The following is a 141,930-nucleotide window of genomic DNA, read 5'->3' on the forward strand; positions in this document are numbered from 1 at the left end:
CAATTTGTGATAGAATTATGCTTACTCTGAGGAGTATCTTACATAGCGTGTAGGTTCACTAATAATGTGGACAGAAAATATTTCTCAAAACATGGGTGACTGCTTTAAATATAACCTTACATTATATGCAGCCATTTGCACACTGGTAATAATCAGACATTTATGTAATGCTTATGCTTGTTACTTTTAATCTGAAACTGAATTAATTTCCGAAATCTTTAATAAAGCTACTTAGTGCCTTAGTTCTTTTTGGCAATCCTACCAAAAGGCTGTCTTCCTTACTAAATTGGTGACTTTTCCAGCAGCTGCTTGATATCACCCTACTCATAACCTGCATCTTGCCTCATCTGGGTGTCTTGTTGCACAAGGGAAACTGGTGAAATATTTTATCACCCTTTATAGCAGAGGCAGAATGAAGAGGCACAGCATTGCCTTGACAGTAGTACTTGCCTGGTGGCATTTTGTTCAGTTTAATGTACATCAGTCATGCATAGGAATCAGCCCCATTACACATGAACCCCCAAAACAGAAAGTGTGAAATACTCAAAAAGCAGTTTAAACTTTGTATTTTACAAAAACATTAATCTGTCTGTGACCTTACAGTGCACTGGTTGCATTAGAGCTGGGTGGCAGGATCTGTAGGACTTTATTCAAGAAAGACAGCAATTCTTTGGAGATACTGGAAACAGTTTTGAAAGTCTTGTTCGAAATTGTTAAATTCGTTATACAGGAATGAGTAATTTTTAGATAAGTGTATTAGGTCTCCCAAGTGATTTGCATGTATAATCAAATGAAAAGACCTCTGAAATATTGAAACTCTAGATGAGAAAAGTGAAATTCTATTAAGAAAGAAAGAACCTCTGCATTTATAGCATATTCAGAGAACATATCAGAGTATAAATTTAATGCAAAGCAGCAATGCTCATCTTACTTTAAAGGTAATTATATAGAAAAAGGGGCATTTAAAATATATAAGTAGAGGCTTTTTTTTTTTCACTCATACAGCATATAATTAACAAAGTTCTTTAAACCTATTCATAAAAGAAAGTAATAAACCACTTGTAAATAATGGCAGTCTCATATTCTTTACAGTTAAATGTCAATAATCTGAATGTCTTTTTTATACTCAGTTATAAAACTACATTTTTGACATATTAAGTAGAAGCAGGTATTACTAGTGTGGCATTTCAATTTTCTAGAGATTTAGACATTAATATAAAAAGGATGAAAAATGAAGAACTGTAGCTGTAGAAAACTGGAATGCTTGTAAATTAAATCAATACTTTGCCTGCAAAACACAAAGCGATAACAGAAAAGTGAAGTTGCAGAACATTTCATAGCAAAATTAAAAGGTGTAGGTGTTGAGACCTTAAAATAATAAACTGTAGGTGCAGAACAAGAGAACTGCAAAGGAAAGTATTAAACCTTGTAGTATCACACAGATCAATTAATAGTGATTTGTTTTGAAGCAATTACTGAATCCTCACAAGATTCATTTGAAAAACAAATTCAGCTTTCTTCAATGTTCATCTGTTACACATTATTTTAGGAGTGAATGCTTCTCAGAAATAAGGGCAAAGAGGAAAATAGGGAGAGATGAAAGAAAATATACAGTAATAAATGAAAAGAGCATACCTCATAAGTGATTTTGGAATTGTCTTTTGGTTTGACTCAATGATCTTCTACCTGACCTTGTCCCTTGAAAGCGCATGTTGCACAGCAGGCCCTCTGCTCTAACATACATTTTCTTGAAAATTCGGAGTGCAAGATGCTCCCAATATACTTTTTTTTTCTTTTTGACCTTTCTCTTGAACTTGTGGGTACCCAGCTAGGGGTGTACAGATCACTACAAGAAGGGAATTACTAGATGCCAAGTCCTTCCACAGCAACAGAGAGATGGGACTGGACTAAAGGTTACAAGCCTGGAATGAACTCAGGTTAAATTCATCAGTGTTGGATTTCTTTTACTCTGATCTGACTGCATGTGTTTCAATTACAGTGTTTAGCAACTTCTAAGATTTCTTCTGTGTTTACTACTGACCATCAATAGACATGGCATGTTGCCAGTTTAGAGCAAGAAGTGAAAAAAAACCAGTACATCCCTGAAATTCAGCTTCAGTTACCATTCCTACAATTCAGAGACTGCACTTTTAAGAAGCTACAGTTAACATTGCAACAAACTTTGGATTTTTAGGCTGGTTAGTTTTTCTGAAAATAAGTTGAACATACAAATTATCATTAGAATGATTAAAACTCTTTAAATATGTGTGTTGTTTATATTTTAAATATATAAATATGCTACCTCCATGAGATAAATGTTTAATGTCAAATAATATACTACCATAGGTACAGTTTTCAAAAGGACTTTTTTGTTTGTTGGAACCTTCAAAATTTCCTCCTCATATTTTTAGTTAGAAGGTAATAGTGTCTGAACAGTCCTCTATATTCTATTTAAGACATTATATGAATCTATATTTATATAGATATCCTTATGTAATTAAACATATATATATGTTCACACACACATGCATATTTTTCAAAGGTACTTTAATAAATGATTGAAATAACTAAATAAAAATTTCTCCTATTCAGTTTTATTTTATAATGAAAGAAATTGCCATCTGTTCTTACATCAATGTAGACATCACTTTTGAAAGGCAACGGACAAATTCCCTTTACTGCTGCAGGTTTTCCAGGAACTGAAACAGAGGTAGACCAGATCAGAATAACTCTTCTGGGTACTCCTATTTCTTTCTTGGCTGTGAAGGGAAATTAAATTAAGTGAAGCTATGTCCAGACTGTAAGACAAGTGGAAACTGTGAGATGTCCCAAGATCTTGGTCTTTCACGTATCCAGCTCACTGTCCTGGCTGGATATCACCATCTTTCCCTCCTGTGTGCATGCTCACTTCTCTTTTCCATGAACATCCAGGAGTAAGGGGAGCAAAGGTGAACCCTAGGGGGCTTTCTGCAGCACAGAATTCTGGTACAACCACATTTCATGATTTAGGCAGTTTAAACTCTTCTTAGGAACCTCCCTTGGAGTCTTAAAATTAGATGGAAAAAATTTAGTCTTTTGACAAAGAAATTAAAGTAACATTTGCTGTTAGGTTGGGCTTATTTAGGGTTGTCCTAGTTCTCCTTTCCTGTATGCAGCTCGAAAGAATCTTCCACATGCACGACATTCTTCTTAAGAAGAGAGAAGTTACTTGCCTTTGTGCCTCTATGTTGCTGAAGTTCACAGCATCGCTCCTTCAGATCACCCAGATATGTCATTGCTTATTCTGAGAAGGGTGCAAAGTGAGCAGTCAGGCAGTAACTGTGGACTGGCAAGAAATCATTTAAGAAAACATTTAACTAAGGTTTATGAAACTTAACATTCTGGATTAATATGGAATCATCCCTAGAAAATCCTTCACTGTTGCAAAATTTGCTGGTACATCTGAACTCTTTTTGCTTCATTTCCATTCTGTAACAAAACAAACAAAGGAACAAACCAACTCACTGAAACAAATGAACAAATTCCATTTTGATGCCAATGTGAGGAGAATTTGAAAATGCAAAAATCTGGTCTGTACTGAGGAGATTTTTACTTCTCTAGCACCGGGCTTGATCAGACTTTCTACATGAAGTTACCTCGTGTTTGCTAGTGGCCAGAAACTGCACAATAATTCAGGAGACTGAAAATACAACTACTACAAGTATAAAAAAAAACAAACTAGTGCATTTTTGATTAACATATGAAAACATATGATAAAGAATACCTGGATGATTAAGTTGTTTATATTTTTTGTCTTAACAATTTTTTTTTTAAATAAAAAATATCAAACATATTTGGAATTGTAATAATTAGTGATCTTGTAAAGAAGTGCATACCTATTTCAAAAACATCACTACTACTTTCTGACTTCAAACACAATGGTGTGATATGGGATTATTGAACTGGCAACCCAGTGATGATTCCTCTTCTTCTTTCTTCAATTCAAAATAGTAATTTATTCATCGGATGGGAATCTTTGTCTGCTTTTTGAACTCAACCTTGACACTGTGAAGCAAGCTGCTATGTTGATATTCATGATTTGGGAATTGAAAACTGTTTGCTTTTTCAACCTCCTAAAATTTGAATTTAATATTTTATTAAATGCACCATAGTCATTCCCTTGTTCATGCAGTGAATAAACATTAAAGAAAAATGACATAGAAAATTTTGGGTACAAAAGCCAAAGGATGTGTATGCACGGGTAAAATAAGAACTAAAAATCTAAACAATTTAAATCATAGAAAATTCATCAGAAAATGCTCTGCTCTGAAAGACTCGTAACTCAAATTAGGCCTAATTCCCTAGTGCTACTTTGTAAATCTTTTTTCATTTTACTTTACTTGGATGTAAAACTATTTAAGAAAGTAACTTACCACTTCACTGTTGTGCAATGTAACACTGTTTCTACAAAAATCACCATTTCAGTAACTTGTTCCGGCAGAAATCCAATGAACTAAACACCTTGAGTTACTCATTTTTACCCCTTCACCACTATGATGAGTATTTATTGAACCTTGCTTAGAAGTTCTTTCTCATTCTTGCAGGGCACTTGGAAGCTTATCAAATCCAGGCTATTTTGAGCTGTGAGTGGGTGGGAGGTAGTAAAATGAGGATTGGATTCTCATGTTTGATGGATTATTGTTATGGTAAGGAAGATCCAGCTAATCACAACGTAATCACTGGCCTGAACAGATGTGAAAAGGCAAGTGCAGTTTGATCAGTTAAAATATTAGCAGTGGCTATATAGAAGTGGCAATATAGAAGCAGCATTGCCATTTATAGAAAGAGAGTTGTTTAAATACAAGAAAGAGACACCAGCAGGATTAAAGAGATGGAGCAAGTGCTGGGCAGTAAAGAATAAGAGAAAATGATAGATCATACTTATCAATAAGAAAACTGAGCAGTGAATTTTAGTGTTAATAATTTCACTGAGTGAAGGGAAATCTGAGAAAGCAATGGCAGAATCAGTGATTAGAAGCTCAAGTCAGAGAAATTCAACTCAGAAAGAAGATATATTTAACAGTGAGGATGATTCATGCAAATTGTTGCAGGGAGTCGTCTAATTACAAAAGTAATTGCCTCAATGCAAATGTACCTTTATTGGGCTGTGAGGTACAAAAGAACAGATCAAGTGACCCGTTGGTCTTTTTTTGACCTTAAACACTACTGATATATTACAAAATATTATAGACAACTTTGCTGTTCATTTTGAGTCACTTATCTGATAAGTCATGTGAGGCTGTTAAAACAAGGAGTAAATAATTGCTTTTATTATGTTTCTAAAACTTTCTAGAAGGAATGGAAAAATTCTGCCTATATGTACTATGGTTCATCTTTAGGGCTCAGAACTGGTGCTCTGCCAAGACCAAAGGAACAGCCCCTACTGCATGCTGCTGCTCCAGATTCTGTAAATTCAGGACAACAGCTGTAGTTTTGCTTACCTTTACGTGAAGTATAAGGAAAAAAAATACCTATATAAAGTACAATAAAATAATACAGATGCTGATTTAATACTAATGATACTAGTACATGCAATTAAACTAATGGAGGCTATTAGGGAAATCAGTTGGAAGTGTGTCTGACCAGTCAGAATTGCAAATGTGACATAGAAAGTATGTCCCCACAGGAGGCATACGAGATTTTTTAGATGAACCTGTGGATAAGATAGTAATTGCAAACAGGATACCTGTTTATTGCTTGAAAGATAACAGTGTTATTTTTTCAAGATCTGAAATTAAGAGCTAAGTCTAGTATAAAAGTTCACATCGTAGAAAAGAAGAAGGCTGAAGTAGGCAGTGTTTTTTGGGGGAAGGGATGCTGTTGTAGAGGCAAGCCAAGAAAGAAGGAAACTGTCTTTCCTTAACAGTTGTAGGCAGAATTTGTATCAGAGCCATGATACTAAGGCTGAATCACTAGAGGATGTGTTTAAAACAGCTTGGTCTATTCAAGTTTTAGAAGAGCTGATGAACTGCAGTTTTAGTTGGGAGAGAAAAAGGAAAAAAAAAAAAAAAGAAAAGTAGAACTATAGCAAGGCTAGGGCAAGAAGACCATATGCTGACTTTCTGAGTAGCCATTTATGTGATAGTAAAGGTAAGAAGCTTTTGCCACTTATTTTTTTGCTATACTTTCATTACATGTGGAGAGAAGGCAGGATGGTATTAAACTGACATCCTGCCCCCACTGCCAGAATGTCTTGTTATGGCTTCAAAACCTAGATTCACACAGCAGAAGGCACTGTCTGCTTTACTCACTTGCACACTAGTAAGGACTCTCGTACAGCCTGTGGGAAACCTGGACTCAAATCCCTCTTTTGCTGTTGGAAGACTAGAAAATATAAGTCTTTTTCATTTCGTTGGTAAGAAGAAACTCAATTGCCAGACTGTAGGGTATTTTGAAATTGAGAAGTTCTCAGTCTCTTCTGTTAGTTCTTTTTCATTTCACATATCATACTTAAATGTTCTTCGAGTTAGAGCAGAAATAGCTATCTAGTGTCTTGAACACCTGCCTGAAAGATGGAGAACCTCAGTTTTGGGCTGTTTGACTTAATGATAGATGCATGCAGGGTCCTGTGTCAACTCGCTCACACTCTTCAGTATGTAAGCCATGGTGCTGTTCTCACCAAGGCTGTTTCTCAAATCAGCACCACTGATGTTCCCAAAGGGAGACCTTGTTGAGGACGCACAAGGGTGAAACTTCTTGATGGGACTGAAACTGCAGCTCTGGCAAAGGACAATTGCTGGCAAAGGTATTTTTTGCCCATGTTGGTCACACTTTGGACTTTGGTTTACAGGAGCCAGCTGTGCTCACTAGCTTTCTAGCTCCTGCATGTCTCTCTTGTTGTCTATTCTTTCACTACCATGATCAAACTCTATACTTGACAGGATTTTTTGTGTGTGTGTGTTTTAAATTCCAGCTTGTTTTGATCTTGCCTATCCTGTTTTCCTCAGAATGACCTGGCTTTGTTTCTGACTGTGATTTCTATTTGCAGTACAAGTCTGCAGAAAACCAGCAGGCTCTAAAACTCCCATGACTATTTTTGATAGATTCCCCATGTTGATGGAAAGATCCAGGGGTAATTGCAAAGATGATACCTCCATATTATTGAGGTCAGTTTCACATGTTTTTCTTTGAAGTCACTATCAATTCCTAGGATGTAAAGAAGTTTATTACAAGAATTCTGGACAGTCTATGCCATTCTAATAAACTATTCCAATTTCATCTTTCTTTTTTCTGCAGATATCAAACTGCAGATCTTTGTCAGAAATGAGTTATCTCAGCAGGGTGCAGAACAATAATTATTCTTGCCAGGACTGCGGTGATAGACATTACTCATAAAGACTCAAATTAATCACAAGGCATATGATTGATGATGAGTACATCAAATTGTGTGGTGTGGACACATGAGGACTGTGGATATTGTTAAACATGTCTTTGATCCAAAATCAGAGGTGATTTTTTTGAGAGAGCTCAAATCATCTGGCTATTTTATTTAGTCATTAATATGAAACCACATAGCAAATAAAGGCAATCAAAGGCACTTCAGTTGCCACTGGCAACTTTAAAGTCTCTGAAAGAGAGGCTATAAACATTAACAGTTCTCCATAGAATATTGTCACTGAAACATGCCAGGCATGCCAACATAACAGTGTATGCTTAAGACCTACATATGCCTAAAGCCCATATGTGGGCCATAAGGTTTTCTGGGATTAAATTAGGTGGTGACTCAAGTCAAAGACAAATTAAACAAACAAACAAACAAAAAACATAATGGAACAACCTTTAGTATTATTCTGATCAGGTAGAAGAAGGATATAACTTTTCCACTTTTGGGGATTTTGTTTTCTTAGTCACATGCCATTAAATAATAATGATGGGTCAGATTGATGCCTAGATTTATCTGTCCTTACTGAAGTACTACGTGTACATATGGCCTCCACAGAATTTGAGTTCGCCACAGGATAGAGAATATAGTCTTTTCAGTTAGAACTCTTTTCCTTTTCATGTCCTCTGCACACATGAGCAGGGTGTGAATGTAATCTTGGCTCTCACCCCTCAACATGGCAGCTAGCTGAGCTGAGCTGGCAGGGGTGGTAAATAGTCTATACTATAGAGCATTTGCAGGTTACTTTCTGGAGCAAGTAGGCAGCTGAGACTGAGAAAGGGACTGGAAGTCTCTGAGTCACAATTTCTTCCCTGGGTTGCTCTGGAGGTGCTGTAACTACTTGCTGTCCCAGACATGGGCAATTGAACACAGGATCAATTTGGCCCTCAATAAAGAAGAAATCATGAGTCTGAGAAAAATTGTTCCATTTCATGAACCAATTTTCTCATAAGAAGACACAGCACATCCACAGAATTTCTGCAAACAGCATAGAAGACAGATGTATATTATCTGTGATGAGAGGAAATGGCTGAATTGCTTATTGGGAAAAAAATTAGTTTCCTTGATGATTCATTATTTCAAAAAATGCCTGTTAAGTTAATAGGCAGTCTTTATGATTATTATCGTTTATTATTTCTATTACTCTAGCACTCAGGGGCTGCCGTCAAAAACAGGGGTCTCACTGTGCTAAGCACTATGTACAAATAAAATCTTCTGATGGTCTCTGCCCCAAGAAGCTTGCTGTATCAAATACTGAGATTGGGCATATAGTTTACTTCAAGTCTCTGGGTAAGTGTTTTAAAATCTCTTCAAGTGGTGCTAAACAATAAGGTGCTTACTACAATCAAACTGTTGATATATATATATATTTTCCCGGAAGGAATTTTTTATAGCAGAGAAAATATCTTGAAATGGTAGAACCACTCAAAAGAGCCCCAATTTATGTTTGTTTTTGGCAAAGTGTAACATAAGAAAAGGCATGATGAACTCTTATGAAGAAGCCTGGACGAGTAATAAAAGCACTGACTGTTGTGGATTTGATTAGTTCCAAGTCTTCAAGAGAGGTTTAAATGGATAGATTCTAACATATTTGTTTTAGGCTGACAACACATATACAGTCAGTATACATATAAATAAGATACCATTTGTGAAGCAGTAAGTTCCTGTACGATAGATGTTTTAGCACTATCACATTGAAAACTCAGCATTAATTGAAGCTATCCATTACTGAAACCAGCAGGAAAAAAATTTACGAACTATTAGATCTAGGAAACAAAGAGAATATAAGTTCTTAAAAAGCTGGCATTTTAATAGATATTGAATAATAAGCAAATCATTAGGTACTGTGTCATGATGCCTTTACAGCTTTGCCTGTATTTTTAGCAGTATCTATATCTCTATAACTCCCACCTACATATCTTGTCCATTATTTTTTCTTACTTAATTTGGCAACTCAAATTGATGATAATTTCGGAGTCACTATATCTTCTTAAAGTAATTCATATCACATTCACCTAGCAGTATGAGCTGCCTACACCTTGTATTTCAATGGAAGTTTTCAAAGAGAACATTTTGTTAGGAATGTATTCACCACTTAATTTAGTGTGCTCAGAAATTATCTTGATAGTCTATAAAAATAACAGTACACTAGTTTCAAAACAGTCCATTGGCAGAAATGGAAAGACACTTATTTGCCTCAGGCCTGAATTAGAAAATTTCTTTTGATATTAGTCTAATTCATATACATTTTATATTTCTCAAAAATGTAGACTTCAAAGTCACAGAGGCAGAAATTACTCAGTATTTTTCCCTGGAATGTAAAAGTGTGAGTTTTTAAAGCAAGGGTTAAGAGCTACTCTTACATCTAGTTTATATTCGTGTGTAGTACACTACCAAAGCTTCTTCTGTGTCATTTCCTAAGTGCAAATGAGGAAATGCTCCAAAAGTTAGTGATTTAGACTTTTCCTTTCTAGATTTCATTGAATTTTTCATTAACATTCCAGTTTTTGAGTAACATTTTCTGGATGCCAGTGCTCCTTCCAGTCAATTGCATACCATAACATTTTTTAATTTACTTTTCTTACTAAAATGTAGTTTATTTACAAACTTAATTGGCCTGTCCTGTAAAATTCATTGCAAGACAACATAGCATGCATTACCAGTCTGTCTAAAGCAATGCAAGAAATTTCAGGTAAAGTTGAGAACAGAAATTCACAACATTTTAAGCATTTCATCCCAATGTCTTAAATGCCTGAACATCATCCCCAGTGTATCTTTTTATAACCAGAGCAATTAAAATGCTCATGAACCTATTCAGAAACTAAGAATTATTTTTGGTCCATAGTGTTCCTGCAGTATGCACTAACTGCACATGTTAAAACATCAAGGTATAGTCAGTGCCTTTATTCTTTGATGTCTGAGGAGCAACCGTATTGTCCTGACATGCCTTTCAGAAAATTATTTTCCAGGATTTTTCCAGCAGAGGGATTCTCCATACCCCCAAGTATTACTGACTGTCTTTCTATCTGTACTTCTCAATTAATTTTGAAGAATGTCATTGTGTACTCTGAGTCTGGGAAGTGAAGTAATCAGGTAATATTCAGAATCACTGGACCATGTAATCTGATTATGAATGTTTACCTTGTGATTCTGCTATAGAGGAGAATCAAAGCAGTGGGAAGGACACACAGAGAACAATTCCAATATGAGCTCTCAGAAGTTTATCTTCCTGAAATGAATATTCCTAACTGCAAACCACATTCACAGTAACGGATTAAAATAGCAACCAATACCCTTTTGTACTTTACAATAAAGCTTTTCTCTTAACTTAATACAGCAGGTAATAATTCCTGTATCCTTACTTGATATTGTCTGCTCAAGCTTTCTCAAACTAATCCTATCACTAGATTTGAGGCTACCATGGGGAGGAATCAAAGGATTTTGGAAGCAATTTATTGGTTAAATCTTTTGGGCAGCTGTGTGCTGGTAATGTAATGAGTTCTTTGAATCACTAAAATTGCCTGATGCTGTACGGCAGTAGCAAAAAAAAAAAAAAAAAGTTAGGTTAATAGATGCCTTGTTTGTGCTCACAGTGGTTCTGTAGGAGAGAAAGACAAGGGACAGTTTGGAAAAGAAGAAAAAATAAGGTCAGTGAGAAATAAGAGTCAGTGAGAAACAGAAAACAACCTAAGGATCTCAGAAAAGCCATGGGAAAGGTAAAGATTGGGTTGAGATGAATAGTCTAAGAAAGGTATGGAAGTTTGGTGAAATGAAGCATCTTCAGAGATATGAGCTCCTAAAGTTCTTCTGAAGATTAATGTGAAGGCATGACTGTGGGGAGGTCATTACAGGTCCTAAAATTTTCTTGAAATAAGTAGATCTTTTAATGAAAACTTATGTGCATATGAATAATACCAAGAACACTAGACTGAGGAAAGAACTATTAGGGTTTATAGGCTACAAGTTCCCATACCTACTGATATCAGTAATGATTCAGCCCCCCTCTTACACATACACAATTTATGAGGTTCTATTTTTGTCCACAGAATCTGACAGTGTTCATATAGGGTAGCTATGATTCAAGAGACTACGCATCTCCCCATCAGCAAGCGAAGGCAAAGTGGGTGGGAGAGAGGAAGGAAGGGAAAGGGGGAGAGCCATCATTCATTCCTGAATTAACTGAGTAGCACACAGGGCAAAAAAGCAAAGAAGGAACTGTGGTTCTGTGACGTGAGTGCAATCCCAGCAACTCCTGGGACTGTTCCTGGTGTGCTGCATGATGCACTAAGATTTGTCAAATTTGGCAGTATGACCCTACCTCACTCCTATCTGAAAACGTACAAAATCTATGCTAGGGATATATACTACTACGCTAAGATCCTGATTGCAGTTTCTGGGTAGTTACATGGTCCAGCCAGGGAAGCTGGGTGTTACCTGAAATTACACATATAGTGGAAAGAGGTATTCATAACTGTGCAGCACCTGTTGTGACCTGTACATAACTGCTTCAAGTTACACTAAAAACCCTCCTGAGAAACACCCTGTAACCTAGACAATCTGGATCAAACCTACATGCCTGGCAGGTCTAAATAAAGTTCATCTTTCTCTGGTTATTGCAAAAAAGTCTTACAGCCATTTCTTTCCATTAAAGTCCTGATGACTGACAAACACTCTGTTTGCTACAAGATTGTCTCTTCCTCCTCAGGAAGAGATAGTGCAGCTGAATACAGCTCAGCCTTCATTTGTTTGGAATCACTTCATGCTTTTCTTCTCTGCTGGCTGATTTCTTAATGCCTGCAAATATGATTCTCTCATGGAGTCCTCATTAATAATAATTTTTCTTTTCTTTATTTTCTGCAGGCACATGCCAGCTCAGGAGGGATGGTTTCCATCGGGAAGTAACCTTTGCTCTTCAGTAGTCTTAAGGTGCTGACTTCTTTTCTTCATCAATCCTTACTTTCAGTTTCCATTTCTTCTATAAGCTGTGTCTATTATTGTTCAGTATAATACAGTAGAATATGCTTAATCTGACATTTGATTAAGGGATGCCATTGTAAATTATTTCCTGTTATGAATTTCTGGAAGTGTGAATGCAGAACCACAAGGATTACCAAAAAATCAAGGGAATTCTCTTACAGAATAGGTGTTACAAAATGTTCTGGACAAGGCTGATTTTTGAGTTAATGATATTTATAGTATTACGCAGCTGCATCAGTAAAAGGAATTCATCAGAGAGGCTGGATCACCCAGGGAAGATGGGGGTGTTTGGACATGTAACCAAAATTTTAAATAGAAATTCCAAAGGAAACAAACAAACAAAAATATATGTCTATCTAGCATTAGGGAAAAGTGAAATAGGTGACTGGAAAAGCAAAATACCCAGCCTTTTAAAGGTGTGACTAAATACGAGAATGTCTGATTCTCACTAATCATGCAGGAATAAAATAACATAAAAAACCCACATGCTGTTACCAGAAATGTTAAGATGCTGTTAACATTGTATAAACAGCTGACTGATCCATATTGATCCTCTCATAAAAAGCACAAATGTTATAATTTTATGTTACTATATCTCTTACCTAGGTATCTCTGTAGTTAGTTACGTGCTTAGGTTTCGTCACCACATTTGCTCATTGGGAGATACTGGGTTTTTATTCATCTCTCTCTTTCTTAAAGATTGGGTGCTATTCAAAAGGGCTGACTGATTTTAAATTCACAATTGAATTTTTACTTTCTTTGATGGTATAAGGTTCTGTTAAATTCTGTGTGATTTTTCTGTATCACATTCTTGAGCTTTTTTATATTTAGTTAGGTATTCTTAACCTCCCAGTGATGCAATCTCTGTGTTTTAGATTGGCAAAAGATAGTGTCTTCTGCTTTATATCTGTGTTTTAGATTGGCAAAAGACAGTGTCTTCTGCTTTACATCTCTGTACATTGATACTTTCTCATTCAGCTCCTTACATTCAAATAACACGGCTAACATTTCTTTTGGTGAATGTATTTTTAGAATTACCTTTTTATGACCCCAATGTTATTAATTTGGACTTGTACATAAAAGATAACTTGCACAGAGAATTCTGATTTGAAAGTGAGGGCTGCAATTGTAATTTAAATTGTATAATTATAATTCATGGTAATCATACAAGTTATGTAAGAACATGAATACAGACTTCATTGCTTACTGTTATGGGTTACTAATTGGAGTTGTTTGGGGAAAGATTAATAGACATAGTGTACACAGCTATAGGGAGACTTATTGTCTCTTCCAAGAAAACCTGACAGCATGCCTACCACTGACCTCGGAAGCAGGTTATTTTCATGTTATTGAGGTCCCTTGGCCTTCTGATGACTTTTTTACCTCTCAGATTTGGCCACTGGTTGTGTGGGACACCTTTTAAAAGTATGCTTCTTTGCATTTTATGTCTCCTTAATCCTTACCTGGGCTTGGTGTTGTATTTAATATTTTTAATCTAACAAGATATCAGACACCTTGTTCAATAGTTGAAGTCTATCAGGCCATAATAGCTTTAACCAGATACTTCTGATTTCCTCAAGTCCAGTCTATTCCCACCACTAAGTCAGTTATCTCAAAATTCAATTTACTTCGGTATTTAAAAGTGTCAAATTAACTGGTGCATATTTTATTTGCCTTAGAAGACAAAACCTAGCATCCCTTTGAGTGATTTATTTTAATAATGTTTAGTTTTCTAATATCATTATTACAGAATTGGATGCAAGGAAGTTCAACAACTGTCCATCCCTTGTACCAAAATACGGTGATAAAAAGTTGTTTTCACTGCCTCTGAGTAAAATGTCCAGTTCTACTGGTATGAACTCTGATATATTCCCTCTCTTCTGCTCATCTGCCTTTCTGGATTTTCCTTTCCTATAGATTTCTTAAGAATCTACAGCAAGACCAACTGCAAATAGATCTTTTCCATCCAAGCGACTCAATCCTTGTCATACAGCTTGCCTATTGGTGTATCATTTGCCATACAGAACAGTTATGTCCTATACTTAGTAGGTTCAAACTCTGACACAGAGACCTCTTTATTTCAGCAGTAGCAAGCTGGGGGGTCAAATTGCATTTCTGTGCATGAGTAAGAGGCAATTTCCTTATCCTCTGCCTGTTACGGAATTTCTGATCACCTGGAAAGAACCTTGAGTTCCCGAACACTTGAACAAACAAGCCAAGATGAATATTTGGTTTAGGAACATTTAAAGGGAGCCTTACTCATTCTGCTGACAATTTCATGGTTGTCACATTACGATTCCAGACATCCAGTGCTGATGGTAGAACTTGCACACTTACTCTCTTCATCTTACTGACTATGCTAAGAAATTCTGCATGAAACAAAGCAATACCCCAAATGACCACTGAAATTGTAAATCACAGAATCACAGAATGGTTGAGGTTGGAAGGGACCTCTGGGGGTTATCTGGTCCCAAACCGCTTACTAAAGCAGGGGCATGTAGAACAGTTTGCCCAAGACCATGCTTTTGAAGATCTCCAAGGACAGAAACTCCAGAACCTCTCTGGGCAAACTATTTCAGTGCTTCATCACCTACACAGTAAAGAAGTGCTTCCCAGTGTTCAGGTGGAACGTCTTGTGTTCCAGTTTGTGCCCATTGCCTTTGCCCTGGCACTGGACACCACTGAAAAGAGCCTTGAAGGGGTGATACCAGTACGGACTGATAAACGTAACAAGAGTTTAGGGATGGGAAAGCCAATTAACTGTTTGAAATTGACTAAATGTAAAACAAAACAAAACGAAACAAAACAAACCAGTTTAAATATGTTAACTTGGATAAAGATTACATTTGCTTAATACAACAGAATTTCAAATGATAACCCCAGTCATGGTGGAAGATGCAAGGCACAGAGTGACATTTGAAGAGAAAGCACTAGGTACAAGGAATCCAGATGCTTAAGGAACCAAAGCCTAGCTGTTCTCATTAATTTTACACATGCATCTGACAGATGCATATTTGCTCCACTTAACACCAGAACTCTGTAACAGCTGACAAAGTTTGTTTCTTCCATTTATTTTCAATGCTGAATTTCACCTCTTCCAGGCAAATGGTATCTCTTCCCTAGCTCTGCCATCTTTTGTCTACACGTACTCTACAATCTAATTTCCAGCTTTTCTTCTTTTCATATTTGCAGGGCACACATTTGAGAAACATTGACCCAAATAAGACCACCTGCACTCAAATACTAAAATTTTGCACATTTGCTGTAGAAAGAAAAATAGTAAAAATGTACATTATTTCCAGTGAGACAAATTAACCAATTTCATAGAGAAAGGGAAAAGAACTGAGGAGAATTGCAAAGAGTGTAAAGTGAGAAGTCAATACTCTTTCATGTATACTAGTTGTGGACAGAGACCTGCAAGCCTTTGAAAACAGTCCTTACTAAGCCATGTGAGTGACATCAACAAACAGGGAGCTGTTGCTTGTAGAAAAGATGGCATGTTTTTGTCTTAATTTTCTCAACTCTGCAGAGACAGACACATGAGCAGAGAAAGGAGAGAGATCTGGCAGATTTACTAGTAGTTTAGCAAATATTTAAATCAGAAGTATTTCCATTCATGAACACTAAAAAAAAGAAAAAAAAAGTGGCACCTCCAAAAATAATTTGGACTTCTGGAATGAGCCCAAACCAGCTTTTTGGTAAACAGCTGATACTGACTTCAACATCTAGAACAACACACTTTGTACTTTTCAGACCATGGTCTAACATCTAATATCCTCCTTTTTCTCTCAGTCTGGAATAAAGACACTGAATCAAGGGGACTCTGGGCTTGCTGAAACTCTAGCTGAGCCTCTTGCCAAATCGGAATTTCATCTGGGATTCTTAAACAAAGGGATAAACTGCAGGGCACCATTGGTCCTGTCAAATCTAAGAATAAAATAACATGTACTTAGCTTTTCCAGCATTTAACTTTATTTTTTTTAAAGGATTTAATGGTTTTGAAAGCATACCTAGCCTTAGCCTTTAGAGTATGTTGCTTTCTTCTTCCTTATAGATTATTCCTGTTACTGTTGCTTTCAACTTTATTTGTCATATATCTAAACAACAATGATGACAAACAGAAGATGCATTTGTGCAAGAACTAGTTTCAAAATCAGATTAAAAAAAAAAAGATAAAAAGTGTAGTGACAGAGAACTTTTAGATAAAATTTGTTCAGATTTTGTGCATCACAACTTTCTTAATTTCTCTAACTTTTTATTTTCTCAAAGGCACACACCATCTTTTCATTACAGCTAAAAATTTGAGATATCTGATAAGTTGATATTACAGGCTCATAATATAGGCCTTTAAAAGCAGTTTAGTTCTGGTCTTTTTGCTTAAGTCTTGGAAATGCATGCTTTTCTTGTGCTGATATTGATCTCATCCTTATCATTTTTGTGTTGACAATGTTTACAGCTGTATTACTGATGATTTACAACAGTGTTACAAAGAGGAGAATTAGGTCTCTCTAGTTTTAGAGAAATTTATCATCTCTCCATAGAACAAAACCCTCATGCACAGCGTAGCACATAATCTTAATTAACTTAATGAAATGGGCTAGATCCTCATTAGCTGTTGTAGCTCCTGTGGAGTCAATAAAAGTAGATTGCAATTTGATGTCAATTGGTCTGGCTCCATGTACAGCAATAGACCTATCCTTATTTATATCAGCTGAGAATTTAGCCCAGTGTTCTGGCACAAATAAATACTATCATTTGGTAACTAGTTTTATTTTTAGGTTGTTGTTCAATCTCTTGTAGGTTGCTCAGAACTTTCTACCTATTTAATCTATCTGCTTTGCTTGCTGTGAGTCTGTTCCTCAAAAAATGTCTAAGGCAGGGCAGCAGCCCACACATAAGCACAAGCGAGACAGAAGGAGAAGGAGTGAAAACAAGGAGTCGGTGGAGCAGTGCCAGGTTTCACTAGTTGAGGATCTGCTCAGAAACATTTTCAGTGCTTCTTTCAGTCTTGCTAATGCTGGTGTGTAGCTTGAGTCTTCAGTTTGAGTCCTTTGGGAAATACACTAGCAATAAGAATAGAAAAGCAATTTAGGTGGCATCTTTGATCATCATTGCTGTCAATCAAGACAGGGCTTGGCATTAACATATGCTCTTCAGAGGAAAAACTAATCTTCTCCATTTGATAACATATTAAAGTTATTAATATTACAAAATGAGACTGAAAACCTGAACTTTTCCATTGGAAGCCTGCGGAAGAGTGGATGAAAATTTTATTTAGTGTTCTTTTTTTTGGTTGTTGTTGGAAAACTATGATTCACTGAAACAAGATACAATTGATAGAAAAACCTTTTTAAAATATACTTTTTATTTTCATCTTCCAGGAATAAGTTTAATGTTAGTGAAATGCTCTATTTTATTTTTATTTTTTAAATTAAAATCTCATTTTCAATTTCAAGAACTGTTTTATTTATACTTGTAAGCTAAATATAGTAAAAGGAGAAAACAAACTGAAATAGAAATAAACAAATACTGTGATAGACGTGCCGAGTTTCTTTTTTTCCAGTTTGTTGTTTTTTTAGATGTTTTCAGGGTTTTGAGTTTTATTTTATTTTATTTTTTTTCATCTTGAGTCAGGCTGAAAATTTTTGAATAAATTTCATCTTTCTTCCAAAAATAAAGGAAATATTTGATATCCAGTTCTAATCAGTTCCTTTATATATATTTTTTACACTTTAAAAGACTCTAATACCTATAATTCAATTGCTTAGCTTAACAGAAATTGCAGACATCAGAATGTAAAAATAACTTATTTTATAAATGTTTTCTTTTCAGCATTTTATTTTGTAATTCTGACAGTGATCTATCTGCATTAAGCTCTAAGCATTCTTACAAAATGTGATTTCTTTCTGACCATATCTGTGCTGAACAGTGCCGTATGTTATGACATATATGACTCAGTCGAACCATATACAACATTTATATTTTATAGCTTCACTAATAAGAAAACTTCAGGGAAGCCAGTATCAGATTTAGCTGAGATTTTCTTTTAGGTACAACTACAGAAACCTTGTTTCATGAAAAAAAAAAAAGTTGAAGGCAATCAGAATCTCTATTCAGTATGTATTTTGCAATACAGATGCTTAGTTTATCTGCAGAATAGGATTTCATTTTATTTTGAATTAAATATAGCACAGATGTAATGAAAAATGTGACTGTTTTGTTATTGCTTTCATTAGTTTCAGATATGGATGAAAATTATTGAAAAAGATTATATTTCAAGAGTACCATTTCTCCTGAAAACTTTTAAGAAAAGAAAAAAAATACCCTATGACTACAGAATCAGTGAAAATGAAAGAATTTGAAATTCTGTACTGAAAGAGACATTTAGCACAAAACAAAATGTTATCATCATTTTGCCCAATTCCAATGTAATTGGTAATTGTGAGTATATTCCTTTTACATTAGCAAACAAAAGCATAAATGATCCAATCTCTAGAAGTTTTCTTAATAGCTTGAGATTGGAAAAAAAAAACATTTTTAGTTATAGTCAATAATCATCAGAAAAAAATTATTGACAGTGTACCACAATCTGCAGTCTTGAAAGCAAGATGGTACATTTGTTTTGAAGGTATGCTTTAGGTAGAGAGAAATGAAAGAAACATACTGGACTCTACTCTGGATGACATCCAATAGGGCAGCCAAAGCAATCTCTTCTGCGTTCAGATTCTGAGAAACTGCAAGTCACACTTGATTCCCCCCTGAACGATAGTTCTTGTATATCACAGTTAGAGACTCTTGTGTTATATTATTTCCACGGCAGAATAAAACTGAAAGTGTTGCATGACACGTACTAAACAGAATGTGTTAAGATGTCTGTCTTAGTTACCCAGAAAAAAATCTGGAGTAACTCAAGATTTTGGCTCATTGATTTTAGACTTTACACTTAGCAAAATGTAAAGGCAAGCGTAACTGAAGAAGTATCAAAGTCACTTGGAGTTAATCTGTTTTAGGTAAACTGATACAATGTTGTTAAATCATGTTTATAAAAGAACACAAAGGGCTCAAGAGAATTGGTAGAGAGAGCCTAAAAACATGTTTTTTTTTTTTTTTTTTTTTTTTAATGAGTCAGAAGAGCTGTCCTTTCTAAATATTCTGTTGCTTCCAACTGCCTAGCTTAGTGCCTACTGACGTGATGCAGAGATTTGGCAGAGCATAAATATTTTTTAAAGCTTACTCATTAACACCTTGGGCCTATCCATCAGCATGATTGACATCAAAAGACAAAGCAATTTTTTTCTTTTTTATAGGACACAACACGTACGAAAGGCTTTCTGTGGGCTAATGCAGCACACCTGACAGATGTGTGAGTCATTTGACACAATGGGTGATATTCATGAACACTCTATCACCTCACAATCAACTCAGTATAGCATTCCTCCATATTTTCTAAATTCCTCTTTCTTCAAAATAAGGAGAATTTAGGAATAACTACACAGGATTCATAGCAAAATCATTTGCGTGCTCCATCTCTGAGATGCTACTAATAATGTTGTTCATGACATTATCTGAAATGTTATTAGGAAAATAATAAGGACTTCCTGAACTGTGTCTAAGATATATGCTTCATGTGTTCCATGCCACGCACTTTATATTATTACACCAAATGAATCCATAAAGATTAATTGTCGTCAGTGAGTTACATAGCAGTTCAATAAAGATAACTTGTCACCTTTTGCTAGTCTGCTCAATATTGTCTCTAATGGGTAATAGGCTTCATTACATCCTGCTGTATTTCATGGAGACTCAGCAGACAATATGCAAAAGTGAGAGAGCCAGAATGGGTTTTAAAGTAATATTACCTTTATGAGGGAAGAGAAACAAAGAAACACCCAAAAGAAAATTTCTTCCAAACAGGGGGTTCCCTGTTTGGAACCCCCACCCCCCCCAAACAAACAAACAAACAAAAACCAAAAAACCACCACAACAACAAAAAACAATCTATGAGAAATAGGCACTAAGAATGTGGAAACTTTAAAAAAAATCAGTCTTCTTTTAAGTGATCTGAAAGTCGTTTGATAAATATTTCATAGGGCTCCTCAGCCTATGTAGAGTAGCAAATGTGTCTGTATTCTGTGGCTTGACCTGCGAGCTCAGACCTCAAGCCAGCCTGATTCACACTCATATTCATTGTATTTGTTAAGCCCTGCTTCCCATCTTCCATCATGTGCTTTCTGGATTTTTTCCACAGTGTTTGAATCTTATATTGAATCTTATTTTGATCCAAACAGTGGCATGTTTTCTCTTACTCTGTAGCTCTGAGATAACTTTTTGCATTGGTTACAAACCCATTTCTTTCTAATGACCTAAGCATTTGGAATGAGTAGCCAGTTTATTTTGAAAGACTAAGCTCTCTTCTGCTGTGGCTAATGAAATCCTGTCTGGACAATCAATATATGGCTGCCCAGAGCACTCATTTATACTTGCAGCAATTGAGGAATGAGAATGAAGAGCTTATCTGAAGGAGTGAAGACTAGAGGACACTACAAATTATTTAGCTATCAGTCTTGCAAAACACTGTACAGGTGACTGGTGCCTGCTGTGTTCTCAGGCTCTTGAAGTGGAATTGGTATATTGATGAATGCTTTAATCAATTTGCAAAACCAGAAAGTATCCATGAAGGTGATATGACCCCCAAAGTCCAAGGAAGATATGGAAATTAGGAATGATTTCTGTTATCACATAATAGTAGTCACGTTAAAAACATGTGAGTAGAATGCCATAACAATGGTGCTTTATTTAGCACAGTTTCCAAGCAAAGTCAAACGTTCAGAACAATACCAAAATAGAAAGAAATTTAAAATTGCTAAAGCGGTGGAGAAGGTGGAAGACCACATTTATGGTTATAATATCTGAATCCTGATTTGTCCTCTTGTTCTCCTTTCCCCTTCTAAGTCTCTGAGCAGGTGCAGTTTAATCCAAGAAAGAATGAGGGGTGGCTGCCTAGATCTTTAAAACTTCTGAGCTGTTGAATTCCCAGTTCAATCACCTTTAATATCTGCAGGCTGTAATAGCTTTCCAGAAAAGTTTGAGAAAAAAATGATACGAAGTCTTAATACTTCATTTTGTAGCTGGGAAGCTTCAACACAATGAAAGGAAAGTGAACTTTGTCCACGGGGGACAATCACTGCACAGCGGTTCCTGCTATCACCTCCAGTGGAATCAGCACGTGCTCATTGTTTCTGCAAAAAAAAAAAGGCTTTGAATTTCAGAGTCTTTTGCTGGCATTTCAAAAATGTCATTACCCAGTTCCATGGCATCTCTTTCCACTGAAACTCTCTGAATTTTGCTGTTCCCTTCTCCATTCCTTCCGTGTGAGGAGATTTCTCTTCCCACAGACACAGTGCCAGTGGGAGTTCAACACTTGGGTGTTTCAGGCTCAACTTGTAGCCTGATTTTTTTTTTTTTTAACCTTATTTGCTGGATGGCTGGTTTCCTGTCTAGATGTCAGGGGGAAATAACACAGTCCATGTAATATTTTTGTTTCTTGGTGTTTCTTGGTGTTTCATAACCATATGGGCAGGAGTTTTTAGAAGCCTGAAAACAATCCTAGCAAATTAGAGGATTTTCTCATTTCTATAGATAGTATACCATAATCTCAGCAGAACTAATCTGAACACTTAGTGTCCCTACTACAAGAAAACTCTGCAAAAGGATGTTAATGGGACCTTTGCAACTCCCACTGACATTTCAGTGCTTGGTATAGTACTAGAGTGGATTCAGTCGCATAGGTCATGTTCTCATTGTGTCTGTTGCCAGGATCCAGTTTTTGACTGCTTGCATAAATGGTGTTCATCCCCTTCAAAAATGCTCAAAGACAGACTTTCCAGGGCATTTCAAAAAAGAACAGCCCTAAAAATCTGAATTAGTTCAGGTAACATTTTTATCTCATCCATATTTCCTTCCAACAAGATGCTACTCGCCACAGGGCTTTGTCCTGTATGCTGGGAAAGACAATGGCAGTGGTATTAGGAGTATGGTATTTCTCAGCTTCCTTCAAATACCATCCACTATTCTTTAGTTAAAAGCCTTACAAAGATGTGGGATACCCTTTATTTCAGAGATTGATGTGTGGGAAAGAACAGAGTAAGAGGGATCAGCTGCAAGAGGGTTTGATTCAGTTAGAGGTGGAGAAGCTAGGGGTTGGACTTTTAGCAGTGAAACCAGGCCTTTAAAGCCTTGTGTTGTTTTTGGCAGACATCCTCCTCCTCCCCATCTTATTTACACTCTCTGTTCACGTCAGCTTCTCTTTGCAGCCTGTTATTTGCAGAGCAGAGCTTCTTTGCACTTCCTTCTGCCAGCCTCCAGCTGATCATGAGCTACAGAACAGTCACCCAGAAACCTGTCACCACTGGAAGGGTGCACCAGAACGGGGGATATGGAGTTGGATTGCAAACCCTGTGCGACAGGCTGTGGAAGAGGCTGAGTCAGCCCCTTGCTCAAAAGGCCATTATAGCATTCAGTCGCTGATCTACTTGCCATGTGTGATTGCACATTGCTGTTAAAATGGCATATTGGCCCTAATCCTGAAAAGCTTTCAGACATGTATGCATTCAGTGAGATAAAGGACTATAGGGAGATGTCTACATTTCCAACAAGGACATCATACTGTTTTTTTTTTTTTTTTTAAAAGGTGGGTGCAGTGATCTATAAGCATTTTGTGACACACAAGTGTGGGCTAAAACATAAATGTACATATATGTGATCTGCACATATATACAGTATATCTCTGTATCTGAGTGACATTACCACATGGATAATAAGGCCTACAAATAGCATAGTCAACAAATTTAGATTGCTATTTTTGTGTCTTTCATTCGTGAACTGCCAAGAAGTAGATTGCTATATCCTCAAATTTATCTTTGAAAATCGTCTACAAGTAACACGTCTGTGAAACTTGTTTGACAGGGTGCCTTACGTGATCACCTCTCTATCGATCCACTGAGGCTGTGAGTTTGTTCTAGTCTTTAAACTAGCAAGACTAATTCTTTAGCTCAGACTGTAGCAATTAATGCTCTCAACTCAAAAAAAAAAAATAAAAAAAATCCAGAGTTCACTTAGCATTGTGGCCACTGTGCAAAATTCTTACAAACCTAAGAATTTTTATTCTGCAACTTCCTGAGAGTTTGATATCAAATTTCATAGAATATTATACTTTTCCCACTGCTTAATATATAGCAAAGTATAAGGAGAAAGACTGGGAACACAAGGCTCATCACAGCTCGACGAGCATGCTAATCATACTGTGCTCCTCTTACAGACTTTGCTGTCAATATGAAGCAAGTATGTCAGTGATAGACTTGCTCAACCACAGTACCCAAACTACATAAATATAAATGAATTACATATACTTGCCTGTTTACTATGCATGAATGTATATATTTATATTTATATACACATATATAGATTTACTGGCAACAACAACATTTTTATTTTACTAGATTATCAGTTCTTTACTTGAACTAATCCAAGGCACAAATACTAATGTTTTCTTGCCTAGTCTCTCTCTCTCCCTCAGTTCAAAATATTTCAGTGAAAAAGAGGGAATTCCAAGGTAAAGATTTCCAAGAAAAGTCCTTTTTTTTTTTTTTCAGTTGATGAGTCTCATAATTTGGGGCAAAACAATGTTTCCTGAAAGAGAGGGACCAAAGGGGTTGTTACCTCATTAATTTTACCTTAACAACAGCTGATGCAGTATGTGCATTACAGTCCACATTTTCTTTATTGCAACACAGCTGGTACACTCTGGACTGCTTGTCTTCCCACACTGAGTCAAGTTTGTCCATCTCATTAACAGTTATGTACATCTCAATGCTTGTTGTAGAGGAAATTCAACAAAACTTTCTGAGGTAGTAGGTACTCCTGGTGCTCAGGGCTTAGTCGCTTCAAACATGCCAGGGTTCATTGCCTAGGGAATATGGAGGGAAGTTCTGAATCAAATCTCTCTCCTCTTTTTTTTTCTTTTTTTTTTTCTTTTTTTTTTTTTTTCTCTCCCCTCCCCCCCCATCCTTGAATGCTTTATCAAAGCCTCCAATTCCTTATATTTTATCGTTTCTTCAAAGACAGCCAATCTTTTTTCCTTCTGACTGATCTTGAATGAGTGTGGCTATTGGGCAGCAAAAGAACTGCTCTGGCAAGTCACTAAAGAGGGTTTTTGTGCAGGGCATTAGCAGGCTGGGTACCTCCTGAGGAGCTGAAAACCTACTGGCCTGCCAACTGCACTGTCAGTTCAGATCAGCAGGTATCATGACTTTTTTTCTATTTTTTGGTTAAGTGAAAGTTTAACAATGTTTCTTGACGAAAATGATGTTTTGAGAACACTAAAAGCAAGATGATTTGATATTTTCACCAGCAGTGTGGCTGGTGATACGGAGAATGAATTAGGGCTAGTGCCCCATCACACCTCATCTGTATCTTTGCAACCTCATGCTTTAATCAAATTGTTCTTGCACCCTCTTCTTCATCAAAACCTGTATTCTTTGAAGTGAGATTGAGTCTGAAGCACTCTACAGCAAAAGGGCTATATGTGTAGAAGTTGCATTGAACTCTACAAGCCTATGTTTTGTCCTGACTCAATCAGTCTATTCTGTTTGCACATGAGTGGGCAGTACTGGAAACCAGATTCACTGGAAATCACAAAACAAAAAGAAGCCTGAGATGACAAAATCAGTAGACTGTACCTTGAAGATCACGTGATGTGTCTAAAAATCCTTCAGTACGCATTGAAAGTGGCCCTACTTCGTTATCCCTGAAAGTGTGTAAGGGCAGGCTAGATGGGGCTTTGGGCAACCTGGTCTCGTGGGAGGTGTCCTGCCTATGGCAGGGGCGTTGGAACTGGGTGGTCTTTAACGTCTCTTCCAACCCAAGCCATCCTATGAGCCCCTTTTCTTTAATACAGGAAAGATATACACAAAAAAATCTTTAGGAAGATGTTGGATGTGAACAGGCAGTGTTGGATAATGAGAACATCTCATCATCAAAAATAAAGGAAACTTTTCTGACATCCCAGACCAGTGTTTTTTAGCTCACCGTATATTGGTTTTACATACATAAAGCTAAAAGTCTTGCATTTTCTTAGATCAGAAGAGCAATATATATTCATAAAATTACAACATACTTTAAAAAAAAAAAGGAAAATGGAAAGGAAAGTATTCAGAGATGGAGAAAAAAATTATATATATATTATATATTATGGACATGTATATAGTATATATACTATATATATATTCTATATCATGTAGTCTTGACGTTTCAAGTTTCACGAAGAGGTTTTGCAGGACAACTGAACGAATTGAACAGAGCCCGGAAGGCTCATATTCAGACCTAAAATGCGTTCCTCCCCGGGGGCTGTGCTTCTTGCACCCCCGCTCCCCGCGCCAGCCGGGGGTAGCTGCCCACGGCCGCCCACCCGCGCGGGGCGCCGCCTGCAGTCTGCCGGGCGGCCACGAGATGGCGGTGCGCCCCCTCTTACCGCACCGCGCTCCGGCCCCCCCGACCCGGCCCCGGCGAGGCCTCGCTGCCCCCCAGCCCTCACGCACTTCCAAAATTCAGGCGGAACTCAAGCGGAAACACGATTAAACAAAAATACAGTTTCCTTCTGTTGGGTGTGTGATGTTTGTCACTGTGTAGCTGGAACAAAAGGCGGGCGGTGCCAACAGGTATTCGGTGCTCGCGAGGGCAGGGAGGGAGCAGGGCCGCCGACCCGCCGCGTTCGGCTGGGGGTCCCCGGCTGCAGCCCCCCCGGGAGCCGGGAGCCGGGAGCGCGGCGGTGCCCGGCCGGGGGCGCTGCCTTGGCGGCGGGAGCTGCCAGCAGTAAGGCCCCGCGGGGGGGCTGCTGCTCCCGACGCCCTTCCCTCTAGGTCTCCGAGTAGCAAAACGCTCCCCAGAAGTCAGACAGCATCGTTTCAGCCTTTTGGTCCCTTTCGGGGCAAGCACAAACTGCAAGCCTTTCAGTCGTAAAGGTTTTACCCAACTTTAGTCGTGCTAAAATCTGAAATTGATTTTTTTTTTTTTTTTGTCAGAGGATTACTATTTGAGTGAGTCTGGCAGTGAGTGGACAAAGTTCTCACAAGCTGCCTCGTCAGGCCTGATGATTCAGCCTGGTGCAACAGCAAACTTGTGATTTGTCTCTGAGTGCTTTGCCATATTGTATTCTACGAACGCATGGAAATTAATCCTTAGTGACAACAGCTTGGTAATCATCAACGGGGATGAATGTTCAGAGTTCAATTCCTAACAGCGTTTTTGTATCAAGAAATTTCACCTTCTAGCATCATTTCCTCACCCAGTGCCCTTGAATTGATCTTTTATACTCATCTGTTTCAGCATCGATATTGTTCAGGGTAAAGGCTGTCTGGTAATTAATACATATGCACAATATTTACACAGTGCCTGGCACGCTTACATGCTTTTACATCATAAAGCATTCAGTAACAGTTATAAGTATGACCAGTGAGCAAAACCAAAGTAAAACCATTAGTTTCATGTGTTTGTCTTAATGGTGGCCTTTGACTAGTTGTGTTCTTTGAATGTGAAACTCAAGGAACGTGAATATAGTAAAGGATTTCAAATGGCCCTTTCAGTTCTGTTTTATATGGCCTGTGTCTACAAGCAAGCTGTTTACACAAACTCTGGAAATTGGGTAAGTGCTTATATAATGGTTCAGGATCTGGTTTCAAAAAGAGAAATGTCTGATTGGGTGCGTAATATACTGCTGTAAATGGAAGTCATACCAAGGGTGAATGTTGGGAAAAATAACTGTTATGAAAACCCCTTCCATGCCCCCATTTTCCCAGAAGTCCTTGGCTTTTTTAGAAAATGTGAATTTCCAAATGGGACTAAGGTAGTCCTCGGTGGAGGAGCTTGGAAAATAAAAACACTGCCTGTTATTGCATGAGTGTTTCTAGTAGATTAAGTGAAATATGGCTGAGACATTTTGTTCTTTTCTACTTAAACAGGCCGTATGAATTTTGAGAAATAACACTTGGTATTTCACTCCCATGTATTATCTCTGATGTTCTTTTTCTCAGGGGGTCTAGAGATATTAGGAATTATCTACCCAGCCAATTCATTTCCTTTAGAGCCAAATCATTTATTCTGAATAAACATTCTTGTCCTGGATGTATATGTATACTCCTACATATCCACACACATAATTTTTACAATCGAGCTAGTAAAAGAGGCTAAAGAACATATGCAAACAGCTGAGAGTGGGAGGCATTGATTATTAAATGAAGCAGTTGAGTCCAGAGTACAAGTAATTGTGTAGAAACATCCATTTTTATAAGAGTTGGATGACACACTGAGCTTGGCTTGTGAAAAACATTTTAAAGTCATTTATTTTCTCTCTTTAAAAGATAAACAATTTTGTTCAAGGTTCTGCTTATAATAGGAGGTCTGTTCTACCCTGGGTCCACCACTGATAAATGTTGGTTGTTGTTGAGCTGGCAGCAGAGTAGAGAAGTCTTGATAGAGGTGGGTTTGCTTCGGAGATTTACAGAAGTCTTTTTTTTTTTTCTTTCTTTTAATGAGTGCATGTGCATGATGGTATTGAGAAGCAGGAACAATTTTAGAGGGAAGACTTTAATCAGTGGTTTTCACCTCAGGAAAAGGTTTTTTTTTTTTTTTCCCACTTATAATAATAATCTCTGTAATTGCTGGAACAAGATTTCCTGAGTTCAGCCATTACAAATTCCAAAGACTTGGGCTGAGTCTAAGCCTCTTCCCTATGCGTATGCTCTGAGTTGTGGGATGGAGACAGAGTGATTCCTTGCATGTTCCCTGAGCTACAGAGCAGAGTAATGGGGACAGGCAGTAATTTGCAGTACTGGCAAGAGCCCTATTCTCTGCTGTCCCAGAGAAGAGATAATCAACATCTGTCAGATCCCCATCAGGCTTCTGCTGAAGCTGTATATGTCTGCTGAACTTAAGTTATGATGTGTATAAGAAAAAGCAGCTTTTTGTTCAGGTCCCAAATATGTTCAGTCTCTATCATTGCTGATCAGATTCCCATTCCCTCTTTGTTCCCCTCGGGCTTCTTTTGGGTAACAAGGGGCACTGCCAGTGAACAGGGCACCTGGTCTGCCGTGTGTGCTCCAGCGTGTAGTCTCCCATCATGCCTTCAGACTTGCAGCAGGAGCATGAGCTGGAGGGCCTTTCCTCTTCTGATATTTCAATAGGATCAGCCCCGGTCTCCAGTTTCCTTCACAGCAAGCAGCCTTCAGTCTTCTTTGCAACAGCAGGTAATTAACTATCTTGCCACTCACCCTGTTGGAGCATGTTGCTGTGTTCCAGCACTGGAAGTCTTAACCAAAACATAAAAAAGCATAGTCATCTATGAGGAAGATTTAATCTGCTAATGATATTACTTCAGTTCTCAGTAGTGAAGATCAAGCCTTTTTGTATTACAACTGAAATTTTATTTATTTATAATCATTACTTTTCTGTGGTTTAATATGAAAATCATTGCCTCAGGAAAAAAACAAAAACAAAAACAACTTTTTTCTTGTTGACTACTAATTTTAAGCAGCACTTCAATGTCTGACAAGGGGGAGTGCTTGATGTTAATTATTTTTTGATGTGAGCATAATCATGTACAAAATTTGCTTTCATGCACAGTCTTCCATGTAAGTTTATGTTTTTGAAATCTGAACCTTAGCAGGGAACAAAATAAACACTTACAGTCTTCAGAGTTATTATAATCTGATTGTCATAGAACAAAATACCTTGTCATCTCCCACTACATGGCTCTTCCATATAACTGTTGATTTGCATCATTTATTCTGTTATACTTCATTGATTATGTTACTTCAAAATTGTTGGTTATTCAGCCTAACATCCATTCCAACAAGAAAAGGTAAATATGGGATAAACTATATTTTAGATTCTTACAAACAAAGCCCTCAAAGCTGGAATTCTAAATTCAAACATGTAGTGACATTGATGACCTCTGGGATGAAATAGAACTGGATTCTGGATCAAGAAGGAGGAGTAAATTTGGACTAAAGGAAGAGTTTATATCCACGCTAAGCTGCCACTTAAAACATCTAGATCTGGGGAAATTTTAACAAATTGAATTTGCTCCCTCCACTGGAATAGTTTTGGCACACATATTTTATGGAAGACAGTGTCTAGATATTGATATACAGCTTTCTTACATACGAATGCTTTTAAACTGTATATAATTGTTCTATTTTTAGTAGTAGCTTTCAGAAAGTTATTAGAAATCCTTTAGGAGAAAAGTTTTACGCCAGTGACCTTAAAATTGTTTTCCAGGTAGCTAGTTGTGTTTTCAAGTCATTTGTGCCATGAGTATCTCTTTAGAGATAAGATGTGTTATATAGGAAAAATAAACTTTGTAAGAAAAGAAAGTAACTGATTTACAAAAGCTGTAGACATCCCATTCTTTTGTAAATACAGTGCAGGTCATAATGCTTAGCTTTACTACATTGTTATTCTTTGTGTGTTTTCTCATTTCAAACCTATCAAGAGGATGAATAAGACAGGAGAAGCAAGAGCAGTATCCGCATGTGTGTCATTCAGCCAATATGTGTATACACACACACACACACACATATATATATAAAGTAAATGCTTATAATTTCAAAATGATGAAATGCTACAGAGAAATTATAACCCTACAAGTCATTTACAGCTATTGCAATTCTGGTTAATATGTTCCCGAAGCTTTATTATTTTTTTTTTTCCTGGCACAGATGGTAACATCATAACTTCAGATCTCATTCCCAGCCATTGCTGGCTGTTCTTGGGTGTGGGAAGAGGTGATGATTAGCTAAGACAAAACTAGCTGTTCACAGCATCTTGTTGGAACTTTGTTGTTATTGGTGATAAAAATGGCTTTGGAATAAACTGAAGACTTTCATAGGAAAATGCCTGTTTCTGTCATTTTTTTTTGAAGTCAGCTGTATGTGCAATTATATAATTGATGTTTCCAGTGCTATATATTTCTTTTGTTTACATGCTTTTACACATTAAGGATATGAGAATGTTTCAAATAGGGAAGACAGCAGGCATTACCATGAGAATTTGTAAACATAACAACGTTCTTTGAGAACATAAAGTGTCTACATTTGTGAAGTTCTTAGATACTATTGTGCCATTTCAGCCTTTCCATACAGTTCTTTATTTTTTCTATGACACTTTCAATGGATTTTAGTCCACAGAAAGCACATTTGTATCATTTTCCATTCTGTTACTGAAAGGACTATTGTGTTTCAGCCCATTTACAATGTATTCCTGTGCTTAATCACTGAGCTTAATTTAAGAAAGAACACATGAAAACTGGGTATTTCTCATCCTTCCATAATTAATTGCAGTTAGGCGTTTTGCTGCTTCTGCTTTTTAGTCTTATGTGGAATTGGGTAAGGATCTGTTATGCAGGAGAAGGTACAAACATGGGAAGACCAAAAGAGATCACAAGTGGAATAAATCAGAATAGTGGATTTGTCTTGCCAAATGTTGGAATTGATGTCAAACATACTGCTGCGATTGCTTCTAATTCAGCAGGTCAATCTTGCCCATGAAATTTCCTCTACATTTCTCAAATTGTTTCAGCTCTTCAGTGACTTTACAGCATCCTTCCCTGACACCTTGACTGATAAATTTATTACTGGCTGTAAGTGTGTGTTGTGAGGTAAAGCTATCCTCTATGTTTACATTGATCTCATGTTGAAAGGAGAAAAGAGAATAGTTCTGAAAGCTTTGGATCTGGGAACATCAGGAATGTCAGCTAATACCTTTCCAAATTCTCTCTCTCTTTTTTTTTTTTTTTTTTTTTTAAGTAGTCCAAAAAAGGTTTTTAAGGTCTTATTTACAGCTAATGTATATAGAAGGACTTGAAAATTAAAAGCAGCTCTGGCATGCTCACTTTCAATTTTTATGTAATTTCAATAGCCTAAGCCTCTGGCTACTCGGCTCTGCATTTCACCGTCTCCTTACCATCTGGAAGAGCTACAGGACTCTGCATTCTGTGCATGTAATCCAGGATGCTTATGACCCCATTTTCCAAGGTTTTTGCAAGCTCTTTCTGTGTAAAAATATCAGCCTCCAAAATGCTTGCTGCAACTGACATTTCCATAAAGGCTGAAGTATAGGAATATAATGGATTTTCCACATCAGCTGACAATTGAAGTGCTTTATAGTGTTTTCTATAGATATTTTTTCCTTTCCCACTTTATCCATGTTTTTCTACTTTGATTCACTTAGTGGCCTCAGCTTACTGTCCTTGCCAGCCTCCTCACCTGAGGCCATCTTGAGTTCTTCCCTTTGGGGAGTTTCTATGGAATTCCTTTCCCAGCCTGGTCTGGTCCTGTCAATGCAACCAGCTTCCATTTGCTCTTACATTTGCTCTGTTAGTTCTTTAATTGTTGGGCATTCTGTGTGTTCCCGTGAGAGCCATTACAGGCTGGTTTAGGTGGGTGCAATGTGTGGGATGGAACCCCAAACAGTTCTGGAGGCAAAGACCCTTTCATCTAAGCAGCAGCTTCTGCTTCCAAAGGATAGCAAATCCACAGGATATGTATTAATAGGATTTTTCCATTGTGTCAATAGGATTTTTCCATTCTTAGCCTGTGGAATTCTGATGATTTTTTGTAGGTGTTAGAGCTAGACTGGGTCCAGTTGCTGATGTATCAGCCTCTCAAATTTTCACTACTATGCAATCCACTTTTGCTGGTTCTGTGCTGGATTTCTCAGCTGGCTGGCTTTGATTTAGGCAGTTCAAGTTTCAGGGCATTTTCATGCATGCAGCTTAAAGTGCAGCAGGACTCCTTTACGAGCAGGATACCCCATCATCAAGCTCTGTATATCAAAGCAGCTCTTGGGCCTCTCACTGTAGACCTGAAAGAAATGTGGCTGCCCGTGCAGCATGCTGCGGGTGGGAGTACTGCTGTGCATGTGTAGGTCCCGACAACCTGCAAGAAAGAATGCTACAGACAAACTGTTTAATCATTTTCTCAAAAAAAAAAAAAAAAAAAAAAAAAGTGATATGAATGTGATGGAATGATTAGTCTTAAGAATGTTTTGTTCTGGAAACTAAATTTAGAGCTCTTTTAGGATATAGGACTCCCAGATCTGCAATATGTTTTCCAGGAACCCCAAATTCTCTGTAACCTCATTTTGTTATTTATTAGATATGCTCATACGTCAACTATAATTTGGAAGGACAACAAAATTTGCTTATGTGGCTAATACTGGTAATATTTTGACAAGCAGTTGCATTTTTTTACTTCAAATTATTATTTGTAGAAATAAGAGCTTAGTGTCCAGAATCAGTTTTGATGAATTTCCCAAGAGAAGAAATTGTTAGAAAAAAAGGTTTTAAATAGTCAAAGTACCTGTTGACATTTTTAATTGAGGAAATTGAATTCACTTTATTTTATTTTTTATTTTAGTGAATTTATTATTTATTAATATTTAGTGAATTGGCAGTCACTTTTTTTTTTTTTAATCACCAAAATATTCACAAAGATTCTGTCTCTACTATTTATCTCTACAAATAACATTTTACTGTAATGTATTCAGACTGATTTGTCAACCCCATTGCTCGTAACAGACAAGGTTCACTGAAATACGTGTTTGAAATGGTGGTCCTGTTATGCTCCCCTCTACCATGATAGAATGGTAGTGTGAAAGTTCTGATAAAAACTATTTCATATACAGGATATGAGACTAAGAGTTATTCAAATAATATACAGATTTAGCTCTTGGTCCTTTCAGTAAAACTGCTAGCAGAGTGTCAATTAATGGTGTTTGCTCTGGTGTATTATGAGAAGTGAATCTGTGCTAATGGACAGACTGGACCATGGCCGAATCTAGAACACCTTGGAGTTGGCAGAAGTAGCAGTACTTGGTCAATTACCAACATGAACTAGTCTCAAACTAGTTCTGAGCTCCTTATCAACCTGATGGGCTATCTTGCCTGCTTTGTGAAGGTTTTAGACTTATGAGCAGTTTGGCATGAGCTGTGTCTTTTCATTACTTCTGTTTGATTTACATGCTGCCTTTGAAACTGTTAACCAAAGTGATGGCCTTGAGCACCTTGCAGGACTCTTGCGCTTGCTCAGGACCTGAGACCCGAATGTTTAATTTCTGTGAGCAGTACCGGTGGTTCTTAACAGTCCTCCAACCTTGTTTAGCACGAGTTTTCTCTGAGTCCTCTGGAAAGTCTCTAAATTTTCAGATGCGGTTTGACTTTGCACTTTCAGTGAACTGATATTGATATAAAAAGGATATACAACTTTACCCTTTTCATTTTGCTTAAGACTGTGTGTGTTATATCCAAATGCTTGTCCTCTTCATTTCAGTATTTTCCTAAACAGATTTTGTTAATTTACTCTCCCATTTTTTGTTGTGAGGAGCTTTTGAGGAAAACCTCGGTGTTTTTTAGTTTATGTGATTAAAATTCTCAAACGGCTTTCCAGTCAGCTGTTAGTTCTGCAATAAGCTTTAATAAGAAAACAAAAGGTGTTTGATGTCATCTCAGAATGTCACACAGGAGAAGGAGATGTGAACTTGTGATTAGCATCAGGCCTGAGCTTCCAGTGAGTGGTGTGGGAGCTGCTGCTGTTACACATATTGTGCTGCTGCACGAGTGGGAGGAGATGAAACTTCTGCCATTTCTATGGCATCACTCAGCAAGGTGTAAATGAAGTATGAAATAAAAACTCTCAACCCACTCAGTGCACAGACAGAAAAAAGATAGTGCTTTATACTTGCTGCTGTGATAGGCTATTTGCTGTAATATTAACCTTACACAGTGCCAAAATGCTCTCTAAGTTTTACAATCTCAGGTCAAAAGAGAAATGATTTCTTGTTAGTTCTCCTCCTTTTTCTCTCTTTCCACCAACATGCTACTGCACGTCAAAGCTGGTGATGCAGAGCAGGAGTGAGGTGAAAAGACTGACAAGGGGATTTTGTTCTCAGAGAAAGAAATTCTGTAAGTGAATCAGTAGGCGCAATTTGAAATGAACTTCAGGGTAAAATGATAAAACACCACACACTGGATGCAGCTACAGATTTAGAAACATTTGTTGTCTTCATTTTATTGAGCTCAACCGGGTGATTTGGAAGGAAGGAGCCATAGGTGGTAATGTATCTGTGCTATGTTTAAATTCATTAGCACCAGGGAGTCTGTTTGTGTTGCTAGGTAGCTTATTTGGTGTGGTAGCAGTCTTTGGAAGGAAATGCTTTTCAGGCCCAGATTTGCCCCTAGGTCTTGCCCTCATAGCTTAACAAATTGCTACCTAGATCCTTGTGGGATCCCACTCATTATTTTTAAGCCATAAACAAGTCTCCTGGCAGCCTTCTTTTTATTTGGCTGGAAATGTTCAGTTGTTGAAGCCTCTGAGCTAGATCCTAAGCTGGTGTAAATAATGCATCTTCACTGATGTCAATAAAATCAGGCCAGTTTATACCAGCTGAAACTCTGTCCCTTCAGAAGCAAGGCAGCCCCTAATCTCCATGCCATTCACATAGAGGTGAATATTATATTTTCCTTTTCTTTTTTTTTTTTTTTTTAAATCTTTGTATGTCCTTTGTAGAACTAAGTGATTTGTGCTGCAGACACTGCCGAGAAATAGAAAGAAGTGAGATGGGTGCTGATTTAAAATGCTGGACACCTGGACCCCTGTCTTGTTCTGCTAGAGACCTCTGCGTGGCACCATTGTTATTTCTCTTTGTGCTCTCATTCTTCCCCTTTTATTTTCCAGTCTTAGAAAAGCATGGGGATAAAGCTGGTAAATATTGCAGTAGATACTGCAGTAACAGGAGCTGCAGTGTAGAGGGGCATCCAGTACCATCACTGCAGAACAAGCATAAACTGAGAAATGGAGCTTCTGAACAGTGACCAAGACCCTGCTCAGCTACTGGACAGCTGCATAAAGGAAGGGTCATACAGGAAGCATCATATATGGACTTGTGTGCAGAGTCGGGTCCCTGCTGATTACACTGAGTAACAAAGTGACATGGATTCATACCAGGGATGAGCTTTCTGTAAGACTGCACAGAAGGTAAGGGGATGCGAGACACCTGGCGCTGCATTCAGGGTGATTCAGCCTATAGAATCAGCTTTGGGAACAGAGGATAAATTCTGGTGGGAGGGGTTTATGTAAATACCATTCTGATTAAAGCAGGGAGCATGAAGGTAAGAAATTACAGCCTGCTCCGTCTTGCAGTGCTTGCTAGTGATACCATGTCCATAGGGAAAGCTTTGTGATAAGAAATGAAAACAGCAAGATTCAAAGAAAGCCAGGCACCTTTGTAAAGACTTGAAGGAAATTGGGTCATTAAAACACTCTTCAGGCTTTCAAGAGGTATGGGGGAGACCAGAATAATGCATGTGCAATGTCTGTATTAAGTCTTAAGAAGGCCAATAATCCTTTTGGTGCACAGAAGTGAATATCACCCACCTGGAGAAAAGTCTGCAATACAGTCAGGTGAGGACAAAATTGGAAGGCCATTTGAAAGTAGGACAGTAAGGGTCTTAGGCTGGCTGGTAGAACTATATTCCCCATTATGTTCCTTAATGCAATTTATTACTTAATTTGTTGTGCAATTGCTAGAGAGTGAATTTTCTCTATTTCTGCCCTTCAATAAATTCTAAACAAAATAAAGCTTCCTCATGGTTACACATTGAGAGGGTAGTAGAAATAAGGCTTACACTGCTGCAAAGTCAGACACAGGAGCAGTGCATTAGGTGGGTTAATAAAAATCTCAGCCTAATCAGGTAATAGGTGCCACAATAAAAATTACTTTCCTATAGAATAAAAATATCTGTGAAAGAATGTTTTAGATACCCCATATAGGATCAATATAGGGCAGGACTTAGATTTATCATGTCTGTATCTGTTTGGTCACAAAAGTATTGCACTGTAATATGTAAGTTCTGGTCAGATGCACATTTATAAAATAATGCTACATTGTTCTTGTAAGCAAGTTCAAACCCTAAACATATTATTTGCATAAGGATGAGTCCTTGATGATCTTACTCTTTATTTATAGTTTGCAAATGAATGCTTACAAAACCAAGAGATATACATTCACTCGCTACTAATTTATAGCCATGTTACTTCAGAATTGTCTCTGAAATTATTACATGCAAGTTAAATTCAAACTATTCATTTACACCACTGCTGACAAACAGCATTCTGATTTTTTTCTAGGGAAAAGAATGGATAATAAAGAGAATCAGTAGGAAAGCTTTTTAAAAACTTAATTTTATAATATTTATTGTTGCTTTTACTATATTTATTTATTTACTTTGTTTCTGAAAGAAATAAAACAGGTGATAGAAACCAAACAAAACCACAGAGGATTCTGGGTCATTTAAGTAAGTGAACTACCAGCTAGCAAATGCAGTTTAATGTAGAAAAATGTTAAACAATTCATCTGGGAGGAAGGAATCAGTCTAAGAAATATGTACTAAATATGTAGTCATCCAGCATACTGATTAGGAAAGAGGTAGAATAGTGATGGAGAAATGACTGAAAACATGAGTTCCAGTGCACTGTAGCATTAAGAATTTTGAACAATATATTAAAGAAGAGAAGGCTGCATACCCATAATAGAGGATGAATTGAAATTTCATTTAAAACAGGATTACAGTTCCTCAGATTTTTTTCCTCAGTGGTTGAAGAATAAGGAAAATAGTTACTCGTAGCACTTTTCATATTAATGAAACATTCCCTGCAACTTTTGCAAAGAAACAACTGCTTCTAGAGAGTCTGCTCTCATCAAAGACACTGTTCCAGTTAGAAAACAAATACCAAACCAGAAATTTCAAGCTGTGCAGATGCACGTGTGTGCAAACATGCACCAATGGGTATTGATATTTTAGGCTTATTCTCCTATGAAACTGCAGCGTAATGCAAGGAGTGCTGCACTGAGTGGTTAACTGCCATATATCCAAATTAATGACCAGAATGATAAAGAAATAATTTCTGCTTTTCGTTCTCAGAGTCTGCCCTGCAGCTTCTTCACAGAGACCAGAGGTAAGTGGGAAGGCAGGCTGGATGGCAGGGGCTGTGCATTCAGCTTGCAGGCACGTTAGGGTAATGAGTTTTTCCTGAGTATCAGGTGTTTTCAGATGTGTGTAATTATTGGCAGTACTGCAGAAAATGCTCTACTGATGCTGTGTGGGTATAGCTATTCACATGCCATGCTCCCTTGCTCAGGCTCTTATCAAGCAAAATATTTTTTTCCATGATTCCAGCATGGCCATCTGTATCGACATGACTCCTATATTCCTATTTAAATCCTTCTATGCTGTCTCAAGCCCTTTTTTTTCTATTGGGCTGGGCTATACAATCAACAGCTAGAAAAGCGTGATGCATCAGTGCTGAGTGGCCTGTGTGTTTGTATGTGCCTGTGCAGGGCTGCGTGGTTCTGCAGGGAGGGAAGCAGGGCCATGGCACTGCTGCAAAGCTCACACCCAGGGCTCTGAAAAATATCCTGTGGCCAACAGACACGTGGCGATTTCAGTGGTGCTGTACTCACTGTCTGCCTGGCAGGGCGTCAGGGGCTCTGCCCAGAGCTGGCAGGATGGAGTATGTGCCTGTGTCAGCTGCTTCTGTTTGCAGTTCAGTGTTTTAGCACTATCCTCATTTACACGGACAATTTAACCTCTTAGACAGGGAACAGGCATCTTTTCCTTTCTGTCAGCATGACTAGAAAGACACTATGCCCAAATGAAGGGTGAGCCGAGCAGTCATGAGTAGGAATATCTCACACTGGAGCCTGATGTAATAGGTGTTTTATGCATCACTGCGTGAGAATGGGAGGTTACCTGGCAGCTGCAGTAGTAGGGCCGAACGCTCTGTGGCATGCAGTCCACCAGTTGTCAAAAGCTGCACTGCTGCAGCAAGAATGCCAAAGAGATGCAGAAACATGCAAGGCGTCCATGCTCTGCCATGCAGACATAGCACATCCTCAGGCTGTCTGTGCAGTCCTGCTTCCCAGCCAGTTCTCTGACAAAAAGCCCACTATCTTGCCGTTCAGAAGAATCGCATTTTGGTGGAGTTGTATGATGTGGTCTATACGTGTGTCAGAATCTCTATAATATTATTCCATTGTCATTTATCCTCATCCCTGAAATGGCAGAACTTTGCATTATGCAGATGCCACTTAACATCTATCACAGCAACTCCCTGCACAGCTAGACTGCAACAGGTGACCAAATAGTTCGGCTTCGTTTTCAAATAAATGCTTATTTATGCAAATGTATGCTTTGAATATGCTTATGAAGAGCGGGCTGAAGAAAAATATCCTTTGCTTTAAAGAAAGAGCAACTGCGGGGATCCTCACTGAAATCCCCTTTGCTTGACTTTAGGTAGAGGCCAGAGACCAGTAGATGGCAATCTCCGTCTGTCACAGAAGAGCAGGGTTTTAATGCAGGGGCTCTTGTGTGCATCTTCCCTTTGCTTATTACAGTTTACTTGAAGGTCAAAACGACCTGAAAATCGTAGGCAGCCTTTGTTAGGCTCAGAATGTCAGAATCTGGAAAAGCACAGCTGAAGTTCTGCATTATGCAAATCCCAGCTAGCTGGATCTGTAAAAAGGAAGCTAACCTAATGGCATGAATTTGTGCTAATCTTTTTCATTTTTAAGTAGAAGACAGAGAGTTATTTTACAGCATTGTTGTGCTTTTCCTCCTGTGGGCTGCTAATCTTTTAATGCACCCTTTAGAAAAAAGAAAATGGCTGTTTTCTCTGCACCCCACATTTTTTTCCCCCAGTGTTTAAAATCAGAAGAAATAACGTGATCTTCAGCTGACTTAAAAAGGAGTCAAGACACAAAAGAAAAGCATTTACCTGCTATAGTGACAAATCTGCCATGCTAGAGTAATGTGTCCAAGCAGCAATGTGATAGTCTAGTTTAGCATTTGAAATGGAAAATGGATGGTATTAAAGCTATCACTGTGTAATTTTTATACATTTTTTTTATTGCAGAACAGAAGATTAATGCTGCTAATTTCAGTTATGTGAAAACTGTGAGCTGATAAAGGACCTGGATGTTTTTCTAAAGCAAATATTAATAGCAGAAAAAGGAATATTCCTATCCTGTGGTGGAAATAATTGTGTCAGTAATCTCACCATGCTGCTTTAAATGAGTTTGCATCATTTCATGCAGTATCATACTGCAGACATTTGATCATCTATAACATGATGATGGAATGATGAAAAAGAAGGCTAAATTAATATCCTAGATACAGTGACACTGGTAACAATATAGGAAGGTTTTACTGGGAATGCAGGATTTTCTGTACCATCCTTAAATGCAATTCTTGCACTGCTTTCCCTCTGCTGGCCTCTGATAGTGGATTGCATTCCTGATGCACCCTTTATGTTACATGCTAGTAGTTAGCTGAGTAGCACAGAACATACCTTTACGAGTAACATTCATTAGGGAGAGGAATTAACTGCAAACTGGATCTGTCCGGTGTCCTATAGGATAAAAGATGAGTAGAGAACTACTATGCTAGCTATGCAAAACCTGAATGCTCTCAGTGTGGAGCAGGAGACCTGGAGGTCCATGTGAACATGTAGCTCAAAGTAGCTAAGTTAAGGAGAGATGCCCTAACATGAGTATTGGGGGCAAGACAGATTCTTGCACTTTGTTTCACCCTAATGAAAGGATTTTTATCTGATGATGCAGATGTGGTATGATCTATGAGAGGTAAGACACAAAAGCTTTGTGAGAAACCTTGACTATAACCAGACACTAAGGCATGTGTAGCCTATTCCAACTTACAGGTACTCCATTTTATAGGTCAATTTTTCTTTTAAAAGAAAAATTTTCTTTTAAAAGAAAAGAAAAGGGAGAAGAATCCAAGCAGTGCTCATAGCAACACTGTTTTGAGTGAATGATAAATGATGGACATGCCATAGTAGAAGAAAAACCTCTTATATTAGGAGAGGTGAAAAGAAAATAAATAAGCATGTTTATGGGTAGAAGGCACTGATTTATGAGAAAAGATTATAAAAATGAATTTTTGACATGATAACTTCTACGAGTGGTTGAGTACATGCAAATATGTTTTGGGAAATGTGGGCTCAATTACAAGCACAACAGAAATTGCTGGAATTGTTTTTCGTGATAGAAAAGACTATCTTTTGTAATTACACTAAATAAGGAAAACTCAGATAAAAATCTTTGCTGCAAGAACATTTATGTTGTAAAGCAACTTCCCAAAGAAATAATATGCATCCACTGCTTGAAACAGCTAAAAGTTCATTAAATAATATCAAATGGGAATATATAAACATTTTCCTTCTCTAGCACACATGATTAAAGGACAAAAAAAGTAGAAATGCTACATGCAATTTCTTCTTCTCAGTGGGCTGAGTGCATGTTTACACTATAGTGGCAGAGGGAGAGAAGTGTTTTCAGTGCCTACAGCAGAAGCCTGTTCAGGTGCCTACACTCAGCACCTCAGTTGCACTTGTCCCTGGTGAAGGACAGGGTACATCTAAGTGGTTAATCAAAGGTGCCCATGAAAGGCAGCAGCTAGGTTTTACTTAAATGTTCCCAATCACTCTTTAGAAGCACTTGTTTTTTGTTTGTTTGTTTGTTTCACTGGTTATATGGGGAACCTGCACACCTTTGAGGCCTGGGTTAAAGGCTTAAAGCTATAGGTAGCACCTCAATGTCTTTCTGAATGCACGCGTTTTTGAAATATTTGACCTTATCTCCATAGACAGTTACCTACTTTTATTTTATTCAAAGTCAGCAAACAAGAATATAATTCAAAATTCTTTTTCCTCAGCTGTTGGGGTGATTTTACACCACATTATGTTCATGCAAATAACTACAGAAGGTGCAAAGATTAAAAAAAAAAAGTTTGTCTTATTTTCTTCTGCAATTGTGAATCTTTTAAAAGCAGTAGTCTGTGTTCTTTTTTCCCCTTCTGGTAATCAGGGACAGAGAATGCCAGGGCTCCCATACTGGTCTCAAGGCTGACACTGGACCTAGCAGCTGCAAAGGTTTCCATCAGCTGTCATTGTTTCCAAATTTTTGAAATGCTACCAAAAACAAAACTTCTCTTTTCTGACAAAGAACTAGGGATGGCACTGCGTGTCTTTCTGGTATGCTAATCATTTTTGGATTTCAGCACACAGCGATAAAAATTTGCCCAGCAGGATAAAACTAGTCCATGGATTGTTTCATTCCATCAGCCCTGCCATGCATGCTGCGACATAAATGTTACCAGAGTAGTTTTGGTGGGATTTTCTTTGCTAGAACATTAGGTCTGGAACAAAGTATTTCCAACTGTTATCATTGACATTTGTAGAAGAATTCTCAGACCTGCAGTTCCTCTTGGTTCTGTATCAAAAACATGTTTTATGGGATTACCATTCAGTTAGGGATATTTTGGTGCAGCAAAATAAGCTAAATTGGTTAGGTGGCATTGCTTTACTGCAGATTTTTTTTAAGCTTAAATATCTGCTGAAAGGAGGATGAAAGGATTTTAATGAAGTATAGCAGGTAATAGCTACCATGCAAATTCAGTAGTGTTAAGAATGTGTTCCTGAATTTTAGTTATCATCCATACTTTGTACCCAGAAGGAAATTATTCTGAATTGATGTTTTTTTCTTGTTTTTACTCATATTCCTTTTAAGTCCTTTACCAGCAGAGACCTAGTCTAATCAGCAGCACTGCTTCCAGTGAGAACCGAACTCTCAGAAACCATCACATTATTCTCAAAATCTTGTTTCATGGGCAACAAGAAAGTTCACCTAAGGTATACATACGCTTACATGTATATATCCAAACATTTTTTGTTAGATAACTGAAATTTATGAGTCTAATAGTTATTAACCCAGAACTAATTATTACAGAAAAGGAAGGAATAATAAGACAGTACAAATTGCTGTTATACATGTAGTCAGTTTCTAGCCCTTATCCTGATATTATACTCACCTTATCTCTGCTCCTCTGGGTCCTAATGTCAGCGTTTTCATTCTGGTTGGGTGTGTTGTAATAAGTTGTCAGCACCATAGCCCTTCACTGAAAGAAATATGATACTTGCGTTGATTTCTTCGCTCTGTGATACTTGCGTTGATTTCTTTGCTCTAGGATCCACATGGGGTTCTTTCTATATGCTTGCTAACACGCTTTTACCTCTTGCTCTTTTTTTTTTTTTTTTTTTTGGTCCAAAGGTCAGTGTTGCATCAAAATTTGCTACATATGGTGCATTTTACATACTTCAGATAGTACTTCTTTGTTCTTTGTGTTACCACTAAGCTCAGTTTTGGCCATCTCCAGGTCTGCATTTCATAATGGACTGTTGAGGTGTTGTTTACAGTTGTGGGGCCTCCAGTGCCAGTCTGTGCCCCATCTTTTATCATCCCGTGCCTGTGTTCCTCTGTATCTAAACCTACCTCTTCAGCCCTTAGGACCCCTATTTACATATTAGGCTTGTATTTGCTACGCTACATTATTATGCTAGGCTTGTAAAAACTATGGTGATACTAGGCAAATATAAACAAAAGTAAAAAATTACCCACAGACATCTCAACAACTAAAAAAAATTGCTGTTACAGCTAAACCAAGTAAAATGAAGTTGCTGGCAAGTCAAGGAAGTTCAGACAAAGCAGGCCTTGCAAACTTCAGCCCTAAGGCCTTGAAAATTCAGTACAAATCTTATAGCTTGCTACCAGCCATGAGAATAATGCATTACAAAGCTGTATGATGATAGAACAGGTGGCACTGAGCAGATTCCTTGCTCTGATATCCCCTAATGTTGGGGCTGCAGTCTTTTTATATGATTTGTTTAAACCAACTTTCTGACAGAAGACTGTACAACTTATGAGCTGTTGCACTCAGAACTTAAAAAATACAGGAAATAGTGTTGTGGCAGGATGACAATGATAAAAAATGTCTTCACACAGCGCGTTCACACTCCACAGGACAACTGGATGGTGTTTTCCTGTTCAGTGATGGGGAAGAGACATTCACAGCATGTATGGGAGATGAAGTCTATGACTACCCAATCACAAGGGAAAATAGTAGAAATAAAGCTGGAATCTTCCACTTGGGGAAATAAAAATCATTTGCAATGACCAGTAATTCTGTGCAGTTTAATTTGCAGTGGATATTCACAGGTATCTGTGTGAATGAAGTGATTCTTGTTTTGATCTGGCAGTATTCTGATTTTTAATTTGTGTCCTCATAAAGTCTGGTCCTCATGATCAGTTTACTTGCTCTCAGATTAGGACCTGTAGGGAAGGATAATGAGGTCATATGTTATCTTTGCACTATGAGAAAAGAAAGTTGGAGTGGAAAGCAAGGAAGGGAGACTCATGGCTCTATAAGCTTGTCTATGCTGGACCAGGGAGACCTTAATTCTGATTCTTGCTCCCAGCACAGCTGTTTTATTTTGCACTGAAAATGTACCTATATTACACTGCAGAAACATGCATTGTCTTCCTTTTTTTTTTTTTTCTTTTTTTTTTCCCCCACCACCATCATACATTTTTATCTGCTTCTGGCACAGCTTCAGTAATGAGGAGTAGGGGACTATCTGTGTTTTCTCAAAGGTGAACTCCATAATCTAGAAGTTGAGTGTTTCTGTGGAAGGTGAGAAATATGGTCATAAGACTTTTCCCCAGGGCTCACAGAAGCAATGGACCCATCCTTCCCCTCTGAACAAGCTCTCTGACTACAACATTATTATTTTGTAAAAGTTGATATAATTCCCAGCTGCATTTTAAAGGAAACCGCAAATAATCCTGATAGCTGCATTTTTTCTGGAGTTAGGAAATGCCAGGAAAGCTCTTGGAACACACATGAGATAAGACCTTTTAGAGGACTTAACTGAAAGAAACATGATTACTGATCATAAGTGGATGTATGTGTGCTGGTGAAATTGGAGCAATTTTGTTCCCAGCTAGAAGTGTACTTCTTGGCATCTAAAGAAATTTAAACTCAAAATAACTTGATGTTTTGGCAGCAAATGAGCATTTTTTTAAGACTAAAATCTCAAAGAAGTCTGAGTTTACATGATAATGTCCCACTCTGCAAAGCCCCTAGTAACCTTAAAGAAACCTTGCTATATCACATATTGATAACAGAAACAGACTTTTACAAGCAGCCAGGCAAAAGCAAAATATCAAACTAGATGCCTCCTTGCAATTTTTCTTCCCTGTTATGGGCAGAGTAACACGTAGAAAGGGAAAAGAATTAGAGTAAAACAGTCTGTTCTAGCAAAGAGTGTACTGGCTGCAGTGCGTCCCACTGCATTGCAGGTTACCCAAAGGGAAGCACATACAAGTTCCTCAGGCAAAAATTCATCCATTAAACTCTTCTGAGGGGAAAGGGTAGCAGCAGTTGGTGAGGGCAGTACAGGAAAGGGCAAATGCAGACTGTACTAAGAAGAAACTATAAAGGGTAGAGAACATATTTTTAAAATTTTATTATTTTTTATGAAACTTGAAAACGAGCCTTTAAAAAGCGTCTTTTTAAATATAAGATCACTCTGCTGAAAGTGAGCAGGTATGGATCTGTCTCTAAATATTGCTCTGCTTCACATATGAAATGCTCAAACAAAGCTAAAAAGATGACTCCAGGTAGGCCTCTAAGTCAGAGACAACAAAATGGTGAAGGTCCACAATACTTAAAAATGGGTAGGTGCATTCTGTACTACACCAGTATATCTCAGGATGAAGGAAACATACTCATATGTTACATTGTACGGCTGCATTGTGTTTTGGAATTCCTTTTCATGCCTCTCAAACCCACCTCTCTCTTCTCTTTCAACTAACTGCTAAATGTTGTGTTAGACCATGTTGTGGGTATTGTGAAGTGTGTTATCTGCAGAAGAGCAACTTTTTGTTACCTTGCTTAACTGTCACTGCTACATCCATGAGTTGAAATAATAATTCAAGCACAGCTATTATTTATGTAATCCCACTATATTGCCATTTCCTCAAAACAAAAGTATTATATATATATATGCATGCACACATAAATTTGATTTTCACTATTTTACCTGAAAACGATCCAGAGTGGCTCAGGTCTTCATACAATGAAATATACATCTTTTGGGTGCTGGATTTGTAAGGCTATTTGTAGACATTAAAATTAAGATTCTTGATAGTATTCAATTAGATACTTTTTTGGGTAAATGTCACACATATTTGCCTTTTTTGGCTGGTAAACTTTTGTAAATCTGCCCCTTGGTTTATTATCTGAAATGCATTATCACTTAATACAGGTAAGATATTTCTGAAATTTCACCTTATATTTTGGACTCTCACATCACTGCTTTCCCTTTGGGTTACATGTAAGAAGGCAAAGAAGTAAGAATTACTGAAGTGTCTTTGGAAGAACAGCAGGACAGTGAATCAGAGAGATTAGAAACAGAGAAAAAAGTCCTTTGGGTCATCTGGTCTGACCTTTGCATTCTGCGGAATTTACTCATATATCATACTTACTAACCTCTTAATCTAACCTTTTGTTTGACTTTTTAGTTCTAAGTTGGTGAAGTTGTGACATGCAGCTACTTTCAGCTCAAATTTAAGTAGGAAGAAATAGGTATGGAAAAGAGTACAGAAGTTTGCAACTTAAATGCTTAGCAGTTCACACTTAAAATGCTGTTGTAGACATTTGTTTTTGATTAGTGATACCAAAGTTATAAAAAAATTTAAAAACACAAGGATAGTACTGTGGATGAAGTATCCCCAGATATATTCTTTGTTGTTACAGACCTCCCATAGGATCTCAGAACTGATCGAGATTCTTGAAAAATGATAGTAGTATAGCATAGAGATGACAAGGTACATGTGGCATAACAAATCTCTCTCTGGCATAAAAGGGAGTTGCTGTAATTTTTTCTAGGTCTTAGGTCATCATCAGATTCTATGTTATTCCTATTGTTGACTGACAGTAGTACTTCTGGATATTTCTATTTTCTCCATGAACAAAAGTAGGAAGGGGGGCTAGGGATCATTAAAAACAAGGATATCCGGACTTTTATTGTTAAGAATATTTTTTTAATATCTCAGTTAAGCATTTTTTTCCTTAGGTACAGATGTCTTTTTTGTCATCTTTGGATAACGTGATTTACAGGTTTAAGGCAAGAAAGGTATTGTGATGGTCTCTTAGTCTGACCTCATGAGTAGACAACAGAATTCCATCCAGAGATGGAATTCCTTTCCTTCATTCATTCTGAAAAGCTTGAAAATATTTGCAGATTGTGATCTTGCCTTTCTTGACCTTTCTTGACCTTTACTTTTCAACAATATATAAAATTATACTTTCTTGTTGGGTCTTTCATTTTTTATTTTTTATTTTTTCTCCTGTCTTTACATTAAATGTACGAGGTCTTCAGGAAGTGCAGGATTCATCAAAAAAAAATGAGGCTGCTTTTTTCTTACTTCAGAAAATGTATTAATTTTCCTCTGTTTAAAATATAAGAGGATAATAATGCAGTATAATTCTGATTTTTGTAATTTAAAGAAAATGGGCACAGACAAAGACAAATTACAGAATTCAAAATGGGTGAAGAGATGATTAGATTCTTCAGAAGTAATGTGTCAATTATGTGAAATTTTAAATAATACTAATTTATTCATATCCTGGAAATCTCAAAGGAGCAGTAAAAAGCCATGTACAATAATTACATGACCTCCTCTTTGGAGAAAAACAATAATCCAGCAAGAGTCAAGAAAAAAATAGGATTCCAATTTTAATAAGTCTTTGATCTAATTAAGACCTTGCATAACTTTCAATTTGAATTCAACTTACAGGCTATAATACTAGGAGCTATTTTCATGTTGAATCGTGTGAGTTTCCTTTCCAAATACATCTTCCAAATTTATAATAAATATTATTCTAAATTCATATTGTTAACTATATAGATACTATTGTATAAACCTCAGTTTTCTTTATTCTGTATTCTTTCTGATCACTCAATTCATTAAGTCTTCAAGTGAGAGCAGAAACTCTCTGGGACATGAACCAAATCTTTATAGCCATAGATATGCTATAATGTGTCTAGCACACTCTGTATATAAAGTTAAATGAAGTTTCTTGAAATGAGAATGTTATGGCTTGTATAGCTGTTGCCAAGCCCTACTCATTTCTAGTGAGTTTAAGTTTTTTAAAACAGAGACATGGATACAAACAAAACTACATTTGTCTAAGCCTTTTTTCTACTGAGTGATAATTGATAAATTTAAGCAAAAGAGTCTTTGTCTGTTTAGGAATTTGAATCGTCTTTTTCATTTTTATAATATTCATAATGAATTATAATAGTTATAATCTAAATTAGAAATTACAGTTGTTACAATAAATTTTTATAGTACTTTATAATTGTCTCTGCAAGAGACTCTAGAAGCATGGCACTTCTGTAAGAATGTGTTTGTTTTTATTTTGAGCGTAGACATGCCCATGAGTCCTTGGAGATAATTGTAATGTATGACTTATGAAGTGAGTAAAATCAGCTGTTTCCCCCTCCCCAAAAGTTAATGCATATGTCTGTTAAGAAATAGTTTCAGAAGTTTAAATTTCAACTACCTGGAGAACAGTAGTACTTGCTATTTTCTAATTGCAGCAAGCACAAGAACATTGTGTCAAAATGCTACCACAGAAGTGAACTCTATTTAGCAACCTACCTTGATCCCCGCATTGGAAAGCAATCTGAAATTAAAGACCCACACAGTATTTTGTTGATATGTGTGGTTTGAGTAGCCTACACGTACATCATGCCTGGCACAGGCCCATAAAACAAGATCAAGCTATTTTTATACTTAAAACTTTCCTATTTATATTTTTTCTTTCAACAATATGTTTTATTTCTGTTACAAGTGCCCTGTCCTACTAACAACATTCCTTCATTTGGCTTTCTTATTTTTACTTCCCTGCATACACTATTTTCTATACTACTAGCAATTGGTAAAGTCTGGGCTGGAGGAGGAAACCATAGCCCGAACAGGTCATGTTCAGCAGGTGATCAAATGTGCAATTCAAAACTGGAACTTTTGGGAGAAGAGAGTGAAGGTTGTGGTGTTCGGTTTATGGTTATACTCATTTAATTCAGCTTTGTTTTGAAAATAAGAGAACTTGTCCTCACTGGAGATAGATATTATTAGATACAATATAGAATTAGATATTGATTGTTCTGGAAGGTGATGTTGCTGGTGCATGCCTGCAGCAGAAGTACCATGAGTAAGAAAGACCACCAACTGCATATCAACCCTGTTTCTCAACCAGTTCAGTGCTGAGAGGCCTGGAGGATCCAGGAAGTCTAAGAGCAGTGTTACGAAGTTCTGCCAGCAGATGGTGATAAAACATGAGGTAGAAGAAGAAAAAAAGCTGACATATTGGCTGATGAGAAGACGTCAGCTATTCTTTTATCTTCTGAAAGCATTCTTTCATTCTTTGGGACATGTAGTGCATTTTGAGGATGGCAGTCTGAGAACCCCATGGAGTATAACTTTGCAACAGCTGCCACTATGAGTCTCTGAAAAGTCATTGCAGACTCTGCTAAAGACCTAAAGTAGGAATATTAGAAAAGATGAAAGGAGTGCTGGAGCTAAAAGGGGAACAGTGCAATAAAGAGAATTTGAGACTGAAAAAAAACAACAGTGAATTCAAGCTGTAGGGATTAGCAAAGCCTTAAATAGTTTAGGATAAGGGAATTAGGGAAAACGGAGAGAAGGAAGTTGATTAAGGACTTGGTTGGTTTGCATGTGGAAGGCTGGAAAAGCTTTTGAAGTTTGTCTCTTGTTATTTGCAACGTGCGTCACATGCCTAGCAAATTATTTAGAACACTATAAAGTGTTTGCAGTGTACTCATATTACAGTCACGTACTCTTTTCTTACCCTTTTGCAGTCATGTGCATTTCTCATAAAAGTTTGTTAGAGCAAAAATACCTTTGTTTGTACCTTTTGGTAAGTGCCTTTCATGTCTGATATTCATTCAATGCCTGATAAGTATTTACTACTTCTTTTGCTCATTTTGTAAATGTCCTCAGATTTGCTAACCTGACATTTTATGCACTTATAAATTGCTTTGGAATGTATGCTTAGCAGTACATTTCTGAGACATCTGAGTCATATTTAGGATGTTACTTATAACCTGCAATGTGCATGCAGTTTGTGTAAGCAAATACATTTTTTTTTTTTTTATCAACAGAGCTAATAAAGACCTAGAGCTTCAGCTAACAGTCTTCAGAAAAGCCCATAGGATAAAATAATAAAATAAATTGCCTTTGTGAATTTTACATTTTGGCTAGCACCCAGGCTAGCAGCTTCAAAGAAACAAAGAGAGTTTTAATATATCTGAGATTTATATTGTCGTAGATACAATTGCATAATTTGCTAGACATTTCTGCATAATGGTGCTATAATTCCTGTTGTTAAAATTTGCTGTTGAGTTTAGCCATCATTATAACTAAATTCTCCTGCAGACTATAACAGCAGGAAACACTGGAACAATGTATTAATCACAACAAATTAAATTAGCAAATAGTTTCCAAGATTCTGAGACAGTAAAGATAGAAAAGACACAGCACAATGAGCCACTTTAGGTTTCTGCTGATCCAAGGTTATTCCCTGCAGTGTTTGAGATCTAAGGTCTGAAGATGTGTTCGAGTAACAAATGGCTAGCTAACCCTTACACTACTGCTCACTTGTCTTCTAGTTCCCAGATGGGTAGAAGACAAATATATGGGAATTCTCAATCAGAAAGTAGTATTCTACTGAAAAGTCAAAGTCATTATTATACTGACTAATCTTCAGTCTGAGTTAAAGCAAGCACCTACAAATGAGGGTGCTTGTCCCCACTGTGAACCTCATTCTTACCAAAAGTGATTCATAGAATAAGTACCAAGAACAACTCTAGTCTAAGAAAAAATGAGATAATGAGCCTTCTGATCAAATCCGAGAACTGTACTACTGAACATCTTTAAAATCTCATCTTCAACATCGGTCAATGAGAGTCAGTAGCAATTTTGGCCAGAGTGTTTCATGGGATAAAGATTAATTTCTGTTGGTAGGGTATGGCACATTAAAAAAAAAAAAAAAAGGAAAAAAATCTCATATTCAGAAAGTTGTTCCTTAAAGTGAGAACTTAACTTTTCCCATTTTAATTCCAGCATTATGGATCCATTCTAAATAATCTGTCTTCTTCCTTCTTTAATATAACTGAAGTTAGACAATAGTGCCTGCTTCCTTTCACTGCTGCTGAGGGATCCCACTGATGCAAAAAATACCAGTGTATTATTAGTCCAATTTTATTTCATCATCAGATAAAAGGTTTTTTTTTTTTTTTTTTTTTTTTAGTATAAACTGGATGTCAGTTTAATATTAGTTGCATTTCTTCTTTTATATCTTATGTATGGACACACACCTTCTGATCTTTGGCATGATTTGGATGGGAAGAGTAAACAAATTTATATTGGAAAAAATACATACAGATGGATAATATAGGGACAAAACTTCAGATCAATTTATGAAATCCAAAAGAATCTTCTTTCTTTTATATGTGAACAAATTATGCTATCGTTGTGAAGGAACAGTTTGAGATTTCTAAAATTTTCAGAAAATTAAAGATGTGAATTAGATGGGAATGCTTTCTCTCACTCAAATAATGGTCTGTGATAGTGAATATGCACTGGATTTTCTGTTATAATTTTAAGTGATGTCTTAAAACCTTAATAGGAGATACTTTTCATGGAAGATGAAATCCTTGTCTAGAACCTGATTTCTTTATTTGATTTGCAAAGTAATAATGGGACGTTGGAAATCAGGGCCCTTTTGAAAATATCATTGCATATTAAAATTGTTTCCGCCTAGTCAAAAAAATCAGGGATGAAATATATTTTTTAGTTTATTGTATGTAAATGTGTATAATTACGTATGTACATATATATATAAATGACTTACTCGATGTACTAAAAAAGTAAAGTCAAGTATATGCTAAGGTTTCTTTTCTCAAGTACCTTCTCATTATAATCATTGTAGAGGTTGACTCATATCACCTGACATACTGACAGACATCCAGGACAAATCTAGAATATGTGAATACTCTTCTAACTCTCTCAAGTCATAATTATTAATATGCATTTTTCTGTCTTTCTAAGTGAAAAGTGTTTGTGGGGGGAAATGAGATTGTGACTTTGGGAAACAATCCTTCTGTCAGATTTCATTTTCACTTGTAATAGAGCATTCTTTATATACAGATTTTAAACTTACAAGGAAAAGGAAAAGTGCTTGATTCGTAGTTTTTTTTTAGTGATTTTAGTTTTTTTTGTTGTCAGTTCCTTCTTCAGAATGTTGTTTTTGTGAAATTTAGTTTTTAAAAAGCCTTGCTTTTTAAAGGGTGTATTTTCTTCATGCAATGCATAATAAATTATAAAATGTTTTGTCAGTTTCCTTATATTATGTGTATATAAATGCACAAAATTTTAATTTTGAGGTTTAAATCAGCCAAAATTAAAACAAAGAAGGAAAGGGCTATTTGAATATAGGATGGTGATCCTTGCACTGGCACATGAAACCATCTGAATGTGAAGTCAAACACACCTTTGCAGCCACCTGGAGCCAACTGATCAAGCCAGACAACTTTCTAGGATTTCTTGTGCTAATAGAGTGGCCTGGCCATGATTAGGCGGATGTCATTTTGCCTCTATTTTTCATTAAAAAAATACAATTTTGAAATATCGGTCTTTAAAGTAGATAGCGTAATGGATGAACTCCAGTAGCAGATGAAAGTCCAGGTGGCCTGAAGATAATTCTGTAGATGATTTTAAGCTATTTTTCTGACTAGTTATGGGAAGGAATCATTAGACAACTTCTGCAGATCTACAGGAAATGAACTTGTTCGAGCCCTTCCAAGTAGGTTTCAGATTTGGAGGGCTGAAATATTCTGAATACCAAAACTTGTTGAGGAAACTCAATCATTTTGGAAAAAACAAAACAAAACACTAAGCAAAGGTTCTCAAATCTATTAAAAAAGAGATGAGACCCATCAACCTCACATTTTTTTCTTCTCAAACCCCCAGATTTCTGCTTACCTTAAAAAAAAAAAAAAAAAGTAAAAGGTAAGTAAAAAAGAAAGTTTACCTGGATTTCTTCTTCATATCTTTTCTCAGAATTTGAGAGTGCACTCAGAATTGCTCTACTATACCATAAATAAAATCCTTCCTTTCTGGATATTGACTTTGATAAGAGTTAGTTTTTGGTCCATGAATAATAATTGTTCAAAAAGTGTTATTTTTCTTCTGTAGGTAATAATGAAGAAGTTCTAAAACTTCTTCAGAAAGTTCCAATTTTTTTTTTTTTGTGTGTATGCATGTGTGTGGAATGTTTTCTAGATGGTTCACTTTCTGAACTAGATTAGGAAGACCTTGAGAATTTTGTACCAAATGTAATTCATATGTCACTGAAGAATGTAAAAACTTCACATTTGAATGAATGTGCTTTTAAAGTGAGGCTATTGTGGGTCCACGAGTATGGTTTGAATTTCAATGAATCTGAACATACAAAAGTTCAGTAGTTCAGAATTGTAAGTAAAATTGGACCTAAGCTTCATAAGAAGGCTCTGATACTGTTCAAAACTCGTTTATTTTCTAACACTGATTTTTAGAAAGGGAATAATTATTTAAATCTAGGGATATATGAGATTTATATGCATAGATTCTGACATGCTTCAAAGATAAGAATGTTAACTCAATTAGAGAACTTCATCATTGACAAACTGATTGAAAATGGCTCTTGCCAATAGGACTTCAAGATCTCTTTGTTAACTCTGAATTTTTTTAGCACCTTTCTAATATGCATCTATCTCAATGAGGTATCTGACTCCCTATAAGATATATGGCTTGATGAGTTGCCTAGCAGAAAGGCCAGTTTGCTGAGAACAGTAATTAGGAAATGGCTGCAGAGTGGGCAGCCTCTTTCTAGACATAATCTAGAGAGCTCTTTCTAGACATAATGAGATTTCAAGCTTACTCCTTTGATCTGAAATCCACCATTCTGAGCTGTGGCTCTCAAAGGTAGGTAAGTGACTATTTATTTTTCATAAAGGAGAGTGATACCAGCCTCTTCAGTGCATTGGTAATTCTGCCTGCCTGCCTCCTAGGCAATACAACACTTGAAAGATGAGAAATATAGCACGAAGTCTCTCTTACTGTGGCAGGAATCAAACTCATACTTTTGGTGCACTCATCACAAGATTACCTTTGAGGGCTTTTCTGTTGGAGCAGTTTCTTCTTTCATGAATAATTAGAAAGAGCAAAAGCAACTATTAACATGAATTTGTAACATCAAGTTGAGACCACTCAACTTATGGAGAAAAGGTTATGTCTGTTTCATGTTATGCAATCAGACAATGTTTATATATCCACTGAAGCACAGGTCAGTACCTGAATGTAGTTCTTTCCAGGCAGGAGCCATTGCAGCTGGAATAAAGAGACATTGATTCATACTTGTTACTTTTCTTCATTGCAAAATGTTTATCTGTTATAGATAACATTGTATTTATATAAATGTTCTATGGAACTATAATTATATAGTAATATAATAGTAGTGTTATAGGGTATTTTATGCCAGATGCGATCTACTAGACTTGTTTTAGATGAGTCTCTCTTAAGTGAGAGAAATAGAGAAATGTTTAGTTTGCAGAGTTGAATAGAATTTAAATAGCAGACACCCAACCTTTTGAAAATGAAGGCAGTCTTGGGCAAATACAGAATTTTATTGCTGAAATCTTAAGTGCCCTGGGATTTTAACTGCCTCCAGAGCAGAACAACAACAAAAGTGATATTTCTTAGGTTTTCATTTCTTTATTTGTGCACATAAAATGGCAGGTTGGTATAGCACAAACCTAAATTCTTATTTAATTCTATCCAGATTTAATTCCATCTGATCTCCAAAGTAATAATTGACCTGTATGAGCTGTCTTGGTGAATCAGACTCATGCTCATGCTTCAAAACTTCAAATAGCAAATGAAAGCCCAAACAACAAAAAAAGCCAAAAAAATATAAAAAAAATAAAAAGCCCAAATAAAGCCCACAGATGTGAGTTTTCACAGACTTTTCACACTATTCTCAGAGGATATTTTAAAATGGGAAAACGTATGAAATTACCAAATGATTGCTATAATGTTAAGTCCTCCCTAATTATTATAAAGAACAACAACAATGCAGATCTTTCTCTGAAAGTATTCCTAGAAAAAAGTCTGTTTTCTCTGGAGACCATGATAGGTACACTCTGACCCTTCATACTCTCAATTCTCTTGTCCATCCTTTGCTTCTTTATGAAGACATGTTTATTTACATACCATATACTTCTATGATTTCAGAAAATATTAGAATATATAGGATAATTCATTGTTTTATTACGCCCTCCTTCCCTCCCTCCCTCCCTCCCTTTTTCTTCCCTCCTTCTCTCCTTTTTTATTTTCTTGCTGTCACAGTGTTCAAGCATACTAGCTATTCTGTTTACAATAAGAACTTCCTCATATGTTGAATGATTTTTCTGTTTGTTGGCAGGTGGTTATTTTTCAGGTATCATTGCAATCTGTATTTACTAGTTTCTCAAAATAAGGAAGATGGTGACCTCAGTTGCTATAACAAAACTAATGGTCAGAAAACATGAAGGTCTCTTACAATATTCTAAGCATGTATATTTGTGCAACTACTGAATAATATACAAATGTCTTTTTTTATTTAACTAAGTCATAATTTCAAGTTAATATTAGATCTGAACAGATGTGCACAGTATTTGGAATAAATTGTGCAAGTATTTCAAAACACAGTCACCATAAGTTGAGTTTGTCAGAGCAGAACAGATGTGTCCACCTGTTAAGAGACTAGGGTATCATCTCTGGGAATGCAAGATGTGATTGAAGTCCATAATGAGAACTGTTTAGGAATGCATCCAGGTTAGCAGGAGGTAGTAGAGATTCTGATTACTGAATCATTCCACTTTTTCCCAAAGCGATCAATGAGTTGAATTAGGCAAACAGAATGGCACACCCAGGACTATTGAAGGAGGGGATGAATGTCCCACACTGTGTAAAAACAGTGCAGAAATTATCCCTGTTTTTCAATAACGATGAGAGAAGGAGAGAACAAGAGGTTCCACAGGGACTGCAGAATACAGTGGACTCCAACAATCTTTATTTATTCTGTTTAAATTTGACATCCTGAAGAGCAAGCAAAATCATTGATTCAACTACCATAGCACTGTTAGTAACTGATTAATTTCTCTTTGAGTCACTTCAATAAGCTGTGAGAATAATCATCCAAAAGTGCACCCAATGTAGAATATATCACATTCATTTTAATGTGAATTTTGTTCTGCCAGGATTGGAAATTACTTCTACTTCCATGTATTTCTTAATAAAGAACAGAATTATAGCATAGAAGGGATAAAGATCAAAATCAGATTTTAGGTAGTGTAAAATGCAAAGAGAATGAGACAAGGTTTGTGCTGGGTTTGTGTTTTCTTGATTGTGCAGAAATACAAACCATCACATTTCTAAAATGGTTTAGATTTTTTTTCTTCATAATATGTATATGTATTTAAAAGCTCAGTAATGTAATTTCTTAACACTTGTTTGCCAGCTTATATCTCCTAGGTTTACTGACAACTTCATACCATTAGTACTGTACTCACTGTAGACCAATATATCTGTGGAAGAATAAACTGTAGATTTGTTTTACTTTTGCATTTTCTTATTAAGTGCAAATTTTATATTGTTGATTATGAGGTGTGAAACGGAAAAGACATGGCTTGGTCTTCAAATGCTGGCTTAAGGATATAAAAAGTTAACTTCAATGATAAGTCCAATTTTGATTTTCTAAATTGAAATAAATTTTATGTAGAAACCTGTGAGGAAGAATTAATGTGCCAATGTATTATTTCTAATTCTATTGTTGTTGCTATTTAATATTCTTATTAAGATTGATATTATGCTATTCACCTGCAAAAGTCCAAACAAACATGCATGAAATTTGAATGCTTACAGGTATCAAGCAAATTAATATCATATCTAGTAAAAGTCAAATAAAGTTAACGATGAATCTTGCCTAACAATAGAAGTCTTCAAAATTTAGACAATACTTTCTGACATTTATAACTTATGTGAAAAAATACTTTAAAATGCTGTGCAGCTGAGGATAGGCATATAAATAATAGATTTGTGGCAGACCTTGCATTGAAGGATGAGGAATATAAATAATATTCTGGGTTCCCAGTTATTGTTGGGTTACAGATAGTGTTCCATGAGACTACCAAAGTCATTTTCATGTTAACCAGAATGAAATTAAAACCAAATCCTAAAGTAAAAATCCATGGACTAACATTGACAATTTTTAGTTTCAGAGCATAGTGTAAGTGAGTGGATAATATAATGAGCTAGAAAAGGGGGAAAAATATTCTCTGCCCTTAGGTTTTGGCTATGATAATTTCAATCAGAACAGTTGACAGGCTTTTGAGTCAGAACAACAAACATACTGCAGGACCATGGCCCCAAAATGATGCATTTCTGCTGTTGACAAGTGGGTAAACAAGCTGCTTTTAGTAATGTTTTGTCTATTGTTAGAATGAATAAAGCTGTGGTTGTAAACACAGCCGAAAGACAGGATGGGTTTTAAATGATACTTTTGTTCCTGCTGAGCCATTACCAACACCTGCAGTTAAAATAATTATTTCAAATGTTTTTCTTTTTAAAAGAAGGAGTAGTTAGCAGTAGACCTGTCTTGTTATGGTAAATTAACATCTGCAGTTAATATGATTCCCCTTGGTTGTAAACATCCTGAATTAAAGCTTGTTATCTCCTTTAGAAGGTATGTTTTATGATTTCGCCTGTTTTGTAGAGAGATAATTAAACATTTCACTGAAGTACAGGTTGGATGACTATGATCTTATTTTAGCCACCACAGAAATTATGGAATGTTTTTACAGCAAATATTGTGAGTATTTAATTAAAACCTGCCCTGAAGTAAAGCAAGCATAACCAACGATGATAGTGAAAAATGGTTTAGGGGTTCTGAGATTGAAAACAAGACAAGAGCTGAATAGAGCTTTTGCTATCTTGTGATTTTTGTTTTTAAAGAAAATCTTATATTAAATTTTAAAAATATTGTGAATACACATTAAATTCTAGGTGAAATAAGAAAAAAGAGAAAAAGATATGGATTAAACAGGTCATCTTTGAGCCTTATTTTGACATAGGTTTTAAACTGTAGTTAGTAATGGAGCTATTCTTGGTTTATACATCCATGGGTCCTGAGGGAAGGGGTGGATGTAGTTTCTAAGCTGCTATCCATCATATTTGAGAAGTCTTGGCAGTCTAGTGAAGTTCCTACTGACTCCAAGAGGGAACATAACCCCTATTTTTAAAAAGGGAAAAAGGAAGACACAGGGAACAACATGCTAGTCAGTTTCACTTCTGTGCCTGGCAAGATCGTGGATTAGATCCTCCTGGAAACTGTGCTAAGGCACATGGAAAATAAGGAGATGATTGGTGACAGCCAACATGGCTTCACTAAGGGCAAATCGGGCCTGTCAAATCTGGTGGCCTTCTATGATGGGGTTACAGCATTGGTGGATAGGTGAAGAGCAACTGGCATCATCTACCTGGATTTGTGCAAAGCATTTGACACTGTCCCGCATGATATCCTTATCTCTAAATTGGAAAGACATGGATTTGCCAGATGGAGGACTCAGTGGGTAAGGAACTGGATAGATGGTTGCACTCAAAATTTTGTGGTTAATGGCTTGATGCCCAAGTGGAGATCAGTAATGAGTCATGTTCCTCAGGGGTCAGTACTGGGACTGGTGCTGTTTAACATCTCTGTCAGTGACATGGAGTGGCGGTTTTACCTTGTTAGGCAGCTACACTCCATCACAATTGCTCTCTCAGTCCCCCTCCTCAGAAGTAGAGGGGGAGAAGAAAGTATGATGAGAAGAAAAAAAAACACAAAAGGTTCACAGGTTGAGATAAGGATAATTTAATTAGAGGGAAAAGGAAGAGGGGAAAAACCAAACCAAACCAAACCAAAAAAACAACAAGCAAAGAGCACGCAAAAACACACAGAGAGAGAAAAAAATATCTCTCCTTCCCATCAACAAGCGATGTTCAGCCAGGTCCTGGGACACAAGGTCTTGATATGTGTAGCAGTTTAGGAGGACAGATATTTTCATAACAAAAACCCTCCTCCTCCTCCTTCCCCTTTCCCACCTTTTATTGCTGAGTATGACATAATATGGTATGGAATATCCCTTTTGTTGGTTTATGTCAGCTGCCCTGGTGATGTACCCTCCCTACTTCTTCCCTACCCCTAGCCTACTGGCTCTGGGGGTTTGGGAGGGGATCTTGATGTGCCAATATTGTTCACCAATAGACCAACCCTTGGTTTAATATCAGGGCTGTTCTAGCTACAAGTGCAGAGCGCAGCACTATATGGGCCTCTACAAGGGAAAGTTAACTCCATTCCAGCCAGACCCAGTACACATGGAGAGTGGCATTGAGTGCACCCACAGCATGTCTGCTGATGACACCAAGCTGTGTGGCGCTGTCGACACACTGGAGGGAAGGGATGCCATCCAGAGGGACCTGGACAGGCTTGAAAGACATGTGAACCTCAAGAAGTTCAACAAAGCCAAATACAAGGTCCTACATCTGGGCTGGGGCAATCCTAAGCACAAATACAGGCTGAGTGGAGAATGGATTGAGAACAGCCCTGAGGAGAAGGACCTGGGGGTGTTGGTGGATCAGAAGATCAACGTGAGACTGCATTGTATGCTTGCAGCCCAGAAAGCCAACTGTATCCTGGGTTGCATCAAAAGAAGTATGGCCAGCAGGTCGAGGGACGTGATTCTTCACCTCTACTCTGCTCTTGTGAGACCTCACCTGGAGTACTTTGCACTCTTGGGCCTCCAGTCTAAGAAGGACATGGAGCTGTTAGAATGAATCCAGAGAAGGGCCATGAAGATGATCAGAGGGCTGGGGCACCTCTCCTGTGAAGACAGGCTGAGGAGTTGAGGTTGTTCAGCCTGGAGAAGAGAAGCATCTGGGGAGATCTTATACTGGCTTTCCAGTATGTAGAGAGGGCCTACAGGAAAGCTGGGAAGGGACACTTTGTCAGGAAGCATAGTGATAGGACAAGGTGTAATGGTTTTAAACTAAAAGGGGAAGATTTAGATTAGATATTTGGAAGAAATTCTTTACTCAGAAGGTGGTGGGGCACTGGAACATGTTGCCTAGAGAAGTTGTGGATTCCCCATCCCCGGAAGTGTTTATGGCCAGGTTGGATGGGGCTTTGAGCAACCTGGTCTAGTGGGAGGTGATCCTGCCTATGGCAAGTGGGTTGGAATTAGATGATCTTTAAGGTCCCTTCCAAACCAAACCATTCTATGATTCTATACAGTCATCAAAATGGCAAAGAAGGACTTCTGGGTTTAAATGCAAATTAAAAAAAAAAAAAAGAAATAGGAGAATTGTTTTTAGAGTGTTATAACTTCTAGGTGTTTCTATATGTTAAATCTTTGACCATGCACTGTAAGTTGACTGAATCAGTCTTCTGTCTAAACATCAGGAAGCACTTTATTGTGTGGGTAAGGGAGCACTGGAACAGGTTGCTGAGAGAGGTTGTCGAGTCTCCGTACTTGGATATTTTTCAAAAGCCATCTGGACATGGCCCTGGGCAACTTGCTTTAGATGTTTCTGCTTGAGCAGGGTGGTTGGACCAGATAAACTCCAGAGGCCCCATCCAAACTCAACAATTCTGTGATTCTGTGATGAGAAATACTTGAGATCTCAGTCCAGTGGTGTTTTCTCAGCCTCTGTCAGAATTCAGCTCTATCAGAATAAGCTCAGTATAAGCTCTTTCAGTTTGTATATTGGAATAAGCTCTATTAGCTTAAAATCTGGGGCAAAATAAATTGAAATCCTTGGGTAGTCTCAGGCTACAGTGATTTACATCAGCTGAAGGAACTGTTCTGTATTTTAAATTGTTTCCTAGGCTTCATGACTTTTTTTTTTTGGGGGGGAGACTTTGTAATACAAAACCTACAGCACTCATGTTTGCTTAAGGTCATATTCTGCCACATCCTGCAGCTCATTCCTGTACCCATACTGTGGAATATCACTTCTGCATATCTGTGACTGCACAGATATTTATGGGTCAGGGTGTGAACAAAAGTACCAATCTGTTGTAAAAACAACAAAAAATGTGGGTAAGAATATCTTAAGGGACACTTCCAAAGTGCTGTGTCATGCAATCATGACATTATTACCTGTTTGTCCAATTTTTTTGAAAAATACAAATCCACAAGTACTTTGTGGAATAAATAAAATTACTAGAATCAGTTTCCCCTTTAAAATTTTTGAATTTATGTCTGGATAACTATTTCATAAAATTTTACTAAGTCTGTGAATATTCTCACCATTAGATTTTTGTATTTATTTTCTGCAGATACCCCAATGGCTAAGAGTTCACCACAATGTGAAAAGTAGTCACCTCAAAAATTGAACATTCAGGGCTATTGGTCCAGCACAAAAAGATCTTTTCCTCTAATGGTTTGCTTAAAACATCTCTGTTTTGGAAGAAAAAAGATGTGAGAACTGCTGGAGCCAAATTAATATCCATGTTTTTCTCCTCTGTGAACTTGATTTAGAAAAAGCCTCCAGCAGAGCATAGACAACATTATAAGAAATGAAACAGAGAACAGAATGCACATTTGCAAGTATTGCTGTTTCCTTATTTTTTTTTCCCGACAGTGATGTTGTAGTAATTTGGGGGTGGTGGTGGTGGAAATTGCAAGAGGTATCTGGACAAGTTTCTAATCAAAACATCAAGCATTTAATGGATTTCCCCAGCATCAGTCAGCTCTGAAGAAGGGCAGACCATTTCCTGACCCCTGCATCGAACTGGCACCCTCCCATATTTAATCCTGCTTCTTATTCTTACATTCATTTAACTGGATTGTTCAAGCTCATCTTACCTTTGCAGGAGTTTTTAGTTTTCTTTAGGACCAGAGTAGTACTGCACACTTGCTCCTGAAGAGTGCTTGTGAGTGATGCCACACAAATCCGTTCCTCAGAGATTGAGGGCATCACCCCTATTATAAACCAGCTACTGTTGGGGACCAAGGTTAGCTTCCATCACCTGTTGCTGGGTCTCCCACACCACAGTTTGAATACAGCATTGCCAAGACTTGGGGCAGATATATGCTTTTCATGGTTAATTTTGTACTTTTTTTTTTTCCCCTCTCAGTGAATTCTAACTTGTGCTTCTTTGAACGGTACATGCTGCAAAGCTGCCACTGTGGGCAGCCAAGCTCTTTCGGTGTCAGCTACAGGAAGGGTCACTATTTCCTTTTAAAGGAAAAAGCACAGTGATGACAATAATTAGGTAGACTGTATTTCAGGGTTGAAGGAAAACAGTTCTTAAACCACACCTTTAATTTAAGTGCTGAGGCTGGCTTTTTTTTTTTTTTCTCAGCTCATTCAAAAAATGACTGGAGAATAGTGGTGAAGGTTATTAAAAGGAAGTAGTTAAAAGTTCAAGCTGTTAGAATTCATGTCCCCTCTACTGTGAAATAAAGCATTTCTTTCTGATTTTAAGTACTGTTTCAGCCAATTGTCAGTCTGAGAATATACTGATTTTTGAAGGACTTCTGTGATGTCTTATATTAAAGGCGACAGACATTGAATGCTTTCTTCAGCTTGTGTAATAGAACTGTGCTCTCTTTAGTTCACCTGTGATTTATGAGATGTGTGAAGGAACTTTAACTCCTATTGCCCCCTGTAAGCACTTACCAAATAGAAGAAAAGGAAAAAAGAAGGAAAGAAGAGCCTGTTATATTAAAACTTGTGTCCTCTGTAATTCCCTTGTGACTCAGTTGGAAAAGACTGGCTTTTTGGGGGAATTTCAGTTTAGAATAAAAATACATGCCAAGCTTAAACTATTTTAAAATAGTCAATTTTCTCATGAATAACCAATATTTTACATCAATTGGGTCTTTATCTGAGGCTCACTTTGAGCTGTATCCGAACTGGTACAGTTCTGTTAGATTTGTAATAAGTTAGGACATATTTATACCAACATAGCTGAATACTGTAGATCAGAAGTGGGCCCCAGAAATTCAGAATAAGGATAAAATGTGAGAGGAACAAAGTGAAACCCCAATGGAAATGCATGTGCTTTGCTTTACTGACATTTTTTGCAAAGGAAATAGTTTTGCTTCATTTTAGTTTAAATTTAATTACTTTCCAGAATTCTCAGTTAAGGAAATTCAGAGAATTGATTGCTTCCAAGACAGGTAAGCAAAAATGAAGAATTCTGAAAATATTGAATGTTTTGAAAATATTGCCTAAACTTCTTAGATAGACTAAGTTTTTTTTTTTTTTATCAACCTTATCAAGTGTTCACAGTGAAAGATTTACCTTGAACTTCTTGTGCTGTTACAAAACAATGACATCTGTTTAATGTCAAGTACAGAAACTTGTTTTCCTGCTTCATGAATGCTACAAAATCTTTTATAAAGCCTTGTCAAACAGACAGAAAAAATGTGATTAGACAATCCAACTGCATCTTAATCCCCAGCAGACTCAACTTTTGGAGCATCGTTTTAATGAGATATTATTAGCAGCTTGAGAATTGTTTAAATGGAATATTTGCGTGATGCTTAGATCAAATAAAAGTTTTTGATTGTGTCAGTGATATTTATTTTCTACATTTTTTTTAATAAACAACCTCATGGTTTTGAATAGACAAAAAAAGAAAAGGGATTTTTTAGAGAAAAGGGATAAGTTCCTGTCCTTACTAACTCTAATTCATTCTTCATTTGGCACTGTATTAAAAGGCTACAGCTAAGTGTTTTTGTGCTATCAAGAAATCAATTATCCTTTCATGATTTGTACCTTATCTGTCTAGCATCACATACATCACCCTGACTGATAGCTCCAGCCTTCTCCACAAACCTTGCTACATTTTTTTTTCTATAGACCTATATTCATTCCAACATTTGGCCTTAATGAACCCTCTGCATGTAGAGATTTCTGCAAAAAGGCTCAATATGGTAATGCATGGCTGCCATATTTAAGGTAGCATCTGCCTCAAAGTTACCGATCTGCAGTCTTTTGGCTCATCCTGCACAGTTTCATGTAAACTTTGTAGATGTCAAGAACAGTCTGTAGGAAAAGTTTTGTACCCTGTTTTGTAATGCTTTTTTTTGCTGGTTGCAAATATTGAAGTAAAGATAGGAAACACTATGAATTTTAATTTCCTTCTGGTTCTAGTTCTTTTCTGCTCAGACATATGGAGGAGGTTATTGAATTTCTGATTTTGCAAGTTTCTCTTGTCATCACTTGAAAATGTTGTTAGTAATGGAAAAGCCCTGTTAGTTGCAGGACATTCTGCCCAGATCTTTACCTAAGCAAGACTGAATTGATGGCATGCACTTTCCAAATACTCTTACAAGTTCACTTCATAAATATTTAAAGCAGTGCCTTTCTGCTAGTTCCCAGGAGACAGTGCTCCACAGTAGAGTATTTGGAGAACCATATTTTCTGGCCTATTCCGTGGAATGCTCACAATATATAGTGTGTCTGCACCAGAAGCCAGCAAAAAGAGGACTGAGGTTTGTTGATCTAGATATCAAATTCAGACATTCAGGTACAGAGGATGCACAAAAAAATGCCCTTGAATTCTTGTAACAAATCCACTTTCTGCAGGAAAAGTAATAAAAAGAGTATCCTTGTAGTCCAGAAATGCAGAGAATATGTTGCTGCTATCAGACCACTGGCTCTGTGTTAAGTGAACAGCAGGCCTGTGGCTGTCATGCTTGCTTTTCCTGGACTATTTTGGCTTGATTGGAATTTGTTTTAACTTTTTTAGTTGTAACAAAATGGCTTAATAATGAAGTGGATGTCATCTAGTTTGTTTTAGTTCTACTTATCTTTCTTTAAACATGTGGAGTAAATCCAATCATTAATATTTTTGATGCTAGTAGTCATAACAACTAATTATGCTCTGTAAGAGTGAATTATTTCTCCAGTATAACTATGATGCTGCATAAATGACTGCAGGCTTGGGTTGAGAGCAGGGGCTTTGTAGCTGTAGGCACAGGCTGATAACAGAGGCTCTATGAATATGCATGAGGTCAGTTACTGAAAGTAATACCAACTTAGTAGGTGGACAAAACCATTTTTGAGTAACAAAAAAGTAGAAGAATAATTATCTAACATTTACGATGCACCATATGCAAAAGTTGGCTGTAACATGATGTTAAAAAAAAGAGCAAGGTCTAAAATGCATTAAAAAACTCCAGAAGTATGTGCTCAAGTGGACACAAGAGTGAGGAGGAAGGGAAAGCTGTTGGTAGCAACATCTCATGTCTCTGTCATTAATATCACCCTCCTGCTGGAGACCCCATGGTTCTGCCAACTTTCCAAGCCTCTTCCCTTGACATAATCTGTTGATCTTAAGATAAGAAGAGCAGTGGATGGATGAGAATAACACACACAAAAAGAGAGGAAATAATGTGAGATTTTGACGTCTAACAACTTTTAACTGTAGTACCATTAATCCCATTGTTTTGTGTTGAGACTGTATTATTATCTCTATAATTGGAGTAGTAGTAATATTTGTTGCATTTTGGTACACCTTTACAGTTTTTTTTAGATTTTAATAATTTAGGTTCTTCATTTGACGTATAAACTGTGCTACACTTTTTGTCCATGAAAGGATATTGAGTTTAATGGAAGACATGAGAAGTTAAATTCATTAGGACCTGCATTAAAGAAATGCAAAATGCTAATGCAAAACACTTTTGGGCTGTAATCCCACAAAAATAGATTATTTTATCCTTTTGCTGAGGAGGTGTGATGACTGTGTATCAGCATTGCCATCTTTAAGTTTCTTTCTGTCTAGTTTTCCTAAACATGCACTTATAAACTTAATTTCCAAATTTAATTAATGCTAGTGCACTCTTTAATAGTTATATTTAAATTCTTTGGCTTCTTTTGGAGTTAGTGGTGGTGTGAGCAAATATAGAGACATGTAGAAGTCTTGGTAAATTAAGTTTTCTCTATTATCCTTCTAACTTCTGTGAATAGTAAGTGATTATCTTTTGCTGTTAAAACAGCAATCACTCTTTTATTTAAATCCCTGCCTCTTCCAAACAGCAATTAATAAAGCTTAGATTAAACCTGCATAAGCCAATCCTAAGGTCACTGGGATGGTAACCAAACTGTAAAAAGGCATCTGTATTTCCACATACATCTGAGTGAATATACGCAGAAACACAAAACAGTGGGGTTATCAAGCTGACAAGGTCTTAAATTTGTTATGTTTTATTAATTTGGAGGGCAGAAAGTTGTTGTTTACAATACCACAAGATGTGGCATACCCACGTTTCATGAGCATTTGAGAGTATTATAAGAAGAAGCCCTTTGTATTCTGGCAAAGAACACCTGCTTTCCATATTTAAAGAAATCCATGACCTGTTGTTTCAATCAAATGTTCTGTGTCGTGGTCAGAGTCAACACACATATGCACACAAATTCACAGATTTTAAAGCAGTAGGGATAAACAGAGTGCTTTATTTGACAGAAGCAATTATTTATCTGAAGTAGTCCAAATCAGAGAATCCATGCAGTTACTCCACTACTAAATTTAGATAGAGTAATTCATTTCTATAAAATTATGCAAGTAAGAGCTAGATAGAGGAAATAGAAGATTATCTAGGAAAGCAAAAATATGTGTTTAAATATTTTAATAATGAAAAAAACAGTTTTGTTTTGATAATGGTTTTATTTTGAAATTGACACAAGTTTTTAGAAAACTTTGAAAAGAGTAGTAAAGAACATTTTATTTTGAAAAAGCTAAACAAATTTTTTAAATAAAGAATCATAAATTTATTTTAGGAAATTTAGGAAAAATAGTTGTTTTCAAAGTTTTGACAAGTGGAAAATCTACTGCTGTTTGTGATTTTAGTGGTGAATCTTGTTTACCCTTGATATAGAAGGGCTCACTTATCTGATCTGAATTTATCTGATCTGATCTATCTGACATGAGATATATTTGTGCGTCTTTCTACTCTTTTTTTTTTTAAGTCAAGAAAGACTCTCAAGCATCTGTTTGATAAGAGAACCAACTTTTTTTTTTTTTTTTTTTTCTGTAAAGTTGTCTCTGAGCCCTCACATATACTTTTCAGGCTCTTCAGAATTCTCTCCCAGCTTTTCAATATTTTTAAAATCATGAAAGTCAAGACTGGATATGACGTTCCAATATTGATCTTATCAGCACCAAACATGGAATTAAAGTCTCATCTATTTGCTTACTAGCTAGTTTCTTATTTATTTACCAGTCACTTGTGTTAACTCTTTAGTTACAACTTCACAATATGAGGTCATAGTTACATAATCACCACAAACTCCAAATCCTGGAACTGCTCTACCAGGATACCTCTGTTCTCTGTTCTGACTTGTTGTGGTTTAACCCGGCCGGCAGCTAAACACCACACAGCCGTTCGCTCACCCTCCCCCCTCCCTCTCTGGGATGGGGGAGAGAAACGGGAAAGTGAAGCCTGTGAGTTTGAGATAAAGACAGTTTATTAAGACAGGAAAATAATAATAACAATAATAATAATAATAGTGATAATGGTAATAGTATTAACAATAATAATGTGTAAGAAAACAAGTGATGCACAATGCAATTGCTCACCACCCGCTGACCGATGCCCAGCCTATTCCCGAGCAGCCGGCCCCCCCACCCCGGCCAGCCACCCCTATATATTGTTTAGCATGACGTCAGATGGTATGGAATACCCCTTTGGCCAGTTTGGGTCAGCTGTCCTGGGTCTGTCCCCTCCCAGCTCCTGCTGCACCCCCAGCCTGCTCGCTGGCAGGACAGAGCAAGAAGCCGAAAAGTCCTTGGCCTGGTGTAAACACTGCTCTGCAACAATTAAAACATCAGCATGTTATCAGCGCTCTTCTCATCCTAATCCAAAACATAGCACCCTACCAGCTACTATGAGCTACTTAACTCTGTCCTAACTGGAACCAGGACAGATATCCACCCCTTATTCCATACCATTTATGTCATGCTCAGGTTACACTCTGTCCAATACATTCTAATTAATCACCATTTTCATCTATGATATATAGCAATCATGGTAGTGATGACATACATTATTATATAATAATTAACATACTACAATTCAACTCATGGGCTATTCTCACCCAGTATCAAATCCCCTTGAGGTACACACCGGACCTCCCCATTCTTTTGCATTACCCACCAAGTGCATCCAGGTCCCTGAGCAAAAGCAATTCCATGAATGGGTTTGCCTTTTCCTGAGGCAGGAGTAGCCCAGACTGTTTTACCCAGCATGTTTCTTACGTGCACTACAGGAACTTTATCCCCTTCTACAGTGCGTAACAGGTTTGATTGGGCAGGTCCAGCTCGGTTGGCAGATCCCCTGGTATTGACTAACCAGGTGGCCTTTGCCAAATGTGTATCCCAATTTTTGAATGTCCCAGCACCCATTGCTTTCAGTGTAGTCTTCAACAGTCCATTGTATCGTTCAGCTTTTCCAGAGGCTGGTGCATGATAGGGGATGTGATACACCCACTCAATACCATGTTCTTTGGCCCAAGTGTCTATAAGGTTGTTTCGGAAATGAGTCCCGTTGTCTGACTCAATTCTCTCTGGGGTGCCATGTTGCCATAAGACTTGCTTTTCAAGGCCCAAGATAGTGTTCCGGGCGGTGGCATGGGGCACAGGATATGTTTCCAGCCATCCGGTGGTTGCTTCCACCATTGTAAGTACGTGGCGCTTGCCGTTGCGGGTTTGAGGGAGTGTGATGTAATCAATCTGCCAGGCCTCTCCATATTTATATTTCAGCCATCGTCCTCCATACCAAAGAGGTTTTGACCGTTTGGCTTGCTTGATTGCAGCACATGTTTCACAGTCATGAATAACCTGTGCTATAGTGTCCATGGTCAGGTCCACCCCTCGATCACGAGCCCATCTGTAGGTTGCATCTCTACCTTGATGGCCTGAGGTGTCATGGGCCCATCGGGCTATAAATAATTCACCTTTATGTTGCCAGTCCAGGTCCACCTGAGCCACTTCAATCTTAGCAGCCTGATCCACCTGCTGGTTGTTTTGGTGTTCTTCAGTAGCCCGATTCTTGGGCACATGAGCATCTACATGGCGTACCTTTACAACCAGGTTCTCTACCCGGGCAGCAATATCTTGCCACAATGCCGCAGCCCAGATGGGCTTGCCCCTGCGCTGCCAGTTGTTCTGCTTCCATTGCTGTAACCACCCCCACAGGGCATTTGCTACCATCCATGAATCAGTATAGAGATAGAGAACTGGCCACTTTTCTCGTTCAGCAATATCTAAAGCCAGCTGAATGGCTTTTACTTCTGCAAACTGACTCGATTCACCTTCTCCCTCAGCAGCTTCTGCAACTCGTCGTGTAGGACTCCATACAGCAGCTTTCCATCTCCGATGCTTTCCCACAATACGACAGGACCCGTCAGTGAACAAGGCATATTTCTTCTCATTTTCCGGTAGCTTGTTGTACAGGGGGGCTTCTTCAGCACGAACCACCTCCTCCTCTGATGATATCCCAAAGTATTTGCCTTCTGGCCAGTCCATAATCACCTCCAAGATTCCTGGGCGACTGGGGTTTCCTATTTGAGCCCGCTGAGTAATCAGTGCAACCCACTTGCTCCATGTAGCATCAGTTGCATGATGCGTAGAGGGGACCCTTCCTTTGAACATCCAGCCTAGTACCGGCAGTCGGGGTGCCAGGAGGAGCTGCGCTTCAGTACCGACCACTTCCGAAGCAGATCGAACTCCTTCATATGCTGCCAATATCTCCTTTTCAGTTGGAGTATAGCGGGCTTCAGATCCTCTGTATCCCCGACTCCAAAACCCCAGGGGTTGACCTCGAGTTTCCCCAGGTTCTTTCTGCCAGAGGCTCCAGGTGGGACCATTCTCTCCGGCTGCGGTGTAGAGCACATTCTTTACATCTGGTCCTGTTCGGACTGGCCCGAGGGCTACTGCATGAACTATTTCCTGCTTAATTTGTTCAAAGGCTTGTCGTTGCTCAGGGCCCCATTCAAAAGCATTCTTCTTACGGGTTACTTGGTAGAGCGGGTTTACAATCAGACTGTAATTTGGAATATGCATTCTCCAAAACCCCACGACACCTAGGAAAGTTTGTGTTTCTTTTTTGCTAGTTGGTGGAGACATAGCTGTTATCTTGTTGATCACATCCATTGGGATTTGACGACGTCCATCTTGCCATTTAATTCCTAAAAACTGGATCTCTCGTGCAGGTCCTTTAACTTTATTCTGTTTTATGGCAAAACCGGCCTTCAGAAGGATTTGGACTATTTTCTTCCCTTTCTCGAAAACTTCTTCTGCAGTGTCACCCCACACAATGATGTCATCGATGTACTGCAGGTGTTCAGGAGCTTCCCCCTGCTCCAGCGCAGACTGGATCAGTCCATGGCAAATGGTAGGGCTGTGTTTCCACCCCTGGGGCAGCCGATTCCAAGTATATTGGACTCCCCTCCAAGTGAAAGCAAACTGTGGCCTGCACTGTGCTGCTAGAGGGATGGAGAAAAATGCATTAGCGATATCAATTGTGGCATACCACTTGGCTGCCTTTGATTCCAGTTCATACTGGAGTTCTAGCATGTCCGGCACTGCAGCACTCAGTGGTGGCGTGACTTCGTTCAGGCCACGATAGTCCACTGTTAGTCTCCACTCACCATTAGACTTTCGCACTGGCCATATGGGACTATTAAAAGGTGAATGAGTCTTGCTGATCACTCCTTGGCTCTCCAGTTGACGAATTAGCTTATGGATGGGACTCAGGGAGTCTCGGTTGGTGCGATATTGCCGCCGGTGCACAGTTGTGGTAGCGATCGGCACTTGCTGTTCTTCAACCCTCAGCAACCCCACAACAGAAGGGTCCTCTGAGAGACCAGGCAAGGTAGACAACTGTTTAATGTCCTCTGTCTCCAAAGCAGCTATGCCAAAAGCCCAGCGGAACCCTTTTGGGTCCTTGAAATATCCTCTTCTAAGATAGTCTATGCCAAGGATGCACGGAGCATCTGGGCCAGTCACAATACGGTGCTTTTGCCACTCATTACCGGTTAGACTTACTTCAGCCTCCAATACAGTTAACTGCTGGGATCCCCCCGTCACACCATAAATACAGATGGGCTCTGGCCCTTTATAGCTTGATGGCATTAGAGTACATTGTGCACCGGTGTCTACCAAAGCCTTATACTTCTGTGCGTCTGACGTGCCAGGCCATCGAATCCACACAGTCCAATAAACTCGATTGTCCCTTTCCTCCCCCTGGCTGGAGGCAGGGCCCCTCTAGTCCTGGTCAGAATCTTCATTTCTGTGTTTAAAGGACTGCCTGCTGGAAGTTGGAGCAGCAAACCTTTCAGAGAACTCCTTTTTCCCAATTGTTTTCCTTTGCAATTCACGTACCCGTGCCTCTAGGGTCGCAGTAGATTTTCCATCCCATTTTCTCATGTCCTCTCCATGGTCACGTAGGTAAAACCACAGGGTGGCGCGGTGTGTGTGCCCACCATATTGTCTTCCTTGCATAGATGAACGTTTACCCCTAATAGCTGAGACACTGGTTTGTACAGGTGGGGAGGAAAATAATCTCTCTTCAAGTTGGTGGATCTTTTCAGAAAGTTTCTCCAAGGTATTCTCTTTTAGCTGGTGGACACTGGTTCGTTCAGGTGGAGGGGAAGATAAATTCTCTTTAAGTTGGTGGACCTCTTCAGAGAGTTTCTCCACAGCTGAGACACAGGCCTTTAGGGAAGAGGAGAGATTTCCTTCGTACTGCCGGAGTATTTTAGTCACTTCATTCACTGTGGGATTCTCCTCCGTTTTCCAGGCTAGTATTGCCAATGAGTTGGCATATGATGATGGGGCACTCTGTACAAACTTCCGCCACATGGGTAGTGTACACCGGACTGCATCTGGATCTGCGGATGTTTGTGCGTCGTCTAGGTCCTTATAAATTACTTCCCGTACGGCCAATTCCCTCAGGTACTGAATTCCCTTCTCCATGGTGGTCCATTTGCTTGGTAAACATACAAGTTCTTCCTTGAAGGGATACCTTTCCTTCACAGCTGACAGGAGACGCCTCCAGAGGCTGCGAGATTGTGCTCCATCTCCAATTGCTTTGTCAATGCATGCGTCCCTAGCAAGGGATCCCAGCCGCCTGGCTTCCTTGCCCTCCAATTCCACATAATTGGCTCCCGTGTCCCAGCACCGGAGCAGCCAGGTGACAAGCTGCTTGCCTATACAGCGACCAAAATCTTTTTGCACATCTCATAGCTCACGCTGGTATAGAGTCCGGGTAATTACTGTTGATTTTTCGACATCCTCATCCTCATCTTCAGTCTTCTGCACCTTTGATGGCCGGTGTAGAGTCCGGGTAGTTACTGTTGATTTTCCGACATCCTCATCCTCATCTTCAGTCTCCTGCACCTTTGATGGCTGGTATGGAGTCCGGGTAGTTACTGTTGATTTTTCGCCATCCTCATCCTCATCTTCAGTCTCCTGCACCTTTGATGGCCCAGCCTCGTCTTCACTACGCCCAGACTTAGCAGAAGACTGTCTGCGTTTTAAACGACCTGAGCCTCTATACCATTTTTTCACCTTGTCTACAGGGGCAACTTGCACTGCTACAGCTCGTTTCTCTGACCCAGACACAGGGTCTGCCACAGGGGTTGGAATACCCTCTGCGGGGTCAACTTGCACTGCTACAGCTCGTTTCTCTGACCCAGCCACAGGAGTGGGAGCAGCTGCACGAGCTGGGGCAGCTGCAGGAGCTGGAGCGGCTGCAGGGGCTGGAGCTGGAGCGGCTGCAGGAGCTGCAGCTGGAGCGGCTGCAGGGGCTGGAGCTGGAGCGGCTGCAGGAGCTGCAGCTGGAGCGGCTGCAGGGGCTGGAGCTGGAGCAGCTGCAGGAGCTGCAGCTGGAGCGGCTGCAGGAGCCAGAACGGCTGCAGGAGCTGGAGCGGGAGCGGCTGCAGGAGCTGGAGCCGGAACGGCTGCAGGAGCTGGAGCGGCTGCAGGAGCTGGAGCGGCTGCAGGAGCTGGAGCGGCTGCAGGAGCTGGAGCTGGAGTAGCTGCAGGAGCTGGAGCTGGAGCGGCTGCAGGAGCTGGAGCGGCTGCAGGAGCTGGAACTGGAACGGCTGCAGGAGCTGGAGCTGGAGCGGCTGCAGGAGCTGGAGCTGGAGCGGCTGCAGGAGCTGGAGCGGCTGCAGGAGCTGGAGCTGGAGCGGCTGCAGGAGCTGGAGCGGCTGCAGGAGCTGGAGCTGGAGCGGCTGCAGGAGCTGCAGCTGGAGTGGCTGCAGGAGCTGGAGCTGGAACGGCTGCAGGAGCTGGAGCTAGGTTGCTAGTAGCATCAATTGCAGCTCGATAGGCACAAGCCAGACCCCAGCACGCTACAGTGATTTGTGTCACTTTGGAACTGCCAGAGTCATGACACCTTTTTTTCAAGCATTCTGCCAGCTTTTTAGGATTTTGCAGTTGTTCAGGGGTGAATGTCCAAAACACTGGAGGTGACCACTGCTCTAGAAACCTGCCCATATCCTCCCACACTCCCTGCCACTCGCAACTATCCCGCCTCAAGACAGATCTCCGGATGAGATTCCTAAGTAGTTGTTTAACCCTCCACAAAATCTGAAGCGCATTCAGGAGACATAACAACAAGAGCAGGCTGGTCTGAGTATCCCAAGGATATTCAACATCTCGGAGAACCACCGTAACTAACTCGGGGGATAAGAGGGTGGTGGTGAAGGAGAAAGGGAGAGTGAACAGGTAGGGAAACATGTCTTCCCCTGTCCCCTTCACAGATTGGCTCCCTAACGAAAACAGGCAATAGGTGTAATTGCTAATAGTTTCCGAGATATGGGTTCCAAAGTATAGAGTCGACGTCAGTGCTGAGTACAAATACCAGGTTAAAGTCGTGACCAGATATTTCATCATTTCATAAGCCATTGCTACACCGCACAGTACCATAACAATCTTAAACCAGGGCCCGGAAAGGATAAACAGTGCAACAGGGAGCACATACAGAAAGTAACGCACCATAAAACTCAATTTGGAATACAGGTACAGCAGACTGGAGATTAAGGCAATCAACATCGTGACTAGCAACTATTAAGCAGGTCCAATACTTATACCAATTTTAGTTTAACACACTCTGGTCAGATTTGTCGATATCTCAACCCTTCGGGCCCCACGTTGGGCGCCAAAAGGACTGTTGTGGTTTAACCCGGCCGGCAGCTAAACACCACACAGCCGTTCGCTCACCCTCCCCCCTCCCTCTCTGGGATGGGGGAGAGAAACGGGAAAGTGAAGCCTGTGAGTTGAGATAAAGACAGTTTATTAAGACAGGAAAATAATAATAACAATAATAATAATAATAGTGATAATGGTAATAGTATTAACAATAATAATGTGTAAGAAAACAAGTGATGCACAATGCAATTGCTCACCACCCGCTGACCGATGCCCAGCCTATTCCCGAGCAGCCGGCCCCCCCACCCCGGCCAGCCACCCCTATATATTGTTTAGCATGACGTCAGATGGTATGGAATACCCCTTTGGCCAGTTTGGGTCAGCTGTCCTGGGTCTGTCCCCTCCCAGCTCCTGCTGCACCCCCAGCCTGCTCGCTGGCAGGACAGAGCAAGAAGCCGAAAAGTCCTTGGCCTGGTGTAAACACTGCTCTGCAACAATTAAAACATCAGCATGTTATCAGCGCTCTTCTCATCCTAATCCAAAACATAGCACCCTACCAGCTACTATGAGCTACTTAACTCTGTCCTAACTGGAACCAGGACATGACTATATGTGTGCAACTAGACATATGATTATGTCTACCAAGTATCTGAAGAATTTTCTATCTTAGTTTCCAGTTTTCACATGTAACTCATTCATGAAGTCACATTTTTGGTATTTTAAAGTATATTAATTAATATAGTACTTCAGGATTGTATCAGTGTAAGATCAAACAATTAGTAAATGTCAGGCAGAGGAAATGTCTTTGCAACCTTGACTAATTCATTAGTCATTATTCTTCAATCCTTTATAAATTTTGGTGCCCTAGGTTTGGAGTTCAGCGTATTCCAAAATTTTATTTTACTGCACAACTTACTGGAGCTGTACAACTTTTTTTTTTTTTTTTTTTTTTTTCCAGTTCATGTTTTAGAATTATCCTGTATTTGTTCAATTTCTCTGACTCTTTGTGTTCTGATTTTCCAAAAACATACAGGTAGGCTACATTTTTGAACATTGTGAGTAGTTCTCTTAATAGGCTTACACTCTGCTGACTTTACATGGTGGCAGATTTGGCTAAACAAATATGTAACTGTAGATGCATAGAGAGGGAATTTTCTTAAGCATTCCAGTGTCTTCATTTCATTTATTTTTTCTGCTAAATGTGGTTTTATAAAAGGGTGTTGATACCTCATGCACTTAACATCCTTCATTACTTTTATTTTTCTTCTTGCACAGGTGATTTTGAAAGAAACAGTGCAAAATCTCAGAGAGCAGAGGGTCTGAAACATAGATTGCAGTTCTAAATCCATTGCCTTTGAAATTAAGGTTCATGATTTACTTAGTTTTCAGTTCTGATAAAATTTAAGAGGATATGACAAACTTTCTGAAGCATGATGACTGGCCTCTTACTTCAATTTACAAAGAAACCCTTTAGATGTAAGTTTGGAGAAAAAAAATATTTTCATCACAATGCAATATTACTGCATCAATACTTTCAAGTGAGATACCTGCTATTCAAAGTATCTACAACAGAAATGAAGAAAGTTCTATACAAATAACACAATGGAGGATCTGCAAACCGTATAAGGTAATGTTTTGCAGCTATTCTCTCAATGTATCAGTTTGTGTAATAGAGGATCCATCAATGAACATCTTTTTCCTAGTGATCTGTTTTCCTACTGATGAAGAAACATAACTAGCAAGAGTTCAAAACCTACCTAGGTCCCACCCCCTATATATCTTGGAGAAATGATCAACACTCATCTGATTTCTTTTCTCTAAATTAGAGAGGTAAGAGATTATAATACAACTTTAACTTAATATTTATGTTTTACAGAGCATTCTGAAGTATGAAAACCGAGAAGAAGAAAACCTGATTTTCATCTAAGGTTCTATGAATCTGAGTTCTTTATTTACATTTAACAATGATAAAAAATAAACTTTTTCATTGGAAAAAGAAAAACAAGTGTCTAATCTACCCAAAGGATGAATTATTGATTTTTACCTGTCTGACTAATTAAAAAATCAGTTTTCTGCACAGTATGATTCCAAAATATGCCCAGTATGTTCATGCAGTTTACGTCATCATGGCTTCATGTGTAAGTAGGATGTGCAAGGAGTAAAAGGTAACCTCATCTTTCAGAAGGCTGAGGAAGTCATCATAACAGTCTATAAGTGTTGATTTGAACACTGGTTGGTGGAAAAAGCCCAAAGCAGAAACATCTTTCACTTGCAGCATATCTCACTGATAATATTATTGTATTGTAAATACAATACTATTGTATTTCAAATAAATTTAAATAAATAAAATAATATTGTATTTACGATAGTAAGTATCGGGTCTATAGTAAATTACTGCCTTTCAGAATAGTTCACTGATTAGGATTTGATGTGGGATTATGAATGGGATTTAATCTTTCACAGCTTCTGAGAAAATTGCTAACCTAATTAGTTCCTTGTACTTTTGTCCTTTAGCAATGATGATAAAGCTACTCTGCTTAGTGTCACAATACTTTTGTAAAAAAAAAAATTATACGGTTTTCATAATGAATGGATATTCAGATATTAAATATCAAATTTTAAATATCAGTATTCTGTTTAGTACAAGTTACCATCTGCATTGCCTTGCTTGTTTGGAACAGACAGGAAGCAATCAGCTGTTGCAGAAAAAAAACTGCTCAGCTCATGCAGTTTAAAACTAATATTGATCAGAATGGTCCATTGATTTATCAATGACATGTAATTAACAAGCAGGTAATGAACTACATATTCAGGTTCAATATCAGCAGTACAACAGACAAATCAAAATGCAACATACTTACAAGGCATTTATAAACATTACGAATTTCTAAGCAATCTTATAAACCTTCTAAACAACCATCTAATGCCATCATATAACCTTCCCTGTCACCTCTCTCCATCATTGGTGGTGTGGGCTACCAGCAGGCCCACTCTCCAGGCTGGGCACCTTACCCTCCTTTCAACACCCCTGCTCTCAGAGATGAGTGTGCTCCTGTTCTCTGTTCCCAGCCAATATCCCGTATGTTGTGCAGGCACACCTGGTTGCGGATCCTCACATGTCATGCCTAGCTGGGTGCCAACTGCTGCCAGTGTCCCATGGGGACAGTGCTCGTCTTGGCACTGAGGGGTGGCTGTGAACAGTGCTGTTGTTTCTCCTCAAAGTTCTCTTTCTACTGTTAAAAATTTTCATACTGTTTTATGCTTCTTTGAAACCAACTCAGTCTTTGCTTCAAAAGTGTCCTTGAGGTTCTCCAGTTATGTTTAAATCCAGATGATGGTTCTTCAACTTGATCAGTACTGAACAAAAGAGTTTTGGGTGCTCTGTTTGTGTACTCTGCTCATGCTCATATTTCTGTCATAAAAGCTGTTCTTGCACAGTCTGTTTTGCTGAGTTTAGACCATAAACACTCCCATGATCAACTAATGTATAAAATTGAGACAAAATGTGTGAAATGTGTGTGTAGCACAAGGATAGGCTGACACTGTGGGCCAATGTGGAAAATATGATCTATCTGTTTTGGTGAACATTAACTGAGAGTTCATCAAGCACAAAAGCTGTGATGTATGAATTTGAAAAAAAACTATTTGTGATGTATGAATTTGAAAAGACTATTAACTGCAAAAGAATGGTCAGTATCAAAAATCTTCTAAAATACCACCTGATCAAAACAAATGTGATTCGACAGAGTCTCTTCACTTAGTTGAAGTGAATATGGTCCTTATTGATTGTAATGAAATCAAAATGGTGGATTTATTATATTATTTGTATGAGAAATTATCTTGAACTTGCAAAGTGGAAACAGACTTCATGACTATATAAATAATGAGTAACCACTCTGTTCTGTCATCTTTGGTTCTTTTTGTTCCCAGTCTTTAATATTTTCAAGCAATTGTTCTTATACAAAAAGAGAAATAGCTGGAAAGAATTTAAAGTTAGCAGAAACTTCAATTTCGTTACTCTACTATTGCTTCTTATTCCAAGAAAATTAACAAAATTCAACAGTGTCCTTTATCTCTTAAATGCAGGCTTCATTAATTATCCCTTTTATTGGTGATGCTGACAAGTAAATCTCAGGCTGAACTTTAGTACATACTTGAAACAAGTCCTGATTATGCTTCTACCTGTGCATTCTCTCCTCTCTTTCCCTTTTGTTAATTCAGGGTATATTCCTCTACATTTGTTGTAATGAAATTTACAGGTTGACTGTGTTTAATACTTTTACCATTTTACTAAGCTGCCAGGTTAGAAGATGACATAGAAGATATAGAGCATATACATGTTGAGTCACATTTTCAAAACAGTGAAAATGTAACAAAATCCTGCTCTATCTCCTCAGTTCTGAAGGGAGATTCTTCAAAAGTACAAATAGACTTTCAGACAGGATATCAATTTCCAGTTCTCAACGTATCTCAGAAATGTTCCTTCTAAAAGATTGCTTGAGCTAGCTAAAAGTCTGAAAACAAACAGCAGGAAGAAAACTATGTACGTATCTTTATACCTTACTCATAAAAGTGATATAAAGACTAGACTGTGCTCAACCAGTGGGATCAACTATATTTCAAGGAGTTAATGGCAGACTCAGAAAAGAGGAGGGAGAGAAGCAAGGCCTGGGCATAGCTCTCCCCTCACATTAGTTTATTGCTTTGCTACTCTCTCCAGCCTGGCTTCTTCCTTCTTATGAGCCTTAGTCCCTGTCTGCCAGGGCTCAGACAGTCTTGCTTAAAACTCATCCTGTCTCAGACTGTGACCTGTGCTGTGTCATCAGCAGCACAAGGTTGGAATTGGTAGAGATGTGACAAGGTAACTAGCCATTGTCATCTCACCGGGAATTCACAGTGAAGGTCACACGTCTGCAATCTTCTTTGTGATATAGTTGATGTCAACACTTCTCACCGCTGGTTTATCTCATTTAAAACTGCAGTGTTTGGCCTCCCTGAGGACTCACAGCAAAGTAGCTAATGTATGTATTATAGTGTAATCTCACTTTTTTGACAGCAGAGACAAAGCTTGGAAAGTATCAATTTAAGAGACTAGAAGACGCTTGAACTGCTGTCCTTTCTGGGAGTTTTAACTAAAGTAGAGGATCATTCATTTTTTAGCCAGTGTTAAGAATGCTGTGGTAAAGGCTGCCAGGAAGTTACTTGTCAACTATTGGGAAAACTCTTTCTTGCAAAAGCTGGCAGTGAATTTGGCTCTGTAATTAGAAACTATTCTAGTTGCATATCTTGCTGTTTCTGTAACATTTTCTTTCCTCAGACAAGAATCTTTTTTGTCTTCAAAACTAATCTGTTCTGGCTGCTTTATGCTCAATTGAAGTCATAAAACACTGAGATGCACCACAATTGTCAGCTGAGGAGACAGTTATGTTGTCATTCTTTCAAGCTCAGACAAGGGCCAAAAATTCTTAAGTTTTGAATTTGAGCAGAATTGTTTCCAAACTTTTATTTTTTATTTTTTCCCAGTGCTCCATGGGACATCAACTGCTCTTTTGTGTTGCTCATGAAGGGACATGCCAATAGCTGTGTATTCAGAAGGAACAGATAACAGAAAAAGATTCAAGTTGCATGAATATTTACTCATTCCCACTGCTTTAGTAAAATTGACAGACATATCACATTTTATTGTGTCACATCAGGTTGTGTCCCAAAACTAAATAAAACATCATGAAACCCAGGTCAAAGTACCTTTTCATGTACAGAAACAAATGTAAAGAGATATTGCTTGCTTTTGAATGGGGGGGGGGGGGGGGGTGAGGGCGGGGGGGAGTTGGGTGGCAAAGGCACCAGTATCTCTCTTCAAATTTGCTTCTGTAAGAAACACCTTACAACATTTGAATTATTTTGAAAGTTGTATGAATTTTTACTATATTTTGCCTGTTTACTTTTTCTCTTTGTTTTTCCATGGTGACTTGTATTAACTTTATGTTGTGATACAGTTCAGCCCAAACTTATGAGTCTACTCAGAACAGTAATTAACACTGTTCACATTAGTATAACTCATTATTATAAAAATCTTAGTAAGAGGGATGTTTTCAAAGGAATAGGTGGGTGTTATGTAACTAATTTACTTTGATACTTCGATTCCCAGGGGGAATTATAGGCTTCTTTTTACAGTTATCCAGGACTATGTCCAGACCTCCAAGACCTCCAAGAAGGGAGACACCACAACCTCTCTGGGCAACTTGTGCCAGTGTTCTATCACCTGAACAGTAAGGAAGACTATGCTGATGTTTAGATGGAACTTCTTGTGTTCCAGTTGGTGCCCATTGCCTCTTGTCCTGGCACTAGGTCCTAGGTCCTAGGTCCTAGGTCCTAGGTCCTAGGTCCTGGGTCCTAGGTCCTAGGTACTAGGTACTAGGTACTAGGCACTGAAGAGTCTGACTCCATCTTCATTGTTTCCTCCCTTCAGGTATTTATGATGAGATCCTCCCTGAATCTTCTCTTCTCTGAAAAGTTCCATCTCTCTCAGACTTTCCTAATGGGAGAAGTACTCCAGTTCCTTAATCATCTTTGTGGCCCAACATTGGATTCTCTCCAACATGTCTGTGCCTCTCTTGTACTGAGGGGCCCAGAACAGGACACAGCACTCCAGGTGTGGCCTCAACAATGCTGAGTACAGTGGAAGGATCACCTCTCTTGACCTGTTTGCAATACTTTGCCTAATGCAGCCAAGAAAACGAAGAACTGTAATTCACTAGGGCTATAAACATGCTGGTGACTGTTACGTTAGATACGTGGCACAGTCTGGTGTCTTAAAGATAGATTCCTATCACTAATTGTAAGGTGAGGCCATACAAATCCTTTAATTAACAACAAAATACATGGTTTGTCAGAATCACAGCCTGAGGTTATGAGGAGTGTTTTCTTACAAATGATATACATTTCACCCTTTCAAGAACCACAGGTGTGTCCTATGAAAGTGGGTACCTTATTTTGCAGGACACCTTTGGACTATATTCAATCCCATAATGCTAGGCGTAAGGATTTTTTCTTCTATTTCTCGAAAATATAATAATATTTGAGAGTCTTGCTAATTTTTACTTTTTAATAATTTTCAAGTACTTTTTTTTTCAGCATAAATATTCCAGATAGTTTTATTTCTATTAATTGAAATGGAAGGTGAGATTTGGCAAATTATAGCAGATTTAATGTTTAAATATTTGTTTAAAATGTAGACTTGCTGTTTGATTCTGTGATGATCTGTCTATATTTCCTGGGAATGTTCCTCTCATTGTTTCACAATGCGATGTGAAAAAACATTCCTCCATAATTACAAAAATGATATGAGAACTGCATTCCTCTGTTGTAGTGATATATCTTTTCTCCAAAATGGCTGCCCACTCTTGTGAGTATTTGAAAATATTTTTGGTTCAAGGTTATTATTCAGTATTTCTACGTCATACTTTCCTATAATGAAAAGGGAGTGGAGGAGGCCTTGAGACTATTTCCAGAAAAAATTGCCTTCAAGCAACATCTACCAAATGTTGAGCATTTGTTCTATATGTAATTAGTAGGAGGGAGGGGGAGAAGAAAAGTGACATTTTTCTTTGAGTGTGGATTATTTACAGACATTCTGTTTCCTAATTCCAGGGTCTTGTGGTAGCTCTTTTTTCCCACTACCCCACAGCTATTCATTAGCTGATGTGCCAGTGTCTGTCACAATTTATCCTGTGGGACAATGGCATCTTAATATTTTAGCAAAAATACAGCGATGTAATTATCTGTAAATAATTTAGTATGTATTTCATCCATGTGGAAGCTATCCAGTCAGTCAAAGAAAAGAAAAAAAAAAACCCAAAACCTAAATATTTCATATCAAACTTTGAGCCTTCTGCAATATGCTTTTTGTCATCTGTGGCTTCTCAGAAATTACTCATTAGGTATTTTCTTCCACTAATATTTGGAACATCAAAACCATCTTATATTGTTGGGGATATGAACGAGTGACTCCTGGGAAATTTGTGAAATTCATCTGTATAGGTCCTATATGAATGTTGTGGGCCTTGTTAATATTTTCTTCCTATATTCAGAAAGAACATATGCAACTATTAATTAAAAGTCTTTAAAGATAAGATGATTAATTATGCTGGTTGTATTTTTCCTTGTCTCTGATAAAGCAATCATTCAAGAATTGATTTTCATGTACTTTAATTTCTTGTTATTTTCCACTTTTAGCACTTTACTGTGAGACTTTCTTGAAATGGGAGTGAGGAAAATAGTTAAAATATTCTTCACCACATGGAAATCCAAAAGTAAAATGGTTTGTTTCAGCTGAAGCTGACTTCCATGGGTTTCGAAAGATCTGGATCAGGTCTGCGCTGAACATTAGTGATAGCTTATTCACACATTTATGTCTGCCATCTGCTTGTGGTTTACCTAGACTCTAAAACTGTTGTGGTTTAACCCAGCAGGCAGCTAAACACCACACAGCCGTTCTCTCCCCCTCCCCCTCCCTCTCTAGGATGGGAGAGAGAAACGGGAAAGCGAAGCCTGTGAGTTGAGATACAGACAGTTATTAGGACAGGAAAATAATAATAACAATACTACTACTAATAATAGTGATAATAGTATTACTAATAATAATGTGTATGAAAGAAATGATGCACAATGCAATTGCTCACCACCCGCTGACTGATGCCCAGCCTATCCCCGAGCAACCTGTGCCCCACCCCGGCTAGCCACCCCTATATATTATTTAGCATGACGTCAGATGGTATGGAATACCCCTTTGGCCAGTTTGGGTCAGCTGTCCTGGGTCTGTCCCCTCCCAGTTCCTGCTGCACCTCTAGGCTGCTCATTGGCAGGACAGAGTGAGAAGCTGAGAAGTTCTTGGCTTGGTGTAAGCACTGCTCTGCAACAATTAAAACATCAGCATGTTATCAGCACTCTTCTCATCCTAATCCAAAACATAACACCCTACCAACTACTAGGAGGAAAATTAACTCTGTCCTAACTGAAACCAGGACATATATATTCTGCCTAAAAATAATTCAGTGCATGTGAGTAATCCCAAGTAATATAAAAGCATTATTCCTCTTTAGGAAGACTGGCATCTATGTAGTTCTTTCAAGGACAAGGGTTAGAATAACACTCTGAATGGAAGCTTTGTCTTGTATACAAACAGTATGTCATTCTCTGGATAATAAATATATGTATAAATGACACTTTTTTGACAAAGTTTGACATAAGAATTTTCCAACAGATATTATTTTTGGTTAGAAGTGGAGCTGGCTTCAGCTGTCTTTACAGTCTTTGAATGGGACCACAACTTTAATTTAAACTTGTGAAAGACTGCATCTTTACCTGAATATGTTATGGACAAGTTATGCATAGTCTCTCTTTACACTGCATCCTCAAAAGTCTACCTGTGGTTTTGAAGTCAGAATGATACAAAGAATATTCTCTGCAGTCCTCAGAGTGAAAATCTGTCCATGTACACATTGCTATAACAAGGTCACTCATTACCTAGAGCTGACATAAGCCATGAAAATATATGCTTAGGAGGGATATACTTGACACATTGTAAGTCTTAGCTACCTTTGCCTAGGGATAAGTGATTAAGGAGATATCAACATGTTTAAATGTATGAGTTCCATTCACATCAAATGAGGTGGGAATAATAAACACAAAAATATTTGTCTGCAATCTGCTTTTTGCATTTTTGCTCCGTCAAAAGTGTAAAGTATTTGAAATCAAGTTTTCTTGTTAGTGATATGTGAGCACTATTACTAATCATTTAATGAATTTGATCTGCTTTGGTATTGTTGCTATGGAAAAAATAAAAATTCTTTCAATGACCAAATGATAAATTGAACTGTCTGAAATGTATTAAGCATAAAATAATTTTTCTGAATATAACACATTGAAAGACAAAGGACAATTTTTTTTTTCCCCACAGATTTTAATCTTACAGTGGAATCCCACTAATTAGAAGCTATCAAGAGTCATTTCCTAAAAAGCTGTTGGAATAGAAACAGTAAGAAGTCACAGAGATATGAATATGGTTCTGCAGACCACACTGCAGACTTGAAGTCATAGATTTTGTGCAGGGGCTTTTTTTGGACATGTTTGAATAATATTTGTGAATAATATATGAAATCATTTTTTTTTTCCAGTGAATCACTAAATACATTATTAATGAACACATATTACTCAATCCACTTTTTAGAAGTTCATGTAATATAGTGCAAATCATTTATCAAGATTTTTCTTTTTGTCCAAGGTCTTTCCCTTAAAGACAACACCTACTGAATTTTGTTTTACCAAGGGAAGGATTAAGTTCAATTTGTTCTTATTATATCATTATTATGTATTCCTAATATCAACATGGGAAATCATTGTGGAGTAGTTGTGTGCTGTAAATTCACACGAGCTTAAGTTACAGTAATGTGGCTGAAAACAAGACAAGTAAGTACATGTTTGTTTCAAAGAAGATTTAAATTTAAACTATGGATACTTTGGTTACTTTGCTCAAAAGAGCTATTCTGCTCTAGGCATATACTTTATTTTAACAGCCAAGTGAGGCATGATTAGAATAGAAAGCTGAATATGGAGTTAACTAGACTCTTGAGGGTATATTAATTATTATTTTTTAATTATTATTTTACTATACTAACTCACAGTATATACTAGCAGGTAGTCTTCAATAAAAAAAAAAATGTTACTTAAGTGTATAGCCTATAAAAATATGCATCTTGATCTGGTGGTTTATGGATATATGGATGGGAGTAACTTGCCATGTGATGAGTGTTGATTTAATGAGGAACATAGATTTTTATTTTTTAATAATTCAGACAGCATCTCCTCTTGTCTATTACTATAAATAGAAATATAAGGATTCGAGATTAGAGGACATATTTCCTTATGTGTGGGTTTATTGACAAGTGCAGTGGAGTCCTGGCAAATTATATGCCCCCAATAATCTAGTCTAACTGACATCTTGGACATTTTTGAATTTCACCGTTGATGGTCATATTGTCAAGGGGTTGCAAAATGATAACACGCAAATCTTGTTTTCACAGATCAACTGGAATAGCTAATCTGTACCCTAGAGTACACTCTGAAAGGAATGAAGTCTTATTAAACTGTGGAATCTTGAAGCTCTGATACAGTCAGTATTTGGTATAGAACAAATGACTGGTGGGATCATGTCATCATACAGTTCTGCAGTTGTGTTGTCCTTTGTAGAATATATCTTCAAAGAAAAGCAATCCCTACCAATCCATTCAGTAAACTGCAGAAATAACAAAGCCTAATTCCAGTTAATGGTTGTCTTTTATTGTTTTTCATTGCAAAAATTCTGGCCTCTCCCCCAGCTGCTATCTGCACAGTATAAGTGGGAACATCCTAGAATAATGTGCTTACTTTTGTTTTATAGTGTCATAGATATGCTGTAAAATGAAATTGTATATCTACCTGGTTCCATACAGGAGACATTGTCTTTATGCTGCACATACATTCCAGGTGCATCATATTGCAGTGACTATATTATTCAAGGTATTGTGGATTGCTGGAATAGTTCTAGCCCATTTGCTGGAATCACTGCTCTTTTTAAATCTACTTAAAGGACAAAAGCCGAATTGTGTGAGGATTGAACAGAATTTCTAGTAGACAAAATACTTAGAAACTTTACAGCCTTAGTCATTACCCGTGTTTCATACTTGTCTGTGTCCACAACCTAATCCAGGGCCTACTGAAGTCAATATACTATTGCTATAGACATTAATAAGTGAAGTATTTCCTCTTTATTGAAAAGATTTTATTTCACACAGAAAAAAATGGCATTCAGCAAATGAGAAAGTGAGTTTCATTTGGAAAAATGAACTGGGTCAATGTGCCTTTGAAAATCCCATTTTCAGCAATGAGTAACTGCAAAAAATATCTAAAAATGACTTTGTAAATTACATTACTGGGAATAAAATATATATTGTCAAAACCTAATTAAAATAGCAACCGTAGTAGAAATATAACATGCAGCTGATGAGAACTAGGTGTACCTATACAGATGTAAGTGAAAAGATATAGGTTCACTTTTTCTGTCTTTGGTTTTTTACCTCAGTATGTAAAGTTAGTAGTGAAATTTCTGAATGGTTTAAATAAAGTGATATCATTAAACCTTGAAAGCAACAACAACAAAAAAAGTCTCAGTAAAATCATTGAAAAGAAGATAAAGCTTCTTGGGAACAAAATCTAGTACAACAGAGCTGTCAGTCAAAGTAAGCAACCTTATTAAAAGTGCAACAACAAACTTTCCTAGTAAAGAATATACATAGAAAATATATTAAATCATCTATGTGGCTACATCAAATCTCTTTTAAGAAGGAAAGAAAAAAAATGCACAAGAATGGAAAAGAGCTGAATGTAAGGTAATAGAATAAAAACAGTAGAACAATCAGACAAAATAAGTCAAAAGAAGTAATATCAAGCACTAAAAAGTAATAATAAAAATTGTATAAATAAATTGAAAGACCAAAATACATTACTAGAAAGGAGAGAAAATTGTGAATAACACAGGGAAGACCTATGTATGCAGTTCTTTTCCTTCCTTAAGTATTTGTAAGAAAAGTCATTGGGATTGATTCTTAAGTTAGTAATTTTAAAGGGTATAATAAGTTTAATACAAATACAAAAATACAGTAGGTTAAAAAAAATGCAAGCAAGTAAAATGAAGGTAAAAGACAAGGTGAAACCTTCCTCTCATCAGAGTCCATCTACAGCATTTAAAAGCTATCTAAAGGAATTTTGGAATCACGTGGTTTTCCATATAGATTTCAGAACTGGTGATATTTTTTAAGATAGGTAAGTGTAGGATCTGAAGAATGGGTTTGTTCTAATCTAGGGTTCTCCATACAGACAAAAAATTAAATGGTTTATAAGATACTTATTAGGGTTATTTCAGTGATGGGACTTTGTGTCAAGCTGATTCTGAGATGACCATGAGTGGCAAAATAAATAAAGGAAATCTTTTCTGTCCTGGTTCCAGTTAGGACAGAGTTAATTTTTCCTCATAGTAGCTGGTAGGGTGCTATGTTTTGGATTAGGATGAGAAGAGCGCTGATAACATGCTGAATTTTTAATTGTTGCAGAGCAGTGTTTACACCAGGCCAAGGACTTTTCAGCTTCTCACTCTGTCCTGCCAGCGAGCAGGCTAGGGGTGCAGCAGGAACTGGGAGGGGACAGACCCAGGACAGCTGACCCAAACTGGCCAAAGGGGTATTCCATACCATCTGACGTCATGCTAAATAATATATAGGGGTGGCTGGCCGGGGTGGGGGGCCGGCTGCTTGGGGATAGGCTGGGCATCGGTCAGCGGGTGGTGAGCAATTGCATTGTGTATCACTTGTTTCTTACACATTATTATTATTAATACTATTATCATTATCACTATTATTATTATTGTTATTATTATTTTCCTGTCTTAATAAACTGTCTTTATCTCAACTCACCGGCTTCACTTTCCCGTTTCTCTCCCCCATCCCAGAGAGGGAGGGGGGAGGGTGAGCGGACGGCTGTGTGGTGTTTAGCTGCTGGCCGGGTTAAACCACAACATTCTCATATATAGTGTTATGTCATAAGATAAGAAACTAGTCGATGAACAGCCAAAATTTCCACCATCAATAGCTCTGCAATATATTTAGAACAAAATATAGGGAACACAGTGAAGTGTTTCTTTGCTTGATGTGATAAAAGTAGAGATGAAATTGCAGTCTGTATTTAAAAAAGAAAGGACACTGGGGAAAAAAAGAATAATATTTTGCTTTTCTTAGAAGAAAAATGTTTGCAGATTGATGTTTTTAAATGGTGAACAGATCTTGTCTTATATCTCACAATATTTTTGGTTCAACAATATTTCCATTTACTTATGAGCTAATGGTTTGAGCTATCACTAGTATTCAAACACAGGACAGAATTCAATTCTGATCTTTTATTTCCATTTGTCTGACCAGTCCTTTCTGTTTGCAGCAGTCCATTTTATGAGTAAAAGTCTATCATCTATTTTAAGTATGCTGCTTAGAATGATTTCTTTGCATATCTAGAGTAATTTCTTTTGATTACCTGTAGTCTGATAAAGAAAATTTGCCTGCAGATATCATTTAGATATGCAGAAAATGTGTTCGACCTGTATTCTCAGTCTAAAATCCAGAAGATTATATACTTTATACTAAGTTGCGTGGGAAAGTAGTTATTATCACTGTCACTATTGCTATTAATTACATACCATAAAATATTGAAAAATGATCACTCCAATGTTTATTCTGGGATTATGTATCATTACTAATTTTCCAGGAATTATGCTATTCAGTTTTAGGTCTAGAATCAGGAAACATTTAGCTATTTAGAAAAGCACTTCATGAGAAATGAACAAGCACTTAAAGTTTAGTGTATACTAACATACTATATACTATTTAGTGTAAGCTAGTATACTACAAATATTACTCTCCTATTATTCTCTGAATCTATAGACTTAGGTAAATACTTAAGATACTTCAAGTACAAGAGCTAGAGACGTGTTCTTACAGCCGTGTATTAAAACTAACCTATCACATAAGCAAAGACTGACTACCTTCATGAGTTCCTCTATTGGTGTGTATTCACCGGTTATCACATCCTTTTCCTAATAAGAACCATTACTGTTGATCTGTTTTCCCAGTGTCATAGTGTCTACTCCTTTTTCTTCATTTGCATCCACATAGCAATTTATTATTGTTTTATAAAGCCGATTGAAGATGATCTTGCATTCGGAGGCTAGTTTGGTAAGGTACACCTTACCTGAATTTTATTATTATTTTGACATTTTAATGCACCATTTCCTTACTTTATTTTATTATTTATTTTATTTTATTATTCCTTTTCTCTATAGCACATAGTAACTTTTCTGGGGAAACATTTTCCCCAGATGGACTCTAATAGTCTCTTCCCTCTTATGCTCCCTTCCCTCTTCCTTGGTCTTTAATATCATAATTCCATGATGCAGAGGCTTTTTGATAGGAGGCATTTGTTAAAAATAAGAGCTAGATCTACAGACTGGACTAAACTGCTGAATCGGACCACCTGATCTTAATTTCAGATTATAAAGTGGGGAACAAAGTACTGTTAGTCAGATAAATGCCCCAAAATGAAAAGTTTGGTTTATCATTAGTGAAGAGAGATCAAAACTAGAGAAATGAAGGAAGAAAGAAGGTAAAATTACCCTGCATCCTCTTCAACTGTATTTGATTGTTATTATTAAATTTTCATACTGTACAATTCTTTGTTGTATCTGAATGGAGTCCAAAAGGAGTGTAGTTATACACCTGTATTACTGCAGCTGTTCCCCAAAGAAAGAACAAAGAAGAAAAAGAACTAAGAAAAACGTATGTACTTCCAAATGTACTTTGTGCTGGTTGCACAACATATGTTGTACTGGAGAAAAATTCTAATCAGTTACAGTTATAACTGGTACCTTGGAAGAATCATGAAAAGAAGTGATGGTCGAAGAATATATCTGGAGCACAATTTCTTGTGTAACCATACTACCCCACACTGTGCTTATAGACTAAAGACACATATCTATTGTACTAATGCAATAAACTATGTATTAATGCAGCTTCATTTTTAATGTAGTTATGTGTAGATCTTGTGACCAAATTTCAGAAAGAAATCTACCTTATAGTGACTGAATTCTTGACCCTTTGAGTAGATAATGAATTTTAATTCAAGGTCATTGTACCTCTCCTTCATAGTAATAATGATACACTGATAAATTTGTAAGTGTGGCTGGTAAAAATTATAAAATATTTGTCATATGTGAAATATTTTCTGCTTTATTTATGTTAACACAGTAGGAAAAAATAAAAGCAAATATCAGTTCAGTTCTTTGCTTATGCCACACTCATTGATGTGGTGGTATCTGTGTGCACAAATATCAGTATCAGTGTCTCAATTATTTCATCGAGTTCCAGCTGACTCGTGTCTTATTTAACACAAATATGTGCGTGTGCTGATATTTTTCCCACTCTATTTTTTTTTCTTTTTAATTCCTATGTTTGGTTTTATATTTGATTTCATATGTATGTTCTTATCTTGTCTCATGTGGGAATTTATAGCTGTATATTTTCCAATGGTAAAAAAATGATCTTTAGGGAAAATATATTCAAGAGAATTCTTTGTTGACAACAAAAATAATTAAATGTGGAATTGCTATCATTTCTATTTTCTATTGTAATATTTTGGAGTAAAAGGCAGTATTTACTTACATCCACTTCTGGTGTACAATTAAAGAAGAAGTCATGTTTTTTACAGCAGCTAATATAAAACTGAGACTTCAATACTATGTACCTACATAGTAGAGATAAAAAGAACCTCTCAGGTTACTGTTCTGTAGTTGAACAGTCTTTAAACCCACAAAAATGTCATAGTAATCACAAATTATTTAAGAAATTCTTTTAGGCCATTTAACTGGCAAGCAGATGAAGTCTGTCAATTATGGTGAAAACCACTGTAAGTCTGTCAAATCAAGAACCCAAGAAAAGAACTATTTTACCTGTATACTTACACTGTGTTGATTTTTTGATGTATACATATACAGAATAGAAAGCTTAAGGTAGCTGTGGAAATCATTTTTCTGTTCATTACAAGTTGTCTGGCTTTAAGTTAACTGGACCTCAAAAGAGAAGTAGAGATTTTTAAGGTATTTTTTTTTCCTGTGGTTATCAAAACTACTGTAAAACAGTTTGCCCACACAATACAGAGTCTGAAAAAAACCTAATGTGAGCTAGATCAAATTGAGTGTATAGAGGACTTAATGAAATATGCTGTTAAAGTTCTGCTGTTTTTCTGTTTTGTATTTTCCTCTCTTTTTCTTTCTTTTTCCTTCCTTCCTTCCTTCCTTCCTTCCTTCCTTCCTTCCTTCCTTCCTTCCTTCCTTCCTTCCTTCCTTCCTTCCTTCCTTCCTTCCTTCCTTCCTTCCTTCCTTCCTTCCTTCCTTCCTTCCTTCCTTCCTTCCTTCCTCCCTCCCTTCCTCCCTTCCTTCCTTCCTCCCTCCCTTCCTTCCTTCCTTCCTTCCTTCCTTCCTTCCTTCCTTCCTTCCTTCCTTCCTTCCTTTCTTCCTTCCTTCCTTCTTTCTTTCTTTCTTTCTTTCTTTCTTTCTGTCTGTCTTTCTTTCTGTCTTTCTTTCCTATATTTATTTATTTATTTGTTAACTCAGCATATTAAATTCTCAGGGGGTCACCCTGTCAGCCTCAGTTCTGTGGCCTGGATTTAGTTGAATCAATCCTAATTGAAATTCTGCACAGGTCTGGTATTCTGTGGAGATTGCAGATGAATGACAGTGCAGTGGCAGGAAAGATAAATATGCTGGCAAATGAGATCCAGGCTCTCCACAGAGGATGGAATAAATTACTTTACCAATACAGTAGAGGTAATATGCTGGAGAAAGAAAGTGAAATTGAAGCTAGTTTAATAGAAGATTTGTTAAAGAAAACAACAACAACAAAAAAACAACACAGTTGAGATTTACTTAAAATACAGAATGCAGCATGTACTGCATTTAGACTACTTCTTCATTTCTTTTGTATTGTGAATAATGACCACTACATATGCTTTAATTTCATTTATGCAAACAGCAGCTTGCACAATTTGAATTCACGTAGCATTCTGTGTGTAGCTCAAGGCCCAGTAGTAACTGTGGTATAGCATATTGATTAGTAATTTGATAAATACATAAAATGGCACACTGAGTTTAAGGTGCTTCATGCAAAATGTATTTAAATGACCTCGGCTAATTAGTATGAATAGCTCTGAGGCACTGCTGCCTGAATGAGAGACGTTTTTGGGTCCAGATATTTAAGAGGTGTCATGACTTGATGAGCAAAACTTAAACCAAGAGAAAAGAGCAGACATTAATTTTCATAGAAATTAAGGTGAATTAGATGACCTGATAGTGCTTTTATCAATTCTCTTGCAGGTAAAGTACTGTTTTTCCCATCTTATTTTCTGTTACTTCTTCCAGTCTAATTGCTAAATTTCTTAACCAGTCAGGATTTCAATAGTCTCCTTTATTAGAGTCTAGTGGATCAGAAAGTATTTTCTAATGTATATCTGAAATTACCATTTTCTTAATGTCAGCTATTATGTCTTCAGGTGTTTCTGGTCTCTTGTGCCACCTGAAATAATCCCTTTCCTTCCTCTGTGCTTAAATCCACCTACAATACGTAGTTACAATATTCTACATTTTTTTCCAGACTAAACACTTAGAAAAATGATATGAATTTATCTCCTTTAATCTCCTCACAGAAGTCAATTTCGTCAATTACCTACCAATAGTATTTGTTTTTTCTTCAGCTAATTTGTGGATATTAGTGATGTGTCATGGTGCTCCAGACTTGAGTACTATCCCAGGCTGAGATAAACCCTGTCATCCATAACTCTAACATCCACAGGCAATTTTCACTGTCTGTTTCTGACTACTGTTTTATCCTGTAGCTGAATTTGTTTTCTTTTATCACATTTTAAACCTCTTCTTGACACTAGTATTTTCTTCCCAATTAAGTTGTTTTTAATTCTTAATTTCACTGAAAGTGCTAGCTCATGCTTCTCCAAGCTCAATCTTACTTTATTTTCAGGCTATGTTATGAAATAGATGTTCAGAGATAATTTGGCATAACCTAAGTGGGCATGAATCAATGAAATCACTGGAGGCTGCTTGCTAATAGTAGCAGTACAATTTACTTAGTAAGTAACAGAAAGGTGTTTGGGATAGAATTGAGAATGGTAAATCTGACTTGAACACTTTCTTGTGTAGGAAATAAAATTCTCCTGATGGTTGGCTAGTGAATACATGCAACGCAGTACTCTCCTAAACCAGATAGTTGTAGATCAGTGTGGCTGTTATCTAGAGTGGCAAGAAGTACTCTAAGAGGGGAAAAATTCTTACAACAAAATAAGGTGAAATTTAATTCTTTAAATTTAAGTCTTTAATTTTGACTTTGGCTAAATTACACTATTTTTACTCATACTGACTAGTACTAATTATCCTGTTTAGGAAGCCCTGAGCTAGTCTTGGTGTTTTAGCTCTTGTACTGTATTATTCCACTCCTGTTTCTGCATTTATGTGATAACTAGTATAAATTATCGGCACAACATTATTACAAAAATTTCCCCCAGAAATGATGAACTTCTAAAGAGAAAAAAGAAAATAAAAAGAGTGAAAGAAAAAAGAAAAAAAAAAGAAAAAGAAAAAAGAAAAAAAAGAAAAAGAAAAAGAAAAAGAAAAGAAAAAGAAAAAGAAAAAGAAAAAGAAAAAGAAAAAGAAAAAGAAAAAGAAAAAGAAAAAGAAAAAGAAAAAGAAAAAGAAAAAGAAAAAGAAAAAGAAAAAGAAAAAGAAAAAGAAAAAGAAAAAGAAAAAGAAAAAGAGAAAAAGAAAAAGAGAAAGAAAAGGAAAAGGAAAAGGAAAAGGAAAAAGAAAAAGAAAAAGAAAAAGAAAAAGAAAAAGAAAAAGAAAAAGAAAAAGAAAAAGAAAAAGAAAAAGAAAAAGAAAAAGAAAAAGAAAAAGAAAAAGAAAAAGAAAAAGAAAAAGAAAAGAAAAAGAAAAAGGGAAAAGGAAAAGGAAAAGGAAAAGGAAAAGGAAAAGGAAAAGGAAAAGGAAAAGGAAAAGGAAAAGGAAAAGGAAAAGAAAATGAAAAAAGGAAAAGGAAAAGGAAAAGGAAAAGGGAAAGGAAAAGGAAAAGGAAAAGGAAAAAAAGATAATACACCATGGCAAGGCTTTTTGATTAAATAATTTTCAATGGGAATCTCCCATATATAAAAAAAATGAAGAAAATTTTCTGAAGTGAAATCCCGCAATTTTTAACAAATTGCTTTTCTTTGACTTTCTTTCTCTCTATTTTATTTTATTTTTTGTTTAACCAATTTCAATACAGGTTTTCTAATCATTACTATTGAATATAAAGTACAATGGGTACAATGCTAAATAATTCTTTTCCTTCTGCTCATCTTAGCTTGTTGACTGGAAGAGGCACTCGTACATTGTCATCGTTCTGTTCTGTTTTTTATCCTCACAGAAACATGTCCATTCATTGGCTTCCAGAAATTATGTACTCCTATTTACCACAATAAAATGCTAAAACTGTGATCCATTTCAGTTTCTCATTTGTTCCTTGCCCATACCTAAAAATACGATGTGTGTGTATATATGTATATAGATATTTTTTTTTTCCATAAACAACCCTGTGAGATTTTTATTCTTTGAGGAGACTATTTCATTACAGGCAAAGAAATCAATGGGCATAAGCTAGTATTTTTTTCAAAAACAAACCTAGTATTGCTTTTCACTACAGAAAAAAACGCTGACTACAACAACCACTTGGAAAGTTGTATTATAGGTGAGCATTTTACTATATTTTGTATTGTGATCATGTACTTAATGTATGAATACTGATATTCTGCATGTGGGAACAGAATAAAAACTGTGCAGGCTTATGCAACATTATGGCAACATAGCTGAATCTGTACTGTATGTTTTTCAGTGAAAAAAAATCACTGCTAAAATAGCTATACTTGCACAATTTTTTTTTTTTCTGATTTATGAACATTAGGAACATAAATTCTTTCATCTTTTAATGGAATTAAAACTGTACAGGTGCTTTTGAAACCCTGTATGTTAGTTTCATCATGAAAAATGATCACAAATGAAAACTTTAGTAAAGTTCACAGCTACACTGTTTAGTTGGTGCATTTTAATTTTCTAAAACTGGCTTGCTTTGATCATGTCTTGATTTTCAAGCAAACTTTTTGCAATACTGTCTGAGAGATACTTATTTGTGATAGCCAAATCTATTCACAAGCTATACATATTAGTGTTATTACCTGCTCTCGCATAATAATGCTTGAAGTAACGTTTCTCCACCTAGATATAAGGAATAACTCAGAAGTAAGTTTTTCTGTTAATTTACTATCATGACATTTTATCACTTAGTTCCACATTATGAAACATATTTTGCTCATTTTTAATGCGCAGTGGAATCAATTATTTTGTCATCGATTTTAGTTGTGGTTACAGTAAGGCTTAATGGTTTATTTTTCATAATTTGCTCTGAAAAGACTTCAGAGTTCTTTCATGGGATCCCCTGTAAACATATTTATTATTAATGGAATTGTTAAATAAATCCTTAAAATAAAAATGTAACGATTTAATAAATTTAACTCCTCTCACAATAAAACATTAAACTATTGAATCCTGCTAAGTGTTTTAGCAAAAATTTCTGTTTAACTCATCTGAGAAACTTACATTTTTTGCCATTTTAAAATTTTCTGCAATTAGGAATAAATCTTCATTGCTTGTTCTCTTCCCACTGATAGAGGTGACAATGTTTATAAATAAGGCATGATATTTATAAAAACAGTCATTATTTTAGAGAATTTTTTGATTTATGAGGTTTTCAGAGAAATTAAAATATAGTATGTCTGGTAAAAACGTCTAAAAATGATCCATTTTAATTTTCAATTATAGTTTCCACATAAACATTAGGGCTTTTTGTCACGTATTGCTGGCTGTATTCAAGGAAAGCTTTTTTTAAACCTATTTTTCTTGATGTCCTACTAGCGTCCACATTAGTAGAGAAAAAGATGTATGCTTCCAGAGATCTTGAGCTGACAGAGGACTGGGGTAGGTTAGATATCTAAAATACAACAAAATAGCACCGTTAGGAAAACAGTACTCTGGTTTCTGATTCAACTTTCAATGTTTTCCTTGAGAAACGAGTTTATGTGTTAAAACTTCTATTGATTTTTAAACAGAAAGCAGTTATTGTGGAAAAAAAATAAAAACTACAAAAAAAAATTAAAAACTTCATCAACAAGAAGTTTCAGTCAAAAAAATTCCAATGAGATTTCAGCATATCTATTGGTTTTGCTTATTAAGTAGTAAATGATACGTACTTTTATTTTTAAAAGACTTCTAAAATTATATCTGATATTTTAAAGTACTCACTAATACATAATATTATTATTAAACTGAAAAATTGAAACAGAAAACAGAACAAATATTCACAACCTTAGTATTCACGACCTTAGTATTCACAACCTTAGTATTCACAACCTTAGTATGTGACTTAGGAGTATGAGTAAGTCATTCATTTTTGCCCTTTTCAACAATTACTATATATTTCTTTATATACTATATAACGTATATATCTTTCAACAAATACTATATCGCTGATGGCAGGAGCCATATGCTTGTACTCACATTCTACATTTTTTTTCAGGAAGTGTCAAAAAGAACTTAAGCCATAAAAACCTATGTGCTCCAGAGATAAAATCATAGAATAATATCATAGAATGGTTCAGGCTTGAAGGGACCTTGATGATCATCTATTTCCAACCTCCCTTTTCCATAGGCAAGGATGCCACCCACTAGATCAGGTTGCCCAGGGCCTCATCTAACCTGGCCTTGAACAACTCCAGGGATGGGGCATACACAACCTCTGGGCAACATGTTCCAGTCCCTCATCACCCTCTGGGTGAAGAATTTCCTCAGATGTGTCCGCTTACCAGTAGATTAAATAATTCTATATTTGTTCCACAAATAACTTCCTGAAAATGGGAAATTTGATGTTGCTTCTCCTTAATTTGGAAGTGTTGCTATCAAAGCCACAAATTTATTCAAAAATGATCTTTTGATTCATCTCACCATTGGTTCAAATGAAGTCAACAACATAAGATCTTCTGTGTTTATGTTGAGAAAAATGCCTTCCTCAATAACAAGAGATCAAAGAGGCATATTGCTATTTTCAGAAATGTAGCAAAATAGCTGTTTTGGTAGATAAAGATCTCTTCAGAGTCTGAGAAGGCCATAAATGAGCTGCAGAGATTGGAAGATTCAGCTTCTAGTTAGAGGTTATATGTTTATACACAATATTAACTGTTTATGCAAGTATTTTAAGAGAGTGCAATAACACATAGTATACTTAGGCAGTTCTTCACCAAGATACTGACTGTTGCATATACGAACTTGTTGAAAGGTCTATTGGTTGGGTACTACAATATGAAAATGTATTTCAGCACAACCAAGTTTGAATAGCACATGGTACTGCCAGTGTTTGTAATGATGTCCTGAAGAAGAGATGAGCACTTTTATTGAGAAGTAAACTGGACATATAATCTGTCCCTATTCTGCTTTTTGTGCCATGTGGCAATGATGTGACCAACCTGTGAGCAGGCAGTACGCCATCCCAACAGATGGGCATGAATGCAAATAGCCAAGGATATTGTCATTCTATGTGCAGCAGATGTACACGCCTATTAAGAGTGTTGCTCCCAGCTGTGAGCCAAAGCAGCAGTTTGCCTTAACCCTCTTTCTAGAGTTGGGAATATACAACACCAATAATCCAGCTCTGAATTTGATTGACACAGAGTATCATGAAATGCTGGGACGGGAGGACAGGGAGTTCAAGGTAGTGTCCTATACTATCACAATGTAATTCTTCAGGAATTATTATTACTATTATTATTTTTTTATATACACTATGTCAATAAGACTTGACACAGAAGAAGCATTAGAAGTAAGAGCATGCCCTCTGTGGCTAAATTCATCTAATATGCAAGCTATACCCACAAAGCTTGTGAAAGTTGGATTTATGGCACAGCACTGACAAAAAATATTTCCCTTCTGGGTTTAATTAATTGCTGTCATTAATGATAAAAATGCACAGAGAACAACAAAAGTAGGCCCTATCACTGTATAAGAAACAGAACATTTGAATTCCACTATTAATTATATTCTTCTAGCTGGAGTAATATAGTAATCAAAATACAAGTCATTTTTCTCATAATCATTTTTACATAACCATAGGGATAATATACAGATTAGTGGCTTTCAGACAGTAGCTTTTTGGGTACACATAAATTTTAGATTTCTGGAAAGTCAAAAGATTCTTAACCTTTCTTAACCTCTAACAGTTTCAGAAGATTTCAGATGCTCATATTCCAACAAACTAACCCCTTTTTTACTGTTTTTATTTAAAAGACTTACATTCGTGCTGTTATTTGTGAAGTTGCTTTGAAGCAACATGGTGAGTAGTGTGATGAAATGAGATGGTGCCTAAATTGTGATACTCTGTACCAATCTCTGTAAACTTCCATCTTTAAGCCTGTGGGAACAGTGGGAGCAGGGCAGAGTGAAAATGTCTTGCCATTTAGATGCAGCCCATAGTTTTTCCAAGATATATAATGTGTTGTCACGCTCCATTCAGACGTTGTGGAAGAAAAGGTAGCATTTCAGTCCTTTCAAAATGCTGTACTACTCAGACTGGAAACAAGCAGTCTATGGAAATTTTGCATGTCAGAGATTTAGTTTGTGATCTTCAGCTACTGCTGAACCAAAAATTTGTAGACTACCTCAAGCCTAGTACACAATTGTGAATTGGCACATAAAATATACATCTTTGCATCGCTGGAAAGTGATTGCTCCTCGGATACTGCCCTCTCCCTGTAAGACTAAACAAGTTCAGTAGGAACAATAAAACCCCTCAATGTATCTAATTCCTGTCATTTTGTAAAAACTGAGAATGTTATTTTAATATGGTTGGTTATAAACTTGTATAATCCATAAACATTATAGCTTCAAAAGCTGATAATAGCTACCATTCCCACAAAAATGTCACATAACTCATTTACCACTATGTCAAACTTTTCATGGTAGCAAAGCTAAAACAGATTTACTTGTACCACGTACAAGTGATGAGGATTTGGGACACTATAAAAAATTCACATATTCATTTTTTTCAGCGGTCTTTAAAACCTACATTTACAACATTTTCCCCTCTACCACGATGATTCAACTAATTTCTTAAATCTTGCCCAGATATGATCTGGCAGAAAACCATCCTCAGTGAAACCCTTCAATTCAACCTAAAAACTGGATCTATGCAGCAAAAAATAGATGTTTTTATTTGCTGAATCATGTTTCTCAATGTTTCTAGTCCTTTCCAGAAGAATTATTAGACTTTTCTTCCATGTAGAAATAGCTACATAGCTTATTCCAACACCAATCTATGTCTTCGCTTTATTATTTCTCCCAGTTTTGTGCCTGGTGAGATAAAAAAGCCAAATGCTTGCACACATATTAAAGAGTTATGAAGAAGTAGATATAATTATTTGTTCCAGATACATTTCTATGCATATAGATATATTCTTCTTCCACCAGTGCATTATTTTCCTTTGCTTCTCGGTTTTGTTTTGTTTTGTTTTATTTTGAAGTCAAATACTCTGAAACTAGAAATACAGCTAGTTTCTTACTTTAGTGGAATATGATATGCAGAGTTTTCTTATTGATAGCAATGACTTGCATTGCAGCTGTTGAAACCATGGGGATCTATACCATGATTTTTTTTTTTTTTTAAGATAATCTGTACCCTGAAAAGCTTAAGAACAAATATTTCAAACATACCAGTAGGGTATCAGTAAGCCATGATGAAGGAAATATTTTGTCAATTTTAAAAGAGTACATGAAATAAGAAAAGAATCTGGTCATACAGTGAGTCTAGAAAAAAAGAGAAAGGGCACTTGTGTTAGTCCATTATACAATTTTGAGCTATTTCTCTCATTTTCAACCTGGCTTGTTAAGGGAGTGTACTAACAGGTTGTGTTTTCACTCTATATACACCTCCAGGCTTGGGTGTGAGTCTTTAATAAATATTTTTGCTTTATGCACAGGTTCAAAAAAATACAGTAAGTAGTTGAAAAGATAGTGAGTTTCATGATACACCAAACATAGCTTTTTATGAGGTGGCAGTTAAGCCTTCAAAGATATCAGAAAGAAACTTTTAGTGTTATGATTTTTTGTAGGAACTCAATAAAAGATAATTTGATATTGATAGTGACGATGTTTTAGTGGAAACACTAGGTCAGATCAAAGACTATATTCAAAATGGAAAGCTGGATCTGTTTAATATATGGCATATTTCAGATGGAGTTGAAGACGTTGCCTGCAGACTTTGCTGCTCATGTTTGAACAACTAAGGAAAATGTTCATTTTGTAAATGATGAAATGGAACTTTTAAAATTTCACTTTAAAATGCCATTTTTTCTTTCTAAACAAATTATTTTTGTACAAATTTGCATTTTTAAAAATCCAAATCTGTATTGCTTCATTGTGATAACTTTAAACTCCAAAATTTTAGGCATCTCCCGAAGTAACTGTGTTTTTTTTTCATAGCTCAGAAAAAGAGTTAGTTCATTGTTCACAAAGAGAACTGAAATAATGTTGCATTTGCAGGAAATATTTGATGCACTTTCTGTCACAAGCAATAATTTATTACAGTTTTTATTACAAATAGTTTAGAAATCAAATCTATTATCAAGATCTCTGCACTATTTATTTCTTTGCAGTTAGATAAAGAGGAATGTTCTACTTTGGGAGGGGGGTTGTTAATAAGGCACTCCCAAAACATTTTGGACTAACCGTTTATTCAATTGAATGGAATATTATTATAGGTATGCATTATAGCCATATGATTACAGAGTGATTAAAAATCCACAACAATATACTTGTTTCCTAGGTATACACATAAAAAGACCTCTTGCAATTTAACTTCCATCCACTAGAACAATTGTATTCATTAGATACTGGTGTGGAAGGCAATGCATCGAAAAGAATGAACCATTTTTCAGGTACTGTCCAGTTCATTATGTTAAAAGCTCCTTGATTATATCCCTTACATTATAAAAGCAAGAGATGTCCTGCTTATCATTTGACCTGAGAGTGACGCGCATGATCACAATAAATGGTGAAAATGTCTGTATGTGTGTGTGCACAGTGGTGTTTCTCCTGGTCTTTTAACTGAAGCAGTGAAGCACAGAAAGATGTGAGAGAACAAAATTAAAGCACAGGAGAAATAGATGAAGTTCTTTTACTCTCCCTTTATTTTTGTATCTTTCTGTAGTAGGTCACTAATGGAAAATAAAAACTCAGTATTCAGTTCTTACTCAGATTTCTGTAAAATATGAGGACTGGTTTCTAGCCCCTGTGAGAAAAAGGTTTCTTGTGCCAACAGGTAATGAGATTCTGAAGTATGCTTGAAATAGACTAGGTTTAAGCAGACCATAAGAAGACCCGTCATGTTCAAAAGTTTATTTGATCTCTTTTTTTTTTTTTTCCTAGCTGAGAGTTTAACCTAATAGAAGAAATTTCCTTTGTTAAACTTTTCTGATTTGCATTTATTGACTAAATAAAAAGCATTATTATTAAAATGATACCGCTATTAAAAGTATAAAATCATACTGCTATATGGTGACTTGAAAATGGAAGCAAACACCAGTAATACTCCTACACTTGGCACCAGCATCTTTTTCATCATTTGTTCATGATTGTGCAAAATCTTGATTTATATGAACTGCATGCACTATATACATATGTGCACTATGTACATATGTATGTGAGGGATGGGAATGTGGATGAAATCTGCTCTTATCCAAATTTATTTTTGCATAGTGTAAACTCAAATATAATTGGAAGCATACTACAGGAATTGAAAGAAATGAGTATGTTATGGCTAGCTTTCAGTTCTAGAGAGAAGCTGTAATATTCACAGGTTGTATTTTATTGTAAACCTTGCAGGAAGTGTTTGGAAGTGTCTGGGTGTTGCTATAGCAGAGTATTCTTATCTATGGAATTTAAATTCAAGTAAATTCTTGCGTAATCTCTAATAGCTTTTTCTTTCTTTGCATTACAGTGCAAATGTGAACAAATATTACCTGTTAGCACACATTACATTAGGGACCTGACATCCTGAGCAGAAGCATCAAGGCTGTTGTGAATTTGTTTCTTATTCATAAGAATTCACAGAAAAAAAATATTATGGATAAATAAAAGAGATGTATAGGCAAATTATTACCAGTAAAAAATGCCAATTTGAGGATTCCTGCTCATTTGTATGAACTCATGTACTTCCATTAAAATAAATGGAGTTTTCTTGAGTGGCCTGTGCTGAGTTCCTGACCAAAGACTTCAGCAAGCTCTGACCACTGTAGGAGTATTTTCCTTTCCATTACCCATTTTGGCTTACTATTCATTTTTTACCGTTTAATATTCATAGCAGAAAGGCTGTACATTGTCTAAACAGGCTTGTAAGACTTTTCTAATAAACCATAAATTTGGTAATTTGTTTTTAACTCTTAATATCATTTTTGGCAGAGAGGGGAGTTAGTGTTCCCACTAGTTAAGTGTTCCCAGACAAATATGTAAGAATGTATGAACTAGCATATGTGCCATGAGTGTGAAACATCCTAAGCCTGTCAGACACACTTTGTATCTGCACAATCTGTGGCCCTAATCAGCCAGTGCATATGTGGAAATGTTTAGGACACACAGAAATCCAGAGAAGTGACTGCTGTCTCATTTCCTCCTAATATTCAATTTCTGTATGGAAATCTGCAGTTACCTAAACCTGGAAATACATCACAGCTTTTATACTGGATAATTTTTTTTCACTTTATATTACATTGCTGGACAATGCTAGCAATAATAAAAGTTATCATAACATATATATCCTATAAGATTTAGATAGAATTTACAGCTGTATTTTTTATGATTTCAGGACTTCTTTGTATTGCCTTAAAGACTGCAGATAATCTTCATGTCCTGTCCTCATTAAAAAACAAACAAACAAACAAAAAAAAACAAATTAAAGATGTGTCTATGATAAACCTTGCAAGTCAGAGGCATATATATCTCCAGGGAAACAGATGAAAGGTTACTGAATATAATAATTTAATATTCCCTTTTCAAGAGAAGTATCTCTCCTGACCTCCTCTAAGTAATAAAACAAAAATCTTGGGCAAGCAAAATTGTAGAGCTCATCTGTAAGAAATATTCATTTTAATTTGCATACCAAGTATACTAGTCTAATCATGCATATTCAGAATGCTATTTAAAATAGTAAGGGATAAAGACCTCTGAAGGCAGTATCCACAGGGATTGTTCTGTTCTGTGTAGTTAATACCTGGTGTAGTGTGCTAGATCCAAAGTCAAAAGGTATGCTCTTCAAAAGTTGTTTTAAAGAGTCCTAGTGATAACTTATATCCATACGGGATAAATTTGTATAAATTCAAGAAGTGCTAACCTTCCTCTGAAACAGGAAAGGTCACCTCAAATAAGTCTTTTAATTCATGGAAGGGTTTAAATCAAGTTTCTGAGAGCACTCCCAGGCACATCCCTCATACAGAAGGGCTGCTGTTCTATGTTCCCAGTGGAGGTGCAGGCCCATAGCACAAGAATTGGTTTACCTGAATAACTTTCACTTCTGTGTTTAGTATTTTGATTTGCCTAAAAAGGCTCTCTTACAGGTCAGAGGGAAGTGACTTCTGCTGAGCAAAAATGAGTGCTGCATAATGGATGAAGACAAGTTAATTGAGTCCATTGTCCAAGTCACTTGTCTGTCTTCAGATTGCCCTGCTTTATGACTAAGCTGTGTCCCACAGAATATGAATTATGCCTCGCTTAATCAGTGCAGGTCAGCTCTGCAAACCTAGCTGTGAGCTGCTCGCTGCTGGCAAAAAGATTGGGTGGCCAAGGTTTGGGATGTGGGATGTAAAATAGACTGTAATTAGACTAGATTAGATAGTTCAGATTTGTGCAGCCATGGCTGGGCTTAAAGTCGCTTTGTCCTTATTGTCCTCTTAATTTTCTAGTACACTGCACAGATATGTTAATTTAGTGCTCATGCTGAATGTAAGGTCACGGTGTCTCACTTTTGTCTGTACTTGATTGCTTATCACCTTTTCAGACTGCCATTTCTATTTGCCATGTGTGTTTGATGATTGGCCCTCAGTAAGTCCCTCTGCAAGAATACTGATCATGTTTTCTTTTTTCTCTAACAGCTGCTCAGTAATTTCACATGACATAATGTAAATGTATTCATGAAGTAAAGTGAGTCCCTCTCAGCTCATGTTGATTGTGCTCATGGAGGTGTTCGCCAGTCTGTTGAACATGTTCTGCAGTTACTTTTTTTTTTTTTTCTTTAAACAGGCACAATGCAAACAGAAGACCATACAAAGAAAGATCTGAAACATTTTATCTGTCTCTAAATCTCTTTCTCTCCTACACACAATACACATGTTCATTCCAATGGAAAATGTGTGGCTAAACCCCCTGTACTATTTGAAAATTTATAGATAAATTTTGTAAACCTTCCACTTATGTTCTAGCTCGGTACACTGCTTCTCCCTGGCTATTATCATCAGTAGGCAGCCAGTAAGATACTGAAATAGAGTACAGATGCAGATCTCAGATTTAAAGATTTTTTTTTCATAAAATATTCTGTAAAAGCTTTTGAGTTCTTATGTTCAGTTCTTCTGTGAGAAAACAAAACTGATGATTTAGAATTTTAAAATATACTTTATTTTTACAACTTATAAAATGACAAGCGAGAGAGAATGCCAGATGGACCATTTGGCTTAAAGTTCTAGCAAAAATGGAAACAGAAGATGACAATAATCAGGAAAATATCAATGAAAGTTCCAACAGCAGTGTGGTTTAAAAGAGTTGAAATAGTTACACGGCAGGTTTGCAAGCATTCCAAATCAGCAGGAATTAACCATTTCTACAACAAAAGCCACAGATTATTTCTCTAAAATGTTCCATCTCTGTGTGGCTCATTCTTAATTTCTTCAGTTGGCAGTCTTGTACTTTGCATGAAATAGTTACAAGATTTATTGCACTAGAGGGATAGAATATAGTTCATGACTAGCATAATAGTACGGTGATTAGGGTACCCACCTAGGAGAAAGGATGCCCTTGTTTTCATTTATTTAAATATCCTTTATCACATGTTTGGTGTTGCAATCCTGAGGCTTTTGTCTTGAGCCTGATATGCATTAATAGCAATGTATTCATAAGAGATCAAAGGTATGGATTAAAGTTCCGTCATACAGTCTCTAATGACACCCCATTGGAAAGTGTTGCAAACACTTCGGAAAACAGGTTTAAACTAAACTTAAAAAAAAATAAATAAAGATAAAGTTGTTCAAAATCATGTAGATAAAATTTGATTGTGAAAAGTACAACAGTATATTTAGGAATGAGAAATTAATTTCACTGATACAAAATAGGAAGTAGATGGATAGGCTGCTATACAGGTTGATAATCTCTTGGACTTCAGGACACCTGAACTTGTCTGATTGACAGTGTGATGCTCTTGGGGGTGGAGGTGAGGGAGAAATAATCAAATTTCTCCTTCCTGTGTGTGAGAAATGTGAAAACAGTCAAGGTTATTATTTTTGGCACCTGTGAGGCCATTTTTGGAATAAATAATAATTAGAGGTAGTGTATGCTCATCCAATTTGGCATGGATGCTCAGGGTTAGACTAGATGGTCAGTTGCAATACCTTCAGATACTATACATGACAATGGAGGAATTATTTCTTCCTTAGAGAAATTTATGGAGTTCTATGAATTTGATGTTCTTATCAATAAGCATTCTGCTCCAAATTGCCTTGCAAACGCAAATAAACGTTTGGGAAAATGTTTCTCAAACTGCAAAATGCCAAAGTATGGAACATAAACATTTAAACTAAGACTCAAATTTTTGGGAAAAAAAAATGGAATTCCACTTCTAACTGCTTGTTATAATGACAGTGTTTTCAATTTGCAAAATTGACAGCAATAAAAATGAGTAGCTTTGTGTTCCACATTGTGCTAGAATAAAAAAGGTGTTTTTTATAATGAGGACAGTTTGAAGATAAATACTCCATTTTGCTGGGTGAAATGGAAAGTGATATGTCTAGCTATTCTTTCTCCCTCACATATATAATTTATATATTTAGATTAAGCTAAGAAACCTATACAGGATCCTTTTTAGTTATACCTATACTAAAAAGTTTGTCTTTCATGCTAAAATATACACATACAATATACATCAAATACATCTCTGACCATTACTTTATTATTTTCAAATATCGAGTATATTATTTATATTTGTTTGGTACAATATGATTGTAGTATGCTCTTCTCTTCCAAGCTGCTAAAATAAATGTTTGAAAATAACATTATGATTCATGTTTCCAAGGTTTACTTCAGAGATTATTCAACAGATTCCCACAGGAAATACACTTTTTTAAAAAGAAGAGAACAAGTATCCAAGTCACTTTAATGTCACATCCAGTGAGTATCACTGACATTATTTAAAATGCTGTCTACTTAATTAATAAAAATAGGGAAAGAATGTGAGAAAGCTGCAATTAGGAGACAGAGATTTATAAAAACATGCCTGAAATAAGAATGAAAACATTACTGAATGATCTTCAGATGCTGAGCATTATCAAGACATCATGTTGACATTTTCCATATATTTCTCACATGTGGAAAAAAAATCTCCAGTTAAATATTTTTCACTTGTGATGGATGAATAGGCTTTCAAAACAAATGCCCTTGACTCCTTGTTCTCCAGACAATTAAAAACAGCAGAGTAGATTTTACAAATTAATTTTACAAAGCTGCAAATTTCTTCCAGCCCAGAGTATTTCAGAAATTATTATTTTAAGGACAGATCTGATAGGCTCTTAAATGTTAGATCCCACCAAGCCAAAATTTTCAAAATCGATTCTTCATTAGAGAATTACATTTCTAATTTTTCTACAGGTAGGTAAGTGCTTCAGAGAGAAATGTAGTAACTGGTGATGCACTGATCAGGTAAACAGACATTCAATATGCACTGCCTGACTTGGAGCTTAATAGGTATACATACAAGTGAAGGGAACCAATTTCCATGCCTGTTTATACATTTTAGGTGGACAAAAAATTGTTCAATAAAATGTTGAGCTAACTGTAAGGCAAGAGAAGAGAATCCTTCCCTGCTCATCTCCGTTGAAACCTTTAGCACAGTCATGCCTGTTCTTCCTGGCTCACTGAGTCCCTGTGCTTTTCTGCAGACTGAAAATGCTCAAACAGCTTCAACAGAAAAGATAAAGACCTCCCGATTCTACCCAAAACACAATACCGTGATGGTTGTGGCAGATGTGGATTTTCATGCTTTGAATAATAACACGAGAAAAGAAGATCTGTCACTGGAAGGAGAAAGGAGCGGAGTCTCCTATATTCAGATGAAAAATGCATAAGAGAATGTCATATGTTGGTCTCACCTTCTCATGACCTGCAAAATGACATTTCACTCTTCCTCCCCCCACCCCCCGATAGGAGAAATCACAAAATTCTGAAATCATGTTGTTACAGTGCATCCAGAATGAGAGAAGCAATGCTTTTCTTTCTTAGAGCTGTTTTCCTCTTCCCCAGTAATTCCATTTTCTCCTTTTCACCCTCATATTTATGCTCACTGCCCATCTTTACTTAAGCCCCCAATTTATTTTAAACAATCACTTGATGCTTAGCTGTGCTAGGCTTTGGAAATGCCTAAGTCAGAAACTGCAGTGTCTAGAGAATTTGAGTTCAGCAGGGGCTCTCAGCTCTGAGTCAGTGGATTTAGGGCCTGGAATCCTACCTGGACTCTTTTTTTCATATTCATTTCCTATTTTAGTACTGAAAATAAGTCCCTTTGACATTGCATTTAAACTGAATAGCTAGTTCCAAAACAAATGGAATTTCCCTGTTCTTAACCAATAAATGGTTAATTGCAAAATAATTTCTAATGTATAAATGGAAGGTAGCTCTTAGACCTGCTTTATGACTTCTGTTTGTAAGTTTCCTTTTTCCATTATGTGTTTCAATTCTAAAAGATTGGTATTTTTTTCATATATATAATATTGGAATGAATCAATTTTAATTAATACAATAGCAAGTGAAAAAAAAATCTCTGCATTAAAAGGGTAGTATTACGTAGTATGAACAACGTATATGCTAAAATAATCTTCAATCCATTTTTAATCCTCTAATACTGCTTTCTTTTTTTTTTTTTCTCCTGAAATTTGAAACTGTTCTCAAATAAAATGCTATCACATCCCTCTCCCTGCCCTCTCCCCCCTCCCTCCCCCTGCCTTGTTCTTTAGATTTCTGTTTGCTGTCTTTCTGTCTTTCACCTGGCAGATGTGTATGTAAGTGAGGAATAGGAGGGGATAGTGGAAAGTGGTGGATTTAGAGCTGCAATCAATTAACCTGTTGCTAGGGAACCCTCAGCTCACCAATCGAAAAATAGCAATCAGCTGACTGGAGTTAGCAGGATATAAAATGGAATAATGAAGCATCATGCTTCTACCTTTTTTTTTTTTTCTTTTTATTTTTTTATTTTTTTTAAGTGCTTACAAAGGGGGAGAGAGAGAAGGTTGATAGCAAGTGGTTGAAATGTCAAGGATGTTTCACTCTTAGTTTAGGTACTTAATTAAGGGAGGGGCTGGCAGCAGGAGCTTGGATTTATGTTTGGTTATCTTTGTGTTTATCAGTAGTAATGAAAATGAATTGTAGTAATGCAGTATGTGGAAATATATAAGACTTTACTGCCTAATGCAGTCTGAGCTAGGCATATTTTGAAAACCCTAGGCATTTTATGGAATGCCAGTTAATTAAAGCTTAATGAACTTCAAAGAGTGAGTTGTGGTTGGCAGGGATAAGAGATGACCCCAGCTGATACATATGAAAGCAGCAGTTTTCATTTCACTCACTTAGACTTTGCACAGGTATATCAGGGATTTCAGACTGGAAGCAGAATTCACCATTTGAAGAGTGATCTTTGACTCTGGCAAAGTATCTGTTACAGGATGTTTTGTGTTCTTTTTGTTTCTTCTGGCAGAGAAAGACCTGCTTTAAAATGGCTTTCAGAATCTGCTTTTACTTTAAAATTTTTAGAGAAATGTTAGCGTAGGAGAATAGAATCTGCATACTGATCACGCTTTCCATTATTGTTCTTTAACCATATTACTTTTGTCATCTTTGATATCTGTAGTCTTCATTTGAAAAGGCTAAAATGAAGGATCACAAACTTTCTTAAAAAAAAAAAAATCCAATAACTGCTTACTTTTTTTTTTTAATGACTATCCAAGATAAAATAAATTAGTCCTTCCTGAACAGTATTCTCATATGGCTTTTCTTTACAGAGGATAAAGAACTAGGCTAAGCTCTGGAATTTCCCTTTAGTCCTATCAGCTTGACTTTAACTTCCGTATTTAGATATGTTGACATATCGGAGATGCATAAAAGAAGATGGATGCTTGTTTTCATCATTCAACTATCCAACCACCTCGTGATGTGTCTTTCATACTGTTGGCATGAAAGGAAGAAAAGGCAAGTGCACTGAACTTACAGTCTCAGCTCTCTTCCTTTGCTGGGGTAGCCTTTGTATGTGCCTACTGGTTGGAGACAGGCACAAACAAGGGCAGAAAGTACAGGAGTGGTGCCATGACTGTACGCTCCTAGTATATTGCAGTGTGTGGATTCAGTATCTTGAAACACTAAGGGAAGAAAAGAAAAAGTCTGTTATTATGCCAGTGCAGTCTGGACACTGAATTTCTAATTTTTTTTTTTTTTAACTTCAGGCTTTGAATTTTAAATCATCATCAGTTTATGCTTTAGGCAAACTGTTTTGCCTCTGCTTGAAGTAAACCTTGAGGTCTCAGTGTCACTGGAGATGAGGTACAATGATTTGGGTATGCCTCAGGATATAGGAGAAGGAAGAATAAACTTTTAATCAGGAAGCCAATTTTTATACAGATTGGGGACTTTAAACAGTTCCAATATTGTAAATTTAATATAGCAACCCATCTCTGCAGAATGGGTAAATTTCTGAAGTTTCAGAGCTGAATATTAAATGACTGTAGTAACATTCATATTTATTACCTCAAGCAAATGTTATCTACCTTCTAAAATTCATGTTACAATAAGGGATTGTGAAACTATTGCTTTCAAATATTTTTCTTTTCTGGTATCTAACTACTGTATGTGCCTCTTGTAGCCAGTTTTTCTTGTATTGTCATAAGAGTATGCAAATAAGTAGTGGTCATATTTTATTAATTTCTGATGCTTAGGTATTAAAACACAAACAAAAAACCCCACAAAATTACAATTGCAAACTAATTTTATTTTTATTTTATGCTCCAATGAAGTATTTTTAAAGAGAGTTAGATTTTGGATCTGCAAATTCATTGGGATGATTGGTTCATAAAGTATGACTAAGAAAAACCCATGAATATTGGCTAGGTGCATAGAGAGTTGGAGTCAGGCAGGAGATTAATTATTTTACATTATTGATTGTCTTGGAATGACTGCAGTTACTAAATATCAAACTGCTTGCATATGAATCTAACTCATGCTGCAGACTTAACATGTTCTTTATGGTAGGTTTAGTAAAATAGGTCTGCAATTGGTAAACTACTTGAGCAATAATTAAATTGCAAAAGAATATTGGGAAATTTATCCTCTTTAATATGTGAATGAGGTTTTTTGTTTGTTTGTTTGTTTTTACCAAAATATGATCTTAGCCAAATGTCATAAGATTACTGAGTTGAAGGGGGGTGGTGGTGAAATTGTTGATGAATAGCATACATGATCTTCTGTAGTTTCACTCCTTTTTCTCTTTTTTTTTCCTGTTTCATTAATATTTTCCTTAAGATTAAAAAAAAAGTTAGGAGCAATGCCTTTTGAATGACAGTCTGTTCCTAAGATGGATACAATAGTAGATATAAAGACTGATAGCATTTGCTAAGTGAAAACTGAATGTAGAGCTTCTGTAAGCTTAAACAACAACAAAAAAGCTTAAGAGAAAGGAGGGGGGTGGTTGTGGCTGGGAAGGGGATGTGAAATCTTAGAGCAACCCTGGCTACAGTGATTATGAGAATGCAGTGATTATGGTGAAATGCAGAATTCTGAGAGGAAATAAGGTCAATAGCCAGGATCACAACCCTGGCTTCAGGACAACAGATTCTGATCTGGCTTGCTGGGGGGGATACAGTCCTGCAGAGATTATGGTCCAGGACAGTGGGTTCATTTCCATAGGTTACTTCCTCTGAGCTCAAGAATAATCCTTGCCTATGTGTAGGAAGTCAAGCAGGGGTGTCAGGAACCCTGCATGCATGACAAAACTCAGATATAAAAGGAACCACACAAGAGATGGAAGTAGAGTTGGGTGACCCAGACCAACTGGAGATGAAGCTGGTAGCAATATGGAAAAGAGCAAGGAGAACTTCTGTGGTAATATCAACAATAAAAAGAAGACTAGATAAATATGAATATACTGCTGAATGGGGCAAGTGTTTTAATGACAAAAGACATGGAAGAGGCCACTTGTTACCTTCTCTGGGGATCGGAGGAAGAAGAGGCTGGTCAGCCTCACATGAAACCCTGGGAAGGTGATGGAGCAAATAATCCTAGAAGCCATTTCCAAACTTGAAGAATTAAAAGGTGACTGGGTGTCATCAGCTTAGACTTACAAAAGGGAAGTCAGGCTTGACCAAAACAAACATCTCCTGTGATGCAGTTACTATTTTAAGGAAGCAGTGGATGTTCTGTGTCTTCAGTGAGGCTTTCAAAACTGATAACACCCTCATTAACAAACTGATGAAGTATGAATTAGATGAATAGACAATGGCATGAATTGGAAACTGGCTGAACTGCTGGGCTCAAAGAATTGAGATCAGTGGCACGGTCTGTACTTCAGTCACCAAGTGGTGTATCCCAGGGTTTGATTTTTGGGGCCAAAGATATTTTGTTAATGTCCCTGATGATGATACAGAGTACACCCCCACCAGATTTTCAGATGATGATAAACTGGGAAGAGTGGCTGATATAATAGATGATTGTGCTGCCATTCACAGGATCTTTGATTGGCTTGAGAAATGAACCAACAAGAATATCAAAAAGTTCAGCAAAAGGAGAGGCAAAAAGTCCTGTACCTGGGGAGGAATAAACCCATGCAACAGTACAGGCTGGGGTCTGACAGTCTGGAAAGCAGCTTTGTAGAATAGGACCTGTGTGTCCTCTTGAACAAGTTGGCCATGAGCCAGAAATGCACCCTTGCAGCAAAGGTCAACAGCATCCTGGCCTGCATTAGGAAGATCATCAACAGCAACTTGAGGGAGTTCGATTTTCCCCTCTGTTAGGGACTGGTGACATCACACATGGAGTGCTGTGTACAGAATTATGGGAGACATGAACATGCTCAAGAAAGTTCATTAAAGGGCCACAGAGATGATTAAGAGCTTGGAGAATATGGTGTTAAAGAGTCTGAGAGAGCTGACTCTGTCTAACATGGAAAAGAGAAGGGTCAGGAGAATCTTGAATAAAGAAGAAAGACCCAGGCTCTTCTCAGTGGTGTCGGCGGGATGGCCCAAGAAGCGATGGCCACAAACTGAAATACACAGAGCTCTCTTTAAATATAAAGAACAACTTTTTAAGTCGGAGGGTGATCAGACACGAACAACTTGATGAGAGTGTTGGTGGAGTCTCCATGTGTGGGGGTAGTCAAAAACAAACTGGTCATGGACCTGAGCATTCTGCTGTAGTCGACCCTGCTCTGAGCAGGGAGATGAGACTAGATGATCTCCAGAGGTCTCTTCCAACCTCAATTATTCTGTGGAAAGAATTGAGAACACAGTTTACTTATTTTTTTCTCAGTCTTTATATGATTAAAGTCACTCAAGTTGGCCTGTGTGTATATATTTTATATATATATCTGATATAGACCAATGGAAAGTCAAAATTCAGTCTCTTTTCCTGTTCAGCCCAACTGAATTTTTTGTCTCAATAAGCAGAAATTAGTGCTGGGAGGTGCTATGAAAAACTCTGGTTTTCCATCAGTTGGACTTTCTCTTCACGCGTCACACAGGGTGTGTCATAGCAGATTTGCTGAAGAGAAAATAGAAAAGTACTAGTCAGATATGTGAATGGCTGCAAACACCAACTTTACTGTCATGGGAAAATAACCAGTGTAGTGAAGAGGCTAATATTAATGCTGACAGACAGGTTTGTGGAATCATTATCTGCAATTATGCTTATATATTTATTTTTCTACTTTTCTCTAAGATTATTTTACTAGGATAATATGTCTAAAAGCAGATTCTTCTTTATATGCCCCTCAGTGGAACTGTCTCAAGCTTGTTTTTGATGCCTATCAAGAAAATGGTAGTAAAAACTCAAACTTTATCTTTAAGTGAGAATTGCAACAGCCAGCATGATGAACTAGGCAATTCAAAGGTGCTCAGGAAGCAGTGTGTTCTGGTATCCTTAGTAAGGGAGAAAAAAAATATTCCTCTTAGCTATTACAAAATAATTTCCAAACAATTTATATATATATAACAATTATAATATAATAATTAATTAATATATAAAAATATAATATATAATATATATATATAACAATTTATATATATATATATATATATGAAAGTAGTAATATTCAAATCTTGAGACTCTGAATTTTGAGGGCCACAGGGATTTCGTGGTACCTGAATGCAAATGTTGAAACACCTATGTACCTAGCTCAAAATCACTGATTCGGAAGCTTACACAATGTGATGGCAGGTAATTATCAGCCTTCTTCTGCATTCAGTATAATACATTGCATTTATTACCTTATCCCATTACAGTGACAGAGTAATTGACACTTTCACCTGTATCAGCAAACTCTCGATTGACTGCAGCATAAAAATATCAAAGTATCAGTAAACAGATTTTTATTTTTTAATATTATATAATAATCTACAGTTCTGATAGAAGAACTTAAATATTAGTTCCCTCTCTCTCAAAAAAAAAAAGTATAGTAAGAGTAATAACTGAACAAGTTTGCTCTGAAAACAGTATGACAAATGATGCCCTCTTTTTTATAGATTTGAATACTTTCCTTACACAGTGCAGTAATGCTAAGTTTTGTGTGCAAGAAGTAGCACATATGGCAGCTAATCTTAAGCTATGTGCATGTTAAATGATTGGCAAGTAGGTTCACACTATTTGGTCAGCCAGCTGATGCTGAACTGTGTGTATAATATCAAACAATTCTGTCTGACTTTTTCTCTGTGAAAGTATTAATTTGATCTCTCCTTTCCTATTCATAGAATTTTCATTAAAATTTTTTTGAAGAATAAATCTTTTTGAGACTATGTGTTGTCTTTGAATTGGTTGAGATGAGATGAAAAATTGAGTAGGATTAAAAGTTTTGAGCTGAAGATGGAAGGACAGACACCAATCTCAAAGTCTTTCTTTTGGAAACCAGAGAAAAATAAACATTTTCTGATAGTGTACTCAGAGTTATCTTCTGTATAGTGAAGAGTGTTAAGTCAGATGATACTGTTGATGTCTTTAATGGCAGTTAGTTTAGTGGTGAGTTGTGTACCATTTGAAAACTATGAAATAGAACCCATTGGACTGAAATTCTTGAAATATACACTAAATCCCAGTTTCTTTATAGGAACATGGCACACTTACCATAACTAGAAATAGTTGCAGATGCCTAAAGTAAACAAAATAAAAACAGCATTAAAATTTTTTTGATCTTAGTATTTGAAAGAGGATTAAAATTACTCTTCTGAGTGAAAGAGAAGATAATTTATAATATTCTTGACTCTTTAAAATTGCATATTACAAATGACCACTAAAGGTTGTAATTCTGAAAAATGGGCTACCAATACCTAAATTCTTTTGAGGATTTGGTGTTTGAGACATTTATCTGGATTGCTGTGTAAATATGTGGGCTGATTTATGAAATGGCAAAGAAAATCTCAGCATTCTAAATGTCAGAATGCAGTCACCTAGAGGCAGTGAACAAGAAGCCATCAGCTTAAACTGGAGTTATCTACTAGTACCTGTCAACTGAAGAAATAAAATATTCAAAAAAAAAAAATAGTGAGGAAAAACAAGAAAGAAGGTAGATGCATTTTCTTTTCTCCTTTCCTCCTGTAGTGAAAATGTGTTGTTGAATTGACATGTGATAATTGTAAACAATCAGTGTTCATTGTGGGGGAGAAAAAGAGACAAAAATTAGAGTGTGATAAGGTATATTTTGTATTATAAGAGTACCTGAAGGGTCTACCAAATATCAGAATTTTATTGGTCTTTAATGTCCTTGCTGTGTCAGATATAATGAGTCTGTGGTCTATGAGAAACCTATATAGGAAAAAAACAAATAACCAACCAAACAAAAAACCAAAAAACACACACACAACACCAAACTGGATATTTTTGGAATATGTGATAACAACAACAAAAGTTCTGTATAGTGCTATGTTTCTCATCCTTAAATGAACACTGAGATGAAAAATCTGAGGTAGACAACTCAACAGTGCCAAAGGTGATAACTGAGCTGGGAAGTTTTAATGCAGTGTGATGCTTTTCCTACAATGCAACTGTTCTTCTAAAGCATCATTCAAGCAGTACTTCACAACACCTCCTGTCCCAGCTTTAGTCAATCTTTCTTCATTCTATGGAGATGTTTTACTGAGAACTCACCTCACTCTTGATCTGAATTTTGTTGCTACAGTTATCAAAAAATATTATTTTTAAAAAAAAAGTATGTTTAGTGACATTATCAAAATTAGTTTTAATAACGTGCTTGCAATAAGATAGTTGTACTTTAATAGTTTTTCAGTTGTGAAATGTGATGATTTATCTTGGAATAAATAGACTGCAGAATTTGGATTTCTCTGCATTAAATGTAGAGAAGCAAATGAACAGTTAATCATTAAGGAATAGTGACAAATTAAGAACTATTATGGTACCTTTCATAGATTAGATGAGCATGCAACAATTCTGAAGTCAATCAGAAGAAGTCAAATGACATTGCTAATTTTTTGAAGCAGTCTGCCATTTTCTACATTCTAGTATGACAACTACAATATAGAAGAAAGAAGGGATACGTTATTATCATTACTAAAAAATGTTTAAATATAGAAAAGCAATAAAACTTACTGAATGTCAGTCATAGTATTATCTCATGACACTTGGTCTTTCTGTATACAACATGATTATATACAAAGAAAAGAAATGTTAAATTTGCTACCTAGTATTTAATGGAGAATATAAACCATTGTATTTAACCATTTAAAATATAAACAATTTATTATTATAGTATTATATATATATAAACCATTTATTATTATAGTATTTAACCATTAAAATATAAACCATTGTATAAACCATTTTCTTTAATCATTTCCTGAGACAATAGAAAATATGTGAGGTAGGATATTTTGATCTACATGAATGCTAACTTGAGAAATTGTATTGTAGTTACATTGCCCTTGCATAAGCATTTTAATATCCTGCCCCAATTTTTATTGCTGATGCACACAACTAGACCCTTTGAGTTCATCAATATGAATAAATACATCTGCATATCCTAGGACAAATAAGCTTATATGTTTTACTCTCTTATTAAGAGAAGTGTCAGGTCTGACAAAGTTTTGCCACATCTGATCATTATCTTATGCTTTCAGATCATCTCGACTGCTGCTTGGTACATCCTTTGCTGCTGAGTGCACCAAATAAGACCAACACCTCCAGATCTGATACCCCTTTGCAACAAGACAAAGCCATATTTTACCACACAAAATTTCTTACGAAGTCCACCCATGTGTGAATAGCTTCCATTTCATGTCATAATTGTTTCAGAACGACTATATAGCACTACCTGCACTTTTGAAGAAAAAAAAAAAAAAAAGAATGAGAGCTGTCAGTCTTTATTATGAGATGAAAATTTGCTTATGTCAAGGAATAAATGTTTGAAAAATCTTCAAATATTTCTTAGAATCTGAATGGCTCTTTTGGGCAGTACTGATGCTTCAGTATTAGCAGCAGGTACTGAATTCAGGCAACATGAATTATTCAACTGATGTTGGATGAATTTATCTGCAACTTAAATAAATTTTCAGTGGTAGTTGCTGTAGTAATGATTGGAGCTATCAGTTTACAGAGTTTCCACTCTGAAAATGACAGCAAAGCTGCCTTTATTTTTTTTTTCCAAATGTACTTTCCTGCTGTTATGTTTCTGTTAATAGGGAGAACATTATACCAGTGCACTTTAACAAACTGCAGTCCCTCTTTGGCTGATGGGCACTAACAGCCAGCAACAAGCCTATTACATATAATGTAGTCTATTTTTAAAAGAAAAACTTTCTTATACTGGTAAAGAAAGAGAATTTCAACTAGATTTGTTGAGTAAAGAACTATTTGTAAACATTTATTTATTTATTTATTTATTAAATCTGAGCTGGGATTAAGTTTTCTTAGTAAAGACAATATAACCTGGCAAGGGTAGCTGAATTTTAAAAACCTTCTGGACAGGTGACATGACAAGTCTACCATGACAGTGTTTGTATTATTATCTGTCTGTGGGTGGAATTATAATGGATGCTGTGTGCGAATACCTGTTGTTGTAATACACTAATGTATTAGTGTATTAGTTAGTGTATTAGCTTCTCAGTTTCTTGAATATGGGTGAAATATGGTGTTTCAGCTTTGTGCTTCTTAATGGGCTACTGAAAGCATATTATTATTATTTTGTATCTGTTGGGGCATTTTCTTGCAAACTAGTGCTTGAGAGTATGTTAACCCTGGTGGAGTTAGAATTTCTCATAATGGAGCTGATAGCTTATTTTAAAGCACTGATCATTGATTTCCAAGGCTGATGTTTTAGATTAGGAACTAAAGGAGAATAGGAGGAATGATGGTAATTAAATCACGACTAGAGGCATTTAAGAAATCTTGGAGAAAGACAGTCATCTCTGTAACCTGCCTGTCAAAAGTGAAAGAATGCAGATTCAAGTATAAGGTCTGGGGATTAAGTAATAGTAATGCAAGTGACATAATTTTACCTTGTATCAATCAAGATTAATGGTGTCTGGCACGTGTTTGATATTTACATTCGCTTATTTTACTATTTTAAATTAAGACACCAGAAGGAAACACTGACCAGTGAAATTCACTCTTGGAATTCTGGCAGAGATGTGTTTCTGATTATAATTTAGAATTATTATTATTATTATTTTTTAATTTGTAAAACATATTAAAAAGTGCATGAGAAAACATGCACTGAAATCTTTCAAAATGAATTTTATATGCACGCTTATGAAAAACTATAATTAGACCATCACTACCAAAACTACTGTAGTTAACTTTGTGTTAACTACACAAAGAAACCTCCTATGTAATTTAATATATACATGAAAAAAGCATGTAAGACATTTCAGTTTTTCTTAGCACAAAAAGTGTTCCTAATTGAGTGAGTGCATGTGGCTGCATAAGACATTTCAGGCTGTGAGGCTGAAAGAAAGACTGAATCATAGAAAGATTGAATATCCCGAGTTGGAAGGGACCTACAAGGATCATCGAGTTCAACTTCTGGTTTCGCACAGGACAACCCCAAAATCAAACCATATGTCTGAGAGTGTTGTCCAAACACTTTTTGAACTCTAACAGGCTTGCTGCAGTGACTACCTCCCTGGGGAGCCTGTTCCAGTGCCTGACCACCCTCTCACTGAAGAACCTCTTCCTAATATCTAACCTGAATGTCCCCTTTCACAGCTTCATGCCATTCCCTCAGCTCCTGCCCCTCTGCTCCCTTTGTGAAGGCCCAGTAGGCCTTCCCTTTGCAGAGAGCTAGACCTGTAGGCCTAGTCTAGGCCTCCGCTCAATCTCCTCTTCTCTAGGCTGAACAAACCAAGCTGCTCCTCATACATCATGCTCTCTAGACCCTTCACCATCTTTGTAGCCCTCCTTTGAACGCTCTCCAATAGTTTTATATCCTTTTTATACTGTAGTGCCCCAAACTGCGCACAGTACTCAAGATGAGGCTGCACCAGCACAGAGCAGAGAAGGACAGTCTTTTCCCTTGACCAGCTAACCATGCTGTGCCTGATGCCCCTCAGGATATAGTCAACCCTTTTGGCTGCAAAGACATGCTGGTGACTCAGATTCAGCTTGCCATCGACCAGAACCCCCAGATCCCTTTGTGTGGGGCTGCTCCCCAGCTTCTTATCTCCCAGTCTGTACGTATATCCATGGCTGCCCCATTCCAGGTACAGAATCCAGTACTTGCTCTTGTTGAACTTCATATTGATGGTGATTGCCCAGCCCTCTAATCAGTCAAGATTTCTCTGCAAGGCCTCTATCCTCTCTACCCTCCACATAGATGTTAGAGATCTCTTTACCCTCCATGGAGTCAACAGCTCCTCCAAATTTAATGTCATCTACAAACTTACTTAGTATACATTCAAGTCCTGAATACAAGCCATTTGTGAAAAAATTGAGGAGAACTGGCCCTAAAATGGAGCCCTGTGGAGCCCCATTAGTGACTGACCACCAACCTCATGTAACTCCATTTACTATAACCCTTAGCTCAACCCATCACCCAGTTGTTCAACCACTACATCATGTTTTTACTAGCTGTACATATAGAGAACTTAATTAGTAAGGATGTGTATTTCCTCTTCAGTTAAAGAAGTGGCTGTTCACTTGCAATCTCCCACACCTGCTGTAGCAGTCCACCTAAGAGGAATATTATACACACTTATGTTACTTTTTAAGTAAATAAATACCACCTTCTGTGCTGGTCCCCTGAAGAGCCCTGCTATGTCGTAGCCTGGGTAGAGCTTTCCAAATGCTGACCTGCTTTCTGGGTAGTCAAAGCTAGGTGTAGACTGGGGTTACTGCTAAAGGGGCATGAAGGAAGAGAATATTTTGGGTTGCTCACAACTCTGTTATGAAAATCTTTTGCTAATATGAATAAAAATAGATAAAGCATAAAACAAGCATCTCTGACGGTGGAGCTAACTACTGACTGAAAGTGTAGGATTGATTTTTTTTTTTAATGAGACTGAAAAATATAAACTGGATATGACACATAAATAGGTACGTACACCTGTCCTGACAGGGAATTCAAGAAACGTCATCATGAAGTTTTATGGCTCATTTTCATTCAGTTACTGTGATTGACACAAAATAAAAAATTACATCTTTTTTGACTCATGAGAACATTTCTCATTTTGACAATGAAAACACATCTAGAGGAGGGCCACAAAGATAATCAGAGGGCTGGAGCACCTCTCCTATGAAGACGGGCTGAGGGAGATGGGGTTGTTCAGCCTGGAGAAGAGATGACTCTGGGGAGACCTTATAGTGGTCTTCTAGTACCTAAAGGGGGGCTAGAGAAAATCTGGGAAGGGACTTTTTGTCAAGGGGTGTAGCAATAGGAGAAGGAGTAATGGCTTTAAACTAGAAATATCTAGATTTAGATTAGATAGTCAGAAGAAATTCTTTACTATGAGGGTGGTGAGGCACCAGAACAGGTTGCCTGGAGAACTTGTGGATTCCCCATCCCTGGAAGTGTTCGAGGCGAGGTTGGATGGGGCTTTGAGCAATCTGGTCTGATGGAAGGTTTCCGTGCCCATGGCAGGCAGGTTGGAATTAGATGATCTTTAAAGTCTTTTCTAACCCAAACCATTCTGTGTGCAAGCTGTGCACTAATTATAGCAAGACTAAAAAGGAAATTTTATTGTACTGTGAACAAATACTTTTAAAGTGTTTGAACTATTATTACATTGGGAATGTTTTTAAATTTGGTATCTTTTTGGGCGGAGAGGAGGAGGGGATAATCAATTGGTTTATTGTTGTAAATTCTCTCCGACTGTATGCTGAAGACTATCTACTAACCAGGCATATACTATTTTAGATAGATTAGTCTGATTAAGACAATGAACTCTGTGTGTGCCTGGGACATCGGTAAACTGCAATTTTAATTATGTTTCCAAAAGGAGAGGAAAATTATTATTTAGGCTGCTTTGGCCTACACAGGTATATATTTTGCAGTACCATTAGATAGTCTCTCAAAAAAAGTAGCTTAAGTCCCTTATCCCTAAGGTCTCCCAGTAGTGGGTGAATTTAGCCATGCAATTCCATTATTCTGAGGGCTGAGTGACTAAATCCAGTGTAACTCTATAAGAAATTAACTCTGTTACACTGATTTATCATCATCACTGTCTATTAGTCAATTCTTTAACATTAGACCTAGTGACAAATAAAGTATTCCAGCAAGTGCAGCATTTTAAGTTCCAGTTAAATCACGTTCAGCATTTTAAAATCAATTATCATGAAATCAATTGGAAAATTTCTTTGTACTATGAAGTAAGGAAAAAAATCATAATTTTAACCTGTAGTAAGTGCTTTTTTTTTTTTTTTAATGCTGTTATATAACTTATGGTATGCTACTGTATGTATTTAAAGCAAAGCAAAACATTATTATGGTCAACTAAGTCTAAAAGTAGAGTGTATTGAAATTAACAGATTCAGAACTATATTTCTTTTTAATGTGTACAATTAGTATTGTAAAAGTTGAAACTTTTCAAGGTTTAAAAAAAAAAAAAAAAAGACTTGGGGAGTAACAGTACAAGAGAAGCCTAAAAAATCTGACAAGCTGTATCTGGTTGAGGATGTTTATATTAATTACAAAGAGGAACTCTGGATTTTGAGCATCCGGGATCCAATTACTAACTGATGTTTTTTGCATAGTTCCTCATGCAAGACTCTGCAAATAATAAAATATGTAGTTAATCCTTAACCCTTAATGAATTCCCCCACAGAAAAAAAAATAAATAAAAAAATAATATTCCAAGAGATCCTCAGCCTACTTATTTATAGTGACATGACTAGGACCCTTCATATTATAACCTATGCTTGAGTGAAAACCTGATAGTTTTGTGCATTTCCAGAGTATGTTAGATATATTCTATGCCAGTATGTTGTATTACAGAGGAAAGGAAATTCCCACTGCAACCATCTGGAAGTAATATTTTTAAACTTTTCATTAGATGGTTGATATATTAGCAGGACAAAAGAGATTATGTTTTGCCTATCAAAAGATTATGCATACTCAGAAATGTGGAAGATGCAAATCAGCAAGAGAGATTTTATTTAGAGAAACAAAGGAGGAGAATCTATCTTTTGCATATTTGTGCCTATCACTGACAAATAATTTTAAATGTTTTACATGTGTGGGTCTCAGAGTGACTGGATCATTACCAACAAGAGCCTCGTGTACCTTCCTGCAAGGGAAATTAACTGAAACTTCAACCTGCTAAAGTCAGCAGTCAGCTGAAATAACAGAGCTTGACAGTGACTGGAGGTGGTATTTTTCTAGGTTCCTGACAGCTGAGGTATATCTAAATTGCCAGAGAGAAAAAACATTTATAGCTGGCAACCTAAAAACTGTGTGTTAGATTTATTTTTTTTCTGATAACTCTTTTCTTGGCACTTTAAGGTCAAAATGCTTTTTGCACTGTGCACCTTATAAAACTTGGTTCTTTCAATGAACTCATCCAGTTTGAAGGAGTTGTAGAGAAAGCTGTGTGTGTATCTAGGCTTTGACATAATCCTTTGCTTCAGAAGAGAATTCCCAAGCTTCTGTCAAATGCTCTTTTGCACCTTTACAGCTGTTATATGCATATATATGTGACTGAGTATATAATGTTAATAACTATATAGTTTATAATTTAAAGCTGTTATTTTGATGTCTCCTTGTCATAAGTTAGATACTGGATCATACTTAGATGAATATCTGAAATAGTCATCTGTTGAACAAAAAGGATTCTTGATTTTGAAGACTGACTTTTCTCTGATTATTTATAGGCTAAATGAAGGGGTGGAGAAATTCCAAGGCAACAGCCGTGAAAGATGTGACCCTATTGATCTTGGACATTTCTTTCCTTGTCATAAACTTCCAATCTCCCTTATGCATTGTACCATCATTATCACCCCCGTGCTGCACTTGCTGTGTGCTTCCAACATGATGACTTTGAGTGCCAGTTGTACCCTTCTTAGTGTAAGCTCTTCGACTTGCAAGTCTTTAGTTTAAAACAATGATCCTTTGAACAGTCTAGAAGTGCTATCAGAGTTTTGGGAATAGAAATGAAGATTTTTATAGCACACTCTTTTACCAGGGAAATTTATTTATGGACTAGCAGTTCCCTAATTGGAGACATGTGAGTGTCACAAATTAAGAATTCTTTAGGTATGTATTCTGTTGTCAATTTAAGCACCTCCTTACACCCTCTTCCTTTGAATCAATTGTTTAAAAAACACTTGATTTGACATCATGAAAGTATAATGTTTTGATAATGAACTATTAGATTTATTGAAATATTGAAATAATTGTTTAGAAAGTTAATGAATGCCTAATTTGGAAACTCCCCATGGAAATTAGTTAATGGAACTGCCATAATATGCATTTTGTTTTCTTTATTAACTCTGAAATAATCTGTATTTTTCTTAGTTCTGCATATATATTTTTCATTACTTGTATTTATGATACAGTCAAATTAACTTTTTTTTAAATTTAATTTTAATGTCTTCATTTATTAGGTTATTTCTATATCTGAACATGTGTTTAAGGATTCATTCCAAAGTCACTGGTAGCAACTACTTATTTTAATCTTGGTGATATGAACTGATTTCAGTGGAAATTATGTGTCAATAGATCTTTGAAGATCTGGAAATAAATTACTTGTGGATAATTCTGCAAAGACTAGAATGAAGTCATCTGTTTCCTTAAATGAGTTAAGTAATTACATGTTTTGGTAGATCCAGTAAATAGAACTTAGATTTGTCTATGAACTTTTCTGGAGTGTTTGGTCAAGAATTCATGCAGGAATGAATGAATTTAAAAAATGAATTTAAACAAAGAATTCTTGACACAGTTCATCCTTCTCTCTTCCAGTGTTATCAAATAGTCTTCCACTTCTGTCATGGGTTATTCACTCTTTGTACTTAGCGTAGGTATTGATCAATGAAACATTCAAAGAAAAAATATCCCATGTGTTCATATAAATAAAAATCCTCAGAACACTCCCATTTTTAATGAAAAATTTACAGAACCCTTAAAGACTAAGGATTACTAGCTTAGTTAAAGAATGAATGTGCATAAGCCACAATACAAAGAAAAATCAGAACCTGTAGTGTTTTTGCCAGTGCATATTTTTCAGCGTGATAAACTTTTCTTTATTCCTTTATCATTTTGAAGTGGGAGAGAGCTGGACCTGACATTTCATCAAAGATCTTAATCTTTCTCTTGCTTCATTAGATCTGTTCCCTTACTGAAATTACTATAAATGAAAATGTTATAATTAATTCCTTATATAGAACAAGAAGTTTAATTTATTAAACTTGTTCCAAGATTTTTTTTTTTCACATTTAAATTAATATTTTCCCTAGCAAGTTTTATTATTTCTTACAGGAATATAGGATCAGAAAGTACTTCTCAGGTCACTGAATTCAGTCATCTGTTACTGAAGAATCTTTTCATAAACTTGTTGAGCTCCCCTGACACTGTGCTCACTCATGAAAAAACAAACATTTGCTTCCACAGATTGTTACAGAACCCCTCTAGTCTCACGCACAGCTATCAGCTTCTGATTTTGTCAAGGTTGCTTTATACAATTTCTTATGGACAGTTTGTACAGAGTTCACCGAAAATGTCCTTTGGTTTAAATAACACATTGCCTACCAGTTACTCCTTGGAATAATAATGAAAATAACTTTGTTCAATTCAGTCCACATTGCTTTGGAAAAGAGAGGAAGGTGGTAGGTGGGTGGAAAATCACTTAAGCTTTCTGGTGTCATGCTTTTCTGAAACTGGAGTCACAGTGATCAACACTTTGATGTTAAGTCCATAATTTGAAAATGCACATTCAGGAGATGAGAGAGCAATCCTAGAGTTTTCTGCTGGTTCTGTACTGCCCTGGTTGAAGGAAGCCCCATTACAGGGAGCACAGAAGACAGAAAGAAGAGAAGCAATCTTGTGGGTTGTAAGGGAAATGAGAGAAACAAGCAGCAGTGAAGTAGTTAACCCACTTTGAAGTTTTAAATTGAGCTTTTACACCAATTAAACACTTAAACAAATATTATTTCTTTCGACCATTAAGTCCTTATTCACCTTTGTGTCTGATGGCATTTCTGTTTCTCTCAAATCTCTCTAAGGTGATGGAATCACATAATATATTCCACAGCAAAATGCATCATCTTAAATTATGAGATAACTAAAATACAGTCTGTTCTTCTGAACCTTACCTGCTTAGAAGCTTTCTACTTTCTGAAATTAACAGCAGTTTGTAGATAGCTTGGTGTACTGGCAAAGATTATTTTTAAAAGAACTAACTCCAAGTGGTAAAGAAAGTACTTGTGCTGAAGATGTGCATGGAGACCAAAACATGAAAAACACCATCTGTGACCTAAACTGCATCTGTTGGTTGGCCACTAAAAGTGGAGGAAGGTTTTGATTTACTAGCCAGACAGTTTTCTCAATTTTCTTGTCAGGAAATATCTTTTAAACTGCAATACAGTTATGACAGCTTGGATAACAGCATTTAGCTATATTCCAGCAGCTTTTAGATTTTACATGCTGTATGCCTAGGCCTGTCAGAGAGACCTGTGCCAGACACAACACTTCTAAAGTATTTTTTTTCTTGCACTTGCCGAATGTGATGTCATCTAGTCACTCAGGATAAGAACTTTAGAGTTTTTTCCCCACAGATGTGGTCTTTGAAGTTCCTTCAATATTAATAAACACTGAACTAATGGTTCTTCATCGCTGTTATTTACAACAACAACAACAAAGTAGTTTGAAAAGGAATCATGCAATAAATACATCATCAGTATATATGTATTGACAGATTTTGAAAGATGGATAAGCAAGTTTTCTGCATATATATATATATATTAAATAAGCTTAGTATATTTTAATAACAGCATATATTTGCTAATAGATCTTAAAATATGAAGTTGATAAGTAAATGATGTTCTCTGGTTACCTTAATGAACAGTAGATACATATGTGGCTCTGCTTATAACACCTGATTTGCAGATGGTTAATTGTTTGGTTTTTTTTTTAATAAAATGGGATCAATTTCAATAGAATAACAAAGTCCTATGAACTTTATCATAAATGTTTATTTACATTCTTTTTATATTCACTCATATGCTTGTATGGGGAAGGATACAGTTTAGCCCATGGACTGCTTCTGTCTTCTCACTTCATGTTGTACTGCATGCTTTTGAGAAGTTGAACTTATATTGGCAGGAGGATATGAGTCTCAACAGCAATGACTCATCATCTTTCTTCTGATTCTTTTTTCTAGAGCTGTGTATGAATTTCATGATAAATTAAGTGGATAGAATTTGTAACACTGCTGTAAAGTGCATTTTCCATTGATGTAAGTAACTTTGTTGGCCCAAATGTCAGGTGAATTTTTATGTGAAATCCTCAGTTTGTATAGAACTTTGTATAGTGTTTGTATAGTTTGTATAGTGGTGGTGTTGTATCAACTAATGACTGCCATGTATGGAGGCATAGTAATTTGTCACACAGGAGATCTCTGTACAAGAAATGAATATATACTTTTTCAAGATATCAAATTAAGCGCGTTTCCTGTACAGGTCTGTTTATACTTCAATTTCTTTGGATTTTTGATTTAGACTTGGATTCATCATACCTACCATAAGCAGTCCAAAAGTCAGGCATTTATTCTAGGCTTATCATTTAAACTCCATTTAGTCTAAGCTATCTTCCATAGTCAACTCCATTGAAGAGTATGTTGTTCTCACTTGGCTTGAACATTTACCTTAACGTGGAAAGATGAATTACATTACAAAATCATTTTTCTGGCCATTCAGTAGATAAAATCTTGGATGACCTTTTATTACTTAATTTGCAATCTTTTTCATACTGAATATAAATACAAATGGATTCCTGCTCTGTTGACAGGTAAACATATAGAATTTTATGGCTATAGCTGTTTTTATAGATTTTACCATTATTATTGAAAAACAATCTATTTTTGATGAAAACATGTATGTGTTACCTGCAGTATAAGCTTTCATGTATCTCATATACCTTTCAGATTTTGAACAGCCCAAGTGTAAAACTGAATGTAATTTTGGATATTTTCATGGCATTACTTGCTACAACGGAAGCTACCAGTATCCTTTAATAAAGTTTGAAAACAAACAAACAAACAAACAAACAAACAAAAAACACAAGACAATTTGTTGGTTTCACTAAGTAAAAAATCATTAGTATTTATATCTCATTCCATCCTGTAGATGGAATACCTGCATTTGTTCAACCTTCTGATGTGCAAGGCCAACCTCATTCCTTGTACCTCCAATAACTTGGTCAGCACCATCACCAATGTCATAACATTTAAAGATTCTTACATTACTCTGCTTGAATAATTTTTGTAGTGGGTTGGACTCTCTGGTGTGTCCAGTTCAATCAGACAATGGTATATTCCCAGGAAAAATGTTTTATTATACTTTTTCAAAAATAGTTTTCTAATTTCCAACAGATCATTGTTTAGGGATTTCCTGAGCAAATTTCTCAGGTAGTTTTCTGAACCAAGTAATCTCTTGCCATCCAGGTGGTTCTGTGGCCAGGAGTTAGCTTAACTATGTATTGTGTGATGTGCCACCTCACTTTTTCTTTTTGCCTCAGAAATTTTTGTTGTTTCATGTCTATAATTTCCAATTTCTTTGTTGGAAGAGACAGTGATGCTGTTTGCTCTTCATGATTTTATGTATCTCAGTCTTAATCCCCTTAGCTCTTTTTCCACCTGAAGAGACCTACCCTGTTCAGCTGTTTTTCTTACAGGAGCTGTTCCATATCTCTGATCATCCTTGTTGTCTCTACCCAAACACCTTCCATTCTGAGTACATCTGCTTGGGACTAGACAGGACTAGAATAATGCATCATGCTTAAAATGAGGGTGAGCTGTGGACTGATTCAGTAACCTGAGCATGTTTCATAATGCTGCAATCTTTCTTATTTTTTAATGTGATTCATTTTTGATCACTATTGAGCACTGAACTGATGCTTTATTAGTGCTATCAATATTACCTCAAAATCTTATTTTTGAGTGGTTATAGCTCTTTATTTGTAAATTTAGGATTGCTTTTATCATGCTTAGTTTTAAAATTATCTGCATTGAATTTGATCTTAAATTTAACACCCAGTCTGCCAAAGCTGTAGAATCCTCTTCAGGTTTTTCATATTTAACATTTGTCTTATCTATTTCAAATAACTTCACTGACACTCATTTTTACTTCACAGTTCATCATTTCTTCAGATCCTCCATTAATGGGCTGAAATTTTACCTTTCTTCTTTTGTCTGGGTCATGGTAGGTGATTATTTTCTTCTGCCATACTTTAAATCACATACTGTGATTTAGGCAAGCATAAACAAGTGTACTTGCGATTTTTTTCCAGTATTTTAAGGTTTATCTTAGATGTTCTTGCTAGCAGAGCTACTAAGTCATTGTCTGTGCTTATGATGTCTATTCAAGTTTAGTTTGGAGTAAATTTAGTAAAGTTTGAATTGTACTACTGAAGAAATTCCACATGTAATGTAAATCTTTTAGTGGAGAATTAGTGAATTTACTTTGCAAAGGACATGATAGATATAATCTACACTTTCTTCTCTCCATAGATCAGTCAGCATACTGAGTTCCTAGTTGTCATCAGCTGCTTTCATGTGTCCTCTTTTCCTTTTTGTTACTAAGGCATATTACTTTGTTACTTTAATTAAAAAAAAAATAAATCACAGGATTCTGGATTTCAAAAAGTGTATGGGTGACATTTAATATCTCTTGAGTTTTTATCACTAGTAAAGAATAGTAAATGCAGAGAAAGTCAAAAAAAAAACCAAAAAAAAACAACACTTAGGGAAAAAGTACCCTTTGAAGAAATATAATGAGGAATTTCTAGCTTTTTAATAAATGTTTTGACATTGTTCTGTAGTTGAAAAATATGATGTTTTTGTTCACGGTACTCTTACTGATTAACTGTTCTGTGATGCTTTAATCCTCTGGTGTTTTTTTCCTGAGAGCTGCAGATAATTGTGGTTGTCTCTAGTATTTGCTTTCCAGATTCACACTGTAATATGTGCATCTTTTCTCAGACTCCCACAGAAGTCATGGGTCTTGTGTTTTACAGTTTACATCTACTAGCTGCCATTTGAGAAGTCTAAGCAAATGTGCTTAAACTGATAACCTTTGCATGAAGTTTTGGAACATATCATTTCTTGTACGTAATAGGATAAACAGAAAAGATTTCAGTCACCGGAAAACCACATATTCTGAAAGAGAAATACATTGTTATCAAGCTCCCATTTTTTAGAAGATCATGGATATTCACTCATTTTGAAGATGATAGACAAGGCGTTGCTTGTCTTCACTCACCTCGGTTGGCCTTGTATCTATATTACAGTCTCTTCTACAAAAGGAAGTTCAACCATATCTTTTTGTAAGCTGTTCTGGTGTCTATTCAATCTTTTCCCAGGGGAACCCTGATGCAACTTTTTTCAGGCTCTTCTCAGACCTTTTTTTGCAGCCTCTTTCTCACATTGTAATATTACTGTCAACTTTCCCCTATTTAAATTCCAAACAGCTTTCTAAAAAGAAACTTGTTTAAGTTGGTTTGCCAAGATTTGATTTAACCATTTGTCTTTAGTTGTATGTTAAGCTTCCGTAGTAGACTGTTATCCTTAGAATGACATATACAATTAAAAAACAGAAAACCAAGTGAATATATGAGACCGTACCCTGTAAGAAACACTTCTGATGTTTGACATATCAGCCAGAAACTGTAAGCTGTTATAGTGAGGTACCTCAAATCATCATGCCTCCAAACAGCTATGCTTTCTCCAGCTCAACAGGGATTTTCCAGCAGTTCATAACAATCAAGTTTTAGACTGAAGCCTTATTTTCTTGCACCTATTGTATTTACTGGGAAGGTGATAAAGGCTTCCTGCTTCCTTCAAGCTTAATTCGGGGGTGGTGGTGGTGGTGGGATTTTTCCACCACTTTCCCCCCCCTCCCCTTTTTTTGCTTTTTTTTTTTTTTTTTCCGTTTAATCTTTCTTCAGCACAAAGACAGTAGTTCCTTAGTTATTTAACTTATCCTAGCAGATGACACACATTCATGAATTGAGGGGACATTCTGAAACCCTGCAACAATCTATAATGTATCAGAGAAGTAGCTATAGTTTGATCCTTAAATGCTACTTTAATCAAATTATAGGCAGGCATCAAATCCAAACTATGAAAATATTTGCTTCTGACATCTAATACATGGAAATGGGGAACTCTTCTGAGCTCTCAAGGAATTTAAAGTCTCACAACCACTGAAGATGCCCAATGTGTTTTCTTAATTAGTCTGTTCTCTAACACTTTTACCAAGATTTGCACAGCTACCTGACTCACTAGGGAAAATCTGTTGCAGGACTCTCTCACAGAAATACTGCTTGTCTTTAGCACAGTCTAGTGTGTCAGTTAATCATATCTGTCAAAATACTTCTCTTCCTTGGAGAGCATGTTAGCATAGTGTAAGAGCTGATATTGCTTCTTGTTGCCTCTAGGGCTGTTTCTGTTAAGTCAAATGAGTATGCAGTTCAACACTTTTAACCTCTGTCCTCCTCAGAGGCTCGATGACAACATGCAGGCGGTTTCCAGCATAGCTGATCTGACTTTTTCACTAGCTTTTTACCTTCTAAGTGGCTTTAGTTGGTCTCACCTACTCCTCAGTCTTTGCTCATGGTTGAAACAGAATCCTTATAAGCACAGTTTGTTCTTGAGATATTTGTGCTATCAGGTACCCTTTTACCATCAGAAGTATGATTGTGTGATGATCTATTTTATCATAATGTTTGAAGCTACCACAGAGAATAACTCACCCACAGGAATGATAGTCCTCTAGAATTTTCCTGAAGATACATTATTCAGCATAAAACCCTAGCTGAATAAGCCTTTTTTTTTGTGTGCATCATTAGTACTTCAATGATGGTCCTAAATTAATGCATTTCTAGAGGTTCTGGTTGCTGTAACAAAAGTTAATTTAATATGCAGAATGGTCACATACTGTGATAGTTGTTTTTTTAATGTTTTCAGGGTTAAGTAATAGATATGTCATCTGTTTTACATCCTGCGCTACAAATTCTTACCCTTTTATTTTTTAACACTTCTTTTTGGTAATATGAAAGACTACTTTCAAGTCCCCAGCTGTTTTCTAGCTGACATTGACTAGAGTTGTTTTTAAATGTTTTAACAGTTCTTCATATCCATCATTCATGTCATCACTAGTAGTAGCCATACTGTATTAGTCACTCCTAATTTGTCTTTGATTCTTTGCCTGGGTAACTCTTCTAGTGGCCTTCCCTCAACTTTGTTTATGCTCACTTGGCATGGGTCCTGCATGGGAGGCAGCTTGCTTGTACCATGGACAGGTACAGTTTGTTATTTATTAAAACTACTTTACTAGGACTCAGGTTCTTGAAGCATTTTTTTTTTTTTGGAGTAAAGTAATAGTCTTATGGTAGTAAATTAACTTTTAAGGCTAATTAATACACTTAAGGAAATTGATTTCTGCTTTTACATCAGTAGCTATGATGACTGAGTCCTATAGGTTTAGACAGTACTTATCTTTCTTTCCCATGAATTTCCCTGTTAAGCCACTTACAGATGAACATATCTTGCAGAACTCACTCATAATTTTTTACTAGTGAGAGATCCACTCTTGCATTACCGGGGTTAGTAATTTACAAACAATATCTCTGGTAAATGTAAATGTGTGGGTTGCGATTTCTGCCACTAAATCATATAACAGATAAGAGGGAGAGAACAGTGGGTCTAGCTTTATTTCCACTTCTCTAGTGAGAGAGAAATATTTTTGCTCTCTTGAAACACTCATCACCTACTGTAATTCCTGCTTATAATAATCAAATGCACTGGAGTTGTCACTTTCAAATGGAACAACACACAGAGGTATCCTAAGCTTCCCTCCTGTAGGACACACATAAGTACATATATTCTTTCCAGAGAGAAACATTGTATCAAAGTGAGACTATAATTAAAGATATGGGAAAATATTATCAATATTTTTGAACATTTACAGTAAAGATAAAACTAATGGCACTGATTCTTAAACTGTTTTTTTTTTTTTTGGTGGTGGTGGTGGTGTTTTTTTTTTTGCATTGATAGTTTTGGACAAGTTTTACAGGTAAACATAAACTAAAACACTAGAAGGCAGAAAAATAAAATTTTGTGTGTTATTGAGCAGACATTTTTTAAAAGAAATTCTTATATTTTAGGGATAGTTATTCTTGAAAGTGGCAAATTTGATTTGAGAGCAAAATTTCCCTACCTCCATACTACTTACATGTGTGTCTATCTTTTTACCTCTGCTGCTCTACATCTCCTGGTGATCAATGATTTCTACCACAGTTGCTCCTTGTGGTGTGTAGTAAGTACAGATGCACAAAGAACTTTAAATAATTCTATGGATGCAAGCTTCTGAAATGGTGTTAAATATGCTTCCTGCTCTGGCAGGGGGATTCCTGCTCTGGCAGGGGGATTTTCCTGCTCCAGCAGGGGGATTGAACTATATGATCTTTCAAGATCCCTTCCAATCCCTAACATTCTGTGATTTTGTGAAATAGTATTATTTTTTTTAAATCTCAGTTACTGACATATTTGCCATTTGGTGTCTGTACTCATACATACTTTTTAAGAAAATTTGAAATCTTTTTAACAATGCATTAAAACAATCCATCACTCATCGGGATATAATATTTATATTTTCAAATATGTTACTATTATTTTCAAAAACTAAAATACAAAATGAATTATACCAGAAAATTACACTTCTCATTTTGTCTTAACCAGCTGCAAATGACAGCAGCCTTTTAGAGCTCTTTATAAAAATGCTACAAAAAATTTGAAGACCTGCAGAAATCTATTATCAGGAATATACTGCAATTTTTAAAATTCTATTTAGTTACACAATTCAAATTAAAATGTATATTCACATGATTAATTATCAAACAACTGATTTTTCTAGTAGTCTCAAGGTTAAAACCATCCATGGTACAATGCAAATTCCTCCAAAATCTGATTCTGTGGATACTCTGCTTATATTGGATTGTACGCAGTAGACCAATAAAAGCAATCTGATTGATCTCTCTCATTATGGTTTTGATGACTTCCAAATCTCTAGCTATAAAATAAGCTAACTGGAAATCAAAGTTTTAGTGACCCCTAAGGACTCTTCATCAGGCAGGTTGGTTTAAATCATGTTACTTTAAATTTAGATAGTACACTCACAACACATTTTATGTAACAAATATTGACTGTTTGTGAATAGCCTCCCTCCTCTGTTGAATGTAGAATCTCCCTCCCCTGTTGAATGTAGAATCTGTAAAGGAAAAGGCTCCAAGTAGCTGGGAGCAAGACTTTAACTGGTTAAACAGAGTGTTTGGGTACTGAAATCTTCAGAGATGCTACCTTCCAGCAAACCCTAGTTTATTTTTATTATTCATGGAATCATAAACTATCCTGAGTTGGAAGGGACCCACAAGGATCATCAAGTTCAACTCCTGGCTCTGCACAGGTCTACCCAAAAATTCAGACCATATGACTAAGAGCATAGTCTAAACGCTTCTTAAACTCTGACAGGCTTGGTGCCATGAATACGTCCCTGGGGAGCCTGTTCCAGTGAGTGACCACCCTTTTAGTGAAGAATCTTTTCCTGATATCCAACCCGAACCTCCCATGTCACAGCTTGACTCCATTCCCTCGGGTCCTGGTCACCAGAGAGAAGAGATCAGCGCCTGTCCCTCCACTCCCCCTCATGAGGAAGCTGTAGACCTCGATGAGGTCTCCCCTCAGCCTCCTCCTTTCCAGGTTGAACAAACCAAGTGACCTCAGCCGCTTCTCGTATGTCTACCCCTCTGGGCCCTTCACCATCTTTGTAGTCCTTCTCTGGACACTCTCCAATAGTTTCATGTCCTTTTTGTACTGTGGTGCCCAAAATTGCACACAGTACTTGAGGTGAGGCTGCACCAGCACAGAGTAGAGCGGGGCAATCTCTTCCCTCGACCGACTAGCAATGCCGTGCTTGATGCAACCCAGGATACGGTTGGCCCTCCTGGCTGCCAGGGCACACTGCTGGCTCATACTCAACTTGCTATCAACCAAAACCCCCAGATTCCTCTCTGTGGCGTTGCTCTCCAGCATCTCGTCCCCTAGTGTGTACGTATAGTGAGGGTTGCCCCTTCCCAGGTGCAGGACCCAGCACTTGCTCTTGTTAAACTTCATGCAGTTGATGATTGCCCACCTCTCCAATTTGTCCAGATCTCTCTGCAAGGTCTTTCCACCCTCAACAGCGTCAACAGCTCCTGCCAGTTTAGTATCATCAGCAAACTTACTCCAAAATGCCTTCTAGTCCTACATCCAAATCATTTATGAAAACATTGAAAAGAACTGTCCCTAGAATGGAGCCCTGGGGGACCCCACTGGTGACTGGCCACCAGCCTGATATAACCCCATTTACCATAACCCTTTGAGCCCTACCAATCAGCCAATTGTTCACCCATTGTATTATGTTTTATCTAGCTGTATGCTGGAAATGTTGTCCAGTAGGATCCTATGAGAAATTATTGTTAAATATTTTGAGGTTTTCCATAGCTGCATGCTACTTCTGCCTCTTATTTTGATAATTTCTCAGTTACTGGTTTGTATGAGAATCTGCACCTGCAAAATTGAAAAGACCATCCCCTGTAGTTGACTCAACTCCAAGGATTGCTCTGAGAAAAAGACAACAATTTTGTTGACAGAGAAAAATGAATCTATGGATTTGTATTACTTCAAAAATTATTTTCTATGTATTTAGAAATAACACTTGTGAATCAGAGCCATAAACTTCTATCAAAATCTTCACTAACAAGTTTAGCTATTTAAGTTTCTTGTGTGCTTACTATAAAGTTATCTGAACACTTTTGTTTGAAGGTATTTGAAATCAACCTAGAGACTTACTGTTAAGTTTTTGCTTTGTGATCAGATGTGAAAGATGCTTCTTGAAAGTTTTAAGATTCTTTCTCAAAACTGAAAGTGTAAACTTCTTTATTCCATTTCCAAATACAGTTTGAAATATTTTGACTAAAGGAGTAAAGCACAAAGTTATTGGGTGCTCTTGGTAAGTCCATCTTGATTAGCAATTGAGATTTTATATTTTCTACAGTTTCTACTTAGAGAACTAATTACTTGTTTTTAAAACTATTAAAGCTGATTTAGGATGTCTTAAGTGAAACTACATCTCACTAGTTTTAATTTGAAGAAACAAAACATATTGATTTGTTAAAGTTCAACTGCACTTATTCATTCAGGTTAATCCTGTGGTGTTACATTTTTACAATGGTCATAATATGCTTCATCCTTTCTGTGCTAAAAACGTGTCCCTGTGGTGAAATGAAGTCCATCAAACAACCATCAGGTCAAGGGAGGGAGGGTAATTTCACTGAAATACTATTAGAAGATGTAGTCAAACTGCCCTTTTCTTCATAACAGGTAACTTGGCATAGAGGTTACTGGGCTTGCACCATTAATGCCTCCTGAATTTTTGTTCTGAAAACTTAAAAATAAAATAAAATAAAAATCTGTAACCTGTCAAAACTGCAGAACCAAGTCTGGATCAGGAATCTAGGGGAAGTGCTCTTTCACTTCAGAATTGCTATGAAGAACTTCTTATCTTCTGTTTATCCTGTGGAGTTTCTACTTTATCATCCCTGGTCCTCTGCCTGTTGGTCCTCTTCCTGCAAGCTGTGCTACTGCCACACTCTCACCTGTCCTCCAGAAATGCAGAGGGACACTGCAGTGTTGGGTGCTGGGTAGCCACATCTTGCCCTAGGATTTTCATGTGAGTTGAGGCCTCTGACCTTGGGGTAATTCTAGGCAATGAAGGAGTGTCATCATTGTGCACTTGTGGTGTCACTATCATTGTGCCAGCTCTAGCAGTAAGATGTAGAACTGAGCAAACCGTTTGGGACACGAAGTACCCTTACTGGGTGCAGCCTTAACTGCCTGGTTTGTGCCTGCCCATCCTGCTGCTAGTGCTTTTGGTTGCTGGCATTCCCATGTTAGTGAAATTAGGTAATGGGGTACAACCACTGACATTTCTTAATGGACAGGCAACTTCTTGCTTCTGGCTCCAGCTGCAGTTCACATCTTTTGAATGCTGTGTCTGACACCCCTCTCTCCTGCTATGTGTATGAAACAGGATGTTTGTTTAAATAAAACTGTTTTGAGTAAGTAGCTCTTTTTTACTTGTCTTTAAATAACATGGGTACACCTAGCAAGCCATGTACAAAATTAAAGACTGTGTAATATTAAAGTCTCCAATGAAAATACAATAGGCCAAGGGACCTAAACTGTCAGATTAGGTTGGTAGGATATAGGCATAGCCCAGAGCAGGCCCTACTCCCTGCTGAGTACATCTGTTTGTAACACGTTACTTTAAAACCAACTATTCCAAAAAAAGCTGCAGCCGTTTCTAATGCTTAAAGAATTTTCATTTTGGATAGTTTTTAGACTTTTTTTTTCTTATTTCAAATAAGCATTGTAAGAATTGTGTTTGTTTTTATTTCCCGTGATGCAATCCACATCTAAAAGCATCAGAAACTCTCTGGTAAGAGTTCAGTGATTAGTAAAGAACCATCTCTTTCTAAGGGCATCCTTGTTTTTTTCAACAATTGTAAAGCCAAACTTGGGACAAAATACTTCTTTTGCTCTATATTTTCAAGAGGTGAAGACAATTGAGAGGAAATGACAATGATTATGTTAGAAAACACTAACCTGTATTTTGGTCTTATTGAGTATAATGGAAGAAAGAAATCAGTCTAAAGAAAACATCAAGAAGATAGAGAATGTTTCAACTTTACTAAAATAAAGGAATATGAAAATCATGTGTAACAGACTATTAATTGTGGAACTGCCTGAAGAAAGTGTTATTTTTCAGCCTTACTTAAAAGGATTTTTTTCTTTTTTAATTTTGAAAATATAGAAAATGTCATGGTACAAATTTTCCTGATAGTGTTTAATCAATTCTTTCCCTTATCACCTCTTCAAAAGATGTTTGATATTTCAGCTATGTTTAAGTAAAATCTAAGAAAACAGCAAAAGCTAACCTGGGCCACACTAAAGTGTTCTTCGTATTCCAGCTTTCCATCTCTAGCAAAAATCACTAGGGAACTTTAGTAGGAACAGGACAAGAACAGAGTGAAACTTCCCCTCCAGCTTCTGGTAATCAGCAGTTCAGGACTATAGGTATAGTATTTCTATTGGTCTAGTTAGATCTATTTGATAGGTCATGACAGAAATTTGTTCCGTGAATTTGTTTACATTCTTTGAGGATTTTATGACTTTGAGCAGCTAACAAGTTCTGTGACAATGAATTCCGTATTCTAATTGCAGTTTATATATATATATATAAAACAACAACAACAACAGCAAAAAACCCTCTGTTTTAATTCTACTGTTGTAGGGTTGGGTCTCCTATTTTTTGTATTTTAAGAAGCAATGAGTTCTCAGTCATCTTCTTTATTTGATACAAATATCTGAGTCACATATATATTAAATCTTTTTATCCAAACCAACTTCTATTATGTTTTATGGTTCAAAAATAAAAAGTACTGAATTTATTCAAGAAAGACAGTTTTATAATTACTGAGCTGATAAATTAGCTACCAATTTACTTGTTAAATCTCATCAAATTCAATTCTATCTGTGAAGAATAAATGCTGTAATTTGGGAAGTATAGCTGTTTTTCTCACATCTGTGTGTGAGGTTGAATCTATTGAATTTGTGCTTTACTAGCAAAACTGGTAGTTAACTGGAAGGGATATGTCCATAATTCTACTTGATTGATAAAAGTTTTAAATTTATAATGTCTCTACTTTAGCTAAATAATGTAAAATTCAATATATTCATGAGAAATATGGAATTAATTATAAGACAAAGATAAAACACAGCTTTACTGGATTCATTAGATTTTATTGCTCTTCTCCTCTCAATGATACAGCAGTTTCTACTAGCTTTTTTTTTTTTTAAATTTAATTATTATTATTATTGTTATTATTTTAATTTTTAACTGCTATAGCCAAAGTGGATATGGCAGAAATCCTCTGGTAAAAGGAGGAATCTTTAGGATATTTCATCTGTTGTCTGTATTTGGTCATGCTCAATTCTGGAGTATTTCTCAACACCTGGCCCTCCATTTGAAACCAATCTGCTTCCAGAGCATGAATGCTTTGCGAACTGCCTGCAAAAGAAAAGATGACTTTTTCTACCAGCTACACCTTCATAAATAGGTGATGAATGGGGATGGAACTGAGGAGTACCAATTTTACTTGAAGTGGAGTAGACCAAGTGCACAGGCTACTTGCAACAATAGTTATGGGAGAAGTAAGTTTCCCCTGCTCAGTTCAATTAGGGTAGTAACTTTAAAGCCTTATGATTATTCATATGACAAATTAACCTTTTTTTTTTTTTTCTTCCTGCTAATCAGAGCATTCAAAAAGAAAAGGAATAATGATAGCTCATAGATTTGCATTCAGAATCTGTATGGAAAGAAGAATTCAATTGCTTGATGGAGATCTGAAAAAATGATTGTGATGTGTTGTTTGGTGTCTTTGTGTCATAAACACAAAGCCTGTGTTTATGAGGTCTTGGAGAGCCACTTTTATGCTTTTGTCTGTGAACTACTGCATAATTTCTGCAGTGAAGAAATGTTCTTTTGTTGGGAGGATTAACATAGTTTTTCTGATGTCTAACTTTGATTCCATAAACCAAATTTGAGAACTACCATTTTCCCTGTTTTCCCTGTAGCATTCTCCTTTACTCCACAATCAAGTAAATGAAGCCTGGAACGCTGTGTTTTAAAAGTGCAAAGGTGAAGAGTTTAAAAGGTGAAAATATACATAGTCTGAGTATGACTTATCAAAGAGACAGTGGGTGGGAGAAGGTGACAAAGCTAATGAAATGGCAGAATGTATTATTATTTGAAGTTGAATGATTTATGAAGATCCCATTTAGAATTCTTGTTTTAGAAGATGAGATTTATTTTATTTTTATCTATTTATTTATTTATTTATGATTGAGAGTGAGCTATGTAGCACTAACTTTGGGGGTTTATCTTTAAAACACTTGCTACAAAAAATGTTAAGTGCCCAACCCCCTTGTAAACAAATGTTTTTAGCCCAATTTTTAAATTAAAATAGAAGTTTAAGTCTGTCATAACATTTTAACTATGCCAATATGAACAGCTGTAGCTGTTTGCAAGTTAGGACTTCACCTTGCACAGAGGAGTCTAATGTTTACATAAAAAAGAATATACTACAGACTAAAACTGCATAGATCAAAACCAAAATAAACCTTTGGAAACTCAAACCATAAACATACAACACCAAGAATAGTTATTTCTATGTTTGTAAAAGCCACATGTGCAAGATATTCCTATTTCTTACAAGGTTTATCTTGACTGAGGTGAACATTAAAATACTTAAATTTTTATTTAACCGTTTCCAATACTCTTTACATAATATTTTAAAAATTAGATACTTTCTTAGGCAATTAAATGAGTTCAAGATGCATAATCCAATAGGGTGAAATAAGGTGGTTTATAAATATAGTCATCCTGAAAGAAATGGACACTGGGAATTGAATAATGGTTTCAGTCAGCATGTCATTGACTAGTTCTCATGAAAAGTTGTAAAAACAAACCACTAAACCAATTAAAATACAGAATGGAGAAAACTCATCTATAATTACTTTCAGGGTCCATAGTTTTCCTATGCTAGAATAAAATACTCAGAGAATGATAAAATAGTCAGTTTCGAATCTTATAATAAACATGTCACTTTAAATTTTAAGCACAAAAATCATTTCTTAAATAGGACATTTTCCTTTCCCCCTCAGATTTCTCACGGGAAGGGAATTACATCTTTTTCTTGTTTGCAATGAGATTTTTTTTTTTTTTTAAATCAGTGATGAAGACTATCACACGTTTGGTTGAAATTGAGATTTCTTTATGAAAACTTGTTTTAAACTAGTTTCCTTTTTTTTTTTTTTTTTTTTTTTTGACATGCCACTTTACTTCTGGTGCATAAAAGCACACAGAGAATAAAAGAATGAACTGTGTAGCCTTTAGGTGAATGAACCTTTAGGTTCATTAAATTTTAATATGCTCGGAATTTGTAGATTTTATAGGAGAAGGAACAGATAAAGGCTTCTTAATAGTTATCTTTTTTCATGTCTATAGCTATTTGGGACTTCTAGGCTGTAATGCTTTGGGCTAGGCTACTTGCATGAGCCTTCCTAAAGCCACTGGAACAACTTATGGTAAGAAAGGAACACTCATGTGAATGGATATGGGTCATGAAATAGGTCTGTATCTTTATTCATATTGCAATAATCATCAATTCATGTTTTAAGTGCCATATAGACAACTGAACTGGATTGTCCTTGAGATAAAATTCATTACAGAAGATGTTAACAAAAGAACTTAAAGGTTATTCTGAAACAGCACACACAATGGATTTGATTTTCTTTTTCTCTGTCCTTGGCAGCATGAGACAATATTACATTTTTTTTGTTTTGTTTTGTGTGTTGTTGTTGTTGTTTTTTCTTCAGTTCCTCTTTTTCCCCCAAATTTGACACCAAAGATGTTTCTCTCCTGTTAACATAATTCTCAGTGCTATGAGGTCTTCCATCTTTGAAAAGAATAAGTGGTGAGAAGAACTACAGTATTTTGTATTCATACAGTCTACATTGTAACATATTCAACAGAGAATAGTGATGCTCTTACATACAGGAATAGTCCCTTTTGTAAAGAACTATTCTATCTTTCACTAATATCTTTTGGATTAACCCCAAATTTAGACACTACTGACTTCCGCCTTCCCAGTTCAATCTTAACCAGCCCTCATTCTAACAAACAAACAAGCAAAAAAAAATCCAGTTAAAAAGAGTTTCGCTGTGAGGATACATCCTTCAATAAATAAAACAACAACAAAATCCCTGTTTTCTTCAAGAAATAACAAAATCAACCACTTTTTCCATGAAGAGGCAGTGTACAGTTATTTACTGAAGGTGCTACAATTTCTTTCCATTTATTAATTAACTTAACCCACATTTCCAGGAGACATGATATTTGGTCTCAGAAAAGAATTATATCTGTGGTATCAAAAGCTGTAAGTAGCAACTGTTCAAAGGAGCAGAATATGTAACATTTCAGTCCTTTTGCTTTGCTGAAGTTAAAATACAGAAAAAAAATAAATAAGCAGAGCTGGTGATCCTAAAGATATATTGTCAGGAACTCTTAAGGAGATTATTATGAAACATGAAAAACAAGAAGGAATGATTAATTTCTCTAGCCATAGGGATGGGTCTAGTAGTGAGAATATTAATAAAGGATCAATCTGTATCTAAATAGGCTTTTTATGTTTACTTTTAACATTTATTATGTGGATTAAAATGTGGCTAACTGAAATAATCTCCTTTCTACCAATACTATTTGCTATTGCTATACAATAGAAATTACTCAGATCACAGTAGCTCTGATGTTATTGTATTCAAGCATCAAAAACATTAATAGGAAAGAACAATGCTGTCATTCCTTTTCTTTTGTCTTTTCTTTTGTCTTTTCTTTTCTTTTGTCTTTTCTTTTCTTTTGTCTTTTCTTTTCTTTTCTTTTCTTTTCTTTTCTTTCTTTTCTTTTCTTTTCTTTTCTTTTCTTTTCTTTTCTTTTCTTTTCTTTTCTTTTCTTTTCTTTTCTTTTCTTTTCTTTTCTTTTCTTTTCTTTTCTTTTCTTTTCTTTTTCTTTTCTTTTTCTTTTCTTTTCTTTTCTTTTCTTTTCTTTTCTTTTCTTTTCTTTTCTTTTCTTTTCTTTTCTTTTCTTTTCTTTTCTTTTCTTTTCTTTTCTTTTCTTTTCTTTTCTTTTCTTTTCTTTTCTTTCTTTTCTTTCCTTTTCTTTCCTTTTCTTTCCTTTTCTTTCCTTTTCTTTCCTTTTCTTTCCTTTTCTTTCCTTTTCTTTCCTTTTCTTTCCTTTTCTTTCCTTTTCTTTCCTTTTCTTTCCTTTTCTTTCCTTTTCTTTCCTTTTCTTTCCTTTTCTTTCCTTTTCTTCCTTTTCTTTCCTTTTCTTTCCTTTTCTTTCCTTTTCTTTTCCTTTCCTTTTCCTTTCCTTTTCCTTTCCTTTTCCTTTCCTTTTCCTTTCCTTTTCCTTTCCTTTTCCTTTCCTTTTCCTTTCCTTTTCCTTTCCTTTCCTTTTCCTTTCTTTTCTTTTCTTTTCTTTTCTTTTCTTTTCTTTTCTTTTCTTTTCTTTTCTTTTCTTTTCTTTTCTTTTCTTTTCTTTTCTTTTCTTTTCTTTTCT

The 141,930-nt window shown here is 36.6% G+C and overlaps 3 long non-coding RNA genes across 4 annotated transcripts; 2 read left to right on the forward strand and 1 right to left on the reverse strand.

Moving 5' to 3' along the window:
* Window positions 1-34,035: 34,035 nt before the first annotated feature.
* LOC310900074 lies at window positions 34,036-86,807 on the forward strand. Of its 2 annotated transcripts, XR_014584810.1 has the most exons (6): window positions 34,036-35,481; window positions 37,428-37,461; window positions 39,418-39,547; window positions 42,089-42,210; window positions 79,919-80,005; window positions 80,206-86,807. It is a non-coding gene; the product is annotated as an uncharacterized lncRNA (long non-coding RNA). The 2 variants fall into 2 exon arrangements; XR_014584809.1 differs by having other exon boundaries at window positions 79,919-86,807.
* LOC310900075 lies at window positions 61,242-75,566 on the reverse strand. The gene is made up of 2 exons (XR_014584811.1): window positions 74,339-75,566; window positions 61,242-66,913 (listed from the first exon to the last, which is right to left on the reverse strand). It is a non-coding gene; the product is annotated as an uncharacterized lncRNA (long non-coding RNA).
* A 21,305-nt stretch (window positions 86,808-108,112) lies between the features above and the next one.
* On the forward strand, window positions 108,113-116,359 carry LOC310900581. The gene is made up of 3 exons (XR_014585238.1): window positions 108,113-108,459; window positions 108,883-108,996; window positions 116,133-116,359. It is a non-coding gene; the product is annotated as an uncharacterized lncRNA (long non-coding RNA).
* Window positions 116,360-141,930: the final 25,571 nt, after the last annotated feature.

This window comes from Anser anser (assembly GCF_964211835.1).
Source record: "Anser anser genome assembly, chromosome: 5".
Lineage (NCBI taxonomy): Eukaryota > Metazoa > Chordata > Aves > Anseriformes > Anatidae > Anser > Anser anser.